At 43.7% G+C, this 116,035-nt stretch overlaps 1 protein-coding gene across 1 annotated transcript; it reads left to right on the top strand.

Annotated features, from left to right (window-relative positions):
- The first annotated feature begins 30,585 nt into the window (after positions 1-30,585).
- On the top strand, positions 30,586-108,167 carry CAPG (capping actin protein, gelsolin like). Its single transcript, XM_082269359.1, has 10 exons — positions 30,586-30,711; positions 45,717-45,746; positions 66,195-66,364; positions 73,161-73,315; positions 75,602-75,766; positions 93,719-93,868; positions 94,702-94,797; positions 99,423-99,549; positions 102,782-102,870; positions 107,865-108,167. The coding sequence occupies exons 2-10, from the start codon at positions 45,724-45,726 to the stop codon at positions 107,928-107,930; spliced, it is 1,041 nt and encodes a 346-aa protein (XP_082125485.1). The 5' UTR covers positions 30,586-30,711; positions 45,717-45,723; the 3' UTR covers positions 107,931-108,167.
- Positions 108,168-116,035: the final 7,868 nt, after the last annotated feature.

The following is a 116,035-nucleotide window of genomic DNA, read 5'->3' on the forward strand; positions in this document are numbered from 1 at the left end:
ACCCCCTTAATGACCAGGCCATTTTTTTGCGATTCGCCACTGCGTTACTTTAACAAAAAATTGCGCGGTCGTACCCAAATACAATTGATGCCCTTTTTTTTCCCCCACAAATAGAGCTTTCTTTCTTTTGGTGCTATTTGATCACCTCTGCGGTTTTTAGATTTTGCGCTATAAACAAAAAAAAGAGCATCAATTTTGAAAAAAAAAAAAAGCGACATATTTTTTACTTTCTGCTATAAAACATTCCCAATAAAAAATTTTAAAAATCAAAATTGTTTATCAGTTTAGGCCAATTTGTATTCTGCTACATATTTTTGGTAAAAAAAAAATCCCAAAAAGCGTATTTTAATAAGTTTGCGCAAAAGTTATAGCACTTATAAACTACGGGATAGATTTTTGGAATTTTTATTTATTTTTTTTGTTTTTATTAGTAATTTTAGTTTTTTAGCGGGACTGCGTCATTGCAGCGGACAGGTCGGACCCCTAACTGACATTTTTGACACTTTTTGGGGACCAGTGACATTAATAAAGTAATCAGTGCTAAATAATATGCACTGTTACCGTATAAATGACACTGGCAGAGAAGGGGTTAATACTGGGGGTGATCAAAGTGGTTAACCACTTTAGGACCGGAGGATTTTCCTGCTTAACGTCCAGGCCACTTTTTTTCAACTTGGCACTGCGCGACTTTAACTGACAATTGCGCGGTCATGTAACGCAGTACCCAAACGAAATTGACTTCCTTTTTTCCCACAAACAGAGCTTTCTTTTGGTGGTATTTGATCACCTGTGTGCTTTTTATTTTTTTGCGATATTAATAAAAAAAGAGCGAAAATTTTGCGAAAAAATTGACATTTTCTACTTTGACAGTTAAAAAATATCCAATATATTCAATTTTTGGCATATATTTAGGTCAAATTGTATTTAGCTACATGTCTTTGACAAAAAAAATCTCAATGAGCGTATTTTTAAGCGCTTTAAGACCGGAAGATTTTACCCCATTCCTGACCAGGCCATATTTTGCGATTCGGCACTGCGTTAGTTTAACAGACAATTGCACGGTCGTGCGACGTTGTACCCAAATTAAGTTTTCCCCACAAATAGAGCTTTCTTTTGGTGGTATTTCATCACCTGTGCGATTTTTACTTTTTGCGCTATAAACAAAAAAAGAGCGACAATTTTGAAAAAAATAACAATATTTTTCACATTTTTTTATATGAAATTCCCCCCTAAAAAATGTAAAAAATCAAACATTTTTTAACATTTTAGGCCAATTTGTTTTCTGCTACATATGTTTGGTAAAAAAAAAATCGCAATAAGCGTATTTTGATTGGTTTGCGCAAAAGTTATCGCAGCTACTAACTACGGGACATTTATGTCATTTTTATTGTTTTTTTTTTTAACTAGTAATGGTGGCGATCTGCGATTTTTTTTTTGTGGGACTGCGACATTGCGGTGGACAGATCGGAACCCTAACTGACATTTTTGACACTTTTGGGGGGACCAGTGACATTACTACAGTAATCAGTGCTATAAATATGCACTGTTACTGTAAAAATGACACTGGCAGGGAAGGGGTTAATTTTTATTGGTGATCAAGGGGTTAATGTATGCCTGGTGCTTACTGACGTGTGTGGGGGGAGGGGACTATGTGACACAGGCACAGATCGCAGGTTCAGCTATGCTGAACCCGGCAATCTGACCCTACCTGTCACTTAGGAGATCCGCCTGCTTTGTTTACACAAGCGGGCGGATTTCCTCACTCGATTCCCCGACGATCGGGGAAGAGCGGCGGTGATCACCGGCCCTCCTCCCCTGGCCCGACTCCCGCTGTGACTGAATACAGTCACAGCGGGAGTCTCTCTGGCCCTGAGGAAGCCTTGTGCAAAACACGTCGGCTTGCTGGGGACCCTTAGACCGTGCTCCATCAGAGACCCAATTGCCATCTTCTGATACCAAGTATCGGCATTCCCATATGGGAATTTTGCCGCCCACAAGGGGAGGAGTCCCGCGACATAGGTCTACGTCACTGGACGATAACGAGCCACTTTGCCGCAGTACCAGCTCAGTGAGCGGCCGGCAAGTGGTTAAGCACGTTTACACTGAGCACTCGAGTGAAGCACCAGCACTTTCTCTGAGCACAGCACAGAAGGAATATCCAATTTGGGACTTTCTTTCACTTAATACAATTTTTGATGCACAATTTATTATTTATTATGTTGAGCATATTGAGTTTTTGATTTACATTTTAAGAGGATTACATTATTAGCACAAAATAGAAGAAAAAGATGGGGCTTTCAAGGCCAGTGGGTGGAGGAGGATCACATATATCACACAATTTATCTAAAACATATCTTTATTTTACACAATTGGATTGAAATTGTACATCAGAGGGGAATCGTTCCCATATATGACGTATACAAAACAAAACAGAAACGCATATGTAGAAATAAATTCCCATATGGGAATGCCGATACTTGGTATCAGAAGATGGTAATAGGGTCTCTGATGGAACACGGTCTAAGGGTCCCCAGCAAGCCGACGCGTTTCGCACAAGGCTTCCTCAGGGCCAGAGAGACCAAGACAGACTGATATTTCCCAATGCGAATCGGATCATAGCAGACAGAGTAGATTTATGGACCGAACAGTCAGGCTATCCATAAATATTAATACCACGGTAATCATCACACGGCCATATCAAGATAATGGTTCTGTAGTCTTCTATAAGAAAAAGTGCATATGCGCATACTCGCACCTATGTTGAGACTCCCATTAACTTGGAACATAAGAGCCTTGGTGGCTACTCAATATATCACAGTGGCAGTATACAGCCAGAGTGCATGGGGGCATTTCATTGGGACAAATATATCCAAATATCCTGTATCTTACATACGGCTAGGCATTCCAGCTATAGATCATCCAGTGATATCATGAGGCAGGTATATTCAAAGTGGGTTCCAACTAGTCAGCCCGCAGCAGCAGCCGACCCATGAGCCACCAGGCAGAACAAGCCTGTAGCGTGCTCGTATCCGGAATGCCTGCCAGGATTACATTATATATTTGTGATTATATATATTTTTTTCACATTCTATGTGAATTTATGTGATTCACATTCTATGTGAATTTATGTGATTCATTCACATTTTCTTCACTATCACTTTAGCGCTGCATTATATATATGGTACATTGGTATTTATTTGTGTGAAGTGTAAGCACTGAATGTATGCTGCCATTGTTATTTAATATATTTTACAATTTTTTGATTGCGCTGATTTAATTTTCCTTTTATCTATAGTACCCTCTCGCCCGCACCCTCTGAAGCAAAGGGGTGAAGTGCCAGGGTACAATCTCGCCAACCTCCCAGGGGACCAGGTACCATCTAGACAGCACCTTATAATTTGCTTTGGACAGAAACTGTCTTATACGCCTTTAATCCCAGTGGTTATAATCCATAGGTTTTACAGGAAGATGACACATCCTGTGAGTAATCAGTAAGAGTGCGCTACAGCCTAAGGGTCCTATCAGAAAGTACTGATCTGACATGCAGAGAATTGGGAGGGTCTGTCTGATTGGGCATCAGTTCAATGAGTCATTTAGATAGGCCCTTAGGGGTTCCCTTCACTTGGGTGATTAGTACACCCTGCGGATTCTTCCATTCGGAATGATAGGTGTGTGACTGTTTGCATAAGCAGCAATTACCTGCAGTGATCAGGACTGGATGCATTTTGTTTTTGTATGCAGCTATTTGCATAACACCTGTCATTCCAGCCGCAGGAATCTGCAAATTCTTGCCACTGGAAGTCACAGGGTGTGCTAATCAACCATGTGAATGTAGCCTTAAAGTACAAAGTTATTGATACATTTTTTTGGATCTCACAGATAAAGCTTTGACTGTGTGTGACCAGCTTCTGATTTGTAACCTGTCACTATTGTACATAGTAAAGCCGTGCCATACATGGATCAAAATTCGGCCGCTTCAGGGGGGCCGGCCAAGTTTCGATCCATCTTTCGGGTAGCTGGTTGTACACAATGTGACGGTATTCACCGTTACTGGAAGTGAAAAACAGATACTTAATGGTTTGGATTGCATCAAGTGGGACAGTAATATTTGTCAGCAATATCTTCATATAGAAATATGAAGATTTAATCCCACTTTACACTGGGAGACCATTGCCATGAAGTCTGTGACTCCTAAATAATGTGTGTATTACATATCCCTCAATGTCAGACAGGTTTTCCCTATTGTTTGTGTATTGAGATAATGTGTATTCCAGCTTCAATGTGAGAGAGACACACAGACTGTCATTGGCAGCCTTGTCCTATTGTTTGTACATACACTGCATGAAGGTAAAAAGAAAACCCTTGAGCCTTTAGAACCACTTTAATTAGATCCACTTTCAAAAGATACGATCTTTCAGTACTTTTTATTTTAAATTTGGTGCAGGCATTGCTCAACAATGTTAAGCGCTGAATTTGGTACACAAATGCGCTGTGAGAAGCAAAAGTGTCACAGATGTTTCATAAATTTTGCGCAACACAATAATGAGAGGAATTAACACCTGAAAAGTGGCGCAGCAGCTTTATTGAATTCCCCCAATTGTCTTGGGATCATCTGCACAGGTCAGGTGTAGCTCATGGGCATTAACATGCTATCTACCTTCAGGAGGAAGATACTGAGATGACACAAGAATGGCCATAATGAGATGGGAATTACTGCCTGCTAGAGATGGTCTCGGGCGTGTTCGAGTTTCCGTGTGCCCAACCCTGTCCAGGGCCAATGCTATTACTAGGAGAACTAGGCAGCCTCCTAGGGCACACTACCACCTAGGGTGCAGCCACGGTCACTGGTTTTCCTACTCTCTGCCAGCTTCCTGACAATCCATTGGGTTCCCCACACAGTCCTCCGTAAGGCTGCATCATGCTGCTCACTGCTGTTGTGCACACTTTCGTGACATGTACTGGCATGTTGTGTATGTTTTTCGTTCCTATTGAGGCCGTACCTCAATAGGAACAAATCACATAAATAATATGCAGTAGTGAAAGTGCATGCTGATAAAACAAACAACAGAATCAAAGAGTTTTGCAGGGCAAACTAGATATAGTATTTTGTGTACTCTCTCTACTCCTCCATACCTGGGACCTGCCTAACTACATAATAATGAATGTCCTTGGAATTAGGATGGGCCACCACCACCTTGTCCATAGTTCCACTCCCGATATACTTGGTGGAACTGGTGGATGTCCATTCCAGAAGTACCCGATGGCGTTTGGGCACCTGTAAATGGACCCAGAAAGCAGTCTCATGCCACTAGTGACACTGTGCCTCTAAGGTACGAAACAAAGCTTTCAGGACATAGGGGAACTCAAGTTCATAGAGTTCCCTAACGTCCCTGATTATCCAGTGCTGGAGGTACGACAACCGCATGGGGTGGTGGCCCTGCCTCTGTCCTGGGGGCAGGTAGGATAGTGGGCATTGGGGGGGTCTCCGGGGCACTGCTGGTCTCCTCCTCTGACTCCATGTAAGGAGGGGGCCAGGTCTCCTAGGGGTTGCTAGCGCCCCCTCTCAGGCAAAACAGCAGGATAACAGATAGTCACATGGAGCCTCCCCAACTGGGAGCACCTCAAAGAGGAAGGCCCGGCACTCGCCACAACTGGGCCAGGATGTAAGAGCCGATGTCAGGGCTCTGCGCTCAGGACATACAGAGACCAAGGTTTCTGTATTCCCAATGTGACAGACTGCCAGAACCGGGAACCCCCTATGGGCATGACACAAGGTCCGGTGTCCATAGAAACATCACCGATATCAGGTGATATAAAGCAGGACTGTGTCACCCAAGCTACTTTTGAAGTTTTATTTTATTTTTATTTTTTTGGGGGGGGTGCAAGTAGCTGGTCTTGCCTAGCACACAAAATGGTCTAGCACCAGCCCTGATCCTACCAGAAAGCTGACTCTGCACTCCGCTAATCACAGGCAGTGAGGCATTTCTGTGCAGCTACGGATCGGGAAATGTCTCAGTGCCTATGATTAGCAGTCGGCTTTCTGGGGGGGGGGGGGGGGGGCGATCAGGCACTTGGGAATTCGAACATTCCCAAACCCATCTCTACTGCCTGCTGATGGAACCTCTAGAGTAGAGGTAAGAAGGGAACAATGGGGGGTTGAGGGGCAGAAGGAGGCAGACTCAACCGCAGTGATTTAGGAAGAAAAAATTACAAACTTTTCAAAGGATTTCTTCAAACTAATTTTTACTAATATTTTGAAGTCCTGGAAACTATTGGTTCCTGTCTTTGGCCCCATGGGGGAGGGGATTGTTTCTCATTTCCTGTCCCAGCTGGCAGTACTGAAAATTAGGATAAATCTCTCCAATCCAGGCACAGGAATAAAAAAAAAAAAACAAATCTCCATCCTATTAATAAGATTATGTCAAGAGAAAAGTATGGGAGCTGCCATGGCTGTCCTATTCTTTGAGAATGTTAGTTTCCTGGCTGCCATTCTGATGATTTGACTCCAAAGGCGAGGTTCACCTTTTGGTGCTTGTTACACCCATATATAGGATGTAATGTGTAGAATGCTCCCGACCTTTCCCCTACACCCCTGATTCCGCCCCCCGCCCCCCCCCCCCTTGTGACAGCGGCAGGAGATTCTCTCCCCGCACCCACTGTCACTTTTTTAAAACAACAGTTTTGCGAGGCTCCGCCCACAGAGCTGGATTATTCATTCAGAAATCTGTGAATAAGAAAATGACATGTCCTGTCCAACCAAGTGGCAGATGGCTTGTATTTCCCAATGTACTGCAAGCCTGCTCATTAGCATGCTCATAGTTCATTCACACTGCCATACAGAGGTATGAGCTAAAATGCCTATAGGCAGTGTCTGCAGGCTCCTTTAAAGAAATAAAATAAAATAAATGCACATATTTTTAAAGGAAAAATAAGTGCATTTTTCTGTTTTATTTTATTTTTTTCAAAAATGTAACGTATCTTTTAAGATTTTTAGAGGAAATATGGAGGTAAAAAATTATTTTTTAATTCATTATTATTTTTTCTAGGTCTGTGGCACAATAGAATTGAAGCCAGACACAGCCAGACAACTAGCCTTTAGAAAAAAAGAAAAAGACAGCAATAGGGTATCTGTTACATCAACGTTCACGCTTATGTTAAACCTTTAGTACACAGGTTAAATGAATAAACCATGCACTAATGTACTAAGCAGATCCTGCTTGCTGTGGCCAATCTGTCACGGTAATGCATTCCCACTGCGACTAGCTCACCGAGGCGTGGTCCGTGACTGGGGGGTATGAGGAAATAAGGGGGAACTTATTCTAAGCAAGCCGTGATACACCTTCACAGCCCACACTACCTCTGGCCACCACTAGAGGGAGACTGCTCTTCAGCTGGCTGACCACACACAGGCAGATACAAATCTTATGTAGCACTGCCCCCTTGAGGACTGCTGGATATTACACTTTCAGGTCCCCCTGGGTTACTGTTAGCAACACTGGCATTCAAAATTTAACACTTTAATTCTCGGCTCAGTCAATGATCAGTCCAGGGGTATGTAGTTGCTTTTGGTGTTTTATTTAAAATATTGAAGGGAGAAGGGAATAGTGGGATACTCCAAATTAACTATGCACAAAGTTTGGAGGATATCTATCTGTAGATATAGCCAGACTGTCATGAACTTGCAATAGCGTTTGGTAGCTTACCTGTTCCTTCATGTCTGTATCAGAGGCCAGATTCCCTTTCTGGTTCCTTTTTATCATCTCTCCTTCCTGTTCAGCTCCACCCCAGGCCATCACAGGAAGTCTATATTAACCCGTGCACTGCAGGTCTGCTTTGCTGTTCAACTGTGCTTGCTAGTTGTCTTCCTGTCTGCCGACTTTGGCTTGTCTCTGACTATTCCTGTTTGCCTGTTACCCTGTTACATAGTTACATAGTTACATAGTTAGTGAGGTTGAAAAAAGACATCAGTCCATCCAGTTCAACCTATGATGTCTGTGTGTGTTTGCTTTTAACCGTACATTGTATACCCCTGTATGTTGTGGTCTTTAAGGTGCCCATCTAATAGTTTTTTGAAACTATCAATGCTCCCTGCTGATACGACTGCTTGTGGAAGAGAATTCCACATCCTTACCGCTCTTACAGTGAAGAACCCCTTACGCACTTTAAGGTTAAACCGCCTTTCCTCAAGTTTTAGTGAGTGGCCACGTGTCTTATTGTATTCCCTTTCTCTGAATAGTTTGTTCCTTATGCTAGGGTCGCCAGTACAGTATTTGTACATTGAAATCATATCCCCCCTCAATCTTCTCTTCTCCAGAGAGAATAGGTTCAGTGCTTGTAGTCTTTCCTCATAGCTGATGTCCTCCATTCCCCTAATTATTTTTGTTGCCCTTCTCTGGACTTTCTCCAGTTCCAGCACATCCTTCCTGAGGACCGGTGCCCAGAACTGGACAGCATACTCCAGATGTGGCCGGACCAGAGTCTTGTAGAGCGAGAGAATAATCTCTTTATTTCTGGAGTGAATCCCCTTTTTTATACAACCCAGTATTCTGTTGGCTTTGCTTGCGGCGGCTTGACCTTCGGCCTGTCCCTTGGTTACCCTCCTCTGCCTGTTGCCCCGACCTCGGCTTACTCATCACCATTCTGTGTGTCCTGAGTGGCTGCTTCCCCCCTCTCCCTATGGAGCGTGACCTTGGGGACCCCAGGGGCCGCGACCAAGGCCCAGCTGCAGCAGCCAAGTCCATCCTCACCACTAGAGGCTATGGTGAACACCTGCTGGGTCTTAGACTCCGCGCCCTGGGGAATCTTGGGCTCATGTTCCGGTCCATCCGCAGCAGTCAGCTATCGGGTTCACTACCTTGCGCTGCACATCTGCCTCCAACAGGGTGCAGTTGTCACCTGGCCACAGGTGACCTGACACAGACTGTTTATCCACCTTGCCCCTTAGGTGGATTTAGGGTTAAGTCTCTTTCCAGGTGACTTGTTGAACTAATGTTATCTTCAGGACACTCTCCTAGTATCCTCTTTCTTGACCACTGACACCCGTCCACTGACTAAACTACTTAGGGGTGGCCCCCTCCTTCAGGTCAGGCCCCTTGACATGATCCCCTGTACTCACGATACTGTTTTTCTAGGGTCTCCCCCTCAGTCAGCTTTCCTGAACCTCTGAGTTCAGCTCTGTTCCTCTGGCCCTCAAGACGACCTCCTGATGCCACGTGTCACCACTACAGAGGAGGAGGCAGCCACCACCCTCCCTCCGGAACTCTGCTCAACAGCCAAATACCCCACTGCACATGTGCTCCTGGCTTTTATACAGTATCCCAGAATGCATGGAGACAGCCTGTCTCTACCAATCACCAGGACTGTATCAAAGCCTATGTATCCCTTTGTCGGGTTTCCTCCCACTGTCCAACATGCCTCCCTAGACTGAATGAATCGCATAATGAGAACAATGAGCAGACCTCACTAACAAATCCTGCTCTCTGGTAGGCAGAGAACAATATAGATTTACCTGCAGCTACATTTTTATCTCTATGCAGCTAATATTTTAGCTTTTATGAGAAATAAAATAGATTCCTTAGATCTGTTAATATCAATCAAAGCTGGCAGACAGTTCGGGACCTTGTGAATGCCCCTGCAGATTCTTGTAGCCAAAATGGATAGTAGTCTTCTTTGAATCTTTGGGAAGGTGAGAATCAAATGTCTACATGGAAGAGATACTTTAATTTGCATCTAGGTGTCAACTCTAGCCTAGAAGCTTGCATGATCCTTTTCAAATGGTAATAGAGCAACTATTGTCTATGCAGGGCTTTTTTTCAGCGGGAACAGGGGGGAACACAGGTCCGGCACCTCCAGCACTGTTAATATGCAATGGCAAGGGGTTCTGGGTTGTGAGGGAGGGTCAACTGCAACTGATGCTGGCTGCTGGGATATCTATTGTTGCTCCTTGATGAGATCAATTTTTGTGTGGCAATCTATTGTTGCTGGTGGAGGATCTTTTGTTACTGGGGGGTCAATTATTGCTGAAAGGGATCTACTGTTTAGGGAGTGGTCTACTGTTACTGGCTGCTGGAGAGTCTATTGATGCTGGCTGCTGGGAGATCAGTTGTTGCTGCTGGGGGTCTATTGTTGTTGGTGGGGTCTATTGCTGTCCTGGCTGCAGGGGATCTATTTTATTGATTATTTGTTATCATTACCAAATTCCATACAAATTACTTCCATATTAAATTCCATAATGATACTTGGCTCTATATTCTCTAAAAGGGGCCGTTCTGGGAGCTGGGTAGGGGTGCAGGCAAGGGTCGGTGCTTAGAGGTGGGTAGGGGCAGAACCAAGGGTCAGTGCTCAGAGGTGTATAGAGGGCAGAGAAAGCTACTTAGATGGGGCAGTTCTTGCACCTATTCTGAGAAAAAAATCACTGTGTCTATGACTGATTTCTGAATACTGTGAATACTGTATCTCTAATAACACAGAATTAAAGTGATTGCGAAGTCTCATTTCTTTTTTTTTTAAATAACAAACATGTTATACTCCTCTGTGCAGTTGGTTTTGCACAGGGCACACTGAATCCTCCACTTCTTGCATCTCAGCTACTAGCACAATTGCGCTACTATTATATTTATGTTGCATCAATGTTCACGTTTATGTTACAGTATACTTTTGCAATGAAAGGGTTAGTTTAAAGCAGAAGTAAACCATGAAAAAAAACATTTGACATCAGGTCTTTCGGTAGAAGGGCTTCGGACCTGCTCCTCTTGCAGATAATGCCTCTATATGCAATTGTAGCCAGGTACCAGACTACAGTAGCATAAGAAAAAACTTTGCTCCAACATGCATCTGTCTTGCTGCCCCTCTCTGAGTTGGTATGCTATTGCTACATTCAGCCACCAGGGGCCGAGCCAAAGTACTCTAAACTTTAGGCTCCATGTACACGGGACGTTAGAAAAAACGTCCTGCAAAGCTATTTCTGACGCCGGGAAAAAGCAGCTGTTAAACGTGCTTTCAGTAGCTTTTTCCATTTGCGTTATTGCACGTTTGGCCACGTTGCTTTTAGCAGCGTTTTTCTGCCTCCATTCAAAATCAATGGTTCCCTATGGGAGCCTATTGATTTGAATGGAAGTGGCACCGCAAGTCGGATCCGCGACCTGCACTGTGAGAATCTTGAGGGGGAACTCCACGACAAAAATGGGAAAAAAACGGCGTGGGGGTCCCCCCAGGTTCCAAACCAGGCCCTTCGGGTCAGATGACGCCATCTGTGACACGAGGGGGCGGGGCCGCCCGATGACGTCATCGGGGCCACGTCCCTAATGGCTATATAATAAGCTGCAGAGACCGGCATAATCACCGGAGACGTCGTCGGAGGAGGACCGGAGGAAGAAGAAGAGCCGACAGCAAAAGAGCAGAAGACCAGAGAGGAGAAGAAAAGAAAAGAAGAGCGGACAGCAAAAGAGCAGAAGACCGGAGAGGAGAAGACAAGAGTCGGATGAAGATTTTTAATAAACTTTCCAAAACGTCTCCTGTCGTTATTTCCATACACTGCCTTTTATGTGGTGAATGAGTAGGGGTACAGTGTACCCCATACCCATTCACATAGGGAGGGGGTCCAGGATCTGGGGGGCCCCCTTGTTAAAGGGGGCTTCCAGATTCCGATGAGCCCCCTGCCCGCAGACCCCCACAACCACCGGCCAGGGTTGTGAGGATGAGGGCCTTGTCCTCATCAACATGGGGGCAAGGTGCTTTGAGGTGGGGGGTGCAGAGCTCCCCCTGCCCCAAAGCACCAACACCCCCCCATGTTGAGGGCATGTGGCCTGGTGTGGTCCAGGGGGGTGGGGCCGCTCGCTCGTCCCCTCCCCTTTCCTGGCCTGCTGGGCTGCATGCTCGGATAAGGGTCTGGTATGGATCTTGGGGGGGACCCCACGCCGTTTTTTCGGCGTGGGGCTACCCTCAAATTCCATACCGGACCCGAAGGGCCTGGTTTGGAACCTGGGGGGACCCCCACACCGTTTTTTTTCCCATTTTTGCCGTGGAGTTCCCCCTCAAGATTCTCACAGTGCAGGTCGCGCCGCAAGTCGGATCCGACTTGCGGTGCGACTTCCATTCAAATCAATAGGCTCCCATAGGGAACCATTGATTTTGAATGGAAGAAAAAAAAAACTCATAACGTGGCTGAACGTAGGTTCATCACGTTCAGTCACATTTAGTCACGTTCGGCCGCGTTTCTGCGTTTGAAACGCCGGTAAAACACACGTTCGAACGCAAATAATTGCGTTCTAAAAAAAGTCCCTGAACGCAACTGCCTGCAAATGACTGTAAACGACCATGTGTACATGGACAGATAAGATAACATGGAGCTGCGTTCAGGGGCTTCTGAAAAAAAACGCCCAACTGCTCCTAAACGGCCATTTCCAGCATCCCGTGTACATGGAGCCTTAAAGACTTACAGGACGCCTAGAATTCTGGGAGATGTAGTTAAGGTGATCATATTTCTGGTACAATAATTGTTTACTGAAGAATTAGCAGTAAAAAAACAACTGGTCACCCACGCAAGGGGATTATAACAAGAAAGTGTAAAATAGTAACGTAGGTAGAATCACAAAGAACATAACAATTTTGTAGGATATTAGTCTATAGTTTGACCTTGCAGCGGAGGCTTTGGATCTGCGTAGATTACCTAAGTCCGAGGACTATGGGGAGGCAAGGGTAGAGGGCAGGCATAAGCCAAATGTCAAAAAAAGAAAGAGGAAGACAAGAGAGAATGGGGAGGAGGGGTGGTTGGGTAAAGTTACCGCAGGCTTGGGTTTAGATTAAGTCAATTACAAGTTGCCCAGACAGGTTGGATGCAGAGTGGGGAGAGCCACCAGGGAGTCCACATTTTAAGACATTTGGTGTGAGAGTCATGTAGAAAGCTAAAGGTGTTTCAAAACTACAAATCCCTATGGCTCGTGCGTGGCAGGAGGAGCTGAGAGGGCTTTTTATACTTTGACTGGGGAAAAGCCCGCTCTTTTGGCATTGTGGGGATTCGACCAGACTGAACCTATTGGAACAAACTAGCCTGGAAGTAGGCCTAAGCTTTGCTGGGAGCACTATTAATGCCGTTCATGGACTGAGGCGAGAATTGCTACATTCACTTAATCCATCATCTTATCCTTAGCCGAGAGATCTGTACATCCTCAAGACCACCTGTCAAAATAGTCAGCACCACCACCACCTCAGAACCTGCTTACAAGGGGGGCCCCCTTCCACCGCAAGACTTCATAGTCTCCTGAAGAGTTGGTGATTGAGCCGCTGGCCCTCCTACATTTAAAACCTTACATACTGCTAAGAGCAGAACATTGATTACTTCTCCCCACCTAATCTGTTGATGCCTCTATTTTTATACTTAATTTCATACATTGCTAACTCATGGTACTGTCCTATTACAGTTCACAGAGCACAGCCCTGGCTAACAAGTATTTGCTCTGCATAGTGAAAAGAGAACATTACTACATCTTTATTGACTGCAGGATATAACTGCTGTCATTAGTGCCTTGATGGTTGCCTACAGGGCCCCAATGTTAGCCGGCGAAGATCTGTCTCAGAGACTGTTCCTCTTGCTTAGTTATAATCCCCCTTTCTTGGTTGTTTATGCTGTTTTACCTCAATCAAATTCTTCTAATCAGTCTAGGCCTGGCACAGCCACCAATAGGACATGCGGGCAATATAGTCCTCTTTCTGTGTTAAAGGAAATGCCCTTGTTACCTGCTGGGTACTCCAGGTGCTTTTGCTTCTGTTTATGCTGATTTGAGGCTTCTACGCCACATAAACTGCTCTTTTTTTCCCATATGAATGGTACCTACCCAGAGTGCTGAATTGTGTAAAAGTTAATTGACTTTGGCTAATACCCATATTGCTAAATACTAATCAATAAGTTCACTTTCTCTCATGTTTTGAGTGTTAAGGAATTTTTGTGCGTGTTTTTTTTATTTATTTTTTATCTAAAAGCATGGTTTGACCAGTAGGAGTGAGGCCTGTGAAAGCTGGTGGCAGAGAACAAAAAAACCCATCTTACCAGTACCTCCTTCGGGGGTAGCTCTGCACAACGTGGTCTGGAAGGAGCAAGGTTTGGAGAGGTGGGAGGTGATATCAAAATCAAATGTGATGGCCATGACATCTAGACAGCACAAAATTGTAGCATAGCGATAATCCTGCATAACACTCAGAAACAGCATTGAATGCCCCCAGGTTTGACAGATTTGAACATGACACTTAGGAAAAACCCTATGGGCAGTAAACTAGAAGCTAAATGAGAGTCTAGCCTGTATCAGATCAAACAGACCCCTTTTTCCGATCAGTGTACAATGTAATATCTGAAGGGCATAACGGACTTCAGAAGCAGTTGCATTGAAAGTTACCGTGACCTTGTATGTTCCATATGGACTCTCTTCCAGCTGCTGAGGTTGCTGATTCATCACTAGGGATGATCGAACATTGGCTGTTCGAAATTCGGCTGAATTCTGAACTTTTTGCTGTAAAAGTTCGGAATTCGGCCACCAGAACCGCCAAAATGCAATGGGACAGAAACTGGGCTTTAAAAGCCCGTGATTGGCCCAGAAACATCAGTAAAAGCAGATTGGAGTGACTAGGGGGTCCAGAGGCCAATCAGGAGTGAATACGCCCCCCCATACGCCCCCCATACGCCCCCCAGTATATAACATAACCGCCAAATCTCTTGCACTGTAATAGAGAGGCTGTGCAATAGAGTGGAAGCATTTCTGTTACTCCTCAAGACAAGACATTACTCCTCAGTGTCATTTTGCAATTATTAGTGTGAGGAAAGGGATATGCAGTGTAGTTAGGGTACTATATACCACTATAGTTAGATTCAATAATCTAGTTTCTGTAGGGAAAGTGTTAAAGTGTCAGGGTGACCGTAGTGTAGTTTAGGGTGAACTGACTCTGCTATGCCAGGGTGACCAAACTCTTCCATGTCAGGGTGACCGCCAGAAAAAAAAGATAATTTTTCTTAGAATTTCAGTAGCGCAGGGATGGGGCTCCGTTCCTTTCACACCTGGGCGTTTTTGTTTCAGGCGTTTATTGGGCGTTTTTTGTGCATCTTTGGAGGCAGGCATGACATCTGAACTTCCGTATAGGGGTATATATATATATGTGTGTGTGTATATATATATATATATATAAATATATAAATATATGTGTGTGTGTATATATATATATATATATATATATATATATATATGGAATCAAAAAACACAATTATGAAGCCCTAAAACCTAATAAATTACCCTAAAAAGTGCCTAGGGTTCTGGGTCATGCCCCAGGGACTATTTTTCACACAAAAAAAAGTTCTTAAAAATTGTCGTTTTTGATAGCCAATTATTGAAAAAAAAAAAAGAGAGATTTCTTTGGATTTTGTGTCGGGGGGGGGGGGGGGGTCTAAAAAGTGTACCTGTGAAGTTTCAGCTCTGTAGCATGTCCAGAACCAGGAAAAAAAGATAATTTTTCTTAGAATTTTTTGTAGCGCGGGGATGGGGTTCCGCTCCTTTCACCCCTGGGCGTTTTTGTTTCAGGCATTTATTGGGCTTTTTTGTGGACGTCTTTGGAGGCAGGCATGACATCTGAACTTCTGTATAGGGGTATATATACACACACACATACATATATATATATATATATATACACATACACACATATAGGTGTGAAAGGAGCGGAACCCCATCCCTGCGCTAATGAAATTATAAGAAAAATTATCTTTTTTTTCTGGTTCTGGACATGCTACAGAGCTGAAACTTCACAGGTACACTTTTTAGACTCCTCAGGCACTTTTTAGGGGCATTTATTGGGTTTTAGGGCTCTAAAACTGTGTTTTTTGATTCCAGAAGTTCGGGTCCCATTGATTTCCATGGGGTTCTGGAATCCGAACCGAATTTTCGGGAAGTTCGGGTGTTCTGGTGGAACCGAACTTTTCAAACGTTTGATCATCCCTATTCATCACCACCTGCAGAGGTAACCAATCACCTGGGTTCTCCAGTAGAGGCCTTGACGAGGAACCTTTACTAAACCAATTTGAAGAAAAAAACCTCAGACCAAGATGGTCCTTATACTTCTGTCGTGGATGAACCATACCCTGAGTTTTCCTGTGGACACTTAGAACTCACCGGCTCAAGTGAACCACTAGTCCAGTGATGGCGAACCTTGGCACCCCAGATGTTTTGGAACTACATTTCCCATGATGCTCATGCCCTCTGCAGTCTAGTTGAGCATCATGGGAAATGTAGTTCAAAAACATCTGGGATGAGAAGGTTCACCATCACTGCACTAGTCCCGAGTCCATCCCTGGAGTAAGCAAGAGAGGGTGGCTACGTTCCGACATACAGTGGGACCATGGAAAATGAACATAGCCACCCTCTAACAGGAGGTCAGATCGCAGCAGTATAAAAAGGAATTTACACAAGGCTGAGAGCAATAGAAGGGACATTTTTAAATAAAGAATACATACCTGAAAATATATCCATTTTTTCTAAATCAGAGTGTAGCCTCGCATTCAGGTTTTGGCTAACTGCCACTGATAATTGCTATATTTACAGCTCATTAGTGTGAACAGTAAATGGGTGTTGAAGACTAAAGATTGGCGGTTATACGTTTATGGTTTATGAGCTAATAAAAGTTCAAAAAGGATTTAACCCTTTAGCTGTTAAAGCTTTTTTGACAAATGTAAAGCAGAATAAAATAGTGGCAGTTGCAATGTTGTATGTCACATGATAAATTCATTATTGTTTACCAAATCTATATTTATTATATATTTATATTTATTTATCTATCTATATAAATAAAAATAATACAATATAATAGCCCAATTTTTTCAAAAACTTTAAAGGATGAGGTTGCATTAAATGCATAAATGGGGGTGCAGTGGCGCTTGGGAAGCGACGGTTATTATTCACTGACTGAAGAAGGAGCACGCATGCTCTGAACACGTGCCTGACAGCCCTCTGTACCCCCCCCCCCCCCCAACTGACATCACAGCTGACAAGGATGTGATTCTTGGATTCACTTGGAGCCCTGGAAACAACCAGAGCGGACGAGCCTCCACCAGCTCCCAAACCTGCCAGCTACCGGGATCGGGATACATTTTACTTCTCGTGAGTTGCCATTTTTTAATTGCAATAAATGATGAACTTTACTAATCATACTACACTGAGATGAGCATTGCTGTGTCTCCCTGCTTTTTTGAGTGCATAAATGCCAAACAAGTCAAGCTTTCAGACTGCATGCAGCCACAAAAATGTGACAAACTACTGTAATCAAAATTGTCCAGGTGACACTTTAACCACTTAAGCCCCGGAAGATTTTACCCCCTTCCTGACCAGGGGGTATTTTGCGATTCGGCACTGCGTGACTTTAACGGACAATTGTGCGGTCGTGCGACGCTGTACCTAAACAAATTTGACGTCCTTTTTTCCCCACAAACAGAGCTTTCTTTAGGTGGTATTTGATCACCTGTGCGATTTCTTGATCATGCGCTATAAACAAAAAAAGAGCGACAATTTTGCAAAAATAACAATATTTTTCAAATTTTTTTATATGAAATCCCCCCCCCCCCCCAAAAAAAAATGTAAAAAAATCACAATAAGCGTATTTTGATTGGTTTGCATAAAAGTTATTGTGTTTACTAACTAAGGGAAAGATTTTTGTTGTTTTTTTTTTTAACGCGTAATGGCGGCGATCTGCCCCTAGGGACACACTTAACCCCTCCCTCTCCAATAAAGTTAACTCCTTCACTGCAAGTGTCATTTTTACAGTAACAGTGCATATGTATAGCACTGATTACTGCAGTAATGTAACTGGTACCCCCAAAAGTGTCAAAAATGTCAGTCAAGGGTCCGATCTGTCCGCCGCAATGTCGCAGTACCGCAAAAAAAAAATCGCAGATCGCCACCATTACTCGTTAAAAAAAAAAAAAGACAGAAATCTTTCCCTTAGTTAGTAAACGCAATAACTTTTGCGCAAACCAATTAAAATACGCTTATTGCCATTTTTTTTACCAAACATATGTAGCAGAAAACAAATTGGCCAAAAAATTTTAAAAAAATTAGATTTTTACATTTTTTTGGGGGGAATTTCATATAAAAAAATGTGAAAAATATTGTTATTTTTTCAAAATTGTCGCTCTTTTTTTGTTTATAAAGCAAAAAGTAAAAATCGCACAGGTGATCAAATACCACCAAAAGAAAGCTCTGTTTGTGGGAAAAAAAAAGGACGTAAATTTCGTTTGGGTACGGCATTGTATGACCGCGCAATTGTCAGTTAAATTCGCACAGTGCCGAATCGCAAAAAGTGGCCCAGGCGTAAGACAGCAAAATCCTCCGGTGGTAAAGTGGTTAAGGTAAAAAAAAAAAAAACATGTAAATTGTTGTCTATGGAACTTCGGAAACAGCTGCGTAAAGATCAGTAGTACAGAGCCGTAAAAAAAAAAAAAAAAAAGAACAATTTACGTTTGAGGTCAGTAATTTGCATGTATACGCGCATATTTTGCAACAATGGCAACTAAAAGAGGATGAAGAAGAATTTTGTGCATGTGTATGCATACACACACACTTGCTCGCCTATACACAAGGTCTTTACAGAAAAACTCAGGATCTTTCGGTTAACCACTTAAGGACCGCCCACCGCAGTTTTACTGCGGCAGGCAGCCCCTCCTGTGCAAACCGATGTAGCCCTACAGCAGTGGGGACTCCGATGCATTGGGCCGGTGGCTCCGATTGCCGCCGGGCACCCACGATCGCTCCCCGCTGAGAGAGAAGGACGGTCAGCTATTGTAAACTATTGTTCTTCTTCTATAGGTCTCTGTGATCATTTCAAAAGCCCATCCCCCCACAGATAGAAACACTCCCCTAGGCTCACATTTAACCCCTTGATCACCCACTGTGTTAACCCCTTCCCTGCCAGTGTCATTATTACAGTAACAGTGCATATTTTTAGCACTGATTACTGTAGTAATGTCACTGGTTCCCCCAAAAGTGTCAAAAATGTCAGTTAGGGGTCCGATCTGTCCGCTGCAATGTCGCAGTCCCACAAAAATTTGCAGATCACCGCCATTACTATAAAAAAAAAAAAAAAACAATAAAAATGACATAAATCTTTCCCCTAGTTTGTAGACGCGATACCTTTTTCCAGAATTGTCGCTCTTTTTTTGTTTATAGCGCAAAATATAAAAATCGCAGAGGTGATCAAATACCACCAAAAGAAAGCTCTGTTTGTGGGGAAAAAAGGACATCGGTTTTATTTGGGTACAGCGTCGCACGACCGCGCAATTTTCCGTTAAAGCGGAGTTCCGTCCCCCTTAAAAAATTAAAAGTCAGCAGCTACGAATATTGTAGCTGCTGACTTTTAAATAGTAGAGTGCAATCAATCAGGGGGTGTGTGTGATCCCTGCGCTGTCTGAGGTGGCCAGAGACTCCCTGCTGCAGCGCCACTGGGACTGATACTAAAGCAGTAAATGATATAATTCAAAGGGTAGTGGTGCGCTTCAGGGATTGGCTCTAATGGATCTCTATTTAGGTTGGTGGCAGTGATGTGTACAATTCTTGCTTTAAAGGTGCTCCGCGTGATAAATATAATATTTATGTTTTTAAATAATTCGGTGATAAAAGTGCAGGTGTATTAAATCAAATCAGTCAGTATCAAGGTTTTCTTAAAATAAATAAATATATGAGTACGGTGTGTATCAATGGATAAATAAATAAATAAATAAATATCAGAGTGCTACTTCTTTACCAGTGATATCAATAAATAAATTATAAAAATCCAGTGTTGGTTTTCAATCTGATTCATAAACAGTAAAACACATATATATTGTGCTCAAAATAAAGTGCTACATGCAATTTTCTATTAAAACAGTGCTAGAAAAGATGTCTGTGAATAGTTCAATTGTAATTCTTCAATTATAAATATTTAAATGAAATAGTCCAAAAGAAAAAAATATATAGAGAACATCCAAAATAGCTTGTGTGAATACGTTCCTCGCTTATATCCGTGCTTCACTCATGCAATTAAGTGACTATGATCTCCTTCACCTTGTGTGTCACCTCTGAGTGCTCTAGCCTCTCACCTTATAGGCAAGATCAATTTGCCTTTGGTATCTATCCAAGCTCAACGATGAACTCAATTTCTCTCAATCCAGGTCCTTTCTTACTTAGTGGAGCTGCTTTCTTGGATCCCTCTAAATGTATGTCTTGATCGTTTTTTGTACTATCCTCTTTGTCCGATCTTTAGTGTGCCTCAGAGACAAAGACTATTCATGGTGCAGTATATCCAACTCATTTATTAAAGTATAAAGATTTACACTTACAATTTAGGCATGATGCTTCAGCATGTAAACAAAAAAACCAGCCGCCGCTGTGGAGATCGGGCTCCGTTGTAACGTCACTTCCGGCTCCTCCTACGCGTTACGTCACGAGGTCACGTGACTTCCTCAGGGAGTCCCAGGGAGTAGAATTTACCTGTCCAGGGAGCCTGCGATGTCGGCATCCGAAGCCGATTTAGGTATCGGATCTCGGGTGCCGCCACCACCGCCGCCATCCGGAGTAAGGGAACCCGGAAGGCTTCCGGTTTCACTGCTGATACCCTACTGCACATGCGCAAAGCGCGCTGCGCTTTGTAATTGGCCCAGCAGAGGAGGAAAAAGGAGGGCGCTGTCTCCCAGGAAGTGGGGAAGGGTACCTGTCAAAAAACCGGTACCCATTCCCTCCTGAAAGGTGCCAAATGGGGCACCGGAGGGGGGGGAGGAAGCAGATCAGCAGAGTTCCACATTTGTAACGCAGTGCTGAATCGCATAAAAATGGCCTGGTCATTAAGGGGGCAAATCCTTCCAGTCCAGAACTGGTTAACATGATCCTGAGTATAAACATTAGTAAATTATAAGAGGGGATATAAAGTGATAAGACTTCCGGTAGTTCGTAATGCATGGTTACATTTCAGACATGATTGTAAGAGCCGGTCCACACTAGCGTGACTTGTCAGGCGACTTGTCAGCCTGACAAGTCGCGCTCCCTCGCAGTCCATTGACCACTACAGGACCCGTTCTAATAGGAGCGACACAAGTCGCTCCGACTTAGAAAAAGGGTCCTGTACTACTTCGGGGCGACCTCTGAGCAACTTGCATAGACTTCCATTATGTGAAGTCCCTGCAAGTCGCTCCGAAGTCGTGGTGCATGGTAATGCACAAGTCGCCGCCGAAGTAGTAAGGAGTCGTGTCGCCATAGTGTGAACCGAGCCTAAGTGTAATTGCTTTTAAATGTTTTAATAAGGTTAAATAATATTACGCTATGGAGATCCTCTCTGTGACGGAACGCACCGTCACTGACAGTGAAAAAACTGTGACAGATAAATTGATGGTTTGGACTGCTTCAGTTGGTCAGACTTGTAACAGATGCATGTCATCAGCTCAAACACCTATCTTCCACGCATTGTAAATTATGCTGATTTGCTCACCTATTTTTTACTGTGGGTTCTCAGTATTTACACTATAATAATGTACATTATATCTTGTTTTACCTTTGGTGCCGGCAGTCTGGGCTTCCAGGCTGACTTAATTACGCTGAGCTAATTAGCATGTGAATGAAAACCTTGTCTAGATGGGATTAGCCATGAGTCAGCTGTACCTCGTTATCTCAACATTGTGTGATGTTTTGGGTAAATATTCATGTAGTGTCCGACCTACTTCTAAAGTGTATAAAACTCTGTTTGTTTTAATAAAGCAGTTAGTTGTTTCCAGTATACAAGCTAAGTGTCAGGCTAGTTTTGTATGACAGCGGCTGGGATTTGATATCTATGTTCACGACTGCGAGGAAGCCGTATACTAACGGAAGACCACAAGTACAGTGTGGGTCTGAGGTTCCGTCACACTCTCTATGATCCTTTTTTATGGTACAAATAAACTGCATTGATCCTGGCCACCACACTGGAGAAGTAAAGGAGCATTTAATTATCTGAATGCCATTAAGTTCATTTGTCAACCACTGTGGGTGAGTGGGGGAACACAGGAGGGGAACATACCACTGCGGAACCTGCATGGATAAGGAATATTTCCACCAGCACTTTGAAACTGCACTTATCACTTTATATGTGTATCTACGGACTTTATGAACTGTGATTTGCATGAGTGCGCTTGAGAAAAAGGGAGGGGAGAGGAAAGGGTAAAGAGAGAAATGAAATGTTGCAATGTTAAAATGTTAACAAATATTACTTTGAATTGTGACATATACAGTAAATTGGTTACCATAAGACAGCAGGAGAAAAAAAAGGGAAGTCATACTCCTCAATCATTTGGTATCTCTTGCGAATAGTCCATCCACCCCATCCATACATCTCTGAATTTCTCCTGTTCATCCCTAACTGTGTGTATCCATAGTTCGGCCTCCATAATGATATCTACCTCCGTTCTCCAATCCGATAATGTAGGGCAATGGGATTGTTTCCAAAATCTTGGAATCAGAATCTTTTGAACCTTCAACAGATGGTGTAAATACACTTCTTTTATAAGCCTTCATAGAAGATGGAGCCACGAGGAAGAGGAGATAAAACAGAGAGTTTGTGATCAGTCTATGGGACAGTCTTTGCATCCATGGGATAATGGCATCCAAGTGTAGCACTACTCACATGGAAGCTGCTTGAAGCAGATTCCCCTGGGTTACCCTTAGCAACAACTGGCAAATTCTTAACACTTTAAGTCCTTGGCTCAGTCAGTAAACAGTCCAGAGGATTTGTTTTTTTTTTTGTTTTTTTTGGAACTGGGATAGGAGAAGGGATGTGTGGGATACTCCAACTATGAACTATGCACAATCTTCGGGACAACTAGCTATATTGTGCGGCAAGGCCACTGCTTCACCCTGCCACTAAGGTGAAGATGTTTAGTAAGCTCTTGTTTTAGTTACTCTCTTTCGGGTTTGGAAACTGGCTCTCTCTGACTGTACTCTTAATGCTGGTGTGCTGATACCCATCCGCTGACCCTAGCTTCTGGAGTGGTCCCCTTTCAGGCAGACTCCCTGGGCAAGTTCCTCTGTACCCACGGACACTGTTTTTCCAGAGTCACCGTTGACCGTTGCCTCCAAACTCCACTTCTCAGCATCCACTGGACTGCTGCATTCAGCAACACCATTGGGTTCCCCAGGCCGACTGCCTGTGACCACCTTTCCCAGCTGCAGAAGGAGACACAGCCTTTGGGACCTGGCTTCCCGCCCAAAGACACCCTGTCACATGTGCCCTTGGCTTTTATGGTCAATACCAGGATGCACTTCTGTTGTGCCCTCCCACTGGGACTGCCACAAAAGCCTGTGTGTCACTGGCTGGGTTTTCTCCACTGTCCAACAGGCTCCCCTATTGGATACAGTGGGGACACTCCCTCAGACCAAGTGAATCACACCTGGACACATGTAACAGGCCTAACTAGAAATCCTTCTCCCTGATAAGTAGGAAAGCAATCCAATGCTTTTACCTAGCACCTGACTAGGAGGGTGCTACACAAGAATACTCTATTCTTAGGGCACGACCACCAAATGTGGAGAAACATGTCCTCTTCAACAACAGTCACTAGCAGTAGGAAATATCTGGGCCAAGTGGGAAGGGATCTTGTACCATCTGGTGAGGAACTTAACGGCTTCTGGACGGCTCCACGTACATTTATTGCAGTGGGGCGGCTGGTTTCTCTGCATGAAATCACGTACCTGTATATGATTTTGTTCTTCCTGGTCTGGGACGCTGCCGGCGACCAGCTCCCGCTGTGATTGGACACAGCGGGAGCCAATCAGGGTGTTTTTCTGCTAAGCAAGAGCACGCATCTCTGTCTTCTTACAGTACAAGCACCCCCCCCCCCCCCCCCCCAGTAAAGCCCCGTACACACATAGCGATTGTCGGCCGAACGATCGGCGGTCTTTTGTCCGGTACTGTCCTGTCGGTTGAAAAGTGCTAAAGACTGCACACGAATTTTGTCGGCCAACAACAGCCGACTGCAGAAGTGATGTCATGTTCTGGTTTTACTTTCCGTGTGTTTTTTCTTCTCTGAGCATGCCCAGTCTTGCTCATCTGCTGTTTGTCGGCCGAATTCTGTACTGACTGAGGAACAATCGGCCGTTGTGGTGACGGCCAACAAAAATTTTAAAGCCTGCACACCAGATTCTGTTCGGCCGAAAAGTCGCAGTCGGTTGTCGGAAGCATCATACTAACAAGCCGACAATCGGCCGATCGGACGTTGGCCGAATATTTACGGCCGACAATCGCTACGTGTGTACGGGCCTTTAGAAAGCACTCATTCGGGACACATTCAACCCTTTGATTGCCCTTGATGTTAACCCCTTCCCTGGCAGCGTCATTAGTACAGTTACAGTGCATATTTAGCACTGATCACTGTATTGGTGTCACTGGTCCCCAAAAAAGTGTCAAAAGTGTAAATTAGTGTCCGATCTGTCCACTGCAATGTCGCAGTCCTGCTATAAGTTACTGATCACCACCATAACTAGTAAAAAATAAAAATAAAAATTCCAGTTTGTAGACGCTATAACTTTTGTGCAAACCAATCAATATACACTTATTGGGATTTTTTTTTACCAAAAATATGTAGCAGAATTTATATTGGCCTAAATTGAAGAAGAAATTAGATTTTTTACATTTTTTATTGGACGTGTTTTATAGCAGAAAGTAAAATATATATATATATATATATATATATATATATATATATATATATTTTTCAAAATTGTCGGCTTTTTTGGTTTAAAGAGCAAAAAAAAAAAAAAATCCACAGAGGTGATTAAATACCACCAAAAGAAAGTCTCTAATTGTGGGAAAAATAGGACATCAATTATATTTGGGCACAGCATCGCACGACCGAGAAATTGTCATTTAAAGTAACGCAGTGCCGTATCGCATAAAATGGTCTGGTCATTAAAGGGGGGTGAACATTCTGGGGCTGAAGTGATTTAGGGCCAGTTCACACCACATGCAGTCCATTGCGTTTTTTTCTGCGTCAAAAACGCATGGAAAGTAGGTTATATGGTGTTCAATGGCATAGTTCACTCCAGTGCTTGCAGTTCCAGTGAGTTCCAGAAAAAAGTAGAATATGCTGCATTTTTCCTACACTGGACTGTACTGGACCATTGAGAAAAACCATCAAAAACGCACTGGAACGCACCTAAACGCACCAAAAACACACTGGAATGCACCTAAACACACCAAAAATGCACTGGAACACACATTTCCTTATTTAAGGTTAAGAAAAAAGAGGGGTTTGATATATATATTATGATATAACATATTTTGTTATGACGTTTTCTATTTCTCTCTTGTACCACTTATTTACCACCAATTAAAAAGTTTGTAAACAAAAAAAAAAAGAAATTTGAATATAGAGAACAACAGATGGAATAAGGTTATCTAAATCCCATCCCATGGATCTGTCCCTCTGTACCCAGTTTACGAAAGGATATTCTAGTTAAGATAATTATGTATTCCAAATAAATACACTCCTTGTACCGTTTAGTATTGTATGCACAATTACTGGTTGTATACCTTATTTTTGTTCAATACTGATTACTCTAATAACATTGATATATACATTATGATATACCATATTTTGTTATGAGATTTTGTATTTCTCTCTTGTACCACTTATATACCACCAATAAAAAAGTTTGTAAACAAAAAAAAGAAAAAAAGAGGGGGGAAACTGCACTGGACTGCATCAAAAACGCACATGCAGAAAAGCATCTAGAACGCATCCATACTGCATTTCTTGGCCCTTAAGGAGGATTCTTGGGTGCGAGAACTAGTAGATGAGGTATGAGTTAGTTTAATGATCTGGGGAGGTGTAAATTCCAGTCCAAGCTCCCTCTCCTATTCCCTAAGGTAATAAGCATGGGAGGACTGGGGCAGGGGGGCAATTGCCCCCCGGGCCGCTCTGATGCCCCGTTAAAAGGCTGCACCGCTTCTTCCACAGACACGCCTAAAGGATTACTGGTGATGAGAATTAAAAAGTTCCACTTCTGACCTACTGAGTGCAGAATGAAGACAAGAAGAGAGTGCAGGTCTCCCCCCACCCCAGCATGGATGATGTAAACTGTGTCTAAGCAGAGGCCCTACTGGAGACACTGGTAAAGGTCAAAACTAACAAATCCCAGTACGAACATAAAAATAGTCTACTGGAGACTCTCCTCCCCCAGGCAGTCCCAGCTCCCCCAACTACCCCTGCTGGCCAGGTTGGGAACCCGGATTCACCCGGTGAGTAGAGAGAGTAGCTGGAGCGGGGCTTCAGTCTGAAAATTGGGGTCAAGAAAAGGGTAGGAAGAGGGAGAGTGGGAGGGGGGCTGAGTCACTGCACCATGGGCTTCTGGTTTGTACTTGCCCCCCGGGGCCGAAAGTTGCCGATCCCCCGATCCCCGTTGAGCAGGCAGATGACAGCTCTGTCTCCGCTTACTTTGCAGAGACGGAGCTGTCAGAGCCCCGCTCTCCTCTTTGGGAGATCGGATGAAAAGGGACCGCCTGTCTTTATTCATCCGATCCGATCCTCTAGACCACATGTGTCAAAAACAAGGCCCCAGGGCTGAATGCCACCCTCCAGGCCATTTCATGTGGCCCTCGCATCTCTCCTGCAGCTTCACCCCCAGCTTCTTCCCAGCAGCACCACCAGGAAAGTTAGTGCACTGTGATGTAAGGGAGGGTGGAGGACTCTTGACTTCTGATGGTGGGGGGGCTCTTGACATATGATGTAAAGGAGGGGGGTGCTCTAGACATCTGCTTATAATTATTATGAGAATATTACTATTCTATGCCAGTTGAAAAGGAGGGTCGCACACCGCTGGTATCATCCACAAGAAACGTTATTGGAGACTTCAGACAGAACACCATTGCAGAACCCTGTTCTCTCTAAGCAGTCTCCAGCAGGGGCGTAACTACAGGGGTTGCAGGGGTTGCAATTGCAACCAGGCCCCATGCTCCAGGGTTCCTGTGCAGCTCCCCTATACACCTGGATAGGCGGGGTGGTGGGAGCAGCATGTAGAGAAATCACTGTCCTCCTATTTCCTCCTGTAGCTGCAGAAGAGAAATGGAGGAGATTGGTTCCTCTGTATGCTGCCCCCGCCACTCCTCCTATCCAGTTCACTTGTGTTCTGCTGTCTCTGGGCCCCTGTGTGCTCCCCTGGCCCCCCCCCCCTCCCACTGTGCTGCCCCCCCCTCCCCACTGTGCTCCCTCCTCTCTCCTGCCGGCTGCTGCAGGGGATGTGTCACAATAGAGAACCAGGAAGGGATCAGTAAATATGTAATTTACCAGCTCCTTCCTTTTCTGAATGGACAGAGTCATAGTCAGTGACATTGTAAAAAAATAAAATGATAAAAAATAATACAATTAAAGTACCAAAAAATAAAAACTACTGCCACCAGTAGGTGAACTTCCAGGATCGCAAAGGTCACACTTGCAACCGGGCCCTGGCATTCCACCAACGTGGGAAAGCCCCAAGATGACAGGAAGGGGGCCCACTGCAGAATTTGTGAAAGGGTCCCACTGCGGGACTGTAATAAAGGGCCCCACAACGAGAGTAAAGGGCCCCAGGATCAGTGGGAAGAGCCCCAGGCTTGAAGGGAAGGGCCCCGGCCTGGGGTCCGGGTGGGCATTTCATGGTTTCTTGCACTGGGGCCCTGAAGGTTCTAGTTATGCCTCTGGTCTCCAGTAAAGTTTCTTGTGGATGATACCAGCGGTGTGTGACCCTCCTTTTCAGACTTGCAGTAAATACATATATATAGTCTTACAAACACAACCGGTCTTTTGAGGGCAGCCATAATGCTGATGCGGCCTGTAATGAAATTGAGTTTGACACCCCCTGCTCTAGATGGATGGAAGAGGTTTCCATCTGTCTGGATTTCACGGACCACATCAGTTTGGATAGTGGTGGGTGTCAGTGGAGATGTCTCCGCTGACATCCGCTGATCCATAGAGGTACCTGGAGCATCCGATCAGGTCAGCCTGAAAAAGTGACAGGTGGCTCTGATTGGAAAGCCCGATCAGGACCAATTTATACATTTGGGATAGTAAAGCCTCATACACACGTAACGATTATCGGCCGACCGATCGGCCGTCTTTTGTCCAGTGTTGTTGTGTTGGTCAAAATGTGCTCTAGACTGCACACGAATTTTCTCGGCCAACAAAAACCAACTTCAGAAGTGATGTCATGTGCTGGTTTACTTTCCGTGTGTTTTTTCTTCTCTGAGCATGCCCAGTCTTGCTCATCAGATTTTTGTCTGCCGAAATCTGTACTGACTGACGGAAAATCGGCCGTTGTGTTGACGGCCAACAAAAATTTTATAGCCTGCACACCAGATTTTGTTCGGCCGAAAAGTCGGAGTCGGTTGTCGGAAGCATTATACTAACAAGCCGAAAATCGGCCGATCGGACGTTGGCCGAAAATTCACGGCCAACTATCGTTGCGTGTGTACGAGGCATAAGTGGAAAGGTATTCCTTTCTTTCCGTCTCTCTCTCTTTTTTGTTTTTCATCGGCCGTTTTCTCCTTGTATCCTTGCTATAATGCCCAATCTGTCTGGCATGTATTGTCGGTGTATTGTCTATGACAGTGTTAATTTTGACAGCAAATTTCAATTTAGTTTTAGTCTTAGTCTTAGGACTAAAATGGCATTTTAGTTTTAGTCCCATTTTAGTCTTCTGCAAGTGTTTTAGTTTTAGTCGACTAAAACTCCAGTACATTTTAGTCAACTAAAACTAATTTTGGTCATCTATAATCGAATGAGTGTAGTTCAATTGTAATTTGTAATGCATTATTTAACCGGTTGCCGACCGCCGCACGACTACATACTGCGGCGGTCAGCCCCGGCTAGGCAAAGTGACGTACCGGTACGTCACTTGCCTGTCACTTCCTTGTGAGCCAATAGCGGGGCGAGCGCGCGCCCGCAGAGGCGCGCGCCCGCCGCGGCTCGTTCACAGGGAAGTTAGTGCGTGTGACTCGCCGATCATCGGTACAGAGGGAGAAAGTCAGGCGGCTGATGTAAACAAGCCGCCTGTCATTCTCCCCTGTGTAGAAACAGTGATCAGACGGTTCTACTATGTAGGACCGTTGATCACTGTTCCTACACTAGTAGCCACAGCCAATCACAGTAGAAAGCACGCCCCTAGGGACACACTTAACCCCTCCCTCCCCAATAAAGTTAACCCCTTCCCTGCCAGTGTAATTTTACAGTAACAGTGCATATTTATAGCACTGATTACTGCAGTAATGTCACTGGTAACCCCAAAAGTGTCAAAAATGTCAGTCAAGGGTCCGATCTGTCCGCCGCAATGTCGCAGTACCGCAAAAAAAAAATCGCAGATCGCCGCCATTACGCTTTAAAAAAAACCCACCAAAAATGACAGAAATCTTTCCCTTAGTTAGTAAACGCAATAACTTTTGCGCAAACCAATCAAAATACGCTTTTTGCGATTTTTTTTTTTTTACCAAACATATGTAGCAGAAAACAAATTGGCCAAAAATGTTAAAAATTTTTGATTTTTACATTTTTTTGGGGGGGAATTTCATATAAAAAAAATGTGAAAAATATTGTTATTTTTGCAAAATTTACGCTCTTTTTTTGTTTATAGCGCAAAAAGTAAAAATCGCACAGGTGATCAAATACCACCAAAAGAAAGCTCTGTTTGTGGGAAAAAAAGGACATCAAATTCGTTCAGGTACAGCGTCGCACGACCGCGCAATTGTCCGTTAAAGTCACACAGTAAAAAAATCGCAAAAAAAACCCCTGGTCTTTAAGCAGCCAAATCCTTCGGGGCTTAAGTGGTTAAGCATTTCTCTACAATTTCCAAACTCATTATATACTACTGCTGGTCCTGGAGTGAAAAAATATGTTATTATTTATGGTATTAAGCTTTGAGCATGCACCAGTGTTAATTTTGGCAGCAAATTTCTATTTCGTTTTAGTTATAGTCTTTTGACTAAAATGCCATTTTAGCTTTAGTCGTATTTTAGTCTGAAGACTAAAATGCCATTTTAGCTTTAGTCGTATTTTAGTCTGAAGACTAAAATGCCATTTTAGTTTTAGTCGTATTTTAGTCATCTGAATTGTTTTAGTTTTAGTCGTATTTTAGTCGACTAAAATTGTGTTAATTTAGTCAACGAAAAAGTTTTAGTCGACGAAATTAACACTGGTCTATGATGTGCCATGAGCTGTAGCACCAGCCAGAAACGTGATCGACTTACCTCCACCGCAGGTTACAGATAATGGCTCAGCTCACAATATCACAACTGCCAACGCATTGCCAAGGAGAAACCTCAAAAATCTGAAACACCCTTCAAAAGGAAACAAAGTTTATTTAGCAACTTGTTTTTGTGGTTCGCCCATCACACAGCATCTTTCTTCCCTCCCATAATCCTCTCCACCTTCTCTGGCTCTGATGTGCTTCATTAAAGGAAGAGGAAGGAAGGGAGGGGGGGGCTGATGGATTCAATTACCTGTCAGCCTTGAATGTGAAAAGTCGTGTTTCTCCCTCCCTCCCTCCTTCTACGCTGCAAGTCTTGTATTTTGTACACATGATACTGAGTCATAGCCAGCCCTCCCTCTTTTGAAAAACCACAGACTTCTTACAGAATAAAGAGAGTCCTCCGGGCTTAGCCGGGTGTGGTGATCAGCAAGCAGAGCAGCTAAGAGCGTGGACGACAGAGCAGCCGGAGAAGGTGAGAGATGGACAGGGGTGACAATGGTAGTGGGGTTCGGCCATGGTCTTCTATTTGTCTGTTAAAGCAATGCTAAACTTTGGTTTTTGAAATCTATTCAAGTATGTATTCTTAACTCAAAAAAGTTCCTTCTATTGCTTTCTACTGCAAATTGCTTTTTTTGCCACTGGGATCTGACTCACTGTTAGAGGGTGGCTACGTTGGTTCTCCATGGTCCCACTTTATGTAGGAACATAAGCACACCTCTCTTGCTCACTCTCTAGATCAGGGGTCTTCAAACCATGGCCTTCCAGTTGTTCAGGAACTACAATTCCCATCATGCTTAGTCATGTCTGTGAATGTCAAAGTTTTACAATGCCTGATGGGATATTTAGTTCTGCAACAGCTGGAGGGCCGTAGTTGGAGGATCCCTGCTCTAGATTGATGAGCAGTGGCGGCTGGTGCTCTATGGGCCGGGGGGGGGGGGCGGCAGACGGACCACACCATACTCCCCCCAAACCATACCAGCCTGCACACCATACCCCCCCCAAACCATACCAGCCTGCACACCATACTCCCCCCAAACCATACCAGCCTGCACACCATACCCCCCCAAACCATACCAGCCTGCACACCATACCCCCCCAAACCATACCAGCCTGCACACCATACCCCCCCAAACCGTACCAGCCTGCACACCATACTCCCCCCAAACCATACCAGCCTGCACACCATACCCCCCCAAACCATACCAGCCTGCACACCATACCCCCCCAAACCATACCAGCCTGCACACCATACCCCCCCAAACCGTACCAGCCTGCACACCATACCCCCCCTCCTGGTCGCTGGCTCACTCACCCTTAAAGCGGTTGTAAACCCTAGAAAAAAAAAAAGAAAAACCTGCAAGACAAAGGCATAATGGGCTAGTATGCATCGCATACTAGCCCATTATGTGTAACTTACCTTAGAACGAAGCCCCGACACGGACCCCCGGACATCGCTGCGGGCGCTGCCATGATCCCTCGCCGTCTCTTCCGGGTTCGGCGGCTCCGGCGCGGTGATTGGCCGGAAGAGACTGCTCCGGCGCGATGATTGGCCGGAGCCGCGATGACGTCACTCCCGCGCATGCGCGCGGGAGTGCTTTTCCGGCAAGCTCCCGGCAAATTAATTGAAGGTCCCCCCGGACCTTCAGAGCGCATGCGCCGCTCGCGAGAGCAGCTGCATGCACTGTAAATATCTCCTAAACCATGCCGGTTTAGGAGATATTATTTGTACCTACAGGTGAGCCTTATTATAGGCTTACCTGTAGGTAAAAGTGTCAAAAAGCGGGATACTACCGCTTTAACATGTGGAGGGAAGGCAGGCAGCAGCGGCGGCTCCTCAGTCTCCTGCGTCTCCTCCCTCACCCTCCTTGGCCAATGGCATGGCTTCTCTTTCGGAAAATCTCGGGAAATGGGTCTCAGGACCTGCTTCCTGATTGGCCGGGAGGTGGATCCGTGTTACAATAGCGAATATTCATTCGCTATTGTCACACAACTGGGTGGGCTCGGGGCGCAGTGCTCTGCACCCCGAGCCCACCCTTTTTTGAAGCCTATTAGAGCCTCTGGCTCTAATCACGTGCTTCAAAAAAAAAAAAAACCCATTGGAATCAATGCGTCCAGCGCCCTGCATGTAGATTAGGGGGCCAAACGCATGGATGGGGGGGGGGGCGGCACCCCTGCGCCCCCAACCCCAATGGACAGGCCGCCACTGTGCCTAGTCATGTCTGTGAATGTCAGAGTTTTACAATGCCTCATGGGATGTGTCGTTTTGCAACAGCTGGAGGGCCGTAGTTTGAGGATCCCTGCTCTAGATGTATGAGGTGCTACAGACCATGCAATCTGTAGTGTGCATAGAGCAGTGCCTATGAATGCATCTAACGTGCGCTGCTCGTTCCTAAAAAAAGGAATTGAAGGGGAGTAAGACACAGTAAGAATTAATTTTATAAAAAGTAAATTTACAGGGCCATTAAAGTGGAGTTCCACCCAAAAGTGGAACTTCCGCTTTGAGGCCTCCTCCCCGGCTCTTGTTTGTGAAACAGAACTTTTGGGGAAGAGGGGGGAGTTGGTAGCCGGTTTTGACAGGTACCTGCTCCCACTTACGTTCCGGGTAGGCGGAAGTTCTCCTTCCCAAAGTCTTCTGGGACACATGACAGGTCGAAGGTCATCACATGCCTGACGAAGGGGTCCTGCGGGACTCCGAAACGTTGCACTTTTTCTGATGTGATCCTTTCTGCAATAAAACGTTTCTTTGGACTGCTTTCGCAAGATCCATGGTGTGCTGGCGAATATGTATGTACAGGTCCTAGAAGACTTCGGGACCAGTCACAGAGCGCAAGCATGCGCAAGCTGTCACAACCAGGTGCCTATAGTAGAGATGCCGGCGCCACCGAGGGAGGACACGGGGCGAACACGGCTGGGGTGAGTACACCGCTGAATGGTGGGACAAGTGAGTGGCTGTTTATTAAAAGTCAGCCTCTAGACTTTTTGTAGCTGCTGACTTTTAATTAAATAAAAAGCTAATTGAACTCCGCTTTAAGTGGTGGATGTGTATGGGTATATTTGTCCATAGATGGATTGAAAAGTCAGCAGGAACCAAATCTTGATCCATGTGTGTAATGATCAAGCCACAAACAGGCTTGCTGGAAAGTTTTTCCCGATCAGCGGCTGCAGTGCCAATAAGTGTATTCTGACAGCAGAGAGCTCCCGCTGTCTGAATACAGTGGAAGTTATTTACTGGTGCACAGAATCTGGGGCAGCTCTGCAATAGTAACCAATCAACTTCCAGATTTTTTTTTTTGTCAAAGTTTAAAACAAGCTGAAGTTGTAAGCTGATTGGTTACAATGCACAACGGCACCAGATTCTTTGTGCACCCGTTTTAATAAACCCTACCCAATGTCTCAGCAGGGAGGATTGCTCCGTCCACCTCCATTGGATGGATGGAGGAATCCATTTTTAATTTAGCTCCCCGACTGAACGAAATGAAAAAATAAAAATGATCCATCTATGGGCAGCCTAAGGATCTTATTTTTAGCCCCCGTTCACACTGGGGCGACCTGTCAGGCAACCTGGTCGCCTGACAGGTCGCCTTAGGTCGCCTGGCAGGTCGCCTTAGGTCGCCTGGCATAGAGAAGCTGTGGACCCGTTCTAATAGGAGCGACACAAGTCGCTCTGACTTAGAAAAAGGGTCCGGAGCTTCTTTGGGGCGACCTGGAGCGACCTGCATTGACTTCAATGTTATGAAGTCCGTGCCGGCCGCTCTGAGGTCGCGGTGCGAGCAGCGCGCCGCGACCTGTGAGGTCACCCTGGGAAGTCGGATCGCCCCAGTATGAACGGGGCCTAAGTGTCACTTTAAAGCTTCCCATGCGAAAGGGACAGTGAGCCGAAATGACAGCTTGGTTTATGTAGTGAGTCTTTGCGCGTAAAACTACGTATATAAAATGTTCAGAACTTTATTAGTGTTAAATAAAGATAATTCAGATAAACTTCCTGCAGAGAGAGATTTCCCTACACATTGGGGTTGATATGTAGTAGTACATATTTTAATTTGCAGGGCATTTGAACTTGTCTTCGTAAATGTCAAAAAAATTATAAAAAAAATAAATAATAAATATATATAATTTTTTTATTTTTTTTGTGCACATGACTGTGTATTCAGTGTGAAAACAGCTTCGCTTTATTCACACTTTGTTTAATTGTAAAGGAGAAGCTGCAGACTCATAAGCTGGATACACACTATCCAACTTTTGTGGTTAGATTTCCTTCAGATTTACCTTTTCTATGTAGTGCAAGGGCCTGCCGGATTGCATACAAATTGAAAGTGTTTAGGTTTGGACCTCATATTATATGGTTTTGGTAAGTCTAAAGGAAAAAGTCTTCAGAAAATCTTATAGTGTGTATGGCCCATTAAGCTCTTCTCTCTGTCACTCTTCTATTTCCACCTATCAGCACTATACTTGTTGGCACGTAAGCAGTGACTGCATTATAATTGATTGGCTCCTTGTGCTGCTGCTCCCTCCCCCAGTCTAAGCTCTGGTGTACAGAGATTGCAAGAGGTTTATATCAGGTCCAATTCAGGTACACAGCTTGCATAGTATTAATAAAATGTATTAGTAAATACAGAACTGTATTAGCCTCGGTTTACACTAGGGCGACCTGTGAGGCGACCTGGTCGCCTCACAGGTCGCCGCAGGTCACCTCCCATAGGGAAGCTGCGGACCCGTTCTAATAGGAGCGACACAAGTCGCTCCGACCTAGAAAAAGGGTCCGGAGCTTCTTTGGGGCGACCAGGAGGCGACCGCCATAGACTTCAATGTCATGAAGTCCGTGGCGGCCGCTCCGAGGTCGCGGCGCGCTGCTCGCACCGCGATCTCGGAGGTCGCCCCGGGAAGTAGCGTCGCGGTAGTGTGAACCGGCGCTTAGGCCCCGTTCACACCTGAGTGATTTTCAGCTTATACAACGCTCAGCTCCGAAGCTCCAAAACACCCAACCAGCAAAATTCCATTCATTTCAATGGCCCCTGTTCACATATGAGCATTCTGAAGCAAACATCTGAAGCTCAAAAAAGTACATGAGCTTCTTTTTGGCAGATTATAAGCATTTTTGGCCCCATAGACTTCATTAGAAACGCCTGACTTGAGCAGAAAAATGTAAAACGCTCAAATAGCAGCTCTCCACCCCTAATTTCCTCTTCCTCTCCTACCCCAAGTCCTTTCTATTGGCTAAAAATGCCTGAAGCTGTAAAACGCTTGTAATACACTTCTAAAACGCTTTAAAAAAGCTTGTAAAAAGCTGCAAAAACGCTTAAAAAAAACACACCCAAAAAACACCAGTAAATTGATACGCTGAGGTTTGGATGGATCCTAATAGTGACTTTTATATCTGCTTGGAGTTCACCTTAAAGCCTCGTACACACGAGTGGGAATTCGGCCGGGAATTTTCGTCCAACGACCGATCTGCCGATTTTCGGCTTGTTAGTATGATGCTTCCGACAACCGACTCCGACTTTTCGGCCGAAAAAAATCTGGTGTGCAGGTTACAAAATTTTTGTCCTCCGTCAAAACACGTCTGATTTTCGTGCAGTCAGTACAGATTTCGACAGGGAAAAATCTTATGAGCAGGACTAGGCATGCTCAGAGAAGAAAGAACACAAAGAAAGCAAACCAACACATGACATCACTTCTGAAGTAGAATTTTTTCATGCGGGAAAATGCATGTGCAGTCTAGGCACATTCCAACCAACAAAACACCACTCTGGACAAAAGACGGACGACCGGTTGGCGTAAATTCGTTGCGTGTGTACAGGGCTTAAGGGTCCTTTCACACGGGCTTTCCGTTCAGGTTCGCCTGTCAGTTTTTCAGGCGGACCTGATCGGATGCTCCATATACCCCTATGGAGCAGCGAATGTCAGATGTGGCATGTCTGCTGACACCCGCTGCTATCGGATCCGATCCTGTCTGTGAAATCCAGATGGATGGAAACCCTATTTTCCATCCAACTGGAGGATCAGATAGGATGAAAACGGACAGGCGGTCAGTTTTCATCCGATCTCCCATAGAGGAGAGCGGGGATCTGACAGGTCCGTCTCTGCAAAGTAAGCAGAGACAGACCTATCATCCTCCTGCTTAACGGGGATCGGTGGATCGATCCCTACTAAGCAAAACGGAGTCCGCCAGGCGGAAAGCCTGTGTGAAAGGGCCCTTAGGCTGCATTTACACCTGTACGTTTCCTAAATATGCATTATTCCAAGCATTTTGGAAGTACGCTGCAATAGCAGGTCACACTTGCGGTGCCGTTAATTGCCAATGGCACCCCAAGCGCAGGGAACAGACGCGTGTTTTACCTACAAACATGCCAGAACGAGCACGGAAAAAATGCTCAACACTCCATGACTAAAAAGGTTCTGGATCTACTTTGCGGCGTTTGTTGTGCTTAGGGCAGGCCATTCAAGTGAAAAACGTTAACCACTTGCCAACCGCCCACAGTATATTTAATGCGGAAGTCAGCCCCTCACAGGCAAAGCGACGTCGCTAGCCTGTGAGGCTCTAGGGAGCGAGCGCGCGCCACCGGAGGCGCGCTCCCGCCCCCGCTCGCTCCTGCACATCCCCGCGCGTGTGACCGGCGGACCCGATGTCCGCCGGTCACTCGCGATCATCCGGTGCAGAGGGAGAAATGCAGGCGACTAATGTAAACAATCCGCCTGTCATTCTCCCCTGTGTAAGAACAGAGATCATACGGTCCTGCTATATAGGATCGTATGTCTCTGTTGTTACACCACTAACCACGCCCCTTTACAGTTAGAATCACGCCCCTAGGGACACACTTAACCCCTGGATGTCTAATAAAGTTAACCCCTTCCCTGCCAGTGTCATTTTTACAGTAACAGTGCATATGTATAGGACTGATTACTGTAGTAATGTCACTGGTACCCCCAAAAGTGTCAAAAATGTCAGTCAAGGGTCCGATCTGTCCGCCGCAATGTCGCAGTCCCGCGAAAAAAATCGCAGATCGCCGCCATTAAAACAGCAAAAATTACAAAAATCTTTCCCTTAGTTACTCAACGCAATAACTTTTGCGCAAACCAATCAAAATACGCTTATTGCGATTTTTTTTTTTTTTTTTCACCAAACGTATGTAGCAGAAAACAAATTGGCCTAAAATGTTCAAAAATTTTGATTTTTACATTTTTTTGGGGGGAATTTCATATAAAAAAATTTGAAAAATATTGTTATTTTTGCAAAAAGAAAAATTCGTTCAGGTGATCAAATACCACCAAAAGAAAGCTCTGTTTGTGGGAAAAAAAGGACGTCAAGTTTGTTTAGGTACAGCGTCGCACGACCGTGCAATTGTCTGTTAAAGTCACGCAGTGACGAATCGCAAAATAGGGCCTGGTCAGGAAGGGGGTAAAATCTTCAAAAAAAAAAGCTACGCTCAAGGGTGAATGGGGCCTTAAACGGAACTCAAGACAAAATGTTTTTTTATTTTATTTTGGATTAAGTAAGGGATCCCCTGTCATATTTCTGCCATCTGTGTCCCATTGGGGAGATTTCTCTTCACTTCCTGTCGCATAGCTAAAATGGAGTGAGTGGAAATCCCTCCAAGGTGAGGGAATACCCAATTGTCAGCACTACTGGAGGATTTTGCCTCTATTACTGTTCTAGTGACAACCCAAAATTTGGGGAATTTCTTTCACTCTTGGTTATAATGGTAAGCAAGACAAAAAAAAAAATGTCAGGCTTCATATTTCTTAATGCAAATGCAAACAAACGTGTGTGCGTTACCACAGTGCATGGATGTGAAGCAGCCTATTTCTTTTATTTTGGATGGTGTCAGGAAGGCCCAGATCCTCTGTCCGGTTTTGTTTGCTTCCTCTGTCCTTGGTGGTGACCACCATCACATAAAGTGAGGGGAAATGTCTCCCCGTTGCTTTCGGTCCACACACAGTTAAAAAAAAGAAAAGTTCCTCTTTGCTTGTGGAAAAGGCAATGATTAGAATAAACTAGTTATTAACTAAGGATAGCCGTACAAATATAGATTCCTTCAGCTACAGTAAACACAGTGGATGAAGGAATGTCTACTGGCAGGTATTATATTCTACGTAGAAGAACAAATGGTGCGCTGGCTTCAGATTTTCCAAGGGTCAGTGATATTGTCACTGGGTACACTGGCTTTGGTTCATCTGTAGACCACAAAACAGGGACTGTCCTCAAGAACAAAGAGCAGGCCCAGACTTGAGAGTACACATACATACATAGTGGAGAAGGATCTGGGTGTTCTGGTAGATCATAAGCTTAGTAATAGCATGCAATGCCAAGCTGCGGTTTCCAAAGCAAGCAAAGCTTTCTTGTATTAACAGAGGCATGGACTCCAGAGAGAGAGATATCATTTTGCCCCTGTACAAATCATTAGTAAGACCTCATCTGGAATATGCAGTTAAGTTTTGGGCACCAGTTTATAAAAAGGATATCAGGGAACTGGAGAAAGTGCAGAGAAGGGCAACCAAACTGATAAGAGGCATGGAGGAGCTCAGCTATGAGAAAAGATTAGAGCAGTGGCGGCTGGTGCTCAAAATTTTTTTTTGGGGGTGGGGGGGGGGGGGCGCAAACATAAAAATGTAATAGGCATTGCTTTGCGGCAAAAAACGCTGTAAAAAATTGCGTGACTTTGAGGTCACGAAAGTGTGAAAGGGCCTTCAGTAATTAAGGTATAGTGTGCCCCCTTCAATGTAGAGTGACCAGCGTGCCGTGCCCCTTTCAATGCAGAGTGACCAGCGTGCCATGCCCCTTTCAATGCAGACAGACCAGTGTGCCCCCTTTCAATGCAGACAGACCAGTGTGCCCCCTTTCAATGCAGACAGACCAGTGTGCCCCCTTTCAATGCAGACAGACAAGCGTGCTCCCTTTCAGTGCAGACAGACCAGCGTGCCGTGCCCCCTACAATGCAAACAGACCAGTGCACATACCTGAAGTGGCGGCTTCTCCTCAGTCCCCCGCATCTCCTCGAGTCCTCCCGCCACCTCCTCCTCGGCCAATGGCATGGTTTATGCCTTTCGGCCAATCAGGAAGCGGGTCTCAGACGCGCTTCCTAATTGTGCAGGAGGAGGATCCGTGTGGCAATAGTCAATTTTCATTCGCTATTGTCACACGATGGGTGCGCTCGGGGTGCACTGCTCTGCGCCCCGGGTCCACCCTTTTCTCAAGCCTATTAGAGCCTCTGGCTCTAATCAGGTGATTAAAAAATAAAACCCATTGAAATCCATGCGTCCGACGCCCCGCATGCAGATTAGGGGGCCGGATGCATGGATAGGGGGGCGGCACCCCTGTGCCCCCAATGCACCAGCCGCCACTAGATTAGAGGAACTGAATTTATTCTCTCTTGAGAAGAGGAGATTAAGGGGGGATATGATCAACATGTATAAATACATAAGGGGTCCATATAGTGAACTTGGTGTTGAGTTTTTCACTTTAAGGTCATCACAGAGGACAAGGGGGCACTCTTTACGTCTAGAGGAAAACAGATTTAAGCCTCATATGCACAATCAGATTATCGGACAAAATTTCTTTAGTTTTTTGTTGCATGCTAGTCTCATATGGAAAGTGAAGAGGTTACTTTCATCCAAAAATTCTCATAAGACAGAATTCAACTTCAGAAGTGATGTCATGTGTTGGATTGTTTTGTATGTGTTCTTTAGTTTTCGAGCATGCCTAGTCTTGCTTTTATGATTTTTTTCGGACGAAAACTGTACTAATTAAATGAAAATCGGACAATGTGTTCTCGTTCGATAAACATTTTATAGCCTGCACATCCAGTTTTTGTCTTCCGAAAATTTGTAATCAGCTGTTGAAGGCACTATAGTAACGATCCGAAGGTCGGCAGATCGTTTATCGAACGAAATTTTACTTCCGATTTTCTTATCGTGTGTACGGGCCTTAAGTCTCCAAATACAGAAAGGTTTCTTCACAGTAAGAGCTGTGAAAATGTGTAATAGACTCCCTCCAGAGGTGGTTTTGGCCAGCTCACTAGATTGCTTTAAAAAAGGCCTGGATTCTTTCCTGGGTGTATATAATATAAATGGGTACTAATATTTATAGGTAAAGTTGATCCAGGGAATATCCGATTGCCTCTCTGGGGATCAGGAAGGATTTATTTGCTCCTGCTGTAGCAAATTGGATTATGCTTTGCTGGGGTTTTTTGCCTTCCTCTGGATCAACTGCGGGTATAGGATTTTGTCTATGGGATTGTATGGTTGGATTTTTCTTTTTTGTTTTGTTTTTTGTTGGTTGAGCTGGATGGTCTTTTTTCAACCTGACTAACTATGTAACTATCTAATCCAACAAGAGCACCAAACAAACATCCAAAAGTCCAATGATTTAATGATAAAATTGATTAATAGAAGAATAAATCCAACATGTTTCAGGGGGCAAACACACTCCCCCTTCATCGGGGTTATTGGTCCGGTTGAAGAAGGAGTGATTTTGGCCTTTAAAACACTGATTTTATCCAACAAGAGCGCCAAACATCCAAGGTAACTTATTGAAAAAAATGATTAAATAACAGAATAAAACCAATGCATTTCATCTGATGTGTGTTTGGTTCCTGAAACTCATAGGATTTAATCTGTTATGAATCAATTTTGTCATTAAATTACCTTGGACTCTTGAGTATTTGTTTAGCACTCTCGTTGGATTGTATGGCTATTGTGTTCTTACAGCCAGCACCCTCATCATCCTGATCCTTCTTCTTTGACCATGCAGATCGGACTCACAAGGAATCAGAGCCAAACGCTTATATTGTAGAAGGGGTCAAAAGAAGAAGTCCTATCGTTATGTCACACCAGTAGTGTCCAAAATACAACCACATTTTTCACAACAGCTGTTTTATTATCTGCAAATTATCATCATAGGAACCCATAAATTATGTAATCGGTTGTTGCCATAAATTTAACCCATTCCATTTGATAGTTGATTTAAAGGAATTTAAATTTTAATTTAAAGCGAACCTTTTACAAAACGGGTATGCAGGCTGCACTTGCTGACCTCTATCTGAAAATTCTATTTTCCTGGCAGTCTGTGGCTTCAGTATTTCGGTCAATGACCCAGAACAAGAATTCGAGAATGAAAGGAAGAGCATGAGAAGTTCTAATAAGAGATTTCCAGTTGTAAGAAGGTTAGCTAGCCTGACACTAGGTGGCTCTGTCCTAAAATAGTGTATGGTAATAGTGAATAATGTAATTGGGTGTAAGGTCCCTTTTTAGATGAAGCCTTTCTGTAGTGTGGTAAGGAGTGGGGTCAGTGCATATATATATATATATATATATATATATATTTTTTTTTTTTTTTTCTCCAAGAATACTCCCCTCATCTGAGTCACCCCTTGTCTCCACCCCCTACCAACCTTCGAGCGCTGTCCTTTGGTTCCAACCTCTACCCATCCCCCGGTACCCCCCCCCCCCCCTTTTAGAGAATACAGAACCAAGTATCATGTTGTGGTTCTAGCTAATTTGTATGGAATTTGTTAATGATAACTAGAAAAGCAGTAAAATGGATCCCCTGGAATCAACAACAAAAAGTGCCCCACCCCAGAATAAAATAGATCCCCCAGCAACAATAAATCTTCCCCTGCAACAATAGAAAAAACAGTAAAATAGATCCCCTGCAATCAGCAACAATAGACCCCCAACAACAATAGCCCCCCAGAAACAATAAATCTTCCCCTGCAACAATCCCCCCCCCCCCCCAATAAATCCTCCCCTGCAACAATAGATCCCCCCAACAACAATAGTTCCCCCTTGCAACAATAAATCCTCCACTGCAACAAAAGCCCCACCCATAACAAAATGCCCTCCAGCAACAATAGATTCACCTCAGCAACAATAGATCCCCCAGCAGCCAGCATCAATAGGCCCTTCAGCTCACCCCACTGACCCCAGCATTCCCTTTGCCAATGCATACATTCAGACTGGAGGTTCCGGAACTGCGTTCCCCCACGTTCCCGCTGAAAAAAAGCCCTGTGTGTATATATATATATATATATATATATATATATATATCTCTCAGGTTGGGAGGGGCCTAATGCTTTCGGGAATGGAAGCCGGATACCCCACCAGCATGCACATGCAGAGCTCCCAACTGTCCCTGATTTAAAGGGACTGTCCCTGATTTAGAACAAAGTCCCTCTGTCCCTCTTTCATCCTCATTTGTCCCTCATTTTGGTCTGATCTATGTAGTTGTATATAAAATGCACTATTTATCTTTCAGAAAGTGTTTTCCAGTGCTAAACCTTTCATCCAAATTCTAAATTGCTGCATTTGTAAATTTCAAAAGCCAGTATGAAGGAATAGCGGTGGTAAAAAAAAAAAAAAAATATATACATATATATATATATATATATATATATATATATATATATATATATATATATATATATATATATATATATATATATATATATATATATATATATATATATATATATATATATATATATATATATATATTTGTTTTATAATTCTCCTTTAAGGAGTGTGGCAGGGGATTGTCCTATGCCTACCTACATACTTATTCTAATAAGCATCCCTGGTTCCCATCCCAAAAAGTTGGAAGGTATGCAGAGGCCCTGGATGGGGCTGGAGGAAAGGGTAAAGTAGTGCTGCACTCAGAAGAGCCAGCTATAGTCTTCTGTCTCTTTTGATTGGTGAAGGCTGGAGCAGGTTGCAAAAGGCCTTTCAAGCCTGACCAAGTGTTCTCTGATGTAAGTTCTGTCCCCCTGTAGGTTCTGGAGAAAGTGTACAGATACATGCAGTGATCCTGTCTAGGACCCCTAATGAGGATGAAATATATCATCTTATTGATGTGGATATGATATAATAATTCCGACATGTGATTTAATGTCACTATTGGAATGGTTTTGGGGCACTATAAATGTATAAATTACAGCGTGTGCTCCATAGATGTACGCACATGCGCCCCAATACTTGGCATAAACAAAAGAAGGATATATACACTATCCCATTATGATCGCATTTCTAGAAAAGTTTACTCCTGGTATATGATCAGTGCCTGTTTATGGAACTGCCGCCCGCCCCAAGATTTTATACACGGAGGAACACTAGTTGGTTTCTTGGTCTCTTAAGCCCTGAAGAAGCAAAACCAAGCAAAACGCGTTGGCTGCGCAGGGACTATTCTCCATCTTCTCTTATTGAGTCCCACCACTTTGTTTTCTTATAATTCGCGTTTTTGTTTTTTATGCTATTGTATGTTATATGTACGTATGTCTTCAGAGCATACTATTACATGCCTTTTTATGGAATAGAATTATTTGGTTAATAAATATGCGTTTTTAACAAACTTGCTGTGTCATACTATATTCTGATCATCTCGTCCTGGCCTAAAAAAACCCACTTTTTTCTTTCCTTATTTTTTTGTGTGGTATCCATAGGGGTGTGGCCCAACTATTTGCGGCAATATTTTTTGTAATTACTTTTTAGGGAGTCATGTGCTGGATGCACTGAGCTTTTGGCAAGTCAGAGCCCTCTGAGTGAGCACTAATGGCCCTAGGAGGGAGACTGTACAAAAGAGAAGATGTATATTAAAAAAGAATAGCGCACACATGCAAAAGAAATGACTATCAAATATGGAGACAATCCATAAATAAAAATGATGATTTAGTCCTACCATATGGCCATATCGTGCTCAAGCCCACCACTGCGTCAAAGTACCCCATCAGTGGTGGGCTTGAGCACGATATGGCCATATGGTGGGACTAAATCCCCATTTTTATTTATGGATTGTCTCCATATTTGATAGTCATTTCTTTTGCATGTGTGAGCTATTCTTTTTTAATATACATGTTGCTTGGTCCATAGCTGCACCGGCTTTAGATATACATGTTCAGGGCTTGCTCCCCCAACTTTTTGCTTGTTTAAAAGAGAAGTTGGCTTAAGGGCAATGTACTGTGCACTGCTTTCACGTGACTGCTGCGGTTTATTCACTATATGTGATTGACAAACTAATGTCAAGAGACCCTGGATAGTATGTCTATGTGATGTGCCTGGTTACTGTCATCTTCTAAAGAAACATCAGTAAAGTGCAGAAACTACACCACTTGTGTGGACATTCCTTTCTTTTCAATATAAAAGTTAATGGCCAGGGATGTCACAGAAGGCGTATGGCATGGAGCTTGGCCCAATATGGTGGAGGTAGAGTGCTACAAGCAGGAGGGTTGCTGTTCTATCAAGAAGAAGCGGGGTAGGGATTTGTACCTCTTGGCGCAAAATCAATCAGAAGCCGCCTTACACAGTCATAAAAGGAAAGTTCTGCACTGTTTGAAAACTGAGTAACCCCTTATACTATCTTTATACGGATCACATTTTGTCCAATTCCTGCTGAATCAGCTACAACTCAAGTCGAGAGTGGCCCTGTTGGCACCACCTGCCTCTCCAAACTTTGATTGAAAAATTGAAGGAGGTAGGTGGAAGATTGTCAGCTGAACAGTGACTACACCTAATCAGATGCAATCACTGTTCCGGTATTCAGATAGCCACAGGGGTCCTTGACTGCCAGATTACTCTATCCATGTTGTTAAGTAAAGATGGGTGAACCTATTTAGTTCTCTCGTTCAGTTCATGGGATTCGGAAAATGACTGGAGGAGTAGTGCAGCCAGGCTCTGTCAACACTGCTCATCTCAAAAGGCAACTATAGCCAGGGGCAGACTGGTAACTTTTGGCCCAGAGGGCAAGTACAAACCAGAGGCCCATGGTGCAGCAACTTGGCCCCCCTTCCAATCTCCCTCTTCCTGTCCTCCTCCTGACCCCCATTTCAGGCTAAAGCCCTGCTCCAGGTACTCTCTACTCACTGACTGAATCCAGGTTCCTAACCTGGCCAGCAGGGGGCAGTTGGGGGGAGCTGGGACAGCTCAGTTGGGGCTGGCCAGGGGAGGAGAGTCTCCATTGAGGCATGGAACTGGCCTCTGCTCAGACACAGTTTACACCATCCATGCTGGGGGGGGGGGGGGGGGGGGGAGGCCTGCGCTCTGTCCTTGTCTTCAACCCGCACTCAGTAGGTAAGTGGTGGGGACTTTTTACTTCTATTCACCAGGAATCCTTTAAGCATGACTGTGGCAGAAGCAGTGCAGCCTTTTTACAGGATTTCAGAGTGGCCCAGGGGGCAATTGCCCCCCTGCCCCCTGGCCCAGTCCTCCCCTGACTATAACAATCCAGGCATGTTTTCTAACATTTCCGATTGAATGTCCCCTAGCATCTGATGAACTAATACTAATGATGTAATCACCCAAACGGAAAAAAATCCTTTGTCTGCACAGGGATGTCTCAGACCACCAAATCACTGTATAATCCTGACTTACTGCTGGGTGGTACAGGAGTGTCTGCTTGTACATATGCATATTTGCCAGGAATGATGATACAGAAAATGTCCTGGTGTATCAGGGCAACTTGCTAACAACCCTTTCTTTTTTTTCTTCTTACAGCCTAAAGATGTACGGAGGACTAAGTGCAAGGTAAGCTGCATAGAATTGAAGCTTTCAAAGACACACGATACCCACACAGCTGTTCATAAACAAAAGCCACCAGCATCACTAATGGTGCACTGTGCCCATAATAGCACTGAACATGGATGTCGGTCTAATTACCAAGCAGGGCATTTTTAGAAGAAGATCAGTCTAAACATGACCTCCTTGCAAATAGAAAAGGACACCCTTTAATTTAGTTTTAGTTTGGCCTAAAGACTAAGTTCACCTTTTTAAATAATGAATGCACGTGATTTTGCAGGTAAAAAAAATGGTGCATTTATTTATTTATTTATTTATTTATTTTCAGGAGCCCGCAGAGAATTGCAGCTGCGATCAGCAGATCAATGTCAGGCTCCTGCACAGCCTTCCTCCAGCTTTGTGTCCATATCTTCATACAGGCTTTCTGCTACAAAGCTAGAGGAAGACTGAGGACTGGTTCACACCTATGCATTTTTTAGTGTGTTTTCAGTTTTTCAGAAACACACTACAGTCCATTTAACATGGTTTCCTATGGGTCACATTCACATCTGTGCATTTTATGGAAAGGGCCAGGGACCAGCAGCAGGGCCGGCCCTACCATGGGTCTATTGGACCCAGGCGGCACTTAGAGAGGGGCAACATATTGACTCCCAAGATTTATTTTCCAGCGGGGAAATCCCTTGCATGATTGTGGTGTGCACAATGACCTTAGACATCAGCGCACTCCATCTCACACAGGGCAGGCTGGATCTTCTAGGGCGGTGGCCGCAGCAGACACAGGAGTGATAGGAGGACTGAGGACAGACAGTGGGTGTTTGGTGGACTGGTCCAGTGGTGAGTTATGGAAGAAGATAACAGTGTAAATAATATTTGCAAAATTTTATATTTATATAAAACTAGACATTAAGCCCGTTAAATTAACAGGCGCTAGAACATATGTGGTCACAGTCCCCTTTAATAGTGTGGTCAGAGTCCCCCTTTAATAGTGTGGTCAGAGTCCCCCTTTAATAGTGTGGTCAGAGTCCCCCTTTAATAGTGTGGTCAGAGTCCCTTGTTACGGAACAGGGCACCCCTGAGCAGGTACCTCCGTTGACAGATGCTCCTAGTGCTTCCCGAGGGCTCCAAGCACTCCACCAGACACTGTAAGCACTTCAGACTCCACGAACCGCCGCAGCTTGGTTAGGGTCTTGGCATCTCCTACCCACCCTGGACCAACGACAAGGCCCCAGGTTCCTGTGGGTGAACCTCTCTTTCCCCAGAGAGTGAAGCACGAACAAGCTCTACACAAGCTCTTACAAGAGCTTAGTGATTCTCTAAGGGAGTATGGAAGACCATAGCAATCCCTGCAGCAGATTCCCCCAATAACGAGACAAAGCTCCGAGATGAGGGTAAAACAGGAACAACATTTATTGGAAGAACAGAGCACACTTTTATACAGAAATTGGAACATCCCTCCCCCAACAACCGCCTTCCCATTGGTCAATTGCAAAGCACTTGCAGTTCTCACCAAGGTCCTCTCCAGTATATGCAAATGAGGGCTTGAAAATGAGTCAACAGGGATTGGTCAGATAGCTTTGACCAATGCAAGGAGACAGAAGCCCCAGGGGGCAATCAATGTACACAATAGTCAGACACAGAACAATGGTTCCCTAACGAGCCCTCAATACACATCACTCTGAGTGTCAATAGACCGCCCGTCTCCTCAGAACTTCCTGTAATGCCCATATTAGGAGTTGGCTTCCTGTTCCTTACAGTTTACAGGAATACGTTTTAGCTTCCAGGAGAGAGGCAAGGCTCCATTAGCCACATGTTTAAAGAAACACAAAAAGACACAAAAATGCATAACTCCCAGTCTACTGAACAGAACCCCTACATTCAACCCATCCCCAGATAGCCTGGATCTGAGCGCTCAACATATCCAAACAGCGCTCAGATACCACAAACACAGTCAAATTGCCATGGGGTTTACGTTTAGCCTGTGCTGATGAGAGGGTCCATAGTCCCATTGCAGGAGGCGAGCAACCAGGCTTCTCCAACGCCCAGTGGCGAGATTGGTCTCGTCACATCCCTTTTTAATAGTATGGTCAGAGTCCCCTTTTAATAGTGTGGTCAGAGTCCCCCTTTAATAGTGTGGTCAGAGTCCCCTTTTAATTCTTGGACCCAGGCAGCACAATGCCTTGGGCCAGCCCTGGTTGTGTTTTTGGTTCCATAGACTTCAACGGATCAAAAAGTGTATTGAAAGGGCAAAATGCACCAGGAATATGCATCAACTGCAACCTGCAAAGGTGTAAACCAGGCCAGAATGAACTTCCAAGTGTGCTGATCAGCGCACTCGCAGTTCATTGAAACTAGAAGTCCATCTGCCATGGTGGCTGATGGGACTTGTAGTTTTTTCATTCATAGATCTCTTTAGAGTTTAAACAAATAAAACGGCTGTGTGGGCAGAGCCCTACACAGCTGTGCCATTCTTAAAAAGTGACAGCGGTTGCAGTGAGACCGAGAGAGGAAACCCTCCTGCTATCATTGTTGGAGTGAGGATGGTAAGGTGTGGAGGTGCTTAACACTAACATGTTACACCCTAAAAAGGTGAACTTTCCCTTTAGCTAAGGAAGGTAGGGGAAACAGGAAGCTCTTTTCTTAAATTTTTTTAAATTAAATTTAATTTAATTTTACCATTTGTATCCCATTTGGGAAATTTCCTATCTCTCCGTCTTGTAATTTCCAACAGAGTGGGTGAAGAGGCAGGTATAGAAGTTAGTAACACTTGAAGGTATATTTACGTTTATTAACCACTTGCCGACTGCCTAACGACGATTTACGTCGGCAGTCAGCCCCTCAGAGGCAAAGCAACGTAGGTCTACGTCGCTAGCCTGTGAGGCTCTAGGAAGCGAGCGCGCTCTGCTAGAGGCGCGCTCCCGCTCGCTCACGGACCCAACCCCCCCCCCCCGCGTGTGCCACTCGCGATTGTCTGTTACAGCGGGAGAAAGGCAGGCGGCTAATGTAAACACAGCCGTCTGTCATTCTCCCCTGTGTAAGAACTGAGATCATACGGTTCTGCTATGTAGGACCGTTGATCTCTGTTCTTACACCTCAAGCCACATCCAATCACAGTTAGAATCACGCCCCTAGGGACACACCCCTCCCTCTTAAAAAAAAAGTTAACCCCTTCACTGCCAGTGTCATTTTTACAGTAATAGTGCATATGTATAGCACTGATTACTGTAGTAATGTCACTGATAACCCCAAAAGTGTCAAAAATGTAAGTCAAGGGTCCGATCTGTCTGCTGCAATGTCGCAGTCCTGAAAAAAAAAATCGCAGATCGCCGCCATTACTCGTTAAAAAATAAAACCACAAAAATGACAAAAATCTTTCCCTTAGTTAGTAAATGCAATAACGTTTGCACAAACCAATTAAAATATGCTTATTTTACATATGTAGCAGAAAACAAATTGGCCTAAAATGTTAAAAAAATTTGATTTTTACATTTTTATTGGGGAATTTCATATAAAAAAAATGTGAAAAATATTGTTATTTTTGCAAAATTGTCGCTCTTTTTTTTGTTTATAGCGCATGATCAAAAAATCACACAGGTGATCAAATACCACCAAAAGAAAGCTCTGTTTGTGGGAAAAAAGGACGCCAAATTCGTTTAGGTATAGCGTCGCACGACCGCGCAATTGTCCGTTAAAATCACGCAGTGCCGAATCGCAAAATAGGCCCTGGTCAGGAAGGGGGTAAAATCTTCTGGGGCTTAAGTGGTTAAAGTTCACAGGTAAAGCCTAAAAGGTTTACCTGTTACCTGTGAATTGTGAACTTCAATAAAGGCTTTGCCTTTTACCCGTAAACTTCAATAAAGACTTTACCTGTTACCTGTGAATTTTAATAAACATTTAAAATACACCTTCAAGTATTAGGAACTGTTATACCAAGTGCGCCTCTACACACATCCTAAGTACTCTGCAGAGCATCTTTTACATCTCTTTCAGAGAGACATCAGCCCGAAACCTTGACAAGGTTTACCAATTCTACACCTCCATTGGGTACAAGCCCCCCTGAAGGATAACCGAGCCCACAGTGCTCATTTAAATACCAGACGGCCCCATGTTCCATCACATGTACAATGGATTCTGTAGTCTCAACAAGATGTAGGAGGAAATCTCCTCTTATAGACTATTATTATCACAAGTGTCCTCACTGGAAGATTTCCCTTCTATTATTGTTCAGATAACAAGTCAAGTTTTGGATTTTCCATTATTTTCCAAGTGGAAATGTTCACCAGGACTAATAGAGGGATGAATCTCCCCAGCAGGCATACAAAACTTTCAAGGGTTTCCAACACTTCCTCACTCTACTCAAAGTTTTGGCTTTATACATACCCTAAGCATGTTAGAGTCTCGGTTGCCAGACTATTCATCTTCCAAATAATTTTTATGTGCATTTAGAGTATTTTATTGATTTGTAGACCTCCAAAAGCCCTGGGACTGCTGCTAGGCTCCACCATCTTGAATGTGATGTCAGCAGCCCCATCAGACTCAGAGATGTGACTCAAGTGACATTCTCCTTTGCTTCTTCCACAGCTCCTAAATAAAAAAGGTTATGTAGAAAGGGGAGGGTCAGAGGAGCTGGGCCAGCAGAAACCGTAATCAGACACTCCCAGAAGAGGCGAGGGCTAGGGCATGCAAGGAGGGAGGGGGCTGTGCTAGTGAATTAATTCTTTCTAAAGTAATCTTATTTATTAGCAAGTTCAGTGGCTAATTGCAAGTCAACAACAATAGTTTATGGAAAGAAAAAAACACTAAATGTCATCATTTTAAGCATTAGAGTTTTCCTATGTTTTCACTTGCAATTTTTAAGTTGGTGACAGGGTTTCTTCCACCACATTCCTTGATATCCATATAATATACAATTTGCCCAATAATGAAAACATGGACCAAAAATAAAAATTTATAAATTAACCACTTTAACACTGCTCACTGTGCTGCTACTGCGGCAAAGTGGCTCGTTATCGTCTGGCGACGTAGACCTACGTCACCAGACATTCCCCTCTCTCGGCGGCGCGCGCGCGCCGCCGGAGGCTCGCTCCCGCTGTATTCAGTCACAGCGGGAGTCGGGCCAGGGGAAGAGAGGCGGTGATCACCGCTGCTCTTCCCCGATCGTCGGGGTTCGAGTGTGGAGATCCGCCCGCTTGTGTAAACAAAGCAGGCGGATCTCCTAAGTGACAGGCAGGGTTCAGCATAGCTGAACCTGCGATCTGTGCCTATGTCACATAGTCCCCTCCCCCCACACACGTTAGTAAGCACCAGGCATACATTAAATAAAAGGGGGAGGGAAGTGATTGGCGCTGCCTGGTGGGATGTTATGGGAATGTATATGTAGGATACTATACTTCTAGTAAGATATCCTATAGGGACATGTGTAGTAAATTGATATTGAAAACAGTGAATCATCAACTTATAATCTGATAAATGGCAAACCTGTGTAAAACCAAAGTGGGTCTATGTATAAAAAATAATATAATAAAACCCTATATACATAACATCAATAAATACATTTCATACGTACAATAATGTGCAAAGAGAAGTGCAAAGAGTGAATCAAAAAGTGAAGTGCTAAAAAAATAAATAAAATTAATCCAATGAAATCCGGTGGTAAATATGTGACCATAAAATAACAATAGGTAGGTATGCTATAAAAATTCTTAATAAATATAAGTAAAGTAATAAATAACGTATATATGACCCTAAAAATGACAATCGATGGGTATGCTCTTAAAGTGCCAGTAAATACGAGTAGAAAAAAAATGAATAAATAATTCTCAATAAATAAATAAATAGGTGCAAACGGTGCAAAAAGTGAACCAATTAATTGGTGAAAATATCCGTGCCGAACTAGCGGTACATAAATGAAAAAATGCAGACTAAAAAGTCAATACAAATAATCCCACAAATAAATCCAAGTAAATGTGCCGTCTCAGTGGTTTAAAAAGTCCAAAAAAAAGTCCTAAATAGGTGAAGTCGATATATGGTGGATTTGTAGTGCTCTTTTCTCTATGCCCAAGGTATAGTGGGTGGGCAGAAGGAAGAAGTGTTCCCCTGAGCCTGGGGTCCTGCGCTTACCAGATTCCCTTACCCCTACAGGGGTAAACAGCGGGTCGATTATTAGGGGATCGCTCCCACACACTGGCAATCCACTGAACCCGAGGCTTGGGACGCACATCCGGCGGTTGGTTCGCACGCTACTTTCTGGGGTGCACCGCAAGAGAGGAGGTTGCGGCTCCTATGCCAGACGGGCATATCTTTGCATTTTATACCTTGTGAGTACATGTCTTTTTTATATAATAAAGCTGTTCTGTGAAACAATTTTACACTATTGGAGGCTCCTTCCCTTTTTCTCCTACATACCCGGGCACTGTACTGGATTCCTATTTTTTACCTATTGAGCTGACATCTGCACTACTACCACGGAGTGATACCAAGGCCATAGGAGATCCTGATTGCCAGTGTGTGGGAGCGATCCCCTCAGGGGCGTAACTACAGGGGTTGCAGGGGTTGCAATCGCTACTGGGCCCCATGCTCCAGGGGGCCCGGTAGCAAACCAGTGGGTAAACTTCCAGGATTGCAAAGGTCACACTTGCGACCGGGCCCTGGCATTGCACCACTGTGGGGAGGCCCCAAGATTGCAGGAAGGGGGCCCACTGCAGAACTTGTGAAAGAATCCTGCTGCGGGACCATAATAAAAGGCCATGCAACGAGTGTAAAGAGCCCCAGGATTAGTGGGAAGAGCCCTGGGCTTGAAGGTAAGGGCCCTGGCCAGGGGTCTGGGGGGCCCTTCATGGTTTCTTGCATCAGGGCCCTGAAGGTTCTAGTTACGCCTCTGGATCCCCTAATAATCGACCCGCTGTTTACCCCTGTAGGGGTAAGGGAATCTGGTAAGCGCAGGACCCCAGGCTCAGGGGAACACTTCTTCCTTCTGCCCACCCACTATACCTTGGGCATAGAGAAAAGAGCACTACAAATCCACCATATATCGACTTCACCTATTTAGGACTTTTTTTTGGACTTTTTAAACCACTGAGACGGCACATTTACTTGGATTTATTTGTGGGATTATTTGTATTGACTTTTTAGTCTGCATTTTTTCATTTATGTACCGCTAGTTCGGCACGGATATTTTCACCAATTAATTGGTTCACTTTTTGCACCGTTTGCACCTATTTATTTATTTATTGAGAATTATTTATTCATTTTTTTTCTACTCGTATTTACTGGCACTTTAAGAGCATACCCATCGATTGTCATTTTTAGGGTCATATATACGTTATTTATTACTTTACTTATATTTATTAAGAATTTTTATAGCATACCTACCTATTGTTATTTTATGGTCACATATTTACCACCGGATTTCATTGGATTAATTTTATTTATTTTTTTAGCACTTCACTTTTTGATTCACTCTTTGCACTTCTCTTTGCACATTATTGTACGTATGAAATGTATTTATTGATGTTATGTATATAGGGTTTTATTATATTATTTTTTATACATAGACCCACTTTGGTTTTACACAGGTTTGCCATTTATCAGATTATAAGTTGATGATTCACTGTTTTCAATATCAATTTACTACACATGTCCCTATAGGATATCTTACTAGAAGCATAGTATCCTACATATACATTCCCATAACATCCCACCAGGCAGCGCCAATCACTTCCCTCCCCCTTTTATTTCTTCAAGTGCTCCCCTTCTAGGGTCGCATTTTTGAAGTGGGCAGCAGCTAGGTGCGGTGTTCTATTGTACATATATACCCCTCATCCTAAGCGCGGAACTACATACACCCTACCAGGCATACATTAACCCCTTGATCACCAATAAAAGTTAACCCCTTCCCTGCCAGTGTCATTTTTACAGTAACAGTGCATATTTATAGCACTGATTATTGTAGTAATGTCACTGGTACCCCCCAGTCAGTCAAGGGTCCGATCTGTCCGCCGCAATGTCGCAGTCCCACAAAATAAATCGCAGATCGCCGCCATTACTCGTTAAAAAAAAAACAATAAAAATGACATAAATTTCCCGTAGTTAGTAAACGCGATAACTTTTGCGCAAACCAATCAAAATACGCTTATTGCGATTTTGTTTTTTTTTTTACCAAACATATGTAGCAGAAAATAAATTGGCCTAAAATGTTAAAAAATTTAGATTTTTACATTTTTTTGGGGGGAATTTCATATAAAAAATGTGAAAAATATTGTTATTTTTTAAAAATTGTCGCTCTTTTTTTGTTTATAGCGCAAAAAGTAAAAATCGCACAGGTGATCAAATACCACCAAAAGAAAGCTCTGTTTGTGGGGGAAAAAAGGAAGTCAATTTAATTTGGGTAGAGCGTCGCACGACCACGCAATTGTCCGTTAAAATAACGCAGTGCCGAATCGCAAAATATGGCCTGGTCAAGAATGGGGTAAAATCTTCCGGTCTTAAAGCGGTTAAAAATACGCTCATTGAGAATTTTTTTGTCAAAGACATGTAGCTAAATACATTTTGGCCTAAATATATGACAAAAATTGAATATATTGGATATTTTTTAACTGTCAAAGTAGAAAAATATTGTTATTTTTTCAAAATTGTCGCAGTTTTTTTATTAATATCGCAAAAAATAAAAATCACAGAGGTGATCAAATACCACCAAAAGAAAGCTCTGTTTGTGAGAGAAAAAGGACGTAAATTTCGTTTTGGTACAGCGTTGCATGACCGCGCAATTATCAGTTAAATTCGCACAGTGCCGAATCGCAAAAAGTGGCACAGACGTAAAACAGCAAAATCCTCCGGTGGTAAAGTGGTTAATCAAAAAGTTGCAAATAATAACTTTTGAACATGAATACACTCTTTAAATAACCATAGTTTCCCGTTAATCTGGGGTCTCAGAAGAAGTACCTACAACATATAATAAAATGAATAGGGTAGCAGAGAGATGGAGTAAGTGGTGCATGGTTTTCAGCATTTTATTTGTTTCATCCATAATAGTTTAGGCCTTCCCATATTTCAGACACTGAGGAAGGTATTTTATTAAATATGTCACTTTTGCAGCTTTGTTGCGCCCCCTCACCAGTTGTTCACTTACCTTAATTCTAGAACTGAGGCCTAACTGGTGTTTTAAGGATGTTGGACAAAACCTTTCCAGGGCTTTCCAGGGGGTGTAGATAAGTGGGGGGGGGGGGGGTTAGGGAATCCAATACCCCCACCCCAGAGCATCTGTGGTGCAGTTAAAAAAAACAAATAGATTTCAAGTCACTACTTACCAACCAGCCAGCAACCAACCAAATTGAACTGTCTAACAGTATGCGTTAAAAACAGGGGTTTAGTTGCACACATTTGCAAATACATGCGTAAGCTGCAGGCCCCGGCAAGGCACCCTGTGATTTGCAGTCCCTAACTCTACAATTTAAATTTAAAGAGTCTCTACAATGAGAGCATCTGTGGTGCAGTGCAGCAGCTAGTGCTAACAGCTGTGCATGGCATAAAAAGGGGGAAATAGACCAAAATTATAGATCCTCAGTATTTATTGTCCATGGGAACTAAGCAGGGCTGTAGATCATTTTTTCCTGGAGTGTCAGCCTTTGGGACCAAGAAGAAAAACAACAGGTAGTGCAGGCAAAGGAAGAGACACTCTTAGGCTGCTTTTACCAGGCTTCAGTTAACTGACCCAGCTAAGGGAGGACTTTGCTTCAATCCTATACATGGACTGAAATTTGGCTGGTTCAGCAGGGACCAGTCAAGGTTTGATCCATGTATGGGCAGGCTAATTTTACCCAAGTGGATCCATTGATTGACTTGGGTACAACCAGCCTGTTTTCTTATATTCAATTACTGCTGGTGGCCATAGCTTCTAGCAGTAATTATTTAGTTCTGCCAGCTAGGAAGGATCCCAGCATCCCCCCACCGGGAGAACACAGTAGTGTTGTTGGAGGCATTCCCCCATCAACGTTAATCTGTGGTGGAAATAAAGGAAATCGAATCATCCATTGGCTGTACTTACTGACCTGGCTTGATAAGTATGTTTTTATGGAGCTGTACTGTGGGGGGGTTTGGGGTGGGAACTGTGTGAGGTGGAGCTGGGCTGTGGGAGAGAATCTATACTAATGGGAGACTGTACTCGGGGGGGGATTTTGCCTGGGGAGGGAGGTGATTTTTGTTGTCTACCGACCTGTGCATTATGTTCTCCTGACCCCTGTGCTCTGTACGTTATGCATTCTTAACCCCAGCACTCCTGTACTCCAGTGCTGTATTTTGGCCTAGGCCAACAAGGCCCAGGCCTAGGGCGGCACTTTGCAGGGGGGCAGCAAAAAAGCAGCCCCCCCTCCACCTGAGACTCTATTGGCCTCTGGTTCTCTCACCCCTCTCTCTCACTCACCCCTCTCTCTCCCGCTCACCCCCCCTCTCTCTCTCTCACCCCCCCTCTCTCTCTCTCATCCCCCCTCTCTCTCACTCTCACCCCCCCCTCTCTCTCCCTCCTTTACCCACCCCCATCTCTCTCTCTCTCTCACAACCCCCCCCCCCTCTCGTGAGATCTCAGGGGTCCATGCTGGGACTTGACTTCAATTTTGGAGGGAGTCACATCCCTTAAGGAAGGAGTGGGGCAAATTTATTTCGGAGGGGGAGGGGGGCGCCCGATTTTAGTCTTGCCTAGGGCAGCACAAAACCAAAATACATCACTGCTGTACTCTGTGTATTACATATTTGTCCCCTGTACTCTGCAGTATGTGATATGCATTAAAAGTTTAAAAAGGGTGCACTGATAAATGTAAATATAAATGAGCTGCAACCAAAGATCCAAATACCCGATTTGGAAAATATGAATGAAAAAATAAAAATAGTCAGGTGCGCTAAACACAAATGATATCACTATTGCGTGATATGAACCACAAATGTAACAACCTGTGATACTGATAATACAATATAACAATTAGTCAGGAAGAGGAACTGAAGTCATGGACCAGCACTGAAAACTGCAAAATTCTGCTGACTGCCCTGAACCAGATAGCCAAGAGCCAGTCACCACCATTGCAAGACCCTCGTTTGCATATTAGAATACCTGGGACCAAGTTAAAGGAGCAAAGAATGCTACATAAGATCACCCACAAGTAACCCGAGCACTGATCCACTGTGACAGACGGGGAAGACCCTTAAAGGGGCAGATATATGCTTCAGATATCCATCTGGTAAGAGGCTATTTTGGTATCTCTTCCACGGAGTGTGAAGAAGCGCACTATCCCTCTCACTACACAGGGAGTCACCACTCTTGGGGGTGGCTGTTTTTGCCCTTATATTTCCACCTGCTGGTAAGAAGTAAATCCTGAAGGTGGTGGGATTCACGATACAAGAATCAGACACATTTTTGTTTTGGAATATTGACCATGTAATTTCATTTCATCACTTGAAGTCATCAGTGTTTTTCATTTATCCAGAATCTTAGGGTTTTGGAAATTTAATTTGGGACACCATTCTTTGGACTTGTATTATACCCCTTTTTGGGGTATTTCATGTTCATAATAACACATTGGTTAGTGGGAATCACCAGAGTCAATATTTTGTCAAATTGTGATATCAGTGCACATTGTGTTATTGGATTTATTGGTTGTCACCACACCCTTTTGGTGGTATTTCACAGTCACTATTTTTTATTGTCTGTGGGTAGCACCACTGTCACACTAATTGTTATATTGTATTATCAGTATCACAGGTTGTTACATTTGTGGTTCATATCACGCAATAGTGATATTATTTGTGTTTAGCGCACCAAACTATTTTTATTTTTTCATGTGATATGCATTCCTGCCTCCTGCGCTCTGTGTCTAAAGAACTTCTTACTCCTGTGCTCTGTGTCTAAACCACTTCTTGCTCCTGCGCTCTGTGTCTAAAGCACTTCTTACTCCTGTGCTCTGTGTCTAAAGCACTTCTTACTCCTGTGCTCTGTGTCTAAAGCACTTCTTACTCCTGTGCTCTGTGTCTAAAACACTTCTTACTCCTGTGCTCTGTGTCTAAAACACTTCTTACTCCTGTGCTCTGTGTCTAAAGCACGTCTTACTCCTGCGCTCTGTGTCTAAAGCACTTCTTACTCCTGCGCTCTGTGTTTAAAGCACTTCTTACTCCTGTGCTCTGTGTCTAAAGCACTTCTTACTCCTGTGCTCTGTGTCTAAAGCACGTCTTACTCCTGTGCTCTGTGTCTAAAGCACTTCTTACTCCTGTGCTCTGTGTCTAAAGCACTTCTTACTCCTGTGCTCTGTGTCTAAAGCACTTTTTACTCCTGTGCTCTGTGTCTAAAGCACTTCTTACTCCTGTGCTCTGTGTCTAAAGCACTTCTTACTCCTGTGCTTTGTGTCGAAAGCACTTCTTACTCCTGTGCTCTGTGTCTAAAGCACTTCTTACTCCTGTGCTCTGTGTCTAAAGCACTTCTTACTCCTGTGCTCTGTGTCTAAAGCACTTCTTACTCCTGTGCTCTGTGTCTAAAGCACTTCTTACTCCTGTGCTTTGTGTCTAAAACACTTCTTACTCCTGCGCTCTATGTCTAAAGCACTTCTTACTCCTGTGCTCTGTGTCTAAAGCACTTCTTACTCCTATGCTCTGTGTCTAAAGCACTTCTTACTCCTGTGCTCTGTGTGTGTCTAAAGCACTTCTTACTCCTGTGCTCTGTGTCTAAAGCACTTCTTACTCCTGTGCTTTGTGTCTAAAGCACTTCTTACTCCTGTGCTCTGTGTCTAAAGCACTTCTTACTCCTGTGCTTTGTGTCTAAAGCACTTCTTACTCCTGCGCTCTATGTCTAAAGCACTTCTTACTCCTGTGCTCTGTGTCTAAAGCACTTCTTACTCCTGTGCTCTGTGTCTAAAGCACTTCTTACTCCTGTGCTCTGTGTCTAAAGCACTTCTTACTCCTGTGCTCTGTGTCTAAAGCACTTCTTACTCCTGTGCTCTGTGTCTAAAGCACTTCTTACTCCTGTGCTCTGTGTCTAAAGCACTTCTTACTCCTGTGCTCTGTGTCTAAAGCACTTCTTACTCCTGTGCTCTGTGTCTAAAGCACTTCTTACTCCTGTGCTCTGTGTCTAAAGCACTTCTTACTCCTGCGCTCTATGTCTAAAGCACTTCTTACTCCTGTGCTCTGTGTCTAAAGCACTTCTTACTCCTGTGCTCTGTGTCTAAAGCACTTCTTACTCCTGTGCTCTGTGTCTAAAGCACTTCTTACTCCTGTGCTCTGTGTCTAAAGCACTTCTTACTCCTGTGCTCTGTGTCTAAAGCACTTCTTACTCCTGTGCTCTGTGTCTAAAGCACTTCTTACTCCTGCTCTCTGTGTCTAAAGCACTTCTTACTCCTGTGCTTTGTGTCTAAAGCACTTCTTACTCCTGCGCTCTGTGTCTAAAGCACTTCTTACTCCTGCGCTCTGTGTCTAAAGCACTTCTTACTCCTGTGCTCTGTGTCTAAAGCACTTCTTACTCCTGTGCTCTGTGTCTAAAGCACTTCTTACTCCTGTGCTCTGTGTCTAAAGCACTTCTTACTCCTGTGCTCTTTGTCTAAAGCACTTCTTACTCCTGTGCTCTGTGCAATATGCTCTCAAGTTTTGGGCCCACCCCACTGTTGGCACATTATTGCCACATGTACAATTTGCTGCAGTGTGCACTGCCTATTGTTTCCCCTCCCAGGAAAAAAGAAATATCTATGGCCCCATAGATAACTTAGTCCCCATGGATGTGAAATTCTGAAGATCTTAATTTTTGGTCTATTTCTTATTTTAAACCAAAAGGGGTGCAATGAGAGATAAGTAAGCGACTAGGGAGAGGAGTTTAGTTTAGGAGGTCAATTCAGTGATAATTGTAGTTAAGGGTTTAAAATGAAAGAAGGTAATCCTCAGTGGGTGGGGGGACAAGGACTAACTAAAGATCCTGTCCCTGCTTCTGAGTGGGCAGGGCAAAGACCCCATAGATATATCAAAAGATGTTTAGAAAATGTGGTCATACTATTCAGGGCAAAACAGCAATGTAGCATGGGAAAAATTGTAGATTTAAATATTTTTCAGATGTGGAGTAGCAATTATTATGGCTTGGTTTATCATTTGGAACTGGAGTTCCCCTTTAATAATGTTCCTGTCACCCAGTGCTCTGTACAGTATATTTTGCTTCATAAACCCTTACAACCATTTCTAACTGATTCAACCCTGTTTCCTGCCTTGTGGTTCTTCCTTTCTCCGCCTAGATTTTTAGTTTCCTTTAGGGTTTGTGCAAGAAAATACAGAAGATGTTCTTGAAAGATAGGAATTGATCTTCTTAACAGTAAATGAGGTTAAACTGAAACTGTTTGCAGTCCTGTGTGAGTGACTCACTGGGGTTGATTTACTAAAACTGCAGATTGCAACATCTGCTGCAGCTGTACATAGAAACCAATCAGCTTCTAACTTCAGCTTGTTCAATTTAACCACTTTACAACCGGAGGATTTTGCTGTCTTCCGTCCAGGCCACTTTTTGCGATTCGGCGCTGTGCGACTTCAACTGACAATTGCGCGGTCGTGCGACGCCGTACCCAAACGAAATTTACGTCCTTTTTTTCCCACAAACAGAGCTTTCTTTTGGTGGTATTTGATCACCTGTGCGATTTTTACTTTTTGCGCTATAAACAAAAAAAGAGCGTTTATTTTGAAAAAATAACAATATTTTTCACATTTTTTTATATGAAATTCCCCCCAAAAAAGATGTAAAAACCAATTTTTTTAAAAGTTTTTGGCCAATTTGTTTTATGCTACATATGTTTGGTAAAAAAAATCGCAATAAGCGTATTTTGATTGGTTTGCGCAAAAGTTATTGCGTTTACTAACAAAGGGAAAGATTTCTGTCATTTTTGGTGTTTTTTTTTTAACGCGTAATGGCGGCGATCTGCGATTTTTTTTTGCGGGACTGCGACATTGCGGCGGACAGACCGGACCCCTGACTGACATTTTTGACACTTTTGGGGGTACCAGTGACATTACTGCAGTAATCAGTGCTATATATATGCACTGTTACTGTAAAAATGACACTGGCAGGGAAGGGGTTAATTTTATTGGAGAGGGAGGGGTTAATGTATGCCTGGTGCTTACTGACGTGTAGGGGGGGAGGTGACTATGTGATTCATGGACAGATCGGATGTCCAGCTATGCTGAACAGTCCGATCTGTCACTCCCTGTCACTATGGAGATCCGCCCGCTGTGTTTACACACAGCGGGCGGATCTCCAGACTCGATCCCCGACGATCGGGTAAGAGCAGCGGCGATCGCCGCTGCTCCTCCCCTGGCCCGACTCCCGCTGTGAATGAAAACAGCGGGAGCGAGCCTCCGGCGGCGCGCAAGCGCCGCCCAGAAGGGGAGGAGTCCAGTCACGTTAATACTACGTGGCTGGACGGGAACGAGCCACTCTGCCGCAGTAGTATTACTGTGAGCGGTTGCAGAGTGGTTAACTTTGCCAAAAAAAAAAAAAAAAGAATGGAAGCTGATTGTGTTTTTTTTTTTACAGAACTGCATCAGATTTTGCACTCTTCAGATTTAGTAAATAAGCCCACTGTCTTGTTGACCAACCAAGTATTGTGATATGATTGCAAACGCACATTTATCAAACTAATCAGGAGGGGAAGGGTGTCTCTGACAGTGAACAGTGATCATAACCTGCCAAAGCAGCTGTTTTCGCAATCCCATCCATGAGCAATATACTGTAAAGCTAACTTATCAGAATTTTGTAAAGTCCCAGTTTTACTATCTCCTGAAAGTTTGACACCATAAAGAGGGGGGGCCCCTGTACCCCTGAGAAGCATTGGTTTGTTCAAACCTTTAATCAATAAATGGACTTTAACACTGGTCCAGTGCTTTTTTTTCTTGATAGTTTATATCTTTCTTGAATGCTACCTAGTTGCCTTTTGGTTTGAGAATCGGTCATTTTTTTTCAAGGCCTTTATAGTAGAAGACCAAGTATTCTAGCCCACAGAACCTAAAAAAATATTCAAGGCCTTTATAATAAAAGACCAACTATTCTAGCCCACAGACAGAGTTGTATAAAGTACTCGAAACCCATACTTGAGTAAAAGTACAAGTGCTCGATCAAAAAGTGACTTGAGTAAAAGTACAAGTGCTCGATCAAAAAGTGACTTGAGTAGAAGTGGAAGTGCTCGATCAAAAAGTGACTTGAGTAGAAGTACTAAAGTATTCGACATTTTTTGTACTTAAGTATTGCAAGTAGTTTTTTTTTTTTTTAATTTTGCTACTCAAGTACTGAAAGTAAAAGTACAAGTACTGTGTTATGTAGTTATTAAAGAAAGAAGCCAAAAGTTTGAACATCATATTGTTTTTTATTATTTCAAATGCAGTTTTTATTTATACATACAGTAGCATTTATTTTCGTATGCGCTGATAACACCCATGTTTTGAACTTCATGAAACCTGCCATCTACTGTTCTGGCAGTGGTAATTTTTATAATAGTAGCGAGTAACTATGCAGCACGAAAAAAAAAAAAAAAATATCGGAGTAGAAGTATTGAAATCATTGAAAAAATGTAGTGAAGTGGAAGTAGGAGAAAAAAATTCTACTCTAGGAAAGTACAGATACCGCCTTTCGGTACTTAAGTACAGTAGGGAAGTAGTTCTACTTAGTTACTATACATCTCTGCCCAAAGAACCTAAAAAATCATCACTGATCCCTAGACAGCTCTCAAAAATACAAGGTCTATCACAGGTGCCTTTTGGTTTGAGACTCATTAATTTTTTTTTTCAAGGCCTTTATAGTAGAAGACCAAGCATTCTAGCCCACAGAACCTAAAAAAAAAAAAACATTCAAGGCCTTTATAATAGAAGAGCAAGCATTCTAGCCCACAGAACCTAAAAAACATCACAGATCCTGGACAGCTCTCAAAAATACAAGGTCCATCACAGGGCCCTTGATGGATGAGAAAGTTTGTAGAGGTTCTACAGGACTTCATCAGCAACTTAGGCCAGGGAACTGAGCACCCTTGACATGATTTCAAAGGTAGATCAATTCATTTTCCAGACTTTAAGTTCAGAAAGAAAGTTTTAAACTTGATGAAGGTGGGTCCTTTAGAACACACAAAACACATTGGCCATATCTTATGCAAACATCTTTTAAAGAATAAATAATTTATGGACTTTAAAAATTGTTTGGCGCTCTTCGTCCTACGTTTATTGGTTGAACTAGATGGACTTGTGTCTTTTTTCACCCTAAATAATTCTGTAACTACAAACTATGTATATAAAGTAAGAAAGTAAATGTTTATAAGTTTCCCTACTACATTGAAAAGTTTCAGAACATTTTCTTTGGAATGACTCTTTATTTAAGCCTCCAGAAACAGTATTCACTATGCATGCTATGGGGCTACTGAGCACAGCCTACATGGTTAGAGTGGCTTTCAAAGCCATCTATTCAGAGTACATACCTTTCAACTTTATAAAATGAAAGAGAGACACTTTTTAATGCAAATAGTTAAGGCAAAGGAGACACCACTGTCATGCCCAGTAACTTAACCACTTAAGCCCCGGAAGATTTTACCCCCTTCCTGACCAGGGCCTATTTTGCGATTCGGCACTGCGTGAATTTACCGGACAATTGCGCGGTCGTGCGATGCTGTACCCCAACTAATTTGACGTCCTTTTTTTCCCACAAACAGAGCTTTCTTTTGGTGGTATTTGATCACCTGTGCCATTTTTACTTTTTGCGCTATAAACAAAAAAAGAGCGTCAATTTCGCAAAAATAACAATATTTTTCACATTTTTTTTATATGAAATTCCCAAAAAAAAATGTAAAAATCAAAATTTTTTTAACATTTTAGGCCAATTTGTTTTCAGCTACATATGTTTGGTAAAAAAAATTGCAAAAAGCGTATTTTGATTGGTTTGCGCAAACGTTATTGCGTTTACTAAGTGAAAGATTTTTGTCATTTTTGTTGTTTTTTTTTAACGCGTAATGGCGGCGATCTGCGTTTTTTTTTGTGGTACTGCGACATTGCGGCGGACAGATCGGACCCTTGACTGACATTTTTGACATTTTGGGGTTACCAGTGACATTACTGCAGTAATCAGTGCTATACATATGCACTGTTACTGTAAAATGACACTGGCAGGGAAGGGGTTAACTTTTTTGAGAGGGAGGGGTTATGTGTGTCCCTAGGGGCGTGATTCTAACTGTGATTGGCTGTGGCTTGAGGTGTAGGAACAGTGATCAACGGTCCTACATAGTAGAACCGTATGATCACCATTCATACACAGGGGAGAATGACAGGAGGCTTGTTTACATTAGCCGCCTGCCTTTCTCCCTCTCCACCCGACGATCGCGAGTGACCAGCGGACATCGGGTCCGCCGGTCACACGTGCGGGGGGGTCAGTGACCGCGCGGGAGCGCGCCCGCTCCCTAGACCCTCACAGGCTAGCGACGTAGCCCTACGTCGCTCTGCCTGTGAGGGGCTGACTGCCGACGTAAATAGTTGTGCGGCAGTCGGCAAGTGGTTAAACCCTGAGGAGTTCATGCGCAAAATTATATTGAGTTCATCCCACTGATATTTGTTTATACGGCCTCATCTCTTTTCTAGTGGTGTTTAAAAAACACTTAAATCATTTATAGGCTGGATAAAAAGCCTAGTGCAAAATACAGTAAACATGTTTTGAAGTGAACATTTGTCTGGTATGACAGTGTCATGGGAGTGTAGAGGGCGCCTACATACACAAAGCCTACCCTGTCCAGATTCATCAGGTTTCCTGGTTGCTCTTTAGATTTTTTTGTTTCTGTTAGGAATGCTGTAACACTTGTTGGTGTAAGGAAAGAGTAATCTTACATAAGTCTGTAATTTAAGTTGCAATGACAGTTCAGTGCTTATATCCGTTTTATCTTGTGCCATCTTTACCCCTGTTGGTTGGCACTCATCCTTCTAATGATTGAATTGGCCAGTAAAACCTGTGTTGATGGCTTTATTGAAGTGATACGAATTGCCAGTCCCAAAAATGTCACTTGGGGGTGAAGACAAAGACTTAGCCCTTTGTAAACTTTGGCCAGAGCAACTTTGAGATTACACAAGGGTCATGCTCAACCTGTGAGCCGAGCTCTGGACTTTCCCCCTCCATGCCCTAATAACCACTAAGTTAATAATAGAAAAAAAAAAGAATCTAAAAGCCCAAACTGCTAATCTAAATCCATGGTCACATGATGCACCAAGTTCCTAATCTATCTTTCCTGCAGAGGAGGAGGGTCCTTCTTTGGCTGTCCATGTTACTGGCTGGGTGATTAGGACACCTTCTATTGGATGTCCAGCAGAGGGGTTCTCCCAGGATCCAGAAGACTGCAGAGAATTGACAAAACTGGGAAAGACTGTTCTAAATCCTTGTAAATCAATCAGCTATTAAAATGACATTAGCTTTGTTGCAGTCTTCGATAAACTGCAATCCATTTCCATTCACCTATGTGTCCCTAATATAAAAAGTAATTCTAACAATAATACAAACCCTAAAATTAACAATCCCTTACATCAGGGATCCTCAAACTACGGCCCTCCAGCTGTTGTGGAACTACACTTCCCATGAGGCATTGGAAAACTCTGACATTCACAGACATGACTAGGCAAGATGGGAAATGTAGTTCCTGAACAACTGGAGGGCCATAGTTTGAAAACCCCTGCTGCCGTACATGAACCCTTCAATCTTTACCTCCCTCGAAACAAATTTCAGTCCACCCAAAAATAAAATGTATACGGTATATTTCAGTGTTTGTTGAATGCTGGAAAGTTAAGCCACTTAGCAGTTTCTTCTATCTCATGGGGATTGCTGCTCTTTGCTGAGTTCCCAGCTATGCACATTCCCTGTGTTGGATATTAGGGATTCCCATCATCCTTGCTGGGAATGTCCAGCATTGGAGTCTTCCATGGATCCAGAAGACTGCAGAGAATTGGCAATTACTCAAACTTAGAATGACTGTTCTAAATCGAATGTAAATTGATCGGCTATTAAAGTTCAGTCCACCCACAAAATACATATATACAGTATTTTTCAGTGTTTGGTGGATGCTGGGGAGTTAAATCCACTTGCAGTTTCTTCTATCTCTTGGGGATTGGTAAATTCTCAGTGCTGAGTTCCCAGCTATGCACACTTTTTGTGCTTATTATAAGGGATTCCCATCATCCTTGCTGGGTTTTTATCATTATTTTTTATTATAGCAAATGTAACAGAAGCTGGACCATACAGAGGTGGGCAAAAAAATACCCAGAATTCCCAGGAGGACAGTTGGAAATAATTGGAATGAATGTGAGAGCAGGTAGCAGTGGTGGAAACAACAAAAAGCCAGGCATTATAAAAATATGCCATGTCCATTATATCTAATTAATAGGCATATTTTCATTTTGGATTGGACCATACTTCAATCTTTGCCATTTAAACTGTTTCCTCTACTGCAGAGATCTTCGTTTCCCCGAAACCATTTCGGAACAAGGGCTCCACATTTTCCGCATTGAAAAAATGAAGCTGATCTCGGTGCCAGTGGAGAGTCGAGGTGTATTTCACTCTGGGGACACCTACCTGCTGGTCCTCAATTCACCTGAAGGCAACAGCATCTATGTCTGGAATGGTAAGGCTCTGAGAGACGGAGTAAGGGAAAATGGGAAGAATGTGCATAATGCTTGCTTTCAGGCTCCGTTCACATGTCAGCGTATGGATCGCGGGCAAAACCGCCGTGGTTCCGCCCGCGATCCGGAGATTATTGCAAATCGCGGGACGCCGGCAGGCGGAAATCGCGGCAACATCGCTCAGCGTTTGGGGGGCTATTGCAAATCAACGGGCAACGCACAGGCGTCCCGCGATTTGCAATAATCTCCGGATCGCGGGCGGAACCGCGGCGGTTCTGCCCGCGATCCATACGCTGACATGTGAACGGAGCCTTAAGGTCACAGCTTAACAAATGATACATTACAAATGTTTCAATAATGAATCTTCTTCTTGGCTATAGCCAACAATTGGAGCCTTTCTTTAGATTTCTTTGAAAGTGTATTTCTGCTAGGTTTTTCATGAACATGCCACGTGGGAAAAGCACAAACAAGGCACCTAAAGTATAACTATAGACAAAACTTTTTTTTACATTTTGGATAGAGTAAGGGAGAGTTAAAAACCCTGAGATTTACCTTCACTTCCTGTCCTATAGCCAAACAGGAAGTGAGAGGAAATCCCTACAAATTAAGGGAATTCTTGGGACCCCCAAGTCACCAGAACTAGCATCTTCATTGGAAAATGTCCCCTCTATTACTTTTCTGGGGACAACCCAAAACTTTCACTGATCATAGTAAACAGGACAAATAGAGAGGGTGAATCTCCTTAACGGGGGCACAGACAGCAATAAAAACTGATAGGAGTTCTAATCAATCTCCACTCTATTCAAATCTAAAAAAAGGTTTGCCTTTAGTTATACTTTAATGGTGTCTTGGCAAGCCACAGCCATTTTTCTTTCAACAAATTTGCTTTAAGATACGGTGATTTGTAGTGTAACATTTATGAAAGTAGCTCCTTTTTTACTATTTTTGTTTGTATAGATAATCTTTGTGCGTGTTTAATATTTCATGGTAGGATAATCACATGTGCAGGGCCGGATTAAGAGCATCATGGGCTTGGTGCTGAGGATTTTGAAGGGCCTTAAGGGCCGTGCCTTGGCATGCACCCAGAGGAGGAAGGGTGCAGCCATGCATGCCTAATTCAACATGGGATGCTGTCTCTGAAGCCCATAAACACATCCATGCATCGGCAACTGTCCCTCCTTGTCCGGCCTTCGTGCTGTGTGGGGAGGTTCTGAGGGTGCTGCCTGGGGAAGCGAGCATAGAAGCCAGACTTCTGTGTTTACAAGTGACAGAAGAGCGGTAACAGTGAATATGGCCAACCCGGGGCCTATATTAAGGTAGGGGCCTGGAGCTGCAGCTCCAATAGCCCCTACGTTAATCTGGCCCTGCACATGTGACACCTGTGACTTTCGTACTTTAAAGATTCATTATTGTTTGCCACTTATATATGTATATAATAAATATATATATTTTTATTGGAGAAAATATTTCATGTTTAGAGAACTTCTTTGTATTTTGGCAATTACTATTTGTAATGCCTTTTTTCTGCTATTATTAGAAAGGTGGCTGAATCGTTAATCACCTACATCAGGGGTGTCAAACACAATTTCATCGCGGGCCACATCAGCATTATGGTTGCCCTCAAAGGGCCGGTTATATCTGTAAGATTAGATGTCCAGAGAATCCCACACCCCCTTACAAGAGATATCAAGAGCTCCCCACCATCATAAGTCAAGAGTCACCCATTCTTCCTTATATTGCAATGCACCCCTTTACCTTGTGCTACTGCCAGGAAGAAGATGCGGGTGGATCCGGGAAGAAGAAAGTGCAAATTCTGGAGGAGGACCAGAGGAGGGCTGAAGTCAGCTTACAGAGTCTGCTGAATGCTGAGACCAGAGGAGGCAGAGACAAGGTGGTGTTGTGGCTGCACAGAGAGGTGCAAGATCTGTAGGAGGAGTTCTGAACGCCTCTCTGCTGCAGACTGCTGAGAAGGGGGGTGGGCAAAGATGAGCCTTTCTGCAGCAGCACAGAGAAGCACAGGATCTGGCAAAGGAGTTCTGTCCCCTCTGCTGTCGACTACTGAGACAAGGTGGGGCAGAGACAAGGGGTGTGCCCCAGCTACAGAAGAGGTGTGAGGGCCACATGAAATGGCCTGGGGGGCAATATTCGGCCCGCGGGCCTTGTGTTTGACACCTGTGACCTACATGCTGAGGTGTGACCTCATGCCACGTGCACACAGTAAAGCCAGCCATAGGTGGATTGAAATTTGTCTGGTTCAGTAGGGACCAGATGAATTTCGAGCCATGTTTTTTTTTTTGGCTCAATCAGTGCAGCCAGCAACAACAATAATTGTATTTTGACAGTGGGGAACTCTCCCTGCAGTCAGAATATAGTAGCTCCACGATAGGGATTCCCCCATCAACACCGAGTGTGTTGATGGGGAAAATAAAATCATTTTTTCCATTCAACCATTCAAAAATGCATCATCTATGGCCTGCCTAACGCAACCATGACTATTTGGGAGTAGCTACAGAGTTCTCTGTAGAAAATTCAACCAAACCTGATTTTATTTTTTTGGGTATAGTTTAGTTTTGAGTGAACTGTCATGAAAACGTTAGTATGTTCTGACATGCATAGTTACATAATTGTGGAGAAGTTTAAAGTAGGGTTAGGTTATAAAAAAATATCCCAAGCTTTGAACATCTCACGGAGCGCTGTTCAATCCACCATCTGAAAATGGAAAGAGTATGGCACAACAGCAAACCTACCAAGACATGGCCGTCCACCTAAACTGACAGGCAGGGCAAGAAGAGCATTAATCAGAGAAGCAGCAAAGAGGCCCCTGTTAACTCTGGAGAAGCTACAGAGATCCACAGCTCAGGTGGGAGAATCTGTCCACAGGACAACTATTATTCGTGCGCTCCACAAATCTGGTCTTTATGGAAGAGTGGCAAGAAAAAAAACATTGTTGAAAGAAAGCCCTAAGTACCGGTAGTCCCATTTGCAGTTTGCGAGAAGCCATGTGGTGGGCACAGTAAACATGCGGAAGAAGGTGCTCTGTTCAGATGAGACTAAAATTTAACTTTTTGGCCCAAAAGCAAAACCCTCAGCTTGACATGGCACTGCTCCCTAACCATAAGTGGCAGGAACACCAAACATGGGTAGCACGTTAAGGGGAAACAGGGCCACCTCTAGTAGAAATTTGAAGAAACCTCCACACCAAGTTTGGGGTCTCTGGCCCTACCGGAACCGTAAAAGTCTACTTTGAACTGGCGTAGCTTCCGGATAGTGATCCGGAGAAAGCTCCGGGGGGGGGGGGGGGGGGTCATTTGAATATGAATATTGAAGCTGTGGTCTGAAAACCGGTACCGATGGGGGTCTCCAATAGACTTTAACGGGGAAAGGTGCCACCTAAGTCGGTCAACTTTGGAGCACCTGTACAGCCGAACCATAGGCGACAGCCATCCCAAAAGTTTGGTGTCCCTGTAAATTATGGTTCGAAGCAGTGCCATGTCAAGCTGACCAAGATTTCCCATAGACAACAATGTTAAATGGCTTAGAGTGGGAAATGTCAATTTCACAGTAGCTAATGTATTTACATGCTCATGCGCTGTATCATTGGTTGTGGAATTTGACATGCAAATTTCTGAGTGCACTGACGTCAGCGCTGAAATAATTGATGACGTGCTGTGCATGCGCAGTGTGTGCAGATTTGCAGAAAAGCTGATGCCACGTCACAGGAAGTGATGTGGGTTCGACTTTCTGCCAGGTTCGAACATTTTGTCCAAACACCAGCGATTCTCTAACCGATAAAAGTGGTCCAAGCTGTGGATTTGCCGCTGGATTACTTTAAGAAGCGGTGGCAGGGGATGCCCCCTCCCTCCACTTTCAGGTGTTTCTGGGGCTTACCTGGATGATCAGTAGCCCCGAGAATCGATCCGGCGGTTGAGGCGGCTGGTAACAAAGATGAGCAGAGGAAAGATATCCTCCGCTCTTCTTTATAGTCTAGGTCGAAGGACCAGAGCGACGTCATGAAGTCCCTTCTGGTTTCCGCCCAATTTATACAAGGCCATTTTTTTCTTAAAGAATTAGATCAATGCTTTTTTTTTTTTTTTTTTTATCTTTTTGATCTAATTCTTTACATTGTAGAGGAGAAATATGGGGTCTTATTGACCCCAGATCTCTCTGTAAAGAGGACCTGTCACTGCATATGTGTGGTTGAAAACTAACACTGCACATTACCCTGAACACACCATCCCCTCCGGGAAAAATGGTGGAGGCAGCATCATGTTGCCTGGATGCTTTTCTTCAGCAGGGACAATGAAGCTGGTCAGGGTTGATGGGAAGACGGATGGAGCCAAATACAGGGCAATCTTAGAAGAAAACCTGTTAGTCTGCAAAAGACTTGAGACTGGGGCAGAGGTTCACCTTCCAGCTGGACAACGACCCTAAACATACAGCCAGAGCTACAATTGAATTATTTAGATCAAATCATATTCATGTGTTAAGTAGGGTACACGATAAAAGAAAATCGGACAAACATTTTTGTCCTAGGAATGATCGTACGATTTTCTGATAGTGTGTACACAACTTTTAGCATCCGATTTAATCCACCGAATGAAAAAAACAGAAGGGACCAACTCAAAAATCTTTTTCACCTGTCAACAACACTACCAATTTTCTTTTAAGAATGCCCAGTCAAAGTCCAGACCTAAATCCAATTAAGAATCTGTGGCAAGACATGAAAATTGTTCACAGATGCTCTTCATCCAATCTGACAGCTTGAGCAATTTTGCAAAGAAGAGTGGGCAAAAATTTTACTCTAGATGTGCAAAGCTGGTAGAGACATACCCAAAAAGACTTGCAGTTGTAATTGCAGCAAAAGGTGGTTCTACAAAGTATTTACTGAATACAGATGCATGCCACACCTTTCACATATCTATTTGTAACAAATTTTGAAAACCATTTCATCATTTTGCTTTCACTTTACAATTATTTGCCACTTTGTGTTGGTCTATCACATAAAATCCCAATAAAATACATTTACGTTTTTGGTTGTATCATGACAAAATGTGGACAATTTCAAGGAGTATGAATACTTTTTCAAGGCACTCTATGGGCATTAGTAATAAGCTAACCCTAGTCGGGGCATCTATGAACGGTACCATAATATTTTCTTATAATAGGCTTATACATTTTTGCCCTTTTAACTGTTCCTGCAGTGCCATTACTCCAGTCAATTTTCTGGTAGTTCAAATCCCCCATTTTTATCACCGTATCAGCCCTTGCAGCCCTTTCTATTAGTGAAAGTAGCTGAGTCTCCACCTCCTCATTGACACTGGGTAGCCTATATCACACCCCAATAATTATTACCTTTGTAGTAAGCACACCCATGTGCACTTCGACCCTTTAATGTTTCAGCCTCATCACACTCTCCATCAACTAGGTTCCCTTTGAGATCACATAGAGACAGACACCACCACCCCGTTTTACCCTGTCTTTCTGGGCATAGCCATGTTTATAGCCTAGTCATGTGAAGAATGAAGCCAAGATTCAGAAATACCAATTAAATCATAGTTCTCTGCATGCACCAAAGCTTCCAACTCACCTATTTTGCTTAGCAGACTTCTGGCATTGGTGAACAAACACTTTAATTCATTGTCAAATTTTATTGGGGAACTGGAGAAAGTGCAGAGAAGAGCAACCAAACTGATCAGAGGCATGGAGCTCAGCTATTAGAAAAGATTAGAGGAACTGTCCTTGTTCTCTCTTGAGAAGAGGAGATTAAGGGGGGATATGATTAACATGTATAAACAGTGGCAGCCGGTCTATAGGGGTTTGTGCTAGGGGGCCTGTACTGTGGGGTTTGTGCTAGGGGGTCTGTACTGTGGGGTTTGTGCTAGGGGGTTTGTGCTTGAGGGGTTTGTGCGGGGTTTGTGCTTGAAGGGTTTGTGCTGGGGGGGGTCTGTACTGTGGGGTTTGTGCCACTCTCAGTCAGTGTATCCCATAATAGGGTGTCTCTCACAGTATATCCCATAATAGGGCCCCTGCTCCCTATTATGGGATATACTAGTACTGATGGACCCCTTAATATGTGATATAATGGAAGAATTTGTTCACATAAGCAAAATACAGGGGACAAAATGGGTGGAGTCTATAAGGGGTGGGGCTTCTTAGAAATGGGAGGGGTCAAAATGGAAGGGCGGGGTCTTGCGCCCCACCATCTTAAAACTTCACCAGCCGCCACTGTGTATAAATACATACGGGGTCCATTTAGTGAACTTGGTGTTGAGTTATTCATTTTAAGGTCATCACAGAGGACAAGGGGGCACTCTTCACGTCTAGAGCAAAAAAGATTTTGTCTCCAAATAGGGAAAGGTTTTTTCACAGTAAGAGCTGTGAATATGTGGAATAGACTCCCTCCAGAGGTGGTTCTGACCAGCTTAGTAGATTGCTTTAAAAAAGGCCTGGATTCTTTCCTGGGTGTATATAATATAAATGGGTACTACTATTTATAGGTAAAGTTGATCCAGGGAATATCCGATTCCCTCTCGGGGGGAATCAGGAAGGAATTTTTTTCCCCTGCTGTAGCAAATTGGATCATGCTTTGCTGGGGTTTTTCGCCTTCCTCTGAATCAGCTGTGTGTATAGGATTCAGTATATGGGATTGTATGGTTGTGTTTTCTTTTTTGTTTTTTATTGGTTGAGTTAGATGAACTTTTGTATTTTTCAACCTGACTAACTATATAACATGTTGCACGCGTAAAATGTACTACTGCTCCACCACACTTCCTAACTCTTGGCTTTGTCCACATACAGGAAATGCAACAACGGTTGATGAAAAGGCAGCTGGAGCCATCTACAGCTCTCAGCTTCACATGTACATGGGTGAGAAGCCTACCCAGAACCATGAGACACAGGGACACGAAAGTGCAGAGTTCATGTCTTTATTCCCACGGGGGGTGACGTATTTGGTAAGTAAGCACCTTTGTTTGTTCAAGTATCTCTTGGGGTTTATTGAAGCTCAGTCTTCGGTGTGTCCCGATGTACTTTCAATAGATTGGATGTGTTTAAAGCAGTATTAAACCCAAAGACAAACCTTTATTAGTGTAACACCCTCCTAGGTAGGTGTGAGGATGAATGTAGAATAGTTTTTCATTTTTCTGTTTAACAGAGAAACAGCTAGGTACATTAAATTGCTGTCTGCTTAACAGAGAGAGGATATCAGCTAGTGTGGTCTGCTCAGTGTGCTCTGATGCTGCTCAAGCTGTCTTGAAGTTTTTAACTGTATTCTAGCAACTATGGAAATTGCTGAATAATAGGCAGAAACTATGCAGATGGGAGCATGACTATTCATACAGCCTGGACAAGGGAATGCCCCTCTGCATGCTTGGTGTCTGTATTTATATTCAAGGAGCACATGGGCTGGGGAGAGGCATTGCCTCCCCCAGCACTTGCTGCCATGTGGCCTCAGGAGGGCCTGAAGTCTGTGTGGCTGACCCTGGTTCTACCATAGCTGACATAGGGAGAATCTACAGTGCATCTGGTCTGGAATTGTGGAAAGAGAAGGCTGCCATTGGGGCTTCAGGAACCTTGTGAGTACAGACACCCTAAGAATCCTTAGACAGTTATCCTCTCTTGTGCTCTAAGGTAGCAGAGGGTCCACACAAAGAACACTGGCTAGTGTTCTTAGAGTTCTATCCAGGACTGTCCACTACAAATGGACATTGCTCAGTTCTGCTGCTGCTGCATCTACTGTGAAGAAGTCTTTATATGCCTTCTGCAAGGACTTCAGCCAAGTTTCACTAGGAAAGGAAATTAGAGTCCTCTGTGTGAATAGTTCAGTTTGGAAGTTTCCCACTATATCTCTTACCCTTTCCAACTCCATGCCCAAGAGGGTTAAGGCAGTGCTGGAAAATAATGGTGGCCACACAAAATATTGACACTTTGGGCCCAATTTGACCATTTTCACTTAGGGGTGTACTCACTTTTGTTGCCAGCAGTTTAGACATTAATGGCTGTGTGTTGAGTTATTTTGAGGGGACAGCAAATTTACACTGTTATACAAGCTGTACACTCACTACTTTGCATTGTAGCAAAGTGTCATTTCTTCAGTGTTGTCACAAAAAGATATAATAAAATATTTACAAAAAGGTGAGGGGTGTATGAGGAACAGCTGTGTTGGGTTAGGCCTGAAGTCTAATGCCTCGTACACACGCAACGATTATCGGCCGACCGATCGGCCGTCTTTTGTTCAGTGTTGTTTTGTTGGTTGAAATGTGCTCTAGACTTGCACTGGACTTTTGTTGGCCAACAAAAACCAACTTCAGAAGTGATGTCATGTGCTGGTTTACTTTCCGTGTGTTTTTTCTTCTCTGAGCATGCCCAGTCTTGCTCATCAGATTTTTGTCTGCCGAAATCTGTACTGACTGACGAAAAATCGGCCGTTGTGGTGACGGCCAACAAAAGTTTTATAGCATGCACACCAGATTTTTGCACGCCGATCGGACGTTGGCCGAAAATTCATGTGTGTACGAGGCATTAGGCCTAGCCATGTGCTTGAGGCTCTGCCAGAGAGAAGCTGTTTGTTGCCTGAAGGCATGAGGAAAGGGATGGAGTTCTGAGATGAAGTACCAGAGGTTACTCTTCTATGAGTCGGGGACTGTGGAGAGCCTGGAAAAGCATCAAGACGGACTCATCCCTGGAAACCCTACACAGTGCTTTGAGTTTTTGCTTGCTATAGGAGACAGCTGTGGCTACGTAGGTACAGAACGTGGGGATCAGGATTAGGCCCTTGTTCTGTATTTCTGTCTGCCTGGCTATTTTTGTCTTTGGAGTCTGCGGGTCTGTTTGCCTATTGTCCTAGGGTGTCCTGTGCCCTGACCTGCTCTCCCTCATTTTGTTGCTGTGGCACCCATGTTTTTCCTGCAACCATCCAGGCCCACCATGCCTAGGAACCAGAACCCCGAGGGGAAATGTCAGCCCTCCCTGATGCCGGGGGTCAGGGTGGCTCTACTCTCATTTTGGCTTTCTGTGTCCCATGCTGCTAAGACTCCCCCTACCCCCAACTTCCGATGCTTATGTCCCTTATGACTATTGCTAGATAAAACTGCTGGCAAATATGTGACAACAATAATTCAAAAGCTAGTAAAACAGTGCTGCCTTCAATCTGCTGAGATTGTTTTTCATGTTTTCCTGTACAGCCCCTTTAAGCCATTTTTTTCAGCCTTTCAATGTTACTTTGTATGCTTTTATCACAGGAAGGAGGGGTCTCCTCAGGTTTCCAGCGTGCAGAGAAGGACTCATTGACCCCTACCCACCATCTCTACCATGTCAGAGGTCGCAAACACATTCGTGCAATTGAGACAGACCTAACATGGGACAGCTTCAACACAGGCGACTGCTTCATCCTGGATACAGGAAAGGTAATTTTTCTTTTTTTTTGCAGGATAAAGTCAAGCTTAGTGAAAGTTATTTCAGTAGGGACATTTTTGAGGTCACTAATGGCACTTTTCCACTGCAAGTACCGGCTAGTACCGGCTCGGCTCTACTCGGCCCTGCTTGGCCCGATTTGCTTTTCCACTGCTGGTACGCATGGTATAGTGTCGGAACGGTTTGGTACGGTATGGTATAGGTTTGCTTTTCCACTAAAGTAGTACTAAAGTTAAGTGGGTGGGATAACAACGGGGTGGTGGGATTCTCTGACCAATCAGTGGCTAGTAGTGACTGCATGCAAAGGATTGTGGGATATGGTACCAGTTTGGTACCTGCTGGAACGACAATCGAGTAGGTACTGTTTTTTCAGAGCCGTACCGTACCGTTCGGTTCCATGCAGTGGAAAAGCAAACCTATACCGTACCGTACCGAACCGTTCCGACCCTATACCATGCGGTACCAGCAGTGGAAAAGCACAAAAGCGTGCCGAACCGGTACTGTTCCATGCAGTGGAAAAGCGCCAAATATAAAGCAAAATATATACCCCCTGTCCTGGTAATGGCAGGGTAGCTGATTGCACTTGCTAACTGGTTATGTATATAACTAAACCCTCAGTAACATTGCCTGATTGAAAACCAAGCCTATCCAGGAGCAAATCAAGGAAAGCTCCGTTGGATCATGAAACATTTTAGTTTGACTAAGGAAAGGCATGATGAGAGGGAGAAGAGGCCTTCATGTTCTTCCTTCCGGAGGCATATGGACACCATACAGTCAGTTTCAAAGAGGGGGGGTGTATTTGGCTCACTTTATATCATTATCTAAAAAAAAATCAAATTCTAAAAATGGGCATACATACTAGTAGAATTGTGCGTTCTTAAGCTGGATGCACACTATCCAACTTTTGTGGTTAGATTTCCTTCAGATTTACCTTTTCTATGTAGTGCAAGGGCCTGCCAGATTGCATACAAATTGAAAGTGTTTAGGTTTGACCTCATATTATATGGTTTTGGTAAAGCCTCGTACACACGCAACGATTATCGGCTGACCGATCGTCCGACTTTTGTCCAAGTTGTGTTTTGTTGGTTGGAATGTGCCTAGACTGCACACGAATTTTCTCGGCCAACAAAATTCTTCTTCAGAAGTGATGTCATGTGTTGGTTTGATTTCTTTATGTTTTTTCTTCACTGAGCATGCCCAGACTTGCTCATCAGATTTTTCCCTGTCGAAATCTGTACTGACTGCACGAAAATCGGCCGTTGTGTTGACAGCCAACAAAAATTTTATAGCCTGCACACCAGATTTTTTTCGGCCGAAAAGTCGGAGTTGGTTGTCGGAAGCATCATACTAACAAGCCGAAAATCAGCAGATCGGACGTTGGCTGAAAATTCCCTGCCAATTTTTGACGCGTGTGTACGGGGCATAAGTCTAAAGGAAAAAGTCTTCAGAAAATCTTATAGTGTGTATGGCCCATTAGAATGTTCTTTCTTCCCATCATTGAGTCAGCTAGTTTTGTTCTAAAACCCTTACAATTTTGTTTAGATCTGCTATTTTATTGTTACCCCAGATCTATTAAAGAGGTTTTATTACAATTTTATGATTTTTCCCCGAACTAAACAAACATTCACGGTTAGAATTTTGAGAAATTTTACATTCTCCAATTTTCCAAAAATAAAATGTCCTTTTGACCCCCCCAATAAATATTCTGAAAATGAACATTTTCTTACAAAATTCTACTAGAGTACAGAAAGCTTAAGAATTCTAAGGCAGGTTGTTGGGCTGGTGGCCCTGAGAGGAGATACTTTACAAACCAGACATTCATAAAAATAGGACCCACACTGAGTGGACCTTATTTAGCTACAGTCTGGCTTCTTGTTTCGACCTATGATCACAGTGCCTGGCAGAGTCTATCAGCACCAACTTTCTTTCCTCCTATCAATGCAATCAAGTGCCAAGAGCCACAAAGTCATTCTGGAAGATGTGTGTTGCAACTGAGGAGGAAAGAAGAACAAAGGGATATGATTTCGAAAGAGGAACTGTCACTTTAAAAGAGGAACTTTTGGGAGCTATGGTTTAAGATATGAAAGTGGTCATGGACCTTAGATGCCAGGTGTTTAAGCACAATTCCTCCATCAGGAGAGGGCCTTTTCTTCATGAATAAATATGTAGGTTCGGGTCACCCATCCATTCATGTTTATGATAAAGAAGAGGATAGAGAAGAATAGAGGAGAGCAAGGAACATGTACAGACCTGGCTTTTCTCAGGGGAAACAAAAGCACACTTCCTAACTTTCTGAAATGTTAAACAGGAACATTTTTTAGCAAATAATATTACATAGTTACATAGTAGTTGAGGTTGAATAAAGACAATAGTCAATCCAGTTCAACCTGTGTAGGTGTGTGTGGACGTATTAATTTCCCATACCCCCTGAATGTTTTGATCCTTGAGATGTACGTCCAAGAGTATGCAGGCATAGGAAATGTCCCTGGCATGGCCAAAGTTACATGGAGCACAAAGAACTAAAATGATTAGCTAAACCACGTTTTTCCTGTATTTTTCCTTTAAATGGGCTTTTCTAAATAACAGATGTAGAAATATTAAGGTCAGATAAAAAGTTAGTGCAGCATAACACTTTTGGTATTAAAATAGTATTACATTTTGTAGTAACATTTTGGGAGGAGATTTACTAAAACTGGAGCACTCGGAATCTGTTGCAGCTGTGCATGGTAGCCAATCAGCTTCTAACTTCAGCTTGCTTGATTAGGCTTCGCAAAAAAAAAAAAAACAGGAAGCTGATTGGCTACCATGCAAAACTGCACCACATTTTGCACTCTCCAATTTAAAGGCCCGTACACACTTGACGGAAATCGGACGAAATGTCCTCCGATTTTTCTCTCTCTTGCTCAGCGTTCATAACCGTTTTTAGCAAAAATGTTCACGAAATTTCTCTTTCGATTTTTTTATTTTTTTTTGGCACATGTGTTCCTAGACTTACATAGTTACATAGTAGGTGAGGTTGAATAAAGACAATAGTCCATCCAGTTCAACCTGTTTAGGTGTGTGTGGCTGTAATCATCTCACATACCCCTGAATGTTCTGATCCTTGAGATGTAAGTCTAAGAGTCTTTTGAAAGCCACCATACTTCCCGCAGTGACCACCTCTTGTGGTAGAGAATTCCACAATCTTGTAGCCCTAACAGTAAAGAACCCCCCTCATTGCCTGAGGTTAAAACGCTTCTCCTCTAATCGCATTGTATGCCCTCGAGTCCTCATGCAATCCCTTCGAATGAACAGCTTTTTTTCTAAGCTGGGATCCCCATTAAGATATTTATAAATTGCTATCATGTCCCCCCTCAGACGTCTCTTCTCCTGGGAGAATAAATCGAGCGATTGCAGCCGCTCTTCATAGTCAAGGTCCTCCAATCCCCTTACGGGTTGTCAGCAACGTCAGATCATGCGCCGTCTTTCGTATCTGATACACATTAAAAAAAAATTGGTCGTCCGGGGACGGACGATAAAAATTTTGGTGTTTGTCCCTCCGTTTTTTTTCATTGAAAATGTCGGCATCGGCTGCTGAAAGTTGTGTACACACTTGACAAAAATCGTACGATTTTACCTCGATTGGGAATTTTCGGCAGATTTTCTACTAGTGTGTACCCCACTTTAGTAAATCTCCCCCTAAGCACACATCAGCCAACTGAGACTGCACGAGGGACTGAGGGATCTGGTCTCCAAAAAGGGACAGTCCTTTCAAATGAGGGACAGTTGAGAGCTATGCAATAGTGCTTGGACCAGGATTTCAGACTTGTCTGTTTGAACTTTCCCTTCAAGATTGAGAGCTAAATTTCTCAGTAGGACACTTAGTTAATAGCCTAGGTCAGTGATGGCGAACCTTGGCACCCCAGATGTTTTGGAACTACATTTCCCATGATGCTCAACTACACTGCAGAGTTCAGAGAGCATCATGGGAAATGTAGTTTCAAAACATCTGGGGTGCAAAGGTTCGCCTAGGTTGACATGACTAGCTTAGTTACAATTTTATTGGCCACTGCTAGTTAAAGTCTTGCACAGCCGAATGTCAACAAACCCACCCCCCCTTTTCCATGTATATTTGCAGCTCCTATATTTTTCAAAACCCACCCAGGGCTGCAGTCTATCTCAAGCCAACTTGCTTCAACCTCATTCCGTGCTGGGACAAAAGTCAGAGCATGTGTGCCAATACAGGATTTATTGTGTCTCTGCGGGCATGTTGACCCAATAATATAAATTTTTTTTAATAAGTATTTCTTACGTTTATTTGTGTTTATTTTTAAATTCAGTTAACTATTGTTTTGTGATTATTTATTTCTCACGTTCATGTGGAACAGTTCATGTGTCCTACATGAGTTTGTATTGGTAGGGGGTGAAAAAAAATGTAAGTCCAGACTTGGTGACGAGTTGAGGAGACACTTTTCCACTGCAAGTACCGGCTCGGCTCTACTCGGCCCTGCTTGGCCCGGTTTGCTTTTCCACTGCTGGTACCGCATGGTACGGTGTTGGAACGGTTCGGTACGGTACGGTATGGTTTGCTTTTCCACTAAAGTAGTACTAAAGTTAAGTGGGTGGGATAACAACGGGGTGGGTGGGATTCTCTGACCAATCAGTGGCTAGTAGTGACTGCATGCAAAGGATTGTGGGATATGGTACCAGTTTGGTACCTGTTGGAACCACAATCGAGTAGGCACTGTTTTTTCAGAGCCGTACCGTACCGTTCAGTTCCATGCAGTGGAAAAGCGCCGCCGTACCGAACCGTTCCGACACTATACCATGCGGTACCAGCAGTGGAAAAGCACAAAAGCGTGCCAAACCGTTCGGTTCCATGCAGTGGAAAAGCACCAATTTGTTGGTGCCATAGTCTTGACATTGGCACCAAATCCAAAGAAAACATGTCCAGATTGGGCAGCATTTATCTCATGCCTGTCACCAGCAAGAATTGACAACAGATGTCTGATGTCAGGTTCACAAGTGACTAATGTGCTTATCGCATGTGACGAAACTTCTGCTGCTTCTCTCCTAGGCTGTCCTCATCCTCTTCAGCTGGACTTTCATAACCTTCTTCTAGAATGTATGAGCTCTGACTTTATCTTTCTTCATCATTGGACAATGTACTTATCTCCTCTCCTCTGTCTGAAATCGATCCTTTCACTTTCTCTCCCTTCTACAATATTCCAGGTAATAGTTTTCTGTGTTCCATCCTTTCCCTTCCATATTGCTCCTTTTACTGCACATACCTCCACATTGGTTTCTCCAAAGTAGGCTTAACACAGAGAAGGCCAATTCACACAATACAAATGCTATAGCATATTTGAAATTAAAATGCATTTCCATAATCCCATACTGTTTTCTAGTTTTGGATATAGCTGGAAAGGGTTGGAATGCATTTGTCAGTGCTGATTCTGCTATTGACAACCGGTGATAGAGCACTGCATTCTCTGCCAGGGCAAACTGGTTGCCTTTTTGTGACATCACGATGCTACAGTTTTCTTATTCTGCAAGGGCTCTACTGCTGGACAGTCAGTACGAAATGTCCACATCACCCAATCAGTGACTTGAACACCTGAAGTTGGGCCCTTCTCCTATGCAGGGAAGAAGATAGAAGACTAGGGACCTGGCTTGTCACATAGCTATAGATTTAGATGAGTATTTGGGCCATATATAGTTTAAAGTATACCTAAAGGCAAAACATTTTTTAGTTTTGGATAGAGTGGGGATGGATAAGAACACCTGTCAGGTTTTATTGCTGTCTAAGCCCCTGTTCACCCTCTCGATTTGTCCTGGTTAACATTATCATTGAAAGTTAAAAAAAAATCCCACATTTTGGATTGTCCCCAGAACAAGGAACACTAGTTCTAGTGACCCGGGGGGTCCCAAGTGATTACTTCTAGCTTTTTTTTTTTTTTAAGAAAGGTCAGAGTATAATCATAACACCTAAACTGAATATTTTGATTTAGTGACTTCTAAAGTACTAAAGCCATTGGATCAACAGGACAGCATTGGTAGGCTCAATATGTCCTTCCTGCAGGTTTCTCTTAACCACTTGCCGACCGCCGCACAACTATCTACGTCGGCGGTCAGCCCCTCACAGGCAAACTAATGTAGGGCTACGTTGCTTGCTTGTGAGGGTCTAGGGAGCGAGAGCGCGCCCCCGGAGGCGCGCTCCCGCTCCCGCGTGGTCACGGACCCCCCCGCGCGTGTGACCAGCGGACCCGATGTCCGCCGGCCACTCGGCGATCGTCGGGGGAGAGGGAGAATGTCAGGCAGCTTGTGTAAATAGCTGCCTGTCATTCTCCTCGCTGTAAAGACACTGATCACATGGATCTACTATGTAGATCTGTTGATCAGTGTCCTTACAGCTCAAGCCACAGCCAATCACAGTAGAAAGCATGCCCCTAGGGACACACACAGCCCCTCCCTCCCAAATAAAGTTAACCCCTTTACTACCAGTGTATTTTTACAGTAACAGTGCATATATATAGCACTGATTACTGTAGAAATGTCACTGGTAACCCCAAAAGTGTCAAAAATGTCAGTCAAGGGTCCGATCTGTCCGCCGCAATGTCGCAGTACCGCAAAAAAAAAATCGCAGATCGCCGCCATTACGCGTTAAAAAAAAAAAAACAACAAAAATGACAAAAATCTTTCCCTTTGTTAGTAAACGCGATAACTTTTGCGCAAACCAATCAAAATACGCTTTTTGCGATTTTTTTTTTACCAAACATAGGTAGCATAAAACAAATTGGCCGAAAATGTTAAAAAATTTTGATTTTTACATTTTTTTGGGGGGGAATTTCATATAAAAAAATGTGAAAAATATTGCAATTTTTGCAAAATTGACGCTCTTTTTTTGTTTATAGCGCGTGATCAAAAAATCGCACAGGTGATCAAATACCACCAAAAGAAAGCTCTGTTTGTGGGAAAAAAAGGACGTCAAATTCGTTTAGGTACAGCGTCGCACGACCGCGCAATTGTCCGTTAAAGTCACGCAGTGCCGAATCGCAAAATAGGCCCTGGTCAGGAAGGGGGTAAAATCTTCCGGGGCTTAAGTGGTTAAGAAAGGTCAGAGTATAATCATAACACCTAAACTGAATATTTTGATGATTTAGTGACTTCTAAAGTACTAAAGCCATTGGATCAACAGGACAGCATTGGTAGGCTCAACATGTCCTTCCTGCAGGTTTCCCTTAACCACTTCCATACCGAGTCATAGTAATATGACGTCGGCATGGTGGTTGTACGGATCCGGGCGGGCGTCATATGACGTCCGCCCGCTCTAGCTGCTACTGCGCGCCCCCAGGGGCGCGCAGCGCGGCGATCGGGGGTGAGGCTCGTCCCTCGGACATAGCCCATCCCTGATCAAGGTAAACAGCCAATAGAAATTGGCTGTTTACCACGTGATCGGCTGTGTCAATCACAGCCGATCACATGAGCGGCTCCAGCACGAGCCGCTCGTTCTCTCTGCAATGCGCGCCCCCGGGGGCACGCAGAGCAGCGATCGGGGACGAGGCTCGTCCCTCGGACAGAGTCGATCCCCGATCTAGGTAAAGAGCCAATGAAATTGGCTCTTTACCACGTGACTGACTGTGTCCAATCACAGCCGGTCACAAATGTCAACAGAGAACACGGTAACTAGCTGTCACCGTGTTCTCCTCCTCACACACTGATCCTGTGTGAGGAAGAGAGTGTGGTAACAGCTAGTTACCAATCATAGTGCACCCCAAACACACTGATTGCCCCCCCCCCAATAAAGAGCACCTGTCACTAGCCCATCAAAGTACCCGAGTACCTGTCACCAGCCCATCAGGTACTCTGATGACAGGTACTCGGGTACTCTGATGACGGGTACTCTGATGACAGGTACTCGGGTACTCTGATGACAGGTACTCGGGTACTCTGATGACGGGTACTCGGGTACTCTGATGACAGGTACCCGGGTACTCTGATGACGGGTACTCGGGTACTCTGATGACGGGTACTCGGGTACTCTGATGACGGGTACTCGGGTACTCTGATGACGGGTACTCGGGTACTCTGATGACGGGTACTCGGGTACTCTGATGACAGGTACCCGGGTACTCTGATGACGGGTACTCGGGTACTCTGATGACGGGTACTCGGGTACTCTGATGACAGGTACTCGGGTACTCGGGTACTCTGATGACAGGTATTCGGGTACTCTGATGACGGATACTCGGGTACTCTGATGACGTATACTCGGGTACTTTGAGTACCTGTCAACGGAGTACCCGTCATCAGAGTACCTGAGTACCTGTCACCTACCCATCAGAGTACCCGAGTACCTTCCACCTGCTCATCAGAGTACCTGACGCCTGAAGTACCCGAGTACTTGCCGCCTGCTCATCAGTACCCATCACTACTCATCAGTACTCATCAGTACCTATCACGTATCACTATCACCTATCAGTATCAGTACTTCTCATCAGTACCTATCACCTGCCTGTCACCTGCCCATCAGAGTACCCGAGTACCTGTCACCTGCCTATCGGAGTACCCGAGTACCTGCCACCTGCTCATCAGTACCAGAGTACCTGTCACCTGCCCAACAAAGTACCCGAGTACCTGTCGCCCTTCATACAGCCACCATGTCTAAGTCCAAAAAGGTTTATATACGTCCTCCGTTCAAACCTAAATACCGGTGTTATGGCAGCAGATAGCTGCCATAACCCTGGTATTTTTTTAAACGGTGGACGGTTGGCTTTCCGATAAGGGTGGTCCCAGCAGCGGATTCGCCGTGGGATCACCCTTCTGGGATGGCGGAAGAGGTGCCCCCCCCTCCCGCCGCGTCCGGTCCTTTTCCCCGCTTACTGGACCCGCCGGCAGCGGGGAAAACGATCCGGTCCCGGATCCTCACAGACAGGATGTCAAGTGAGGGCAAGCTTGCCCTCACTTGACTCTATGGTCTTGGAGGACCGGAGCTACGGAAAATGTTGTTGCCTAGCAACCGGTTTAAAGGTCCTTTTTTTTTTTTTCATTTTATATAATAATTTTTTTTTATTTTTCTTTCTATCTTTTAGTGTACTTGTGAGATCTGAGGACTTTTTGACCCCAGATTTCACAAAAAAGAGGTCCTGTCATGCCTTTTTCTATTACAAGTAATGTTTACATTTCTTGTAATAGAAATAAAAATGATCCTTTTTTTTTTTTTTGTTAAACGGTGTAAAAATAAAAAATAATAAATAAAATAAATGGTAAAAAAAAAAAAAAAAAAAAATTAAAGCACCCTGTCCCCGTTAGCTCGCGCGCAGAAGCGACGCATACAGAAACCCCGCCCACATATGTAAACGGTGTTCAAACCACACATGTGAGGTATCGCCGCGATCGTTAGAGCAAGGGGAATAATTTGAGCCCTAGACCTCCTCTGTAACTCAAGGATGGCAACCTGTAGAAATTTTTAAATTGTCGCCTATGGGGATTTTTAAGTACCAAAGTTTGTCGCCATTCCGTGAGCGTGCGCAATTTTGAAACATGACATGTTGGGTATCTATTTACTCGGCGTAACATTATCTTTCACATTATGGAAAAAAATTGGGCTAACTTTACTGGTTTCTTATTTTTTAATTAAAAAAAGTGAATTTTTTCCAAAAGAATTGCGTTTGGAAGACCGCTGCGCAAATACGGTGTGATAAAAAATATTGCAATAATCTCCATTTTAATCTCTAGGGTCACTGCTAAAAAAAAATATATAATGTTTGGGGGTTATAAGCAGTTTTCTAGCAAAACAACTGATTTTAGCTTGTAAACACCAAATGTCAAAAATAGGCCTAGGCAAGTGGCTAGGATGCATGATGGTGCGCCTTGGATGTTAGGCCCCTCTATATGGCTAGGCTGTGAAAAAGTCTCACACATGTGGTATTGCCATACTCAGGAGGAGTGGCAGAATGAATTTTGGGGTGTCATTTTTGCTGTGTACATGCTATGTGTTAGGAATATCCTATAAATTGACAACTTTGTGTAAAAAAAAAAAGTTTTCATTTTTTTCCCACATTTTCCAAAAACCTGTGGAAAAAAATGACATGTTCAAAGGACCCATAATGCCTCATAGAATATACGTTGGAGTGTTTTCTTTCCAAAATGGGGTCATTTTGTGGACTTTTCCATTGTATTGGTGCTCTAGGGCCTTGAAAAATGTGATAGGTAGTAAGAAAGTTTTATGTGTATTTATGCTCCGCCTGAAGGTGCTTCTTGGACGTGGAGTCTCTTTTTGTGGCCAGGCTGTGTAAAAGTCTCACACATGTGGTATCGCCATACTCGGAAGGAGTAGCAGAATGTATTTTTGGGTGTAATTTTTGCTGTGTACATGCTATGTGTTAGAAATAGCTTATAAATTGACAACTTTGTGGGGAAAAAAAAGAAAAAAAAATTTTTTTCTTCATTTTCCCAAGAATTGTGGGAAAAAATTACAACTTCAAAAAACCCACCATGCCTTTTACTAAATACCTTGGACTGTCTACTTTACAAAAAGGGGTCATTTGGGCGGTATTTGTACTGTCCTGACATTTCAGGGCCTCAAGAAAGGAGATAGGCAGTCAGTACTTCTGGTGTGATCAATTTTCAGTAATTGGTACCATAGCTTCTAGACTCAATAACTTTCACATAGACTAAATAATATACACTAATTTGGGTTAATTTTACCAGAGATATGTAGCAGTATACATTTTGGCCCAAATGTATGAAGAAAAATTAATTTTTTGCAAAATTTTATAATTGAAACTAAAAAAAAGTGTTTTTTTTTCAAAATGTTTGCTCTTTTTTTGCATATATCACGAAAAAAAAAAACCCCAGTTGTGATCAAATACCACCAAAAGAAAGCTCTATTTGTGTGAAAAAAATGATAAAAAATTTGTTTGGTTACAGTGTAGCATGACTGAGCAATTGTCATTCAAAGTGTGAGAGTGCTGAAAGCTGAAAATTGGTCTGGGCAGGAAGGGTGTCAAACTGCTCTGTATGGAAGTGGTTAATGCAATACAAAACCAAAGAAAATTCCTAGCTCAACTCTCCAGCCAATCTGCTACCAACCGAATTATCATGTCTAACAGTTTGTGTTAAAAACAGGGGTTTAGTAAGCACATATTTGCAAATACATGCGTAAGCTGCAGAGTCGCTCCAAGGCACCCCAATATTTCTGCAGTTATAAATTTATGAGAGCCTCCATAGTAGAAGCACATGCATTCTAATGGATAGATAGAGGGCAGGTTTATCTTCATGCAGGTAAGTGGTTGTTGCATTTGCAGTAAAGCTTGAGGCTAGGTTCACACCTTTGAGTTTTTTAATGCATTTTGCAGATTGCAGATACGCACTTACGCAGTCCATTTAGTATGGCTCCCTTTGGTACATGTTCAGATCAATGCGTTTTTCGGCCAGTGCTTTTTTGGAAAGGGTCAGGGACCTTTTTTTCCCTCAGCAGATTGTGTTTTGCGTGTAATAGACTTCAATGGACCTGCACCAAAAATGCAAGTGTTGTGTTTTTGATGCGTTTTCACATGTGTGTTGCATTTTTTTTGTTTCTCTTTAACAAACAGTGTATAGCTAGTTGCTAAGGAGCGGGCAGGGAAGCCAGCCACCATGTCCTTACAACCATTGAGTCATGAGCTGTCAACAAGCTTTCCAGAATGTAAAAACAAGAATTGCCGGCAATAAAAAAAAATAGGCAAAAAAATGGCGTGGGGTCCCCCTCAAAATTCATACCAGACCCTTATCTGAGCATGTCTGGCAAGTCAGGAAAGGGAGGGGACAAGCAAGCTGCCCCCCCCTCCTAAACCATAACAGGCCACATGCCCTCAATGTGGTGGGGGTGATTTGCCTCCCCTGCCCCAAAACACCTGGTTCATATGTTGATGGGGACAAGAGCCTCTTCGCCACAACCCTGGGCTGTGGGGGTCTGCGGGCAGGGGGGCCCCCAGATCTCTCTGTCCCTCAACCCCAAATCCCCTTGTCCCCATGTTGATGGGAACAAGGGCCTTTTTCTCACAACCCTGGGCTGTGGTTGTGGGGATCTGCGGGTGAGGGGGCCCCAGATTCTGTCCCCCCTCCTATGTGAATGCTTATGGGGTACATAGTACCCCTACCCATTCACCAAAGACGTGTAAAAGTGAACAAAGACAGTAAAAGAGTTGTTGACAAATCCTTTATTTAACAAATAATAAAACAACGTCCCCTGATGTAGATCTATCCACCATCCCGACGCCTGCCACCACCATCGGACCCTAAAAAAGAAAAAAGCTCCGCTTGCGACAAACGCTCCCCCTTGGTCTGCCTGCTCTGCCGTGTTGACATTTCCTAAATAGCTAAGGGGCAAGGTCATCCAGTGATGTCACCTGGTGGCACCACCGCCTGTGACGTCATCAACCGGTGCATGCTGGGCTGCCGACGTCACAGGGGCCGGTGCCACCAGGTAAGCGGGAGCGTTCGTTGTGAGCAGAGTTGTTTTTTTTGTTGTTTTTTTTTTTGGTTCGGTGGGCAGCGTGATTGATGATGGATCTACGTCATAGGACATTGTTTTTTATTTTTTCATAAAGGAATTGTTAAAACGGTCTTTATTCACTTTTACACTTTTTTGGTAAATGCGTAGGGGTACTATGTATACCATACTCATTCACATGGGGGGGGGGTCAGAATCTGGGGACAAGGTGCTTTGGGGCGGGGCACCCCCCCATTTTGAGGGCATGTGGCCTGATAGGGTTCAGGGGGGTGCTCGCTCGCTCGTTCTCTCCTTTTCCTGACCTGCCGGGCTGTATGCTTGGATAAGGGGCTGGTATGGATTTGTGAGGGGACCCCCACGCTGTTTTTTTTTTTTTTTTTTTAATTTTGGTGTGAGGTTCCACTTAAAATCTATACCAGATCCAAAATGGCCTGGTATGGATTGGGGGGACCCCCATACCGCTTTTGTGGCAATGTTTTTTTTTTTTTTCTTGTTAAATTCAGCTGTCAGCTGATGAATCATCCATTGTTGAGGACGTGGCGGCCATGACAGCCCATCCCCAATCAGGGTAAAGAGCCAATGAAAATGGCTCTTTACCATGTGACTGGTTGTGTCCAATCACAGCCAGTCATATGCAATGTCCCCATGTACGCCTCTCGTGCGCACCCCCAGGGGCACGCAGTGCGGCAATTGGGGATGAGACATGTCTCTCAGACACAGCCCATCCCTGAGCAGGGTAAAGAGCCAATAAAATTGGCTTTTTACTACATGACTGGCTGTGTCCAATCACAGCCGATCAGGACTGTAAACACTGATCCAGTGTGAGGAGATTGCGGTATCTGTGAGATACCCAAGATAGCGCAGGAACCACAGAGTAAAATATACCATCTGTGAGTTACCATTTACAGTGTACACTAGTGTGCCCAGTTTGCCCCACTAAATAAATAGGACCTGTCTGTGAGCCCATCAGAGAACCTGACTGTGAGCCCATTAGAGTACCTGTCTGTGTGTACAAAGGCAGTTTCAGCCCCCTGAGTTCCTAATGTACATGGGAATAAGTAGAAAAATTGTCTGGGACCTAGCATTCCCGCTGTTCCAAAAAGGGTATCGCATTTACATGGTCAATTATATTACTTTGTCCCTTTTCCGCCACCTGTACCTTGAGAAAACTTTGGCCTGCAGTACAGCAGTAAAAAACAGGAAGGGCTTCCCACAGCGTCTAGTCACCACAAGACTACAAAGGGGGGAAGTTGCAAGTGTGAGGAATGAGGAAGTGTTGGCCATGAACTGGAGGGATAGGAGAGATGTGTACGTCATGTCCATCATCCACAATGACACCTCAGTGGAACTTCAGGGAAGACGTGGTCTGTTTCAAAAGCCTGGGTGTATCCACAAATACAATCAGTTCATATGGGGGGGGGGGGGGTGTTGATTTAAATGATCAAATGCTGCTGCAGCCCTATTTTTCAACACGAACGTCCCTCTTCTGGTATAAAGTAGTCGAAATTAGCTTTTTCCACTTGACCATTTTTAACGCATACACCACCAAAAGTCAACGAAAAGATCCAACACCTTTCTCAAATCTACCAAAGAAAGCATTTACTCTGATTGTGACAGCAGACTACATCAACGCCATTTCCCTGAGAATATTCCACCATCGGAAACTGGAACAAGACGCCAAAAAAACGTCGGGTGTGCAGAAAAGGAGGAGTTGGGAAAAACACCAGCTCATTGTCCCCAATGTCCCTCCTAACCTGGCCTATGTATCGGTGAATGCTTCAGACATTATCACACTTCCCTAAATTATTAGCCCATGTTTCTAACAGACTGCCATTTCCCCGTTTTCAATATCTGTGCTGATTATTTCATTGCTGTCTCAACCAACCATATCAATGCCTTCCATGTGAACTGACCTTGGCCTGTTTATTGACTATGCCTCTGCCTCTGCCTGTTGCCTACATTATTTATCCACCACATTTCTGACTTTCACCTGAACTGACCCTGGACTGTTTATTGACTATGCCTTTGCCTGCCGTCTGGATTATCAACCACATTTTTGCCTTTTACCTGCACTGATCTTTGCCTGTAAATCAACCATGTTTTTTGCTTGCCACTTGGACTGATCTTTTGCCCTGCTACTGTAGTAGTGTGATTCAAGATGACATAGGGGTCTCACATATGTGAGGGGCTTCAGAATAGGGTTCTGAGTCGAGAAAACCAATTTTTCTCTGGGTATTGTAATTCCTAGAATAGGGTCTGGAGTCTGGAAGCTTTAAAAAGATTTGGGTGGGAGAAGCATCTACCCTTGTCCTCATTCTTTTCTGACCGAGGCCCTAAGCTTGATGGTCCTGCCTGCTGCCTGGACCAATACTTTGGCTGTGCTGACCATATCTCTGCCTGCTGCCTGTACTGACTATGGACAGTATTCCTGCCTGCTGTATAGACAAACCTTTTGCTGCTGCTGACTACATCCCTGCCTGCTACCTGGACCAATGCTTTGGCTGTGCTGACAAAATCTCTGCCTGTACTTGCTATGGACAGTTTTCCTCCCTGCTGCCTGGACGATCCTTTCACTGTCGCTGACCATGTCCATGCAGGCTGCCTGGACCAATGCTCTCCTATGTGGACCACTGCACTACTAAAACAACAGGTAATATTTTGTTTACCCTTTGCTCAGCATAATGCATTTTGGGGTGTATTTGGTACATGCTATGTGTTAGAGATATAAAGGGCCTTCAAAAACGTGATAGGTTGTCAGGAATTTGTGTGTAATTTATGTCCCTAGAACACCTGATGGTGCTACTTGGATGTTGATCCTCTGGATGTGGCCAGGCTGTGAAAAAAGTCTTCCACATGTGCTATCAACATTCTCAGGAGGAGTAGCAGAATGTCTTTTAGGGTGTCATTTTTGCTATGTACATTCTATGTGTTAGAAATTTCTTATAAATTGACAACTGTGAAAAAAAAAAAAGAAGGTTTTTATTTATTTTTCCACATTTTCCAAAAACTTGTGTAAAAATATGACACGCTCAAAAGACTCATAATGCCTCATAGAATCTACATTTGGGTGTTTGCTTCCCAAAATGTTGTCATTTTGTGGGTGTTTCCGTTGTCCTGGTGCTCTAGGGCCCTCAAAAATGTGATAGGTAGTCAGGAAATTAGATGTGTAATTTATGCTCCTAGAACACCTGAAGGTGCTACTTTGGATGTTGAGCTTCTCTATGTGGCCAGGCTGTATAGAAGTCTCACACATATAGTATAGTCATACTCTAGAGGAGTAGCAGAATGTATTTTGGGGTGTCATTTTTGCTGTGTACATTCTATGTGTTGAAAATATTTTATAAATTGACAACTTTGTGTAAAAAAAAAAAAATAGATTTTTCTTTCCACATTTTCCAAAAACTTGTGGAAACAAATTTCATGTACAAAAGACTCAGATTGCCTCATAGAATATACGTTGGGGAGTTTGCTTACCAAAATGGGGTCATTTTATGGGTAATTCCACTGTCCTAGTGCTCTAGGGCCTTAAAAAATGTGATAGGTAGTCAGGAAATTAGATATGTAATTTTTGTCACTAGCTCACCTAGAGGTGCTAATTGGATGTTAAGCCTCTGTATGTGCCCAGGTTGTGAAAAAGTCTCACACATGTGGTATTGCCATACCCAGGACAAGTAGCAAAATGTGTTTTGGTGTGTAATTGCAAGTATGCATATGCTGTGTGTGAGAAATAACGTGTTAATATGATTAATTTCTTAATTTTCCCTAGAATTGTGGCCTATTACTAAATACCTTAGACTGTCTACTTTCCAAAAAGGGGTCATTTGGGGGGTATTTGTACTGTACTGACTCTTCAGGGCCTCAAGAAATGAGATAGGCAGTCAGTACATCAGGTGTGATCAATTTTCAATGATTGGTACCATAGCTTGTAGACTCTATATAACTTTTCACACAAATTTAATAATATACACTAATTTGGGTTATTTTTACCAAAGATATGTAGCAGTATAAATTTTGTCCCACATTTATGAAGAAAAATTACTTATTTGCAAAATGTTATAATAGAAACATCAATTTATAATAGAAACATTAATTCATATATAATAGAAACATTAATTAATTAACAGAAATAAAAAAAAAAATGTTTTCAAACTTTTCGCTCTAAAAACCCAGTGGTGATTAAATAGCACCAAAAGAAAGCTCTATTTGTGTGAAAAATAATTATAAAAATGTTGTTTGTCATTTAAAGTGTGAGAGTACTGCTGAAAGCTGAAAATTGGTCTGAGACAGGAAAGGGGGTAAAAGCTGCCTATATTGAAGTGGTTAACAACCAGCTATACGCAGATTATTAAAGAGATGAAAATAAAACCGGAAAAAACACATGAAATATGCATCGAAAGCGCATGTTCAAAAACGCAAAATTCACCGCAAAAAGCTCCTGAAAACCGCATCAATCGCAACAGCATAGATGTGAACCTAGGGTGGAGGTTAGAACATTTTGGTCATGCTGCTGTCCTCTGCTGCTGGAACCCTTTTTACTGCATATAGGGGACTGATTTAAAGTCATAATATTTAGATGCTCCTCCTTTGGTTATTAAAGAGGAAATGTACCCAGTTTCAGTTAGGGTGAATACCAGCACATTAAGTTAGCTGTTATTATATCAGTTTTAGGACCCATACTGCACTAGAGGAAAAAAAACAGCAAGCTAAATAGTTGCTAGTGGTAATGACAACATTTGTTCCTTCCATTTTGATCTTGTGCAGCCCCAATTATATTAATTCCAAACGTAAAACCCTGTATATATACTTGACAATGGAAAAAGTTGACTATTGTTCCAACTCTTGTTACCGCTATTTAGAACAGTGGTCTCCAAACTCCAGCCTGGGGGCTGGATTCAGTCCTTTGCTCGCCTTTATGCGTTCCTTGGGGCACTATTGATAGGAGTCACTATTATGCCAACTGACTTCAACAATGGGGCAACACTTCTCCCACTATTGCCAACAGTGGGACAGAATTCTCCCACTGATGCCAACAATAGGGCACTATACCTCCCAATGATAACAACGATGGAGCACTATTTCTCCTGCTGACACCAACCATTGGGCACTATTCCTCCCAATGATACCAGCAATGGGGCACTATTTCTCCAACTGACGCCAGCATTGGGGCAGTATTCCTCCCAATGATATCAAAGATGGGGCTTAATTTCTCCCACTGACGCTAACAATGGGGCACTATTCCTCGCAATGTTAGCAACGATGGGGCACTATTCCTCTCCCTAATACCAAATGCAACTATGTTTGTTTCCACTTATGCCAAGAACCTTTCCACTCCTGCTGGCCACAGTCCAGCCCCTCTAGAGTCTGAAGGACAATAAACTGGCCCTTTGTTTAGAAAATTTGGAGACCCCGGATTTAAAAGAATAAAAGGAAGGAATCAAGATTACTAAAATATCTTTTGTCACAAATTTAGTTTATCTACGTCTGGTCGGGATCTCAGTCAAACATGATGGAGAAGAACCGTGCAAGAGATATAGCCAATCAAATACGAGACAGTGAAAGACGTGGCGCTGCAAAAGTGGAAATTATACTGGAAGGGGAGGAGCCAGAGGAAATGGTTCAGGTACTTTTTTCCTGTTATACTGAAGGGCTTATTAGAACACCCTATTAGAACACCCTATCTAGCTGGGCAGCATAGCGGCTTAGAGGTTAGTACTTTTGCCTTATAGCAGGAGAGTCTTTGTTTCAAATCCCGGTCAGGACACTATCTGAATATAGTTTGCATGTTCTCCCTATGCTTGTTCTCCTATGTGTGGGTTTCCCTTGGGTACTCTGGTTTCCTGAGTCCCACACATCAAAGACATGCTGGAAGGTAAATTGGAAACTATCTAAATTGGCCCTAGCACTGTATGTCTACATCTACATTTAAAATAGGGACCTTAGACTGTAATCTTCTTGGGGGCAAGAACTGATGTGAATGTACAATATGTAAAGCACTGTAATGTAGGTGCTATGTAAATGCTTATAATAAAAAATAAAGTTAAAAAGGTGGATCTCAATGGCATGCATTGAGCCCCATAGTATGGTTTATTCTGGCACAGAAGTCCAGCTTGCTGGTGCAGTAAAACAGAATGCTCCTACTCGACTCCCCTGCCGGAACACCGGCCAGGCTGCAAAAGTAGGAGTGTAGCCATATTCTGCAATAGAAATACGCTCTGGGTGATAAAGAGCCCAGTAAAACCTTATCAACAAATTTATATGCAGCTGATGGGTTGAGCAGAATAAGGGGCTGAGCGACTTTTAGGCCTCATTCACATCTTGCACAGCAGGAATGCCTGTTCCCACTCGCAATTATTTTAGCCTGATTCACACACATTTCTACATGTCCCACATAGGGAGGCCCATTCACTTGAACTTAAACTTATTTTATCTTTATTCATCTTGAATATGATGCAGATTCTGGGAAAGAGGCCGGTGACGCTGAAGGAAGGGAGCATACAGGATGACAAGGAAGCGGATGAGATTCACACCAGGGGAGCTGTGCTTTACCAGGTAAGTGTCCCTCACGCCAAATATTTCTTTTTTTTGTGTCTTTGTCATAGCAGCACAAGTCAACCACATAGTTTTGCAACTTAGGAAAAAAGTGAATTGGTGGCTTTTATAGTGTTGATCTGGGCACAGTCCATCTCTATGCAACGCATTAAAGTGTATCTAAATCCAAAAAATTTTTGTATTTCAGTTTGCCATTCTTACATGGCTGCAATGCGTTTCTTTTATTTAGGTGTTTTTTTAAACCTGGTAAGGCTGTCCTAGGGTGACAATGCTTACCCCCTGTACTGTATCTTAAAAAGATTGCATCGTCACCCTTTGGTTGCTCTCCTGATTTGGACTACAGACACCTCCCTCTATCCTTATACCCATAGCATGGGGGAGGTGTTACATACAACATACAGGGGTATACAATGTACGGTTAACAGCAAACACACACAAACACCTCATCATAGGTTGAACTGGATGGACTGATGTCTTTTTTCAACCTCACTAACTATGTAACTATGTATGTGTTCTGTAGTTTACTAAAGATAACTTGGAAGGCAAATAACATTGGGTGAGATTTATTTAGTGCACAGGAAGTTGTAGTGGATTCCTCCTGCATGAGTTGCTGTAATTGTAGCTCACACAGGATGATGGACCCTGCGTGACAGCCCCGATTGTCACATATTGTATTCTGACAGCCAGTAGCGGCGGTTGTCAAAATACAGTTGGTGCTGCCAAACAGTGACTGCAGCTGACTGACTGCAAGCACAGTTCAGCTAAGAATTATCCAACTGGCACCTTCAAATTTCAGATATAATAATGTTGGGGGGTAGGTTGCCAACAGGGCAACCCACTGCTCCAATTTTGGCCATTTTATCAGAAACCGCCCAAAATGTGACCAGTGTATGGCTAGCTTTAGTTTTATAGTCCAGCTAAGGTCAGAATTAATAATGACATGCCCAGCACAGATCCTGCCTCCCATTTTCTCTAATCTGGTTCTCATTCATTTAGGTTTGCTTACAACAAATTCAGCTGCTAATATCTCTTGATCTGCTGAGCCTCTTCATGAGCAGATTCCACGATGGGATCTTTGATGCACACAAAATATATTAAAACCACTGCTGTAATTCTCACCCATAAGTGTGCTCCACCACCATCAATCCACCAATGTCTCATGATCCACCAATGTTCTCCACCAATGTCTCATGATCCACCAATGTTCTCCACCAATGTCTCATGATCCACCAATGTTCTCCACCAATATCTCATGATCCACCAATGTCTCATGATCCACCAATGTTCTCCACCAATGTCTCATGATCCACCAATGTTCTCCACCAATGTCTCATGATCCACCAATGTTCTCCACCAATGTCTCATGATCCACCAATGTTCTCCACCAATGTCTCATGATCCACCAATGTTCTCCACCAATGTCGCATGATCCACCAATGTTCTCCACCAATGTCTCATGATCCACCAATGTTCTCCACCAATGTCGCATGATCCACCAATGTTCTCCACCAATGTCTCATGATCCACCAATGTTCTCCACCAATGTCGCATGATCCACCAATGTTCTCCACCAATGTCTCATGATCCACCAATGTTCTCCACCAATGTCTCATGATCCACCAATGTTCTCCACCAATGTCTCATGATCCACCAATGTTCTCCACCAATGTCTCATGATCCACCAATGTTCTCCACCAATGTCGCATGATCCACCAATGTTCTCCACCAATGTCTCATGATCCACCAATGTTCTCCACCAATGTCTCATGATCCACCAATGTTCTCCACCAATGTCGCATGATCATGTACAGACAGTATCTGTATATACCAGTTTATATAACTAATTTTTGCATAAGTCTATTAATGTTCGAGTGATAGTTGGTAACTGCTGGTGCTACATGCATACACATTTGATCCACTACTTGCTCCCTGCTGTTCTTTAATGTTGCTGACTCACTGGAACTTTGTTGTACAACAAAGTCTTTTAACTTCCTGGTGCCGACAGTATGCAAATATGCGGCCTCTCGGCAGTTGGGCCATAACGTCAAGTGTCAAGAGCGCGTGCCCTGCACTGCACAATTATCGGCGGCTAATGGAAAGCTCCAGATCGCTACTTGTGATTGGGAACTTTCTTATCATGTGACTGCTGTGACCGCCAATCGTGGCGGTCCCATGATCCTAAACCCCGCCCTGCCTCCCGGCATCTGAAACCCTTTAAGGAGGGTAACACTGTTTTTATATATTGACCCTGTTCTAGATATCATATGTGCTCGTGAAGAAGAAAGCGTGTTTTAGAAACACGTTAAGCTTCTTATGCAGACCAGTTTTGTAAAATCAGGAATATTCTCTCTATTATAGATGTGAACATTACCTGGGTACAACACATGGATGTGGTTATTACTATGTCTATGTTTACTCTTGTGCAATACATTTGGAATTTTCTTTGCTAGGTTTCTGTTTTGTTGGTTTTGCCCACTACATTCTTTCTCATTTACAGTCCCTTTGCTACAACACACATTCTGTTATCTCTAAATTATCATTTTAACATGGAGATTTCATGGTTAATTCTGCATATACAGTACATTTTTTTATATCACAGATTGTTTGAATCTCCCACTTTTGTGACAGGTCTTTTTAACCACTTGCCGACTGCCTAACGGCGATTTACGTCGGCAGTCAGCCCCTCAAGGCAAAGTAACATAGTACTACGTCGCTAGCCTGTGAGGCTCTAGCGAGCGAGAGCACGCGCGCCGCTGGAGGCGCGCTCCTGCTAGCTCACAGACCCCCCCCCCGCGCGCGAGTGACCGGTGGACCCGATGTCCATGTCCGCCGGTTACTTGCGATCGTCGGTTACACCAGGAGAAAGGCAGACGGCTAATGTAAACAAAGCCGCCTGTCTTTCTCCCCTGTTTAACAGCACAGATCATACGGTCCTGCTATGTAGGACCATAGATCTCTGCTGTTACATCACAAGCCACATCCAATCACAGTTAGAAGCACGCCTCTAGGGACACATTTAACCCCTCCTTCTCAAATAAAGTTAACCCCTTCCCTGCCAGTGTCATTTTTACAGTAACAGTGCATATGTATAGCACTGATTACTGTAGTAATGTCACTGGTACCCCCAAAAGTGTCAAAAATGTCAGTCAAGGGTCCGATCTGTCCGCCGCAATGTTGCAGTCCCGCAAAAAAAAAAAAAAATTGCAGATCGCCGCAATTACTCGTTAAAAAAAAAAAACAATAAAAATGACAAAAATCTTTCCCTTAGTAAACGCAATAACTTTTGCGCAAACCAATCAAAATACGCTTTTTGCGATTTTTCTTTTTACCAAACATATGTAGCAGAAAACAAATTGGCCTAAAATGTTAAAAAATTTTGATTTTTACATTTTTTTTGGTGAATTCCATATAAAAAAATGTGAAAAATATTGTTATTTTTGCAAAATTGTCGCTTTTTTTGTTTATAGCGCATGATCAAAAATCGCACAGGTAATCAAATACCACCAAAAGAAAGCTCTGTTTGTGGGGAAAAAAGGACGTAAATTTAATTTGGGTACAGCGTTGCACGACCGCGCAATTGTCCGTTGAAATCACGCAGAAGAATCGCAAAATAGGCCCTGGTCAGGAAAGGGGTAAAATCTTCCGGGGCTTAAGTGGTTAAAGCCCATTTCTGGGCAAAAGTTTTTTTTTTCTCAATCTGTTGAACAGTCACCCTATATATCAAGCCAAGTTAGTGGTAAATCATCCAATTGAAAACTGCATTCTTTACATTAACATTCCCCTTATGTATAAAAATGATAAAATGTTATATTGTGCTTTCATCTGACATTTACTCAACCCCAAAAAAAAAAAACAGGGGTTCTGTAAATTAGTTCTAGTGGGGTTTGATTATGCCATTTTATATTTTAAAAAAATGTTTTACAGTTGCATGGAAAGCTACGGCCAGCAGGTTGGTTCACCTGCTGGATAAAATCCCGATATTTACATCTACTGTAAGTGAGATTGGGTGGCCGTTCCCTGGCTCCTGCATTCATCTAGCGGCCATGATTATATTGTTAATAGTGGAAAAATAACCATAGGTTTATGTTGGCATGGCACAGCATACCTTTTTAAATAATTTTTGCTCTTTTAGTTGTTTACTTGGAGTAGGATTATATATAGGGCTCTATAGGCAGTTTATGTGAATTATAGGGGTATTTTATGGCTCGTTTCCACTGAGCTTTCTGGTACGGTTCGGTTTGGTACGGTACGCTATTTATGCCGTTTCCATTATGAATGGTACCCTAATTCTGAACCGTACCACTTTTGTGGTACCCTTTCGTTGGGGTACCAAGCACATTAGTACCGTACCAACAGGGTGGAGCTACACTCTGCAGAACTTTGATTGGTTGACAGAGAATCGTCTATCACAGCTTTCCTGCTACACCACGCCTATCATGAAAGGGTACTATTGGCAGTGGAAACGCAAGGTGTACCGTTCCGAACCGTACCGTACCACTCAGTGGAAACGAGGCATTAGTGGATGATCATTTTTTTCAGACAGAATTAAGTGATATTTATTGATAAAAACACAGTTTACTGAAGTGTGTATGGCCACCATAACTGTTCAATGTTTCTTCGCACAGGTCTCTAATGCTACCGGAGAGATGAAGGTGACGCGTGTGGCTGATGGGGGTACTTTCCGTAAAGAGCAGCTCATTTCTGATGACTGCTTCATCCTGGACACAGCAGGGAAGATCTACGTCTGGAAAGGTGACTCCAGTTGACCTATAAAATTGCTTTGACTCCATAATTATTTCCTTAGTTGGCTTTACACCCTTTGAAGCCAGCTCCTGTATTTGGAATCAAAGACCCCCCCCCCCCCCCCCCAGGTCAGAACATTGCTGCTCTGTCAATTTTCTAGCCTTCATTCAGAGGTGGCTGCATGCAGTGTCTTGACACAGCAACACTCTGTGCTAACACAGCATACAAACTGGCTGACTAGGTGCAAGTGCCACCAGAACTCCACAGAAGAGCAGACTCTGGATGAACACTATCTACATACAGGGCCAGTCGGAGGCGCTATTCCCATGTAACTACTCAGATGAGCAGTTACATGCGAAAAACAACACCACCAGCTATTGATTTTTACAGAGTTCAAATATGACAGTTATTGCTTGTCACACAGTTTTTGCGGGCAGCATTTATAGTTGCCAGCAAGAATTGACTCTTGCCTGAAGTTGCCCCTGGCCACGGCTGTGTGGGCGTTAAATGTAGCCTTAATACATGAAGTCTGAGTTTTCAAATTCTAACTTAAGCTCAGTTGTGATTGGTTACCTTTTTAACTTCTTAAACAATGTAGAACATTTTAACGGGATTGTTAACATTGTTCGCAGCATTTTCTGCACCCCCCCCCCCCCCCCATCTTGAATGAGGTAGTGTTTTTCTTTTCATTTTATCACCAACTGGGGAACATTTTCAGTATACATTTAAGCTTTTACCACTAGAAAAGAATTGCAAAGGAAATTCTCCAGCTGTGACATGATAAAATTCTATACAAAAAAGAAAAAAAAGGAATTACACAGTGGTGGGATTCAGCCGATACGCACCGGTTCTATAGAACTGGTTACTAAATTTCTGCAAGTTCGCATAACCGGCTGTTCCCTCTAAGCTGCACACCTGACTGCGCAGCCGCGGCGGCTGGGGAGCAGAGCAGTGCGCCCCAAGCCCGCCCATTCTGTGACAATAGCGAATGAAAATTCGCTATTGTCACACGGATCCTCCTCCTGGCCAATCAGGGAGCGGGTCCTCTCGCTTTCTGATTGGCCGAAAGTGCCATTGGCCGAGGAGGCGGGAGGACTGAGGAGACGTGGGGAGACGGGGACTGAAGAGAAGCTGCCGTGATCGTCCGTGAGGTAAGTGCACGGGTCTCGCGGGGGGGGAACGCTGGCACTCTGCCATGATTGGGGGCAATGCTGTGGCACTCTGCAATGATTGGGGGCAATGCTGCGGGCACTCTGTAATGATTGGGGGCAATGCTGTGGCCCTCTGTAATGATTGTGGGCACTCTGCAATGATTGGGGGCAATGCTGTGGGCACTCTGCAATGATTGGGGGCAATGCTGTGGGAACTCTGCAATGATTGCAATGATTGGGGGCAATGCTGTGGTCACTGTGCATTGAAAGAGGGCACGCTGGTCTCTCTGCATTGAAAGGGGGGCACGCTGGTCTCTGTGCATTGAAAGGGGGCACGCGGCGCTGGTCTCTGGGGATTGAAAGGGGGCACGCGGCACTGGTCTCTGGGGATTGAAAGGGGGGCACGCTGGTCACTGTGCATTGAAAGGGGGGCACGCTGGTCACTGTGCATTGAAAGGGGAGCACGCTGGTCACTGTGCATTGAAAGGGGAGCACGCTGGTCACTGTGCATTGAAAGGGGAGCACGCTGGTCATTCTGCTTGGAAAGTCGGAACTGGTTACTAAAATTTTTGAATCCCACCACTGGAATTACATGAATATATATTTTATATTATATATATATATATATATATATATAATATAAAATAGTTATACAAAAAGCAGCGGAAGTAGTAGACAAACATCAGAATGGACTTAAAAATCAAATTAAAAATACATAGTTCAAAACTACAAGTGAATTTCAAAGAAAGGCATCACATACCAAGGTGTGTGTCTTTTTCTCAGGGAGAATAGTCTGCAGCCTCTTCCCCAATCCATGTTAAGCCAGTCAGGGCTATTGTGGGGGCTAAGGTTATCCCCAACACTGCCCCAGGTAGAGAGGAAGCCTTTGATGGCCTGTGTGAAGGAGTATAATGCACTAGGCCGATGCGCCCTTGTGTTTGTTCTTTGATTTTTGTGACACTGCAAACCACCACCACCCCCTCTCCAGCAGAAACCATCCTCTGGTGATACAGGCCTGGTGACACTGTATAAATACCAACTGCTACATTGCCTTATACCAGTGCCTACTAAAACTATCTTTATTCATTACTGCTAACATGTATACAATCTATAAGGTAAATTAAAAAGAACTGTGTTTTCAGTCTCTCTATTCTTGGGTACCCCAGCCTAGGCCCCACCTATAGGTGGAGCACATCTTCAGGGGTGGGCTTTAATGGTTATCCCCAATACTGCCCCAGGTAGAGAGGATGCCTTTGATGGCCTGTGTGAAGGAGTATAATGTACTAGGCCGGTGCGCCCTTGTGTTTGTTCTTTGATTTTTGTGACACTGCAAACCACCACCACCCCTCCAGCAGAAACCATCCTCTAGTAATACAGGCCTGGTGACACTGCAAACCACCACCACCCCTCCAGCAGAAACCATCCTCTAGTAATACAGGCCTGGTGACACTGCAAACCACCACCACCCCTCCAGCAGAAACCATCCTCTGGTAATACAGGCCTGGTGACACTGCAAACCACCACCACCCCTCCAGCAGAAACCATCCTCTGGTAATACAGGCCTGGTGACACTGCAAACCACCACCACCCCTCCAGCAGAAACCATCCTCTGGTAATACAGGCCTGGTGACACTGCAAACCACCACCACCCCTCCAGCAGAAACCATCCTTTGGTAATACAGGCCTGGTGACACTGCAAACCACCACCCCTCCAGGAGAACCCATTCTCTGGTAATACAGGCCTGGTAACACTGTATAAATACCAACTGCTACATTGCCTTATACCAGTGCCTACTAAAACTATCTTTATTCATTACTGATAACCTTAATACAATCTATAAGGTAAATGAAAAAGAACTGTGTTTTCAGTCTCTCTCTTATTGGGTACCCCTGGCCTAGGCCCCTCCTATAGGTGGAGCACATCTTCAGGGGTGGGCTTTAATGAGAGGAGGATGGTTGAAGATTGCAGTGCCAGCTTCTATAACATGGAAAGCTGCTGGAGGCTGTAAACCAATTGGGACAAAAAAAAACATGAATGATTCACAGCAACTAATATTGTAATATAATCAAAAATATTCTTTTATTATCAGGTAAAAAAGCAAACAAGGAGGAGCGGGAACAATCACTAGCAACTGCCGAAAAATTCATAACTCTCATGAAGTATTCAACTAAAACACAGGTGAGATGGTGATTTCTCTTATCCACGATTAAAGCCGCCATCCTGTAGGTCCGTGTCACTGCACGAGAACAAGCATGCATCCTTGGTACTATAGTACTTAAAGCTTCATCTTGACACGATTCATCAGAATTTTTGTGACACCTTCCTCTTGGTGCTACTTCACACTGTATTGCAGGTTCTAACAAACATTACCGCAAAGCTTGGGAACTCACTGTAGGTGGACATTAGGGATCGACCGATTATCGGTAACACTGGGGGCCGATATGCACTTTCCCCGATATATCGGAATCAGCCCCTGAGGTTACCGATATTGCCGATATTTAGGGAAAGTGCTTGTACCGTGGTGATGCCTGCAGCTAGAGGCATCACCCCGGTACCGGTGTCCATAGCCGACGGTCGGCTGACTTGTAATGACAACCAATGCGGCTGAGAAGCCGCTCGGCTGTCATTACAAGGAGCAGGAGGGGACATCCCCCTCCCACTGCCTTCCGCGGCTCGCCCGGGTCTCCTGTCCCACAGGGAGACCCGGGCATCCTACCTCCACCGCCGCCGAAGAGAAGACCCAGGTCTCCATGTAAAAAAGCCGGAAGTGATGTAATGACATCACTTCCAGGTACTCTATGCCGAATTAAAAAAAACTGACAGCATTCAAAACAGCCAAACTTGGCGTTTTGAATGCTTTTCGGTGCCGAGGAGGGGTTTGGGGTCTTTTAGACCCCCAGATCCCTCCACAAGGAGTACCTTTAGAGAAAAAAATAAATAAATTTTAAATATTGGCCGATACCGATATCCAATGACCAGAATATCGGTATCGGCATTAAAAAAAAACTATATCGGTCGATCACTAGTGGACATTGCAATGCAAACTCAAATGCACACCAATGTCAATCTACAGTGTACTACAATGCACAGATGCATATACTTTATGCAGCACATTGCACCTAAATTAGTCTATTTTTTTTTAGATGTGCTGCTTAATGGAAAACGTCTTGACCCTTGACCATGGACATCTAGCATATTTTAGCAAGCAGCAGGGTTTTTTAACACACTCCTGGCTCTGTGTAAATCTGACAAGTTGGCTGACAGATGGAAGTGATTGGGCTGTTGTTTAGCTTGCTGTTGGTCAAGCTGAAGTCTGCATGTAAAGCCTCGTACACACGCGTCGAAATTCAGCAGGGAACTTTCGTCCGACGACCGATCTGCTGATTTTCGGCTTGTTAGTATGATGCTTCCGACAACCGACTCCGACTTTTCGGCCGAAAAAAATCTGGTGTGCAGGCTATAAAATTTTTGTCCTCTGTCAAAACACGGCCGATTTTCGTGCAGTCAGTACAGATTTCGACAGGGAAAAATCTTATGAGCAAGACTAGGCATGCGCAGAGAAGAAAGAACACAAAGAAAGCAAACTAACACATGACATCACTTCTGAAGTAGAATTTTGTCATGTGGGAAAATTCGTGTGCAGTCTAGGCACATTCCAACCAACAAAACACCACTCTGGACAAAAGACAGACGACCGGTCGGAGGAAATTCGTTACGTGTGTACTAGGCTTAAAAGGCCAAGTCACAGCCACCTTTTCTTTTAGGATCTCTGTCACAGGGATCCTCAAACTACGGCCCTCCAGCTGTTGCGGAACTACACAACCCATGAGGCATTGTAAAACTCTGACATGTACAGACATGACTAGGCATGATGGGAATTATAGTTCCTGAACAACTGGAGGGCAGTAGTTTGAAGACCCCTGACTATGATATTTAAAAGCAAGGGAAAACAGGGCTATTCCGGTGCTAGACAACCCCACTCATATTGACAGTTTGAGTGGGGTTGTCTAGCACAGGAATAGCCCTGTTTTCCCTTACAATTTTTGATACATTTCGATTGGGGTGAGGGTGCAGGACTTGATTGGTTGGGCATATATCATTTTTCCTGATATTTAAAAGTAACTAAAATTGAAGAATGCATTAAAAAGGCACCAAAAAAGCTGCTGGAAGCTTAAAAAATGCTTTTGAAAACCTTACTGTACATATTCTATTTGGTCTTTCTTCAAGCCCAATTTTAGTTGGGTATAAAATAAATAGGTAGCCCAGCAATTAAATTAAAAAAAAAAAAAAAAAAAAAAAAAAAAAACGTGTCTCTAGCAGACTAATGGCACTTTTCCACTGGAAGTACCGGCTCGGCTGTACTCTGCCCTGTTTGCTTTTCCACTGCGGTACCGCATGGTACGGTGTTGGAACGGTTCGGTACGGTACGGTATGGTTTGCTTTTCCACTAAAGTAGTACTAAAGTTAAGTGGGTGGGATAACAACGGGGTGGGTGGGATTCTCTGACCAATCAGTGGCTAGTAGTGACTGCATGCAAAGGATTGTGGGATATGGTACCGGGTATGGTACCTCTTGGAACCACAATCGAGTAGGTACTGTTTTTGAGAGCCGTACCATTCGGTTCCATGCAGTGGAAAAGCGCCACTGTACCGTACCGAACCGTTCCTACACCATACCATGCGGTACCAGCAGTGGAAAAGCACAAAAGCGAGCAAAGCCATTAGTGCTCTGTGATCCAGCATAATGCTTTTCTGGGTTAAAAATCAGTTGGGGCCATTCTTCCTCTCCTTCCTGTGAGTGCAGGTGATCACGGCCCTTTCCCCTTGGGGCACATGACCACAGCATCCTGCACTCACAGTACAATAATGCAGAGAAAGGAGTGGTTGTCCTCACTTCAGTGACCCTCTGCATCATTGGGTACTGCTTATCACTGGTGGAGAGAGGATGATGACCCTACAAACCATGTTGCCAGTCTGAGAAGGAAAGTATGAAAAAATTGTTTATATAAAAATGATCCAGACCAGAGGCTGGATTTGAGATTGACTGTACATGGCCCAAGGGTCTCTTGTTCAGATTAACTACTACAATGTTCACATTTAAATGATTGTTTGTTTGCTTAAACCAGTGGTTTTTATTTATATAGTTAATATAAGGCCGTTTTAAGTGAATGTTTTTTAAGAATAATATGAGTTGCTTTTGATAACCTCCTTTTGAAAGTGATAGCTACCTCACCATCATGTTGATCTACTGTCTTCAGTACGAACGCTGGCTTTACATGCTTTTGTATTTGTTCAAGCAATGGGTTGAAGAAAAAAACAAAAAAGCCAATTCCACCATCTACTTTGAATGAATTCCCCCCCACTGTGCTATTGTATTCACCCGGCAGGAAACCTTCCCTGCCATCAAAATACCATGATCAGTGCTGCTGGCTACAGCCGATGGCACTGATCTTTTGGAAAAAATCTATCAGGCTGGTTGTACACAAGGACAGTTGATTGACTTGTGTATAGCCAGCTAGCCCATACATCACTGACCTGGAACATCTACGTAAATAACTAATCAGGAGATCCTAAACGGCATACATGCTCTAAGAGTCTAAAGCCCCGTACACACGATGAGATTATCAAACGATCTGTCGTCCGTTTTTTGTGGCATGCTAGTCTGATGTGGAAAGTGAAGAGGTTATTAACATACGAATTTTCCCGTACAACAGAATTCTACTTCAGAAGTGATGTCATGTGTTGGATTGTTTTGTTCTTTTGTCTCTGAGCATGCCTAGTCTTGCTCTTAAGATTTTTTTCCGTCAAAATCTGTACTAATGAGACGAAAATCAGACATTGTTTTGACGGACGACAAAAGTTATATAGCCTGCACATCAGGATTTTGTCAGCCAAAATGTCAGAGTCGGCTGTCGAAAGCACCAAACTAGCAATCCGAAAATCAGCAGATCGGTCGTCGGACAAAATTTTCCCTTCAGATTTTCTTATCCTGTGTACGGGCCTTAAGTCAAAGTGATTGTAAAGTCTTGTTTTTTTTTTCAATAAAAATAACAAACATATTATACTTACCTGCCATGTGCAGTGGTTTTGCACAGACCAGCCTGGATCCTCCTTTTCTCGGATCCCTCTTTGCCTCTCCTGGCCCCTCCCTCCCTATGAGTGCCCCCACAGCAAACAGCTTGCTATGGGGGCACCCGAGCTGAGTCACAGCTCAGTGTATTCATTCAGACACAGAGCTGCAGTTCAGCCCTGCCCCCTGTCTCTCCTCATTGGCTAACTGACTTTGATTGACCAATGGCGCTGCTGCTGTGTCTTAGCCAATGAGGAGGGGAGTCCTGGACGGCTGAGATGGTCATGGACATCGCTGGAAGAAGGGGCTCAGGTAAGCATTAGGGAGTTCTGCTGCACAAAGATAAAAAAAAAAAAACGTTCTGACTCTACAACCCCTTTAACCTGGCCATAGAGAGAACATCAGCTGCCTGATCCCCCCCCCCCCCCCGAAAAATAAAAACCCCCTAACATCAGCTGCCTGATCCCCCCCAAAAAATAAAAAAACCCCTATCAGCTGCCTGATCCCCCCCCAAAAAAATAAAAAACCCCTATCAGCAGCTGCCTAATCCCCCCCAAAAAAATAAAAAACCCCTATCAGCAGCTGCCTGATCCCCCCCAAAAAATAAAAAACCCCTATCAGCTGCCTGATCCCCCCCAAAAAAATAAAAACCCCCTATCAGCAGCTGCCTGATCCCCCCCAAAAAAATAAAAACCCCCTTTCCACACATTTAACGTGGGTTAAGGAATCCTTGCACTGTGTTCTTGTATTCTGACAGCAAGGACTCCTCTGCTGTCAGAATAAACTGACCAGTGCTGCAGCCAATTGGCTGCATGTGCTAAATGAACACAAAAAATCCCAACAGTTCTGTGCTACTGGAGTCAATCTCCAGAACACAGAAAAGCCATAGATGGATCAAAATTTGGCCATGCTGAAATGCCCAAATTTTGATCTATGGCCAGCTTTAGCAACTCAAGTACTGAAGCAAGCAGATTCATATGACAGTCAAATTGCCAACATTTCAAATAATGGCAGCTGACATATTTTTTAGGAAATGTTCCCTTGATGGATAAAAAAATACACTTCTCTTTAACCTGAAATTACCTCTGTCCCTTTGTCTGCAGGTCCAGGTGATGTCCGAGGGCAACGAGTCACCTCTCTTTAAACAATTCTTCGGAAACTGGGTGTGAATGGCTGGCCTTGGGTTCCTCTGTGCTATACAATTTCCCCTCTCCCCTCCACCTCCCAGTGCACCCGCTTCACCACCAGGTCAATTTTGTATTAAGGTTAAGCCCTATCTGCCAGGTGAAAAACTGTGCTGCCTTCTCTGGTTGCAGTGAAGGGCTTGGAATGTCTCGAGACGGAGGGATGTATTCTGTCACATTAAAAATGTATTGCAACTCGCATATAAAGTTCATGTTCACTGAGCTGAAACACATTTGGCTTGTACTTCACATAGCTTTTCATCTGCTGATACCAGTATACCTCATTGAGCTTTATTAACAATGCACCAGCATGAAGGAGATCACTAATCTAACACTGCATACCTAGCGGAGCTGTCAGTCACGGATGCTTCAACTCTCCTCACTTTTCACTTCTTTACTGCTGTAATTATATATTTTATTTATACCATAGCAAGTCGTTTTGATGACAGCGCTGACAATGTGTTCAAGATGGCAGCCAGGCTCAGGGCTTTTACATACAGTATCTCACAAAAGTGAGTACACCCCTCACATTTTTATTATATCGTTTCATGTGACAACACTGAAGAAATGACACATTGCTACAATGTAAAGTAGTGAGTGTACAGCTTGTATAACAGTGTATATTTACTGTCCCCTCAAAATAACTCAACATGCAGCCATTAATGTCTAAACCGCTGGCAACAAAAGTGAGTACACCCCTAAGTGAAAATGTCCAAATTAAGCCCAATTAGCCATTTTCCCTCCCCGATGTCATGTGACTCGTTAGTGTTACAAGGTCTCAGGTGTGAATGTGGAGCAGGTGTGTAAAAGTTGGTGTTATCGCTCTCACTCTCTCATACTGGTCACTGGAAGTTAACATGTCACCTCATGGCAAAGAACTCTGAGGATCTGAAAAAAAAAAAAAAAAAGAATTGTTGCTCTACATAAAGATGGCCTAGGGGTCTTCATACTGTGGCCCTCCAGTTATTCAGGAACTGCAATTCCCATCATGCCTAGTCATGTCTGTGAGAGTCATAGTTGTCAGAGTTTTACAAAGCCTCATGGGATGTGTAGTTCCGCAACAGCTGGAGGGCCGTCGTTTGAGGATCCCTGGCCTAGGCTATAAGAAGATTGAGGAGACCCTGAAACTGAGCTGCAGCACGGTAGCCAAGACCATACAGCAGTTTAACTGGACAGGTTCCACTCAGAACAGGCCTCACCATTGTTGACCAAAGCAGTTGAGTGCATGTGCTCAGTGTCATATCCAGAGGTTGTCTTTGGGAAATAGACATACGAGTACTGCCATCATTGCTGCAGAGGTTGAAGGGGTGAGCGGTCAGTGCTCAGACCATACACCGCACACTGCATCAAAGTGGTCTGCATGGCCGTCATCCCAGAAGGAAACCTCTTCTAAAGGATTATGCACAAGCCCACAGTTTGCTGAAGACAAGCAGACTATGGACTGGAACCATGTCCTGTGGTCTGATGAGACCATCAGGGTTCAGATGTCACGCGTGTATGGCGGCAACCAGGTGAGGAGTACAGAGACAAGTGTGTCTTGCCTACACTCAAGCATGGTGGTGGGAGTGTCATAGACTGGGGCTGCATGAGTGCTGCCAGCACTGGGGAGCTACAGTTCATTGAGGGAATTATGAATGCCAACATGTACTGTGACAACCTGAAGAAGAGCATGATCCCCTTCTTTCGGAGACTGGGCCGCAGGGCAGTATTCCAACATGATAACGACCCCAAATACACCCCCAAGACATCCACTGCCTTGCTAAAGAAGCTGAAAGAAAAGGTGATGGATTGGCAAGCATGTCTCCAGACCTAAACCCTATTGAGCATCTGTGGGGCATCCTCAAATGGAAGGTGGAGGAGAGCAAGGTCTCTAACATCCACCAGCTCAGTGATGTCCTCATGGAAGAGGGTTAGAGGACTCCAGTGGCAACCTGTGAAGCTCTGGTGAACTCCATGCCAAAGAGGGTTAAGGCGGTGCTGGAAAATAATAGTGGCCACACACAATATTGACAATTTGGGCCCAATTTAGACATTTTCACTTAAGGATGTACTCACTTTTGTTGCCAGAGGCTTAGACATTAATGGCTGTGTGTTGAGTTATTTTTGAGGGGCCTGCAAATGTACACTGTTATACAAGCTTTACACTCACTACTTTACATTGTAGCTAAGTGTAATTTATTCAGTGTTGTCACATGAGAAGATATAATAAAATAATGTGAGGAATGTACTCACTTTTGTGAGATACTGTATTTACAGGCTTTTTCAGGTAAATAATATGTGCATATGTCAGAGTAGGATATTTGTTGAAATACATGGTCTGGTGACCGCGTCCCATACGTATGATCACTGGCAACTGCACAGTATGATCATGCAAGCCTTAGTGATATACCATGGGGCAGATTAATCAAGCATAGTCACACATATTTGAGCCTCTGCCTTAGGGTACATTCATGCAGATGTTTTGCCATGGTGCATATGGCAGTGGTTCCTGCTGCTGTATTTAATAGCTGTACGTAGCTAGCGGCAGCCACTGTACATTACAATGACGGGTTGAGTGTAACCTGGCTGGCGAGCGATTTGTGGCTGCTTACATTCAATGTAGATAGAGGGAGAGAGCCGCTCCGGTGAGGAAAGGTGCTCCGGTGCAAGTCAGATCCGTCATCCAAAGGTCCAATGATTCAAAGAAAATGTGACCGCAGGAAATTGAAGAATGAAGTGTTTAATCCCACGTAGGATGTAATACAAACAGTGCTTCACATAGACACAGGACAGGTTAACGCGTTTCACGATTCTAAGATCACTTAATCATTACCTTGGAATCATGAAACGCGTTAACCTGTCCTGTGTCTATGTGAAGCACTGTTTGTATTAGATCCTACGGGGGATTAAACACTTCATTCTTCAATTTCCTCTGAGTGCGGTCACATTTTCTTTGAATCGCTGCTTACATTCACACCGCAGTAAGCACTAGCAGTGCAGCCATACCACAACCTGTGCATAACAAATGTCAGGATATACAGGAACTAGACTGCTTGATCTATATTACTGATGGAAGGCTCTTATAGCTCAGTTGTTACTACTGTAACCTTGAGTGTTCTACTAGGTCTGCAATTTCCCCTCACTTCTTGTCCCAGGAACGTGCATCACGGTAAGACCAACTAAAAAAAAATATATATTGGCAGTATTATACTGTACATATCTGCTGCTCTACAGGTAAGAATAAAGGAAAACATCTAAATACAGGAAATCATTTACATAGTCTTCGCCAAAAATAGGTCTGAACAAACTGTGGGCTTCCGTGTGTATAGATATATGCAAATTATCGCATGTTACAACTGTGCACCAAGAGCTTCTGGGATGTAGTGAAGGTACAGTCTGAATAGCCCTTCTACCTTCAACATTCATACAAATGTTTTCTGCTCCTTAGCTCTCAGAGTAGCAGACTGCATGACTTGCATTTATGACATTTTGGTATTTCAGCCTCTCAAATCTGCATTTATTTGAAAGAAGTCACTCTTGGTATAAATCCCTCTGGTCTACACACTAATCAATTAATTTCACATAAAGCATAGGTAGGACAAATCAACATAGCCATAAAATATCTACCTTACCCATTGCTTAAGCCCCGTACACACGCTACGAATTTCCGCTGACCGGTCGTCCGTCTTTTGTCCAGTGCGCGTGTCCGTTGGTTGGAATGTGCTCTAGACTGCACACAAATTTTCCCGTACGACAGAATTCTACTTCAGAAGTGATGTCATGTGGATGGATTGCTTTCTATGTGTTCTTTCATCTCTGAGCATGCCTAGTCTTGCTTATAAGATTTTTCCCCCTTCGAAATCTGTACTAATGAGACGAAAATCGGACGCGTGTTGACGGAGGACAAACATTTTAATGCCTGCACATCAGGATTTTGTCAGCCAAAAAGTCGGAGTCGGCTGTCGAAAGCACCATACTAACAATCTGAAAATCGGCAGATCGGTCGTAGGACGAAATTTCCCTTCCGAACTTCTTATCGTGTGTACGGGGCTTTATACTTGCATTTCCTTCACACACCTTCCCCCTGGAGAGCAAGCCAAACGTGCACTTTAGGTTATGCGGGAGCATGCAACTCTTTCCTCCAACATGATATAGCCCTTGGCTCTCAGCTGCCAGGCAGCAAAACTGGGGAACCCTTCACTTGGACCAAGCAGAGCTTATGCAGGGGCCAGGCTTCTCCCTTGGGCATTGGGGCAGAAGGAAAAGGACAGTAAACTACAGCAGAGACAAAGTTTAACAAATCTGCCCTATATAAGCAAAGCACAGGTTCAACGTTGAAGATACCAAAATCACATGTAGATTTACAGTGCCTTGAAAAAGTATTCATACCTCTTTTCCACATTTTGTCATGTTACAACTAAAAACAGAAATGTATTTTATTGGGATTGTATGCGATAGACCAAAACAAAGTGGCACATAATTGTGAAGTGGAAGGAAAATGATAAATGGTTTAACATATTTTACAAATAAATATGTGAAAAGTGTGGCGTGCATTTGTATTAAACCCCCGCGCTCTGCAGTGATTGGGGACAATGCTGTGGCGCTCTGCATTGAAAGGGGCTCACACGCTGAACTCTGCATTGATGGGGGCACGGAACAGTGTTCATTGCATTGAAGGGGGCGCAGCACGCTGAACTCTGCATTGCGGGGGCACAGCAGTGTTTATTGCATTGAAGGGGGCACAGCACAGTGTTTATTGCATTGAAGGGGGCACAGCACAGTGTTTATTGCATTGAAGGGGGCATAGCACAGTGTTCATTGCATTGAAGGGGCACAGCACCATATTCATTGCATTGAAGGGGGCACGCACGCTGATCTCTGCATTGAAAGGGGGCACGTACACTGGTCTCTGCATTGAAAGGGGGCATATACCATCTCCTGTACCATATCTGTGCCATGCCTGTACCATCACCTGTGCCATGACTTCAAAGTCACGCAATTTTTTACTGCGTTTTTTGACACGAAGCAATACCTATTACATTTTTCTTTTTGCGCCCCCCCCCAAAAATTTTGAGCACCAGCCGCCACTGCACATGAATATGGTTTGATTTAAAACCATTCCATTATAGCTCTGGCTGTATGTTTAGGTCGTCCTGCTGAAAGGTGAACCTTCTTAACGAAAACATCCCCACAACATGATGCTACCACCACGTTTCAAGGTGTGGATGAAATGTTTAGGGTGATGTGCAGTGCTAGTTTTCCACCACACATAGTTTTTCAGACAAAAAAGTTCAATTTTGCTCTCATTGGACCAGAGCACCTTCTTCCACGTTTGCTGTGTCTCCCACATGGCTTCTCGCAAACTGCACTTCTTATGTCTTTCTTTCAACAACGGCTTTCTTCTTGCCACTCTACTATAACGGCCAGATTTGTGGAGAGCACGGCTAGTGGTTGACCTGTGGACAGATTCTCCCACCTGAGCTGTGTATCTGCAGCTCCTCCAGAGTTACCATGGGCCTCTTGGCTGCTTCTCTGAATAATGCTCTCCCTGCACAGCCTGAGAGTTCATGTGATTGGCCATGTCTTGGTAGGTTTGCAGTTGTGCCCTACACTTTCCATTGTCTGATGATGGATTGAACAGTGCTCTATGAGCTGTTCAAAGCTTGGGATATTATTTGGGATATTATTTTTTTTTTTTATAACCTAACCCTGCCTTAAACTTCTCCACAACTTTATCCCTGACCTGGCTGGTGTGTTTCTTGTCCATCATGATGCTGTTTATTCACTAAAGCCCCGTACACACGTACTGATCGGCCGTCTTTTGTCCAGGGCTGTCGTGTCTGTTGAAAACTGCAAAAGACTGCACACTAATTTTGTCGGCCAACAACAGCCGACTGCAGAAGTGATGTCATGTGATGGTTAACTTTCCTTGTCTTTTTTCTTTTCTGAGCATGCCCAGTCTTGCAAATCTGTTGTCTGTCGGCCGAATTCTGTACTGACTGGCGAACAATCGGCCGTTCTGGTGTCGGCCTACAAAAATTTTAATGCTTGCATGACAGATTCTTTTCGGCCAAATGTGCGCTGTCGGCTGTCGGAGGCATCATACTAACAAGCCTACAATCGGCAGATCGGTCGTCGGCCGAAGCTTTTCGGCCGACAATCTGCACGTGTGTACGGGTCTTAAGGTTCTCTAAGAAAACTCTGAGAACAGCTGTATTTATACAGAGATTAAATTACACCCAGGTGGACTCTAATTAGGTGATTTATGAAGGCAAGCGGTTCCACTAGTTTTTATTTGGGGGTTTTAGAGCAAAGGGGGGCTAATACAAATGCATGCCATACTTTTGAATTTTTTTTTTTACAAATTATGTGAAAACCATTTATCATTTTCCTTCCACTTTACAATTATGTGCCAGTTTTTGTTGGTCTATTACATAAAATCCCCCAAACATTTTTGTTTGTAACGTGACAAAACATGGAAAATTTCAAGTGATATGAATTGTACAGAAAAAGTATAAAAATTTGATTTTTGTACTTACCGCAAAATCCATTTCTGAGTTCAACAGACACAGCGCTCCATAAATCATAACTACTGGGTTGAGAGTGAGACTAGGCAGAACAAAAAAGACACCTGGCTATGCCCATGGGCCATCCCCTGCTGGTATATAACCCCACTCTCTGCTCTAGGTAATCAGTTTAGTAGCAAGCAGTATTAGAAGTATCAGAACTCCATAGAGGGGTGGGTGCAGTGTCCATTGATGAAGAGAAATGGATTTTACCCAAGTACAAAAAAGTAGGTTGCCACTGCTGACCTATTCAATACTTTTTGGCAGTGACATGGAACAAGCATACAGCAGCTAGAGAACTTCTGACTTTCATTCATGATTCAGGACATTGAGGTGTTGGATCAAGATGGACACCATACAGCTAGTGCTTTTATGAATGAAAGAACAATGGGAATCTATACAACCCACCCACTTGGTACTAGGAACATTTTAGTCTAAGAACTCTTGGATATTACTTTCTCCCTCAGGACTTTTGTGAATAAGGATAATAAATGATCTGTGCCATGCCAATTCACATAGTTTGTGCCCTTCTCAAAAAAAAAAAAAATCTGAGCGGTGAACCTAGGAATGGAGAGAAGGCTCTGAAGGCGCCTACCCTTTGTAGCAGCCCTACAGAATGGACTCTCCCACAACCTGGTTTTAAACAACGTCAAAAACTTGGGTTCTAACCCATCCCCTGCTGTATTCAAAAACACAAGGTTTTAATTGCGATCTATGCTCCCACTGTATACATACCCAATCAGTTACTGTTGTGACATACATCCCATTACCTGTACAGGAATTGAAGGGGGGGGCGGAGAAATCTTACATGGAGATATAGCATTAAAACATGAGATTCTAGCCACCCGAGGGCTTCTTACACCATAGACCCTCCAGCAAAGACATCCATGCCAGAGTTCTTACCTTTCCTCCCTTAAATCATGCCAGAGTTTTTACCTTTCCTCCCTTAAATCAGTCATCCAAAAGCTAATCTATATAAATCCTACAAAATGGAGCCAGTGATGATTCAAATGCAGCATTTTTTCCTTGACCAAGTACACCATAATGCATGGTAGTACATAGTGTTGTTCTGTGGGGCTCTGCAATTCATACGTGTCCATTTTGCACTGCCTTAGTTGGAGTCACTGAAAATTATTGAAACCTCAATGCCAACGTAAGCCTAGTGCTCACGCGTTACCTCAACACACCAGAATCCATAGTTACATAGTTACATAGTTAGTGAGGCTGAAAAAAGACACAAGTCCATCCAGTTCAACCTATGTGTGTGTGTTTGCTTTTAACCGTACATTGTATACCCCTGTATGTTGTGGTCTTTAAGGTGTCCATCCAATAGTTTTTTGAAACTATCAATGCTCCCCGCTGATACGACTGCTTGCGGAAGAGAATTCCACATCCTTACCGCTCTTACAGTGAAGAACCCCTTACGCACTTTAAGGTTAAACCGCCTTTCCTCTAGTTTTAGTGAGTGGCCACGTGTCTTATTGTATTCCCTTACTCTAAATAGTTTGTTCCTTATGCTAGGGTCGCCAGTACAGTATTTGTACA

The sequence above is a fragment of the Pelophylax lessonae genome, assembly GCF_965119305.1.
Source record: "Pelophylax lessonae genome assembly, chromosome: 9".
Lineage (NCBI taxonomy): Eukaryota > Metazoa > Chordata > Amphibia > Anura > Ranidae > Pelophylax > Pelophylax lessonae.

What these genes read in the sequence shown, in the direction of transcription:
- CAPG (XM_082269359.1), top strand. Translation starts at nt 45,724, where the DNA reads ATGTACGGAGGACTAAGTGCAAG. An exon ending in CAGCATCTATGTCTGGAATG is followed by an intron (nt 66,365 to 73,160) that starts GTAAGGCTCTGA and finishes GTCCACATACAG; the next exon opens with GAAATGCAACAACGGTTGAT. An exon ending in AGTATTCAACTAAAACACAG is followed by an intron (nt 102,871 to 107,864) that starts GTGAGATGGTGA and finishes CTTTGTCTGCAG; the next exon opens with GTCCAGGTGATGTCCGAGGG.